The following is a 138,783-nucleotide window of genomic DNA, read 5'->3' as shown; positions in this document are numbered from 1 at the left end:
ACCCCCCACCTGTCCCTTTGGGTCACCTCCACTGGGAGCGGCCACTTAGTATGAGGGTCCAGAGGCCAGCACCTGCCCTTCATGCTTCTGGGGCCTTCCCTGCCAAGCAGAGCAGAGGCTCAGCTGACTGTCCTCCCTTCTCAGCTCCAGGACCTTTCCCAGCCTCTCTGAGCCCCCTCCGTCCTCCCCTCCTCCTGAGCCTCCCCGTCAACACCTGGTCCAGGGGCTACAGGTGAGTCTACGGAGGTGGGAGAGGGTTCAGGGGGTGGTACCCAGGCTGTGAGGGATGGAGGGTGTATTACAGACTGGTGGGGGAGCAGGTGACAGGGACAGAGGGGCCACAGAGACGGGAGAGGCTGAGAGACACAAAGAAACAAAGAGACTGAGAGAGCCAGAGCCAGAAAGACGAGAGACAAAGGCAGAGAGAGAGGCCCCCAGAAGAACAGCAAGAGCCGGCCAGAGGGAGGCAGAGGGAAGCTCCATCGCCCAAGCCAAGAGCTACACAGAGTTGGAGAAAGGGAGGGAGACACATGCTCAGGGGGTCAGAGGCCAAGAGAAGAGGTGTGTGGGGTTGGGGGAGGTGGAGGTGGCCTCCCAGCCCTGTGTTTGAGGCCCCGTGGGGTGGAGACAGGTGGTAACTCACCCCCACCCCGTCACCCCCTCCCGGCTGGCCTCCGGTTAACCTCCACCTTCCAGAGTGCGGGTTTATCTCCGCCATCCTCCCCGGGACAACCGCAACAATGAAGTGTCTGCACTTTTACAGGCTACAAAGCCTTAACCTTTGATTTCTCACTTGACCCTCAGCCCTGTGAGGGGGATTCTGTTGCCAGCCTTGCAGGTGGAGGCTCGGAGAGGCCAGGCCTCTTAGCCCAGTTCTCGCAGCAACGCGGTGCTTTTCCTGGGCCCACAGGGGACGGCCTCTCGGCCCCTGAGCCACAGCAGAAGCTGGCTGACAGGAGAGTGGGGCTGGCAAGGGGGTGCTTGCGGGGGCAGACAGTTGCCAGGCCAGGAGGTGAAGATGGGGGGGCTTTCCCTGCAGGCACTGGGGAGCCCTGGGCGGTCTTGGAGCAGGGGAGAGAGTGACGGAGGAAGCAGTCAGGAAGCTGCGTGAGGCGGCGGGAAGTGGGCAGGGACGGAAGTGGGCAGACCCAGGGGGGTCTGGCCTCCATGCAGCCTTCGAGCCTCCTTGGGGAGGGGGGGCTCTGGAGGACGCTGGCTGGGGCAGCAGCAACAGGAGGGGAGGTTTTGGGCTCAGAAATGAGACAGGCAGGCCTGGGATGCTGCCAGAGGAGCCCCAGCAGGGGTGGTGGCTGGACGGATTAATGACGGGGAAATGCAAGGCGTGGAGTCTCCTCCTGACAGGAGGACAGGAGGGGAGGGAGGAAACAGGCAATCGAGCGCGGTGAGCAGCAAAGGTGGCAAACCTAAGGACAGGCTGGACAAGGCTATTTATGGCCCAGTCCCTGCAGGAAAGGGGTGGGGGAGGAGGAGGCCGCAGATGACCTCACTGCCCCCGCCCCCCGGGGCAGCCAAGAACCCAGGCTCAGGGGAAAAGAAATCAGGCTTCGGCTAAGGAAGGCCCCAGGCTGGCTTTGTGGCTTCAGGAAGGAGGCAGCAGAAGGGGCTGGCTTCTGGAGCCCACAGCTTCCCCGCCGGCGCTTTGGGTGGTGTCCCTCGCTCTCTGAGCCGTCCTGTGCCAAGTGCTTCCCGTCTCGGGGCTTCCTCCGTAAGGACAACACGGTAACAACAACCGCTCTTTCACAGGGGCGAGGACACGCAGACCGGGCACTGCCTCTCTTCCCAAGGATGGGTGGGCCTCAGTTGAAGACCTGGAGAATGGGTTCGTGGGGGCGGGGCAGGGAAGGCAGGCTCGGAACACACCCTCTGCCCTCCTGGCCACCGCCCCCCCACCCCCAGCCCTCTCCCCAGAGAAGGCTCTCAGAGCATTACAGCTGGACAGGCCCTCTGGGACCCGATCCCATCTCTTTGAATTACGGATCAGGAGACAGGGGCCCGGAAGGGGAAGGGACCTGCCTGGGGGTGTGTCCTAATTTGCACATCCAACAGAGGTAGGAACATTCCAGGTCCAACCCTTCTTGGCCTCCGGCCTGTTGTGAGATGGGGTTTGCTGGTGGCTTCCTGCCTCTGGGGCCTGGGCCCCCAGCCGACACGTGCAGACGGCCCCGCACACAGTAGGTGCTCAGGAAACAGCTGAGCCTTCTGCTTATGGACACAGCTGTGGTTAGGAGTGCGGTCTCGGGCATCACGCAGACCCAGGCTGAGCTCCTGGCTCTGCTACCACTGCTGAGTGACCTTGGATGAGTGACTCAGTGTCTCTGAACCGCGGTCTGTTCTGGAAAACAGGGGAAGACCCGGCTCCTACCACACAGGGCTGCTGGGGGCGTAGAGGGAGGCCATGAACGTGGCATCAGGCCACCAGCCCCCTCGGCAGCTGCTGTCCTCGAGCACTCGTCAGCCTGTGCCCTGTGCCCCCCACCCTGTCAGTGTCCACACCGCGCCACTCCTGCATGGGGACAGCCTGGCCTGGAAGACACCCAGGCAACCTCTCCCGTCTGGCAGGGAAGTGACTCCATCAGGCCCCCCAAATAGAGTCCTCCTCCGTGGAGGGGCCGGAGCTCGGTGCGAGGGTGTGTGGCAGCTGCGGGCCTGCACCAGCATCGCATCCCACTGTCAGCCTCGGCCACGCTGTGCCCTTGAGCCTCTCCAGCCTCCTGGTAACTGCCCCCTGTCCCCAGCACCCAGGGCCCCCCACCAAGGCTGCGCTGCCCACCCCTCGTGGCTCAGGTCCAATTCCCATTCCCATGGAGCGTCTCCATTCCACTTGGACACTGTCTCTCCATAGAGCCCAGGACCATCATGCTCATCAGGTGCCCCAAGTTCTCCACCGCATTATTCAGATGAGGCCCCCTGCATGTTTCCACAGCCCCATCCCAGAGACAGCAGCAGTTCTCCTGGGGGCAGAAAGAAGGACACAGGACTGCTAGATTAGGAGTACAGCCATGCACCTTATTCATAGAACCTTCTCCCCAGGGCGAAGCACCTGTCATTCCCCAGCCTGGAATGCCCTTCTCCATCTCCAGCTGGGACTGGAAACCAGGCTGCCTGGGCCCATGCTCTGAACCACTCCGAGGTCACTCTGGAAGAATATCCAAGCAGAGGGATGGCATGTGCATAGCATAGCCTTGGGAAAGAGGGCTCAGCTATCATCGGGCAGAACGTTCCTGGTCTCTGGAGACACTAGGGGACGTCCCCCTAGTTTTACAGAGAAGAAACAGGCAGAGAGAAGTGCAATAACTTGCTGAGGTTGTACATTAGTGAGAGAAGAACCTGGGATCGGAGCCCCGGGGGTCTGTCTCCAGAGCCCACACCCGGACCTGTAAGCGGGTCTCTGGGCCGGGGCTGGGAAGACGTTTGCTAAGTGAGGAAATGAAAGAGGCCATTGATGGGCTTCTAGCCTGTGGGCCCATGGCGCCAACCGTGCGATTTTAGGCAAATCGCCCCGTGCAGCCCCGTGGCCTCAACTGTCCAAGTGGAGCTGAGAACTTTCTTGGCGGAGGCAGGGGGCTGGGAGGACCCACGTCTTGGGGCCCCTGAATCCTCAGACCTGGTGAGTCAGCAACAGGGAGGGGGTGGAGATGGGTGGGAGGTAGACCGTGTGGGCAGTGGGGGCAGGTGGAAGGCTGAGCATGCTGAGCATCCCATTCCTTAACTGGGTGGGGGGGGGGGGCAGTCAGTTCCTCCTGGTTAGAGGTGAAAGCAGAGGCTCAAACAACATCCCCAGAACCCCTCCACCCCTACCCGGGCTCCAGCCTCACAGCTGCTCAGCAGGGAGTGTCTCCCAACAGGTCCAACAGAGTCCCAGAATCCTGCCTCCTTGGCCAGGCCTGAGTCACTTGCCCACCCTGAGCCCACCGCTGTGGCCAGGGCCATGGACCCTCTGATGGGCCAGGCATGATCTGTGGACAGGAAGAGGCACTCATCTTCATGGGGGGAAAGACAGCCTGAGGGTGGAGAGGGGTGGCCAGAGGGGCTGAGAATAAAGAAGGGAGGAAGGAAGCCAGGAACCAGGGATGGGAGAGGGAAACGGGGCAGAAGATTCACCCTCTCCCACCTCAGCCAACTTGTAGTCAGACCAAGCACAGAACCTGGGTGTCAGGGGACAGGCTTTGCTGGGCTGTGTGACCCGAGGCAAGCCACACCATGTCCCTGAGGCTCAGCTTTCTCATCTGTAAGGTGGGGGCGATAGTGGCACCAACCTGGGGGGGTGGGGGGGGTGGGGGGGTAGCAGAGTGTCGAGGGGATTAAGCACTCAGCTAATGGCAGTTATTTTTTTTTTTTTTTAAGATTTTACTTATTTATTTGACAGAGAGAGACACAGTGAGAGAGGGAACACAAGCAGGGGGAGTGGGAGAGGGAGAAGCAGCCTTCCTGCCGAGCAAGGAGCCCGATGTGGGGCTCGATCCAAGGACCCTGGGACCATGACCTGAGCCGAAGGCAGACGCTTAACGACTGAGCCACCTAGGTGCCCCAGTGGCAGTTATTTTTGTCCTCATCCTTCAAAGTTCACCCTTCCGTCCCTGCGCACGCGCTGACCCTGGCTCAGCACCAGACAGTTGGCCAAATCCCTCTCTAGCCATCAGGCGCAGAGCTCCCAGTCCCTGGGAGGCACTGGTAACCCCGTTTCCCAGTTGAGAAAACAGGCTCCCAGCTGGTCAGAGCCGGAGTTCCTTCCATCACAGCAGCTGTGGATAAAGATGGGGGAGGGAACAGTTCCTCGCCTCAGTTTCCCCTCCCGCCGCGGAAGAAACCAGAAGGATCCCATTCTTCCGTCTCTAGGGAAGTCCAGGGTCATCTCCAGGACGTCCTAGGGAACGGCCAGATAAGCAGTTACTAGTGATTCTCACCTCGCCCCCACCCCGCGGGGCCTTTACGTCCCCGGGGTCCCTGTGCGGTTCGCGGGGTCCCTGTCCCACACCGCCGCCCCGTGGCGGCCTCGGGGACTGCAGGCGGCGGGAGCCCAGCCGCGCGGAGCACCGGTACCCCAACCCCGTCGGGAGCCCCGGCCGCCCGCCGGCTCGGTCTCCGAGGCTTGAGTACTGCGCCGTCCTCTCTGTGCCCCCAAACCTTCCCACACCCGTCACGCCTTCCTGCCACCAACACCCAGCGCGCGGCTGCACACCGTCTCTGCGGCTCCTCCACCACCCGGGGCAGGACTCATCGGCCCATTCGACCGTGGTGCTCGGAGATCCAGGCTCTGAAGGTGAAGGCACTTCCAAGGTCACGCATCCAGGAACGGGCGGATGGGACGGAGGCAGGGTTGGAGCCCAGGTGTGACTTTGTCCCCATATTTTGTTGGGGTACCAGGGTTTGCAAAGTGCTTTTCACAGACATTGGGCAGCCCAGCGTGGCTCCCACTATGGCCCGGGGGGCCATCCGGTTCTGACTCCCGGGGTGCGCTGTCCAGTGACAGTAGCCACGACCCCAAGGAACCCTAAGGAACCCTTGACTTGTGGCTTGTCTGTTGGTCGTAAATGTAGCACACACACACCTGATTTCAAGGACTCCGGGTGCGGATAAAAAGCATACGGCGGCGCCTGGCTGGTTCAGTAGATAGAGCAGGCGCCTCTTGACCTTGGAGTCTTGAGTTCAAGGCCTACTTTGGGTGGAGGGCTTACTTTAAAAATAAATAAATAAACAGCATGGGTCTTAGAAAGGGTCTCATTCTTTAAAAAAAAAAATGCAAAATATCTCTAATAATTTTTCATTATTGATTACATGTTAAAAATGATATTTTGGATATATCATGTTAAATAAATTATATAATTAAAATATTTTAATTGATATATTAAATATGTGTATTAAATATATTTTAATGTTATATATTAAATATAGAATTTAAATATAGAATTAAAATTTTCTGTAAGGAAAACTTCACTTGTTTCTTTTTACTTTTTTATGATATTACTAGAAAATTTAAATTGTCAAATGTGGTTCCTGTTTGAGGTCACATATTTCTACAGGATAGTTCTGGACTAGATAGACAAAAAGTGCCCATTTCTGGGCCCAACCCTAGACCTCTGGCAGCCCTGAATTTTAACAAATCTCTTAAGGGATTCAGCAGACACCAAAGTCTGAGTTTAAACTCCAGGAATGTGTCTGGTGTGTTCACTATTTTATTTCTCAGGATCTGGCACGGGGCCTGGCACAAAGTAGGTGCTCACTATATATTTGTTGGATATTTGTTGAATTCTCATCCAATGCTCACTGTAAGTAAAGGAGATAAGACACCTTACAAAATAGTAATTAAGGAGTTCTGTGCACCAACTAAAAACCCAAAATTGATTTCTATGTACTGAGAGGAAAGATGGCCCATATATATTGCTAAAGAACATCATCTATATAATCCCATCAAACAAAATATTTTTATATAAAGGACAAATGACCTGATTTCTTCAACAAATAGCAAAAAAGAAAAAAATGAAAGAGGGCGCCTGGGTGGCTCAGATGGTTAAGCGACTGCCTTCGGCTCAGGTCGTGATCCTGGAGTCCCTGGATTGAGTCCCGCATCGGGCTCCCTGCTCGGCAGGGAGTCTGCTTCTCCTTCTGACCCTCCCCCCTCTCATGTGCTTGCTCTCTCTCATTCTCTCTCTCTCAAATAAATAAATAAAATCTTTAAAAAAAAGAAAAAGAAAAAAGAAAAGAAATAGAGTAGGAACCTCTAGATTGAGACTTAATTGACCAGTTACACACTCTGACAGGCTTTGTTTAGATCCTGACTCAAACAAATTGAAAAAAAAAAGGGACATTTGATGATGTTAGGGAATTGTTGTATAGGATGGTAATAGGATTTGGGGGTTTAAGTTCTTTTCTTTTATAGATATATCTTCAAATGTTTAGGGATCAATTTATATGTACACAGGATTTGCCTCAAAATAATATGGGATGGGGAAGCTAAGGGGGTTAAACAGTTTGATTTGGTGTGTATCTAAGGAGGTTGCTAGGTACATGGACATTTCTTTTATGGGATTGTGTACTTCTGTAGGTGTTGAAAAGTTTCTGTAATATAAATACTTATAAAATAAAAAATCAAGTCATCTCTCACTAAGGTCAACTAGCAGTAGTTTCTTTGGAGGCAAATAAATTGTCCTTCTTTACAAAAAGAATCCAAATCAAAAGACTTTTCGCTATATTTATAACAGACAAACGAGGCTTCAAGGTAAAAGCATTATTAGATACAAGGAAGGAATATATAACTCCAAGAAGATACAGCGGTTCTAAACTCACACACCTGATAACATAACCTCAAACCATACAAAACAAGGAGAAATTAACAAATCCATTATCACAATTAGTGATTTTTAAAAAAATTTTATTTATTTGACAGAGAGAGATACAGCGAGAGAGGGAACACAAGGAGGGGGAGTGGGAGAGGGAGAAGCAGGCTTCCCGCCAAGCAGGGAGCCCGATGCGGGGCTCGATTCCAGGACCCTGGGATCATGACCTGAGCTGAAGGCAGGCGCTTAACCGACTGAGCCACCCAGGCGCCCCCACAAGTAGTGATTTTATCACAACTCTTTCAATGACTGATATATCAAGAAGATAAAAGAATCACTAAGGACGTAGAAGATATAGATAAGACAGATACTCAATATCATTAGCAATCAGGGAAATATAAATTAAAGCCACACGGAGTTGGAATTTGACTTCCACTAGCTTGGCAAAAATCATAAAGTTTCACATTTGACAAAGATATGGCTCAGTGAGGACTCTCATCAGCTTTGGGTAGGAGGAAAAACTGGTTCAATCTCTTTGGAAGATAGCTTAGCTTTGCCTCATAAAGTTGACCACATCACGCACAGGATGATCTAGCATTCCTCGTCCTAAATTTATTATTTAAGAATACATATATATGTGGTCTATCTGCAAGGAGAACCAGAGGACAAGGGGGCTGCAGCTGCAGGGGGGCACAGGGGTGTGCTTCTGAGAAGTGTTGGCAATTTTTCCGGGTGTCTGTATTGTTCTTTAAATTGTTTCTCTTTTGCATTTTTGCCTTACGATAAAAATACTATGCCTATATATATGTACATATCACATCTGTATGTAAAGGTATAAGAGGTTGGAAGGAGACCCCAGACCCTTCACAGTGGCTCTGCCTAGACAGTGTTACTGGTGGGGGGAGGGAGGCAAGGAGAGAATTCATATTACATTCATATATTTCTGGATTGTTTGCATGTTTTTACAGTAAGTAATTTTAAAGACCCAATTAAAGCAAACAAAGCAAAACAAGACCCAAATAACATTAACATCAGGTGGGAGAAAATGCCACAAGGGCATTTTAGGAGGCTGATTGGTGGGATGGAAAGAGCCGCCACGGTCTGGTGAATCACGGGATTTCCCGAAGGCTCAGTTTTCTTATCTGTAAGATGGACCTCATGGGGTCTGGTCTCATGGGGTCTCTGGGTGAGATGGGATGGGTGGAGGGCCTGGCTCAGCCCTCGGTGCACAGTGGGTCAGTACAGGAAATGCTCCTAAGTGGGGCAGGAGAGTCTGGGAGTCCAGTGGAGGAGATGGAGAGCAGTATGGAAACAGACTCTCAGCTGGGAGGTGCGGAAGTCTCGTGGGGGAGGTGATGTGTGTATGCCAGGCCCTGGGGAACCAGGAGAATGTGGAGATGGGGTACAAGAATGGCATATCTGGTTGGACGATGGGGGTGAGGAGGAAGGGGCTTATACAGGTCTGGGGATGGGGACAGTGCTGCGGGACGAGCTGGGGAGGGGAGAAGCTTTCCTGAGGACCAGGCAGAAAGGAGGACAAGGGCTAACGGAGGCTTCCTTTGGAACCAGAGAAATCATGCAAAAATATGCAAAAGACCATGCAAATGAGCCTGGCTGGTGGCTGGTGGGAAGAGGACCCAGCTGGTGATTTTGTTCCCAAAGTGTGGTCCGGGGCCACCTGTGACAGAATCACCTGGGGAACATCCTGGTCCCCTGCCACCCCCAGACCTACTGCTTCTATCCTCTGGGGCTTCAGCCCAGGAGTCCACATGTTTAAGGAGCTCCCCAGGTGATTATTTACTTCTGCGTTCATTTCTTGAGCAGGCACATGGTAATGCATTATAATTATAACACATTAGAATATATGCATCTTGTGATGTATAATATAAACATCCAAACAGAAAAGTAAGACTCCCTCTTTCCTCGTTCTCCACCCCCATGCCCAGTACCATTCCTGTGTGTCCTTCTGGAAGCTACTCTGCACATTCCCAGGGGATTCCCTCTGACCATTCAGGTCCACAGCATCTTGGAGCCTTAGGGTGATGTCTCTGAGTCACCCACAGACCAAACTGTCACTCATTTGTGTCTTTGTTCACTCCACTCACTCAAAATTCACTCGGAGCCTGCCAAATGCCAGGCCCATGCCAGGCACCAGGGAGATCCCAGTCCTGTCCCCAGAAGCTCACAGAAAGGGGAGCCATTTGCACAAGGCAGCGCTGCCCTGGGGTTAGCGCCCAGCTCTGCAGCCAAGGCACCATCCAGCCCCATGACCCCAGCGCCTGGGCCGGAAGCCTGAGCCCTCCCCTGCAGTCACCGTTCCTCCTCCCTCCCCGCCCCCACAGTCACCAAGTCCACAGCGTCTCCCAGCCAAGTGCTCAGCTGGCTTCTGCTCCCACAAAGCTGCGAGCTCCCCAAGGGTGGGCCTACCTCAGTGTCTTAGTTGGGGCTGCTATAACAAGAATACCACGGACTGGGCGGCTTCAACATCAAACACATTTCTCACAGTTCTGGAGGCTGAGAATCCAAGATCAAGGTGCCGGCCGATGGGGGAACTGGTGAGGCCTGCTTCCTGGTTCATGGACGGCCATCTTCTTGCTGTGTCCTCTCACAGCAAATGGGATGAGGGAGCTCTCCAGGGTGTCCTTTATAAGGACACTAATCCTGTTCATGAGGGCTCCACCCTCAGGATCCAATCACCTCCCCAAGCCCCCCCTCCAATACCACCACTGGGGTTAGGATTTCGGGGTTCACAAACATCCAATCCATCAGAGTCAGGTCTGCTCAGATAACATCAACAGCAGGAGAACAGGTGAACATCCCAATAGCAGGCGCGGACAAGACCATTCTGGTCCTGTCTGGGACTCACAGCGATCTTGGAAGATCTCTTCAAATTTGGGACAACTTGCTGGTGGAGCAGAACACTGGTTGGGGCCCCATCCAACATGCTCAATGTATCCCCCTCCCAGTTCATGGGGACCCCGCCTGGGCTGGGAACTCCTCTCCCCACCTGCCCAGGAGCTGAGCCTGAGGTCCACCTCCGCAGGACAGTCCTTAAGTGTGGTCCCCACCCAGGGCTGCATGGAGATCTTCCCACAGCCTTGCTGTATCGGGCCAGCACCTAATGCAGCCATGGCCTGGACCTCTCCCAGGCACGCCGCTCACCAACGCTTAGGGCCACCTGCTCAGGTGACACCGTCCCAGAGTCATCCCCGGCTTCCCTATCATAAGTGAGCCCGTTCAGGGCACTTCTAGGGGTCGCAGGCTCAGGCCTGAGGGTTTCGGGCGGTCAGGGCCGGTCTTCTCTCAGCGCGTGGTCCCCGCGGCCGCCCGAGGCTTGGCACCGAGGGGTGCACGCCCCCCGACCCCCCTGACCCGGCCCGGGAGGCTCCGCCGCGTCCCCGCTGCAACGCCCGCAGTGGCCACACGGGGGCAGCAGGCGAGCGCCCTCCGCGCCTCCCGCCGCCTGAGTTCTAGCCCCGGGGCCATTGCCTGGACGCCGCCTGCGGAAAAGCCCCGGGAAGACAGGGAGACGAGGGGTCTGGGTCTGGCTTGTCGCTGGCTCTGAGCTGGGACCTTGGACAGGTCGCCTCATTCTGGGAGCCTCCGTTTCCCCAACTATCAAATGGACTAGGCTGCCTGCAAGGAACTTTTTTGACCCCAGTAATCCTGGAGGGAGCTTTAGTAACAAGTGGAGAGAGGCTCTTGTGCCTTGGTGTCCCTGCTCACAAAGTGGGGTCCCGCCTCCGTCTGACAGACCCCTCTCATCGGCGGGTGGAGAAAAGAAGCTGGGAGGGGGAGGTGAGTCCCCTGTGGTCGCACCTGACTCCAAGCCCAGCACGGGCCTGTGGAGACCCCCATGTGGATGGGGAACCTGAGCCCCAAAACGGGAAGGGATCTGTGGTGCGACAGGGCAGAGGGGCGCCTCTGTCTCTGACCACTGCTCTCTCCCAGTGCCTACCTGGACGTTTAAGGACTTTAACTACTTCACCCCCTTACCTTTATTTGGAAAATTACACAGAATAAGAATTGGCAGTCCATTCTGCACACAGAGGGAGAAGGGGGAGGCTCCAGAAGCCCCAGGGGAGGTCCTGACTTGGGGAACAACCCTCCTTCATGACCTCTGGAGTGTCTGCCACAGTGGGGCCTGGCCCTGCTGCCCAGGACTTGCCTCCCACCTGGTCCCCTTCCAACGCTCTCCTCGTGGGCAGCCTAACACGAGCCCCTTCCATCTCCCTCAAGAGGGAGGACAAACTTGGGGGTGGCCTTCGAAGCCCCTAAGCATGGCAGCTCCCACGTGCCCAGCAAGCAGCTCTGGGAGGCAGATGAAGACACCAAGGTTCAGAGTAGCTCAGAGGCAGGCCAGGACTTGACCCTCCCTCTCTCCACTGAGCTGTCGTCCCCTTCATACCTCAGGGCAGGAAAGAAAGACAGAGGGGCTATTTGCTGAGCCCCCACCACAAGCCTGGCCCTGACTTGAGGGCTTGCCTTACTGGGTGCTCCAGCTCCATCACCAGCCCCACTGACAGATGAGGATCGAGCCCTGGCCACTGGGAGTGAGCAGACTGGGCTACGAACCCAGGGCAGTCTGGCTCCCACACCTGGCACTGAGCCTAGGGTCTACCCTACCTGTGGCCTCAGAGCCTAGACAGCAGTAGGAGAGCAGGTTTCTAGAGTGGCCTGGGCAAGTCAGAACACCTCCCCATGCCTCAGTTTCCCCAGCCCCTCCCTCTGACAATGCAAAAAAAGTCCTGAAGAGCGCCTTCCAGCTGACTAGGGTAGCATGTTCCAGACAGGGCCCGTGTTGGGGGAGAACATCAAGGGCCAGCCTTCTAGGAGCCCCCTGGTGGGGAGGGGGAGGAGGGAAGGACACAGCTGGGACAACCAGGGCCACCAGGCCAACATCAAGGACCCTGGGGAGGGGTGCAGAGGATGAGGCGCTGGAATCATTTTGCAACAACAGAGCTGCGGGCCTCCCCACCGCCTTGCCCTCAGAGCCAGGCAAGGCCTAGCCTTGGCAGAGGGTGGTAAAGACACCCTCCCTCGGGGCGCCTGAGTGGCTCAGTCGGTTAAGCGTCTGCCTTCGGCTCAGGTCATGATCCCAGGGTCCTGAGATCGAGCCCCGCATCAGGCTCCCTGCTCGGCGGAGAGCCTGCTTCTCCCTCTCCCTCTGTCTGCCGCTCTGCCTACTTGTGCTCTCTATCTCTGTTAAATAAATAAATAAAAATCTTAAAAAAAAAAAAAGAATTTGAATGCTTCCTTTAAAAAAAAAAAAAAGACACCCTCCCAGTCTGCACTCAGACCCAGGGACTGCCCAGGTCAGGGAAGTGGGTCAGCGGGAAGGCCAGGGATTCTGCCCCCTCTTCATCATCATCATCGTCATCATCATCATCATGGACTTCCAAGAAGTTCAAAGAATTTCCTCCCCTGGCCCCGGTGAAGGCCACTCTATGGAAGCGGGAGGCTGGGTGAGAAGCCCTGTGGGGCACCCCTGCTGGGATGGACCGGGCTGGAAGCTGGAGGCTTACTGCATGCATTCTCTGCCTGGGAGTCAGGGAGACTTCTCAGAGGAGGTGGCTTGTCCTGTGAGCTTTAAGAAACGGGTCATCCGGTCCCCCTCGCATGGGATACCTGGAGGAGTCAAACTCACAGAGACAGAAAGAAGGGCTGGGGGGAGGGCTCAGTGTTCAGCGGGCACCGTGTTTCAGTTTGGGAAGATGGTGGGGGTGCTGGTTGCACCACACAGCGAGGGAACGTATTTAGTGCTGCTTAAAAATGGCTACCGTGGTAACTTTCAACTCCTGTGTATTTTACCACCATTTAAAAAATTTGTTTTCATTTAAAAAATAAATAAGTACATGAGGGGCGCCTGGGTGGCTCAGTCGTTGAGCGTCTGCCTTCAGCTCAGGTCATGATCCCAGGGTCCTGGGATCGAGCCCCGCATCGGGCTCCCTGCTCAGCGGGAAGCCTGCTTCTCCCTCTCCCAGTCCCCCTGCTTGTGTTCCCTCTCTCGCTGTGTCTCTCTCTGTCAAATAAATAAAATCTTAAAAAATAAATAAATATATGAACAGGAATAGGGCCGACAGAGCAGGGGAAAGGGAGTCCCCCAAAGTTGTGGAACAGGAGGGAGAGGGTGTCCCCAAGAGGCGAGGGCACCGGAGTGGGAGCCCTGAGTGGGAAAGGGGAAGGAAGTGGGGCCCTGGTGGGGACCGGCAGGCAGGGCACGGCCAGCACCCTCACGACTCCTTGGTCACAGTCATCAGGTGTCCCCACACCTCCCACCCCGCCCGAGACCCCAACCTCCCCGCACAGAGTCACACTGGGCAAGACACTCCATGAGACCTCTTGGTCACCATAACCTGGGGAGTCCTAGAGTCCTCCCGCCCCCCTGCCCCAGCTGTCATGTACACCCCTGGCCTGTGGGAAGACCGCCCTTCCCCAGCTCTGTCCTCTGCTAAAAAACTCCCAGGACCCCATGGCCTGCAAGATATGCCACAGAGGCTTTGGTCTGGCATTTAAGGCTCCTGGCCCCTGGCCCCAGCTGACCTCTCCCTTCCCTCCTCCAGGGTGGCCGGGCCCCACCACACGCAGGACCCTGAAATCACCCTGTGGGCACCCACACCTCCCAGGAGCCCACGCCCTGCCTGGTCCTTCCCTGCCACCTTCCCTTTTGTCCTCCCTTCCTCTAGGAATGCCCCTTCCCACCCTCCAAGCCTGACCTTGCCCCTTCTTCTGAGCGATCCTGGATCTTCCCCAAGGCCCTGTGCCCTTCCACTGGGCAGGGCAGAGTCTCCACAAACTCCAGGCTCTTCCTGGTGCCAGCACAGAGTAGGGGCTCAGGCAGAATCTGCTGAGAGGTTTGGTTAAAGCAGGCCCCCTGTCCACCTCCCTGTAACCCAGCAGGGGCAAGTGGGGCTGGTAGAGAGTTAAATGCTTGGAACCCTGGGGTCCTGCCCTGTCCAGCTTTGCTGTGTGACCTCAGGCAAGTGTCTCCCTTCTCTGGGCTTTGGTTACAACCTTCTAGGAAATGTGGCCTCCTGAGCAGTCAGTCCCACAGAACGTGCTTTGTCAGAGAGTAGGAAAGGTGGGGCAGAAGGAGTCATCAAAGCCATGATCGGAGGGTGGGGCCCAGATGGAAAGAGGGCCAAGGTGGAGCTTTCTGGGTGCTCACCCCCACGCCCACCCCAGAGCTATGCTCGGCATTTGCCCTGGGCTGCTAGAATGTCAGGGCGGGGCCAGAGCTTTGTCACTACCACCAGCCCCACCACCGTCCTCTTCATCACCACGTCATCATCCCCATCCCCATCATCATCAAGAAGTTCAAACAATTTCCTTCTCTGGAGGGCACCTCTGGCCAGAGACAAGCCAGCTCTCTGTATACATAGTGGACTGGACAAGAAGACCTTTCTAGGTCCCTGGAAGGGGGTGCTGGAGGGAAGCCCCCATGTCCCCGACCTCCTCAGGGGTGCAAGGGAGGGAAGGGACCGCACTTCACTGAGCGGGTGCTGGGCCTTCTCTCCATAAGCTTCCAGGCAGGATTCTTGGCCCATCTTACAGATGGGACAGCTGAGGCTTAGAGAGGTCAAGCTTGCACAGTTCTGAGTGCATGAGGTGGGGCTCAAACCCAAGCCCTCTGCCTTCTGTTTGCTCATTCCTGTGCCTCTAGGCACGTGTACAAAGCAAAGAAAATCTGCCTCCGAGAGTGGCCCCTTTCCTAGCCCCAAGTGTCGCTCCCCTCGCCTGTGACTCTGTGCGCTGTGAGGCCATGGGCGTGCAGCTAACAGCCAGGCTCTGGAGCCTTCCTGCCCGGGTTAGAATCCAGCTCTGCCTCTTAGCAGCCGTGTGACCCTGAGCCCCAGCTCCCAGGTAGGCAGCAGGGCTGAGGGGGTCAGTATGGGGAGAGAGAGTCATTAGAACAGAGCCAGGCACACAGTGGGCCCTCAAGAAGCACTGGCTAGCAGAATTCTCATTTCCCTGCCAGGCAAACGCCTCCTCCTCCTTCAGTACCTTCCTGACCACCCTCCCGGGGCTTGTCCCTCCTCCAGAGACTTTCTCATCTTGCAAGGGGAGGGCCAGTTACCCCCCACCCCGCCCCTCCTCACTCCTGAGCGTGGCAGGCTGGAGTGTCCTGCCAGCCCCTCCCTGCATCCGGGGCCCAGCCCAGGGCTAGCCCTGGCATGCCCTCAGGTCTGCTGATGATCGAATCTGTGAGTGTACATCCATTTCCTCCTCCCACTACTGCCGGCCACCTCCTCATCTCCCAGGACTTTGTAGAATCCTCCCTGACCTTCTGCTGCCCCATCCGCACAGCTCAGGCCTCATGCTCTGTGAACCTAGATCCTCCCCGGCCCTCATCTCTTCACCCTTCAGGCACAGGATGAGGCTTCTCCTATGATCTCTCCACCACCCTGCACGCCTCCCAGCCTCAGTCCTGCTCTCCAGGAGCCTGGAGTCCTGACATCCCTACTCTGGCTGTGTGATGTTGGGCCTGAGCCCTGGGGATGTCAGCTGTGGAAGGGGGAGGGGAACCCACCCCCTTGGATAGTTCTGAGTATCAGAGAGGGTGGGGAACTCTTGGTAGGCTGGAGAGGCTGGTGCACTTTGGACATCTGTATTCACGGGTGCCAGATGCTGTGGCCGGAATGGGAGTGGAGCGGCGGGGCATGGCTGGGATATAACTGCCAAACCCCCTCCCCTCTCTCAGAAGAACTAAGTTGAACGTCCCAGCTAAGTGGGAGGGAGGCTTGTGCCCTGTGGCCTGAGAATCCAAAGGCCTGGGGCAGATTCATTCCTCCCCCCGCCTGAGCCCCTGCTCCGGGCCGAGAGCTGTGCCAAGCCCCGGGACCAGGTGAATCCACAGTCCCTGCCGCATGAAAGCTGAGAGCCTTATAGGGAAACAGTTCTGGAAACCCTTCACCACCACCCAGTGTGAACCAGGAAGCCAGGCCAGGGAGGCAAGCCTGCTGTGGAGGGCAGAGAGGGTGGGGGGCAGGGGGTGGGGTCCTAGAGGGCTTCCCAGAGGAAGTGGCCCCAGGACCAGACTTGGCGGGAAGCCGGCAAGCCGCTGTTGCCCAGAGAGAACCTGAGAGGCAGAAGCCTCCGCTGCCCCCAGCACTCCCTGGTAAAGTCTAGAAAAGCTTCAGAAGGAGGCAAATTAAGTCTTGAAAGAAACTGCCATTAATTCAGTCAGAAAATAATCCCGTTAATTTAGTCAAAGAACCGCTTAATTGAATTTCTTTCCAAATCCATGCCTATTCCAAAAGCCAGGGAATCCAGTTGCCTGCTACATTTAAAGGAAACTCCCCAATAATCCAATGAAAGGGCCAAATTGAGTCAAGTCTCTGGTAAATCTAGCCCAGAATCATTCCAGTCCTATGACTGTCCCCCCCTACTTTTCTTTTCTTTTTAATAAAGTGTAATTCGGGCAAACAATAGTACACTTTGGTCAAATAACCAGAAAGTTCAGGATGAAGAATGGCCGGCACCAGTTAAATGAGAAACCCGTCACGCCTGCTGTCCAGCTGGGGGTGGTATTGTCTGGTGACAGGGCCGACTGGAGGGTCCAGAGCCCTGAATGTGAACAGGACGTTGGCTCCCTGCCGCACCCCAGGCTTGTAAGTTCAGGTGTCCTTCTCCAGTTCTGAGCCTCAGTGTTCACATCTGAAAAATGGGGAGACCGCTGTGAGGTTTAAATCAGGAAACCAAGGGGAGTGCCCTACCAGAGGACCCATGGAATCCCCTCTGTGTAAAATGGACCCTTAAACTTTTAATTTCATGTACTGTTTGGAATGGAAAATGTTTTCACGTGGATCAAAATCCGAAGGGTAACGCAGGGGGTACAGTAAAAGTCTCCCTCCCGCACCTTGCCCTCAGCCCCCCATTTCCTCTCCTGGAGGAGATCAGCACTTCACCAGTTTCTTACCAGCTGGCTCGACATCCGCATATAACATAAATAGAAGAAAACACATGCACCATCTTTCTCCTCCCTGCCTTTTTCCATAAAGAGACACTGATACAACACAATACTTTGTGTACACCTTTCCCCGTTGGTACCTAAAGAGCTTCCTCATTTATATGGCTTCATTATGGTCCATTGGATGAATGTTCTATGATTTATTTTCTCAGCCCTTTACCGATGGAAGAAGGTATTTCCAACACACACACACACACACACGAACTGCTATGAATAACCCATTTCCCTCCTACGCACTTATACCTGTAAGATAAATACCGGGGTTTGGAATTCCGAGGGCATAGGAAATGTGCAGTTGTCAGTTTGATGGAAGTTGCCATTGCTCTCCTTAGGGGATTTACTTATTTACCCTCCCACAAGTGAAGGTGCCTGTTCCCCCAGAGACGTGCCATCAATGTGTTCCCAAAATGTCGTGACTTTCCTCACCTGACGGGTGAGTGTGGAATCTCAGTGTAATTTTATTTTGCATTTTTCTTCTTTTGAATGAGACTGCAGGGGCGCCTGGGTGGCTCAGTTGGTTAAGCGTCTGCCTTCGGCTCAGGTCATGATCTTCCTGCCTGGGTTCGAATCCAGTTCTGCCTCTTAGCAGCCGCGTGACCTGCATTGGGCTTCCTGCTCAGAAGGGAGTCTGCTGGGGCGCCTGGGTGGCTCAGTCGGTTAAGCGACTGCCTTCGGCTCAGGTCATGATCCTGGAGTCCCGGGATCGAGTTCCGCATCGGGCTCCCTGCTCGGCAGGGAGTCTGCTTCTCCCTCTGACCCTCCCCCCTCTCATGCTCTCTGTCTCTCATTCTCTCTCTCGCAAATAAATAAAATCTTAAAAAAAAAAAAAAAAAAGAAGGGAGTCTGCTTCTCTCTCTCTCTCTCCCTCTGCCCCTCCCCACTGCTCGTTCTCTCTCTCAAATAAATAAATAAAATCTTTTTAAAAAATGAATGAGGCTGCAGTCTTGATCTGAATTTCAGAGGCCTTTGTATTTCCTTTTCTGTGAAGTCTGTTCATATTCTTATTTTCTTATTGATTTCTAGGTGTTCTTTGTATATTCAGGAAAGCATGATTTGCAATTTTTTTTCCTTTTGGACCCTTCCAGAGATAGTCTGTGCACATAAAAGCAAATACATATATAGTTCAATGAGCACTTTGAATGCAGTTTGCTGGAGGTTCTTTTCACTCAATGGTCCAGGTATGTGAGGGGGATCCCTCCAGTCAGAATATTGGAGATGGAGCTGAGGACCAGGACTGGGTGACCTTTCTCCTTTCTAGGGCAAGAGCTAATGATGCCCAGGTCTATCTCCCTCCATTTTTCTTAGGCACTTGAGGGCAGGGACCATACCTGGGTACAGCATCCGGGCCTCACAGCCCACTGAACATTCCAGACTCCTAGTATGGTGTTCTTTGCACTCCTCACTCTGCAGTAAGTCTGCATATTCTAAGTATGTGATGGACCAATCCACACCCTCTCTCTTCCTCCTTCCCAAGGGCAGACGTTTGTGAGACTATGTTCATGGTGAGGAATGGAGTCTTTGACCAGAGCCCCAATCACACCTCAGGCCTTATTCATATGGTGGGCCCATTCCTCTGTCTTTACTCCCCATGGCAAACTCCTACACATCCTTGAAGGCCCAGCTCCAGTGATACTTCCTCGGGGAAGACTTCCATGACTCCCATCTCTTTCTCTCTTATGGTTCTGTTCACCTTGCCTGTGTCTATATTTAGCAGAGCAAGAACTGTGTTTTCCCATTTCTCTGTCATCTGGAACCTCCTGACACGAATTACCAAATGACTCATCAAAGAAAGGCAGGTTTCTTCACCATTTTGGGCCTCAGTTTCCTCATTGGAAAAGGAAGAGCATAATAGAGCCAACCACAGAGTTGTTGAGAGAATTAAATGTGTCAGTTCAGGGCGCCTGGGTGGTTCAGTCGGTTGGGTGTCTGTCTTCGGCTCAGGTCATGATCCCAGCGTTCTGGGATCGAGCCCCGCATTGGGCTCCCTGTTCCATGGGAAGCCTGCTTCTCCCTCTCCTGCTCCCCCTGCTTGTGTTCCCTCTCTTGCTGTGTCTCTCTCTGTCAAATCAATAAAATCTTTAAATAAATAAATAAATAAATGTGTCAGTTCACGTAAAGTGTTTAGCACAGCGCCAGGAATAGCGCAGGGGGCCAATAGGCGGAGGCTATTCATTAATTATTACTAACCCTGTGACCTTGGGCAAATCACTTCTCTTCTCTTAGCCTCAGTTTCCGTTTCCATAAACTGAAGAGTTAAAGAGCAGACTTAGGCCGTGATCATCAATGGATGCTACCATCACTGGGTCCAATGTTGATGGGTAACTTTGTAACATGACGAGGCTGACACCTAAAGTCGCTGATCAACCTTACCATCAGTAAAAGCTGGGACAGCCTGACACGCCACAGCACCTGCTCTGAAGCACCAGGAAGAACACAGCATCATCTGTGGATAGTCTTGATAAAATCATTGGGTCCAAATGGAATCAAGCCTCCAGCCTCCAGCAACTACATTTCAATTAGCAGCTTATAGGAAATACAGGGGAGAGTGGAACATGTTAGAGACACCACAGGGATGTGGTCAACCAACTCCAGACTGTGGGAAACTCGGCCTGGAATATTATTCAGCCATAAAAAGGAGTGAAGTACCAACACCTGCCACAACGTGGTTGAACCTTGAAAACATTATGCAAAGGGAAGCCAGACACAGCAGGTCACAGACTGCACTATCCCATTTATATGAAATATCCCCAGTGGGCAAAAGACAAAAAGAGATGAGTGGTCCCCACAGGCTAGGGGAGGGCGGGAATGGGGAGTGACTGTGAGCGGGTATGGGGTTTCTTTTTTCTGGTGATAAAAATGTTAGAGATTTAGGTGGTGGTAATGGTTGCAAACCTTCAGAATCCACAAAAAGCCACCAAATTGTACACTTCAAAATGGTGAATTTGGGGCGGCCTGTGTGGCTCAGATGGTTAAGACTCCAACTCTTTTTTTTTGAGAGACAGAGCACGAGCAGGGGGTGGGGGTGGAGGAGCAGAGGGAGAGCGAGAGGCAGACCCCCAGATGAGCAGGGAGCCTGACACAGGGCTCTATCCCAGGACCCCAAGATTATGACCTGAGCCAAAGGCAGATACTTAACCGACTGAGCCACCCAGGTGCCCCAAGCCTCAGGTCATGATCTCAGGGTTGAGGGATGGAGCTCTGCATCCGACTCCATGCTCAGCTGGGAGTCGGCTTGGGATTCTCTCTTTCCCTCTCCCTCTGCCCCTCCCCCCAACACTTGCTCTCTCTCTCTCTCTCTCTAATAATAAATAAATATGTCTTTTTAAAAAATGGTTAATTTAATGGAATGTAAATTATATCTCAATGAAAGAGACAGAGAAAAATTTTAAGAGCTATATCAACTAGATATAATAGGTAGGCATTCTGTGGATCCTGACTCAAACCAACTGGAAAAAGACATTTTGGAGACAATTTAGGGAAATTTGAACATGGATTGCCTATTAAATAATCTAATAAAAAATGGTGTCACTACTGCAGGCTGTATTAATGGTATTGTGTGTGTGTTGTTGTTGATTTACAAAGTCTTTATCTGTGAGAGATAATTACTGAAGTATTTATAGGTGAAATAATATATCTGGAATTTCCTTTGACAAAATGTAGGTGGGGGATGGGTGAAACAAGAATGGAAAAAGTTGATGTTTGTTGAAAATCAGTGATGGGTATATGGATTCATTACACCATATTCCCTCTAATTTTTAGTATTATTTAAAATATCTAGGGGTGCCTGGTGGGCTCTGTCAGTGGAGCCTGAGACTCTCGATCTCGGGGTCATGAGTTTGAGCCCCCACATTGGGTGTAGAGATGACTTAAAAAGAAATCAATAAGTAAACTGTAATAAAATAAAATATCTATAATAAAAGGTAAAGCAATAAAGGGGTTCATTTTTGTTTTCTTCTTTATATTTTCGACTTCTCCAATTTTCTGTAATAAATATAGATCACTTTTATAATCAGAAAAATATATTAAGGCTACAAAACTAACCAACGAGGTTGAGCTAGTTGACGTCTCAAACCTTGGAGCTTGGTCTCTGGGAAGCTCTCTCCTCCCTGGGTCCCACGGGTGCCAAGCCAGCCTCAAAGCCTTCCTGGCAGGAGGGAAAAGCTCACCCACAGGAAGGAGGGCTTGCACACTGCCCTTCTTCTAGAAGCCCAAAGGCGGGCAAACCTTCTCCCTGGGTCCCTTTAGCCCTGCTGAAGCCGGTGGCCCTTTTAGCCTAGTGGCTAGTCGGGAGGGTGTTTAAAAGCGCCCCTTGGCCTTGAAAGAGAGAAAGGGTCTTTGACCCTTTCTATTTGTGTGACCTGGGGAGACAACCTCTCAGACTTGGTTTCCTCATCTGTAACCTGAGGAAAGTAATAATTCCTACCTCAGGGCTATTGCAAGGATTACATGAAAGGGGCTTATCCTAGATTATAGTAAGTGCTCAATTAATGAGAACATTTTCAGAAATAAAGGAGCTTTATAAAAGTGATATAAGCCCATTAGGAGAAAACGCAGGAAAACAGAAGGATAAAAAACAAGCCTCATAGTGCCCCCACCCAGAAGGAACCACAGCGAGCATTTTCTTTCCAGGCTCTTTCCTGTGTATAAAAGTGTATTCTGCTTTTATTTATTTTTTTTTTAAGATTTTATTTATTTATTTGAGAGAGAAAGAATGAGAGACAGAGAGCATGAGAGGTAGGAGGGTCAGAGGGAGAAGCAGACTCCCCGCCGAGCAGGGAGCCCGATGTGGGACTCCAGGATCATGACCTGAGCCGAAGGCAGTCACTTAACCAACTGAGCCACTCAGGCACCCTGTATTCTGCTTTTATTTATTTTTTTATTTTTATTTTTTAAAGATTTTATTTATTCATTTGAGACACAGAGATACAGAGAGAGAGAGAGAGAAAGCATGAGCAGGGAGAGAGGCAGAGGGAGAGGGAGAAGCAGGCTCCTCACTGAGCCAGGAGCCCAATGTGGAGCTCGATCCCAGGACCCTGGGATCATGACCTGAGCTGAAGGCAGACGCTTAGCCATCTGAGCCACCCAGGTGCCCCTGTATTCTGCTTTTAAATACAACTGTAATCCTGCTGTCAACACACATTCACAGCCTGCTTTTCTTCTTGTAATATTATAATACATTTCCTCATTTTATTATAAGCTGTTGGTAAACATAACTTTTAATGGTTATGTAATATTCCATTGTGTGTTTGTGCTGGTCACCTCTGCCCCGGGTGTTGGACACCTAGACTAGTTCCAATTGTCAACATTATAAAGAATGCCATAATTAAAAAAAAAAAAAAAAGGCCAGAAGAACACCACAATGAATATGTGTTCTGAATGACTTCCTTGGGTAGATTTTCAGAAATAGAATTGCTGGGTCCAAGGGCGAGCATGTATTTAAAGCTTTTGGATAGGTGAAGCCTGGTTGCCTTTTCAAAGAAGCGGTGCCCTTTCTTTTTGCCACCGCCAGAAGGTTGGCGAATCCAACACAGAGCTCTGCCAAATATAAGCAACCTCAGATGATATAAAGTGGATGAAAACAGTTCTCTGGCTACAGGCGTCAGATGCCAGATTACCTTTTCCCAACCCCCAAGAGCTGGAATCACACTTCTTGGTCACTCCCCCCTTCCCCCCATTCCTGATTTCCTTAGCAGAAGGGATCGGAGGAAGGGTCCTAGGGAAGCACAGAGAGTGGGGTACAAAGAGAAGAAAACACTCGGGGAATCAGAGGCTCCCTCCGTCTCTCGGACGTCATTCTTTATCCCAGGTGATTTGGACCTGGAATCCGCGGACCCAGCAGTTCTCTGTAAACCGGGGGTGGAGGTGGAGAGGTGGAGTTAGGGGGTAGTGGGGATCCCAGCTCTTTCCAGGCTTCTCGAAGGGACCCTCGCTGCGGAAGAGCAGGACCTCTCCTTCCAGCCCGCCCACCCCCGAGGGCGCACTTGGAGGCTCCCTTTGGCAGGTGCTGCTGATGGCTGGGGGTCCGCCTACGGGGGCGGGGTGGGGGGACGTGCGGGTCGGGAGGAGTGTCCCCAGCGGCTCACCCCGCAAGCACGACAATCACGAGCGCCTGGGGGGGGGGGGGGCCGGGAAGCCGGGGCGTGGCCGGGAAGCCGGGGGCGGGGCTGGAAGGGTGGCGTCACGGCCCCGCCCCCGGCCGGCTCCCTCCTTCCTGCGCGGGGCGCCCTGGCCGAGTCCTCACCTGAAGGGACAGGTGTGCTCACCTCGCATCTCCGAGGCCGGTCCGCGAGTATCAGGTGAGCCTTAGCAGCAGCTCGGGCGGGAGCTGGGAGGAGGGTCGGGGGCGGGGGGGTTCCTCACTGGCCGCAGAGGACAGTCTGGTCAAAGCAGGCTGCTCAGAGAGGCGGAGCTGGACGTGGGTCTGTGGAGGGGCCGGGTGCTCCCCAAACTCCTGCGATGTCTCTTGGTTATAGTCACGTTGTACTGAAAACGTAGGCTTTGGAGGGATTTGAAGGAGAGGGAGTTGAAGAGGAAACAGCAGGTTTCCAAATATTTCAACCACAAATCTATCATTTTTTGTACATGATATCTTTTCTTCGTTGTAAAAGTAATGTGCATGGGTTGACTGTTTGGCGAATTGGGAAGAGTAGGAAAGAAATTGCCCGTGGTACTAACACACACACAAAACAATCGTGGATATTCTGGTGTATTTTCTTTCCCAGTCTGGATTCTGTGCACAATCATGTTAATCTCATTTTATCATACTGTATTTACAATTTTTGTGTCTTGCTTTTCTCCTCTTAACATTGTGTCATAAGCATTTTCTCTGTTGTTATTAGTCATCTGTGTATGTGTAATCATTATTTTTAATGGCTGCATAATGTTACATTTGAGGGAAGGGCCATAGTTGGGTGCCATTCTGAACACTTGGAGGAAGGATTTGTGGGGGGAGACAGAGAGGTGTCATAGGAAAACATGGGCTCTGGGTCACACAGGCCAAGACCTCCACCTCCAACCCTGGGGTCCAAGAAAGGTCTTTGTGTCAGTTTCCACATCAGGGAAATGGATCCATAAAGCAACTTCCCCAGAACGTTGTGAGGATTAGGTGAGCTAATTTATGTAGAAAGCCTCCCCCACCACCCTCACGGTTCTGGCAGAAAAAGGGTCCACAGTGTTTGTGAGTTTGGAGGAGGGACTGGGCCAGCAGAAGCTGCTGAGGGAGTAGAGGAAGAGCTGGGGACAGGGGGACAGGCTCCCCAGAATGGAGATGTCTCTGGGTCTGGGGCAGATGGGCTCACATCCACTCTGCATGAGCCAGGCCCAGACAGATCCCTAAGGCAGGGCTGTGACCTCCAGGCCCCTAGAAGGGTTCAACCCTTGGGATAAGCTTCTAGAAGGGCTTTGGAAGTGAGAGGATTGGAAGAAAAGTAGGAGGGGAGGGTGAAGGTGGAACTTAGTGATCAACCCCTTGTACGGATAAGGAAACTGAGGTTCAGAGAACAGGGGATTTGTTCAGGATGCACACAGGGAGCAGTAACAGAGTAGGTTTAGACCCCAGGGCACCTAACTCCTGCAGGGATCTCTTATGCCAGAGACTACTCGATGCTAGGGGAAGGAGGAGGTCAAGGCTGAGTCATCGGCTGCACTTGTACCAGGCTAAGGTCAGCTGAGAGAAAACAGATGTCTCTGGTTTTTGAGCCTCCATTTCCTCATCTGTGAAATGGGATAATAAGTCCCCACCTACCTACTTAGTACCCGCTGCCAAGCCTGTCCATTGCCAGGTAGCCAGGGCCTCCTTCCATTCTTAGGGCCTATTCAATCTCTGCTCATACACCCACACCATGACCCCTTCATCTTCATGGCCCCCTGGCCATCTTCGGGGGGGGGTGTCTGGGTACCTGTCAGCTGAATCTGAGGAGTACCTGTGGCCCCATCTCAGTTAGGATGGAAAATTCCACACTCCCCTGAGCCATCTGCTTCTAGACCTGGGAGATTTTGTTCTGTGTTTCTAATTTGGCCTTCCTGTAATGTGCCCCTACAGCATGCTAGGCTGGTTGAGAAAGGGCTTCGTGCCCTGGGGGGAGTTCCTAAGTGCTAAAATCGTCTTGTAGTGAGGGTCCGCGACCCTCTGAGGCCACCTCTTTCTGCCTCGCCTGTCACACCAGGACAGTGATAAGGATGTCAGCCTCCCCTAGCCATTTTAGCGATCTCTGTCTTAACCCTGGTCACGCTGATTTGTAGTGACTTATTCTGGGTCCTGGGCCTCCTATAGTAGATGCAGTCCCCAAGGGCTCGGCCCACCACAAGGCCCAGGCCAGGCCCGGCTCTGCTCCCTGTGACTGAGGGAAGAATAACTACATCTATCATTCAGGTACCAGACTCTGGACTACGGGCTGTCTGGGCATCATCTCTCTTTTTTTTTTTAAGATTTTATTTATTTTATTTGACAGAGAGACAGATAGCAGATAGCGAGAGCAGGAACACAAGCAGGGGAGAGTGGGAGAGAGAGAAGCAGGCCTCCCACCGAGCAGGGAGCCCGATGCAGGGCTAGATCCCAGGACCCTGGGATCATGACCCGAGCCGAAGGCAGACACTTAACGACTGAGCCACCCAGGCGCCCCTGGGCATCATCTCTTTTAATCTGCCTGAGGTGTGCGCTGTGCCCCCCCCCCCCCCACCGTTCTGACATGAGGGACCTGAAGTACAGGGAAGTTCTATAAACTCGCCCAGCCACACAGCCCAGAAATAGCTGATGAAGGATCTGAACTCAGCTTGCTGAAGCCAGGTCTCTACCACCACTGCCTCTCAAGTGAGAGCTCATATCTGGGGTCCTCCGATGTAAACTATGGTTGCGTACCCCTTCTGTAAGAATATTTTTGAGCATGCACTTTATATTCATATGTATATATATTTGTTAAAACTTGGGTATATATGTTCAGCTGTGCTAATGTGTGCATTATAAAACATACATTAAGATAGAACATTTAGAAAGGTAAGATTAAAAACTGGATAAGAATACAAATTCTGATCTTTCTTCCCACCCCCCAGTGGATCACTCAGTGAATTTCCTGGGGTGCTGGCATCTACTTTGGAGACAGCTACGTTAGTAGTCACCAGAATCCCCTGGATGCTTTCAGAGTGGGTGAGTGGATTCATGGTGTCCTGAAGAGCAAGGGGGCCCGTTCAGTGGGGGCCTCAGACACATGGGCAGGTTCCCATTGGCATGCACTGAGGGAGACAAAGGCAGATTGGGGTGCAGGCTGTGAGGCAGGGTGAGGCCCCAGGGTGGGTCTGGAAGGGTAAATTGGAGTCCTTCATAACCTTTATGAACATTAGATCATGTTCTGGTAAACTCTGTCAGCCTCAGGTTCCTACCTGTAAAACAGGTGGGTTGATCTCCAGCTCATGGGACTGCTGTAGAGGATTCAACAAGAGCCCATGAGTGGTGCCCATTGCAGTGCCACATCGTCCAATAAATGCGAGTTTGCTCATTCTATCCCTCTTCTCCCCTTCCATGCGCAAAATGCCAAGCTGTTCTGAGCAAAACCAGTGGCTAAATCCCATATGTAGCAGCTTGGGATTAAAGACCTTGCCCAACTCTACCTTTCTCATCGGCCTTCTCCCCCTCTCAGGGAGGGGGATCCTGGGTGCCATCTGACCCGTCTCTCCACAGGGGGCCCCCCACCTTCAAATGTCTGAGGTTCCTACCAAAGCGTAGGCTTGGGCTGTTCTTCTCCATCCTCCAAATCTACCTACTTTCAAGCCCCTCCTCCTTCTAACGTCCCCAGTGGCAACTCCCCAATTTCTCCACGGAAGGGGCTTGGTGGGCAGTCTGGTAAGAAAGGGTCTTAGGTATTCATCTGGATGCTGTATCCGTGTAGCCCTTCCCCTCAAGTTAAGAACTCTCCAGTGGTGCTTTTTGCAGGAAGCTCTGGGTGGAGGGTGTGGGGCAGCTCACCACCCCCTTGCCCCCACCCCCACCCCCCCGCTGATGCCAGGCCACGTGGACCTGTCCTGTGGTGCTCACCATCTAGCAGGTTCTCTCTGGTATCCTGAGTCCATCTTTTTTTTTTTTTTCTTGTGCTCACCCAGCTGGCCCAGGCAGATTGTCAGCTTGAGGCGAGCAGGGCTCAGCGTGGATCTCTCAGGCCCTGTGAGGAGTAGGCATCAGGAAATGTTTGTGGACAGACATGTGACAGGGTAAGATGATGAATCGCACCAGCTATGCTGACTTGAGAAGTGTTGCTGTGGGAATTGGGACTATTAGCCATGGCAATCATCGTAATTCCCGTGGCCCAGTTAATGAGTGGTTGTGTGTCCTGGAGATGGAATTCCTTGGATTCCCAGAGGATGGAAGGAGCACATTTTGGAGAGGATTGGCAGCGGCTCAAACAACGAGGTTGTGTCGAGCGGAGGGGCAGCGGGGTGACAGGCCAAGTTGAAGGAAGGACGCAGACAGGTAGGAGGGTGGGCAGAGGTGAGGGCAGTGGCCCTTGGGTCACGCTGGGGGGTTTTCAGTGCTCCCTGCTCCTGTGCCTTTAGAAACAAGTGCTCCCAGCTCCTCTGGGAGTTGAGTCCCCAATGAAGACCAGGGAATACCCAGAGAGGGTTTGCCCTGGTGGAGGGGGGAGGGCCAAGAGCCCACCATGAGAAGGGGTGGATGGGGTGGGGAGGAACCCCAGGATAAGTAAGGCTTGTCCCTGAGGGGAGGCTGTCAGGCACCATCTGGCCCAAGGATTGAAAGTGCCAGGCCCTTGCCTCCACCCCTACGACCACACACTCACAGCAGAATTTGCTCATTGCTCAAGTATTTATGGGGCACCCATTACCAATTGGATACCCACAGGAGCACCTATAAGAGGATTTCTCTCTCTTGGAGCTTATGTTTAAGGGCACTAAAAATAAACAAGTTAATGTTTTCAGCCTGTAGTAAGTGACATAAAGAAAATAAGGCAGGGGTGATCCAGTAGAAGGAGGCAGAGGGGAAGGGGGCCTGCTTAAGATTGTGCGGTCAGGGCACCTGGTTGGCTTGTCAGTAGAGTGTGCGACTCTTGATCTCAGGTTGTGAGTTCAAGCCCCACGTTGGGCGTGGAGCTTACGTTAAAAAAAAAAAAAAATTGTGTGGTCAAAGGAGGCCTCTTTGAGGAGGTAACTTTTGAGTTGTGACTTGAATAGAAGTCATTGTGTTCAAACCATTGAAGGCAGCCATTGAAGATCTGGGGGGGGCGGATAATTCTAGGCAGAAGGAATGACAAGGGCAAAGGCCCTGAGGTATGATGAAATGAAAGAAGAAATGAAAAAAGGTAGTTTGAGATGAGGTCTGAGAGGCAGGTAGGGGCCAGATCATAGCAGGCCTGGGAAAGAACATGGATTTCACCCTAAGGACAGAGGGAGCATTTGGTGTCTTCAGTAGTCAAGGGATGTGATCTCACAGGTAACAAACTGCTATGGTATCCAAGTGAAAGATGCACACGGTGAGAGGTGGCTGGGGTCAGAATATAGTTAGGAGGTGGAGCTGATGGGATGTGCACAATGTTTTGAATATGGACGAGGGTGCGGGGGGATGGGTAGAGAAAACCCTTTCCCGCTGAGCCCAGATGTGCGTGACCTCAGGGTCTTTCTCAACAGAGTACCCCAGATGTGGAGTGTATAGGACCTTCCCCACATCCAGTCCAGCCCTTAGTTTATAGATGGGGAGAGTGAAGAAAAGGACTTAGAGGTCTCCTTGTCCCCGGAGAGGGGCTGTGAATTCTCCCAATTCCTGCTGACATTCAGTGGCTGAGTTGGGACTCAAACGTGGGCTTCCTGGCCCCTGGTCCAGGCCCCTTGCTACCCCACCCTGCTGCGTTCTCCCCCCGAAGAGGGAGGAGGGAGGAACCACTGTGGGAGAATGACCAGGCGTGGCAATGTGGTGAGGTCACTGGGAGAAGCGTCTAAAGGCAGTGGAGTCTGGAGAGGCCCAGGCCAAGGCCCTGATTGGAGACAGGGCACTGCCCTGCAAACAGTCAGAGGTGGGTGGAACATCATGGAAGGGTCCGGGGGCAAGCTGCCAAGGCCTCATTGGGCGAGAAGAATGCACCAAAGCAGCACTTTCAGGCTGGCAGGCTTGAGGAGGACCTCTTGGAGCAGAGCCTGTGGTGGGCCATCGACCCTCTGGGGTCTTGGGAGAGGCACGAGTAGCCGCTAAGAATAGGAAGACTCTGAGAAACTTCCTGCAGGGGCATCCTAGAGCCACGGCCGTGGGTGAAGACAGAGGGTGGGCCAGCCCCCCCTGGGTTTGCCCACCTCTACCTTGAAGGGGAAGGGGAAGGCAAGGAAAGAAGCAGCTGGAGACCCAGCCTGAGGTGCTAGAAGTCCAAGTCAGGGGGCCTGGATCCCCGCTCCCTGCCGGCTCCGCAGAACCTTGTCATCATCTTCCTCTTCCTCAGGGCTGCTGCCGGGCTAAGTTGTTTTCGTGCATGATCATCTGCATTATCCCTGGTTTACAAATGAGGCTCAGAGAGTTTAAGGAACTTTCCTAGGGTCACACAGCTAAAAAGTGGCAAAGTCAGCATTGGAAGCCGGCTTCTCAACCACAGTGGGCTCCTCTCTTGGCTCCCTTTGTGACTCTGAGCGAGGCTCCCTGGGTCTCAGTCTCCACTGTAAAATGATGGAGCTGGCAGAAATGAGCCCCTCAGGCCCCTGTGGCTCTTGGTGGGGGGCCCCAAATTGCTCCTCCAGGATTGGGGCTCAGGAGCCTGAAGGAGGGGCCACGGCCTTATTTTGGAAATGTGTTCTGCACCAGCCTGGGAGAAGTGGTCAGGGGCACAGGCTCTGCCGGCCATTCCCTCTCCACTTCCTCTGCGGAGGGTTGGATGCGTCAGTGCCGTGACGTGTCTTGTAGAGGGCCCAGCACACAGTAGGTGCTCAATAAAGTAGCTCTTGATGTTTTGTCAGAGAGACGGAAGGCTGTCTCTTCATGGACGATTCATTCACTCATTCAGCAAATATTACCACCTCCTATGTGCCAGACACTGTTCTTGACACTGGTGACCGGTGGTGTCCCCAAAATAGCTGCCTTCGTGCAGCTTATAATCTAGTAGGGGGCTCAGACACACACAAACACACACACACACACACAATTCAAATAAGTACCATGTAGAATATGTTATACACAGATATATGCCAAGAAAAAATGAAGCAGCAGGGGGTGGGGGGGGTGGGGAGGGGCGGCAGTGCCCTAGTGGGGTTGGGATCTTAAATCAGGAAGACCAGAAGGCCTCCCTGTGAAGGAGATGAGAACCAAGGCCTCGGGGAGGTGAGGGAATGAGCCATGCGGATATCTGAGGGAAAAGCATCCCAGGCAGCAGGAACTGCCCGGGCTAAGGCCTGCGTAGGGCCATTTGAAGGACCATCCTGATGTTTACTAAATGCAGGGTGGGGTGCCCACAGGCAAGACTCAGACTGCAGATCCCTTTGGGAGGACCGAAAGCTTCCTCCCCATCTCTGATTTCTTCTGCAATATCATCATATCTTCGAGATCCCCAGCCCGGGGCTCCAGGGGCTGGCGGGGGGCGGGGGGGGGCAGCGTGTTGTGTGCCAAGGAAACGAATCCAAAGTGTCAGATTGGAAGCATGCTGAGGAGTCTCTCCTCCTGAGCCAGTGCAGAGCAGCTCAACTCCAGGGCGGGACCCATGTGAGCTGGGACTGCACTGACACCTATTGTCCTGGGCTGATTGCATCTCCTGGCTGAGTGAGTGGGTGTGCAGGGAGCGGAACTGGGATGAACTCAAGCTGGCCACACCCCTGGGCCTTAAAGGTGGGAGTTAAGTCCCAGGAGGAATCATTGAGAACCTAGAATGAAGAGAGAAGTCAGGCCCAGAGGCTGCTAGAACTCCGTAAGATTTCTTTCCCTTTGGAATCACCTCCAGTCCTCTGCTGGGTTTTGTGTCATCTCTCAGTGTCTCCTTAGAACTGAGCTGTGAAGCTTTTTAGAAGTACCCAGGAGCTGGTCTTCTCAGGGAGTAGGAAAGAGAACTTGGGCCCACGACACAGGTAATTAGCAGCAGGGTGGGGGGAGCATTCTCCCAAGGGAGACAGCAGATAGGGACAGCAGGAGGGAGCCTGGGAGCAGGCCTTAGGGGACTAGTAGGTCTTAAGACTGGGTGGCCCAGGGAACTGACCAGGATCCTTCAGTGGGGAGTGGGGAGATGACGGGATTGGGCAGGGAAGCTGGGACTTCGTGGTGGTTAATGTGTGTCCTTAGGCAAGCACTGTTAAGAGCCTCAGATGCCCTCTGTAAACCAGGGAAAGAATAGAGTAGGATTTACTCTGTTGTTGTTTCAGAGGTTAACCACCTCCTCAGGGCCAGGTGCTTAGTAGATGCCGGAGCCGAGCGGTGCTAATCCCTTCCTGCAGAGGGAGGCCATTATTGGAGGGGGCGGTGGTGAGGATGGAGGACACGGGTACATTCCACGCCTGCTCGGTAGGCCTAGGCCTGGGCACCTTGTTTCACTTTAGGAGAACATGCAGCCACACAGAGTGCTAGCATCCCTGGATGCTGGAAGCAGAGCCTCGGGATTCAGGGTTGGGGAGATTGGGATGAAAAGAGATGACAAAGGGCAGGGCATTGGTGGTAGCTGGCTTCTAGGACAGGGTCATACTTGGGGACCTCCAGGGGATAAAGGAAGTCATGAAAATGGGTACAACAAGCTCATGTGAGGAACGAAGTTGGTGGCTGCCGCCCAGGCCAATGGCCAACTGAGTGTGGCCAAGAGCCTGGTGTGAGTTTGGACCAGGGTTGCCCGTTCTCCCAGGGCTTCAAGAGAAGTAGGGAATATGGACCTATACTATGAAATCGGCCCATTTAAAACATTGGTTATCAATTAGCAAAGCAATATAAGTAACAAAAAAATACCATGCAGGTCAGGCGAAGCCCACCATCTTGGCTGGTGACCCCCTGCTCTGGCAAAGGGGGCACTGAGGCCAGGTCCTGGCCCAGGCCAGCTATCTATCTTGCTGTGCTGTGTGGTCCTGGGCAAACCCCTCCCCTCTCTGGGCCCCAGTTTCCTAGTCTGGGAGAGAGGAGGAGCCTGATCTGCGGGGTCCCACCAGTTTGGACAGTGTGTGACTAAGTCCCTCAGCCTCGAGGGAGGATGTGGTTATTATGGAAGTGACTCTTCCCAGGAACCATGCTTCTGGGATTGGATGCAGTGCACTCTGGTATTTTGTGGGTCCACCATCACAACTCTGTGTGTGAGTGGATGTGTGTCATAATTTGGAGCTTTGCATGGCGCAGTGTCAATATCATCATTTTAATAACTTTGCCCTGGAACCTTTCATTGGCTACCCTGGAAGCTGGTGAGAAGCCTTAATTAATTCTCCCAGTGACCTGGGGAGCCAGGGGTCTTCTTCCTGATTTGTCGATATGGAAAGCCAAGCCCAGAGTTGGGAGGTGCCTTAGCTGACCCTGCACCACTGGGGACCCTGCACCACTGGGGACCCTGACTCGTGTTACTTCCCCGGCAGTGTGCAGGGTTCCTCATTAAACCAGTGAGACCAGAATTGGGGTTCGTGCCCATCACAGTCTGCACTGCTGGAAGAGCTGGGAGGGTCCTTTCTATGGGGTGAGGGGTGTGGGGGGTGGTGAGGGTAGCTACCTCCCCGGGTCCTTGGTCAATGGCATTCTCTATCTCCTGCTGTCCTGTCAAATCACTGACCCCTGAATCAACCTGGCCTGTGTTCTCTGAAGGACTCTGAAGCCCCCAACTCTCCATTCTTTTTTTTTTGCAGCGGCCTTCGCAGGGAGCCACTGCTTTGGTTTGAGAGGAGAGAGAACCGGGGGAAGAGGAGGCTTTGGATCTAGAAAACCCCAGCTTTTTGTGCGCCCGCCTCCTCCCCACCCCCACCCAGCTTTTTACACCTGTGCCCCAGACTGGATCAGGGTGTCGGTGGCTGTGTGTGTTCCCCGGCCCCACACGTAAGACCGCGTTCCTGCAACGCTCTCCTGGCCAGGCGGGGCGGGGGGGACCGTGTTTCCCGGCTGAGCACCCCCCCCCCCCAGAGTCCCCGGGAGCCGAGGGCGCGGGCCCTTTAAATCCTCCGGGGCGGCGGCGGCGGGCCGGGGATGACATCAGCGGTCGGGCCCGGGGCTCAATGGGAGCCGGCGGGTGCGCGCCGGGCGGGAGCGCGCGAGCCGGCGGCGGGGGCGGGCGGGTAGGAGGGCCCGGAGGAGGGAGGCGGCGGCGGCGGCGGCGGCGGCGAGAATCCAGAGCCAGAGCCCGGCCGGGGCCGAGCGGAGCGGAGCGGAACGCGGCGGCGGCGGCGGCGGCAGCGGCGGCTGGGCCGGGAGAGGCTGGCGCGCCGGGCGGCTCCGCGAATCCTCCGGCATCCGCCCCGGCGGGTCGCCCCCGCCCGCGGCAGCCCCCCGAGCAGCGGCCCGGCACCGGCGCCTTCCCGGCGGGGTAAATATTGGGGGGCCGCGGGCCCGCGGAGGGGCGCAAACCCGGGGGGAAACGGGGCTCCCTCCGCCTCTTTGTTTTTGCGCGAGAGGGAGGGGAGGGGAGGGCGGACACACGCGCGTTCGCACTCGGGTACGGGGGGGGGGGGGCAGCCCGGGCGCCGCCCGCTCGGCCCGGCGAGGACAAAGGCGCGGCTGGGGACGAGGAGGAGGAGGGTGACTATTATTTTGCAGGCTTCACCGGGGGAGGCCCCCCCAGTCCGGCCCGCCTCCCCCTCCCCCAGCTGGACCCTTCAAGGCCCCAGCCGGCCGAGAGGCCACCGCGGGGCTGTAATTGGGGGACCCTACGGGAGTGGGGGGGTCCGGGACTGGGGCGCTGGGGGCACCCGAGACTGTTGATACTGTGGATTCGGGCTTCTCGGCCAAACCCCGGGCTTCTGTGTGTTTCGCCGGACAATCAGCAGCGCCTCCCCCCTTCTCTCCTGGCTCGGAGCTCGGGACCTGGGGGTCAGCGAGGCTGCTCCCGCATGTTGGATGGGGGCGCTCCGGGGCGCGTGGGGGCCCCCGAGGTGATGGGGTGTGTGGTCACCCAGCCACCGATTCTGTTTTCCTTTGTGGAGAGAAAGAAAGGGGTGGGGGTTATTTATCAGATCGGATTCTCCCATTTCTGCCCGTGAGAAATCCATGTTTTGCAAGTCTCTGTGGAACATGAAACTATGTTTGTGTCCGGGTTATCTCTAGAGAGAGGATTTCTGAGCTCCTCTTCACGCCCAAACTCAAAGCGGGGTGAGCCCCCTCCCCAACTTTGCCCTTAGTTCTCTTGCATATGTTCTTTCTGGCACAACCTTCTTCAGGGAGAAGGGTTTGGGGAGAAGGGACAGGGATCCAGGGTGTCAGAAGTTGCGCCCAGCGAATGCCTGGGCTTGGGGCTCCTTTGCCTTCCTGTCTAGAATGTCCCTCCAATTTTTATTTTAATGGTCCAGTGACCAGGGCCCTGGCTGGGGTGAGGGGGTGTCAGAGAGTAAGAAAACTGCCCATGTGCTCTGCTGCTTGGTAGTTTGTGTAATTTCTTTAACCAGCTGAAACTCCGGATTTGCGTCTGCCTCTCTCTCTCTTTTTTTTTTTTTTTTTTTTTACTTCGTTTATTCCACCCCCCACCCCCCCCATGGGAGAAGCGGCAAAGAACTGGCAAGCTTCTCCTTTTCCTGACTCAATCCTTTCTCCTCTCCTCTGGGAGTCTTTTTAGGGGACAGTGCTGGGACAGTGGAGGCTCTCCCTGGGGGCCTGGCCCCCTGGGTCTGGGTGGCTAGCGCCCAGCAGTGGTTTCCATCAGGGCTGGTTTGTTTGCACCCTCTCTTCTCCCCATCTCTGCCCATAGCCCGGTGAGTGGGGAGGGGCTGGGGGGTCATGTGCAGTGTATTTATGTAAGGCACCCAGACGGAGGGCGCGGGTATTTATATAACCCGGCGTGGGTATTTATGTAATATAGGATGCGGGTATATTTATGTTCCTTTCCTAACCTGCGGCTTTCCCGGCTGCCATGTGTGGTCTCTGAATTGGCGTTGGCGGAAAACAGAACGGGGGCGGGGGAGGGCAGTGTTTGTGTGTGTACACACCCTTGACACCCCCCCTTCCTCCCCCCTGCCCCCCCCCACCATGGGTCTCATGGTGTGTGTGTCTGCTTTTCTTTTTTTTTCCTTTGGAGTGTACACACAGGTCGCTGTGTATGTGAAATGTGTGGCTTGTGAGTTTCCTGCAAATGTGGAGCGTGTTCCGCTGGCAGCCACGGCACCTCAGCCGGGACCGGCCAGGCGTGTGGGCAGAGGCCCTTGGTTGAGAGCCCAGAGTTTGGCTGGCATGGGGTGGAGGCTACTTCCTTGTGGTCCTCAGTGAAGGGCTAGTGGCGGCTCCGCTGGGAGTTAGCCGCTGGGGCTGGATGTCCCTCCTGGGCAGGAGCTGTTGGCTTCTTGCCTCTGCGGGAGGGGGGGCCCGAGAGCTCCAGCCCCGCCATCTGCGAACTAAATCTCTCCCATCTCCCCTCCCAGGTGGGTCTGGCTTTGGGGATGGCATTGGGCATAGGGAAGGGGCCCAGCTGCTATGCCTAGTACAGCTGCATTTCCATCTTCCTGCTTTGCTTCCCGGCCCTGGCAGTAAATAACTCCTGTGTGTGTCAGGTGGGGGCAGCGGGGAACCCTGTCTGAGTCCCAGGGGAGGAGACTGCCACCAACTTGCTGCTGGGGAGTGGGGGGCAGGTGATGGGCTCTCTAGGCCTGAGTTCCTTGTCTGCAGAGGAAGACCCCTCTTCTAGACACTCTGAGATCTTAGGGATCCCCCATCCTTTTCCCTGTTCCATAGTCCACCGTCGCCTATCACCTAACTGTAGAAACCATCTCCTGGCCTTGGAGTTTCCCTTTCTGCTGGCCAGGACCTCAGAGGGCAGAGGGTCTCTACCAGGGTGGTCCCTGATGTCGCATGAGCTTGGGCATCCAGGATGGGACACGGGAAGGAGGGGAGTGGCTCCAATCAGCATCCCTCCCTCAGAGCTCTCCTCCCACCCCAGAGCCTGGTGGCTAAAAACCTGGCTTTGGTCCCCTCATTTGCTCTATGGGGCCCTCTAAGGAGACCCTCCTTCTAGTCTTGAAGGAAGCCAGCCCCAAACCGGCCATTCAAAGAATGTTGTGCAGAGAGGCCTGTGTGAGGTGGTGTCGTGAGGTCGAGAGGGGGAGACAACTGGATGTTCTCAGGGCCCCCTTTCCTGCCCGCCCTCTGAGTTGGAGAGGAGGCCTCTCTCCTGCAGGGCACACTGCAAGCTGGCAACTTCTGGCCTCTGGAAAGACAGGGCCAGGCTGCGGAGGCCTGGTGTCCAATTCTTGTTACCAGAAGCATGGGGGCTTGGAGGTCGGGGCAGGGGACGCTGTCATTTCTGAGTCCTAAAGGGGCTGAGGAACTCCTTTGGGACCCTCCATTCAACATGTCCTGCCATCCCTGGAGGTTAGAACTTGCTGGTGGTTGCCATGGTAGCACCCCCAGAATGATCAGCTCCTGATTTCCCCCCTCCCCATCACCCCCTTTGTCTTTGATTTTCCTTTTAGGGTCTTGGCCCATTGTGACTGGCCTGTCCCTGAGAGGCTCCTATTGGAGGGTCCCCGAACGAGTGTCCCCCAAGGAGATGCTTGCTTGGCTCTTTCCTCTGGGGCTTTATCTCCAATTCTACCTTCTGCCTGGTTACCCTGACACGCGGCCTCGGCCTGCCTCAGCTATTCCTCACCTGTGGAGGCCATCGGCCCACCTGACACCTGGGTGCCCTCAGGCAAAGCCGGGCCAGCTCTCCTCTTGTACAATGGGAGGGAGAATGTCGGTCTCCCAAGTTCCTTGTGTCTTTCCCTGGCCTTTGGCAGGGGGGTGTGGTGGGCTCCAGCCGGTGAGGCTCCCTTCCCAGCTCCCCAGCTCCCTGACCCCCGTATCTCTGCTTCCCTCAGCAGTGAGAGAGCGTCATGGAGCTGCGCGTGGGAAACAAGTACCGCCTGGGACGGAAGATCGGGAGTGGGTCTTTTGGAGACATCTACCTGGGTAAGTGTCCCTGACTCCAGCGTGGTGGTTCTGGGGCCCCTGGGACAGCGCTGGGGACAAGTAGGGGGAAATGTGCCAGGACTTCAGGCTCTCCAGCCAGAACTTGGCTCTGGGCGTCCAGTGGCACATTTTTGGTCATTTTGTCCCCAGGGCCATGCCAGGTGGGGAGAGAAGCAGCAGGTTGGGGGTGAGGCAGGCCAGGGGAGTGGGGTCACACAGTCAGGGTGGGGCGGGGTTCCCACTTGCTGCACGCTGGACAGAGGAGGGTATTTTTAGCTCCGGTTTCCAGCTGCGGATGACCGGGGTCTCCAGCTGGGCGTGGGAAGGCCCAGGCTGGGGTAGCACCCCTGTTTCTTGCCTCCTGGGGGAAGGATGCTGGTAGGCAGAAGAGGCCTGGGCTACCACTCGCTCCCAGCTGGGCCCCCTCCCTCTGCTCTGGCCCCTGGAATTCAGCCCAGACAGGCTTCGGAATGACAGTGACGTAGGCTCTCCCAGTAACCTCTGGGTAGGGGTGGGGGTAGGGGTCTGGTCGGAGTTTTCAGGATCGTGCTCTCCGGACGTGCTTCCTGTTGAAAGTCTAAGTTCGCTCTCATGTTGTCATATGAAGCAAATCGCTGACATCTCAGCCCCGTTCCTCGACCTGGCAAAAAAGAGGCTCCTGCCTTCCAATGCCTCCTTCTCGGCTCCCGAGGGCGTGTGCGGTCAGGGGTCACGGCCCTTCCCTTGCTGTTGTTGGTCTGGAGGGGAGATCCTGTGTCGGTAATCGCGAATGGGAGTTGGTAGAGCTGGGTGTCCAGTACCTGGGGTTTATCCTCATTCCTGTCTCTTGGTCTCTCTTTCCCTCCTTGGAAAAGCAAAGTAAATAATTTCTGTCCTGGGCAGAGAAAAACAACAAGGCCGTGTGCTGTGCTCATTGGTTCTGAACTCGGGAGGCGGGGGGCAGTCTCTTACCCAATGGTCTGGGTCTCTGCCCTCTTGGGGTATGAACTCTGCTTCTCCCCCTTGTGAGCTGCCCCCTTCCCCATCAGAGGGGACAGGGAGGGGACATTGTCTGAGCACGTAGTTGGTGCTGGGCAGGGTCCTCTTGGAATGTGGTTGAATGTGGTCACCCCGCACAGCAGCGGGTAGAGATGGAGGCCTCCTGTTCTTCTGCACACATCGAGAAGCAGGTGCAGTATGGTCAGGTTGGCCGCCCAGTGCTTCTCTCGAACACTAGAAAGGGCAGCCTTTATACCCACGTGAGTGAGAGAGTGTGACAGAACACGGGAGGGAGACCTCAGACAGACCTGGGTTCCAGACCTGGCTCTGTGCAGCCGTGGGACAGTCATGCGGCTGCTCTGTGCCTCGGTGTCCCCATAGGGAAAGTGTGTGATGGTGAGGCCTGGCTGACCAAGGGCAAAAAGGCGTGGGGCGGTAGCCTTATGGTGCAGATGCGCATCTGCTCCTAGGAAACATCCAGTCCAGGGCCGCCTTTTTGCAGAAGGGGACAGAGGCCTGAGAGGGGAGGAGCAGGCCAAGGTCATTGGGAAAGCTAGTGACCCTGGTCCATGTGGGGGGACCTCCCTGGGAGCAGGACTTCCTGTTTATCTAGTTCATTTTGAAAACCCGGTCTAGCTTTACTTCTCTTTGTACAGGCTCTGGAGTAAATTCTACCGGGGTTTGGGTGCTGGCTTTTCTTCCATTAGCTGTATGCCCTTGGGTGGGTGATGACCTCTGCCGGTCTTGGCGTCCCCATCGGTAAAATGGGGTCACGAGGCCTGCGAAGTGGGAAGCAGTAGTGAGATCCCAGCATGCACAGCACCTGTGCGTGCTCAGCCCGGCTGTGGTGCTTTTACGTTGTGTCCTCTGCCGACCCGCAGTCTTTTTTTGGGATTTGCTACTGTCAGAGGATTTGGGTCCTCCTGGGCCCGAGTAGGGGTGGGGAGCCAGTTCTGCCCTGAGAGCAATTCCCCTGTCCGCCTCCGCTGGGTGCTCAGGCCCGGGGGGCCCTGGCATGACGCTGTGTCCTGCCACCTCCTTCCTGGGCTCCTGCCTTGCTGCTGTGGGGACAGTGGTGATTGGAGGGCCTCCCTGGCTGGCCTCGCTGGCTCCCTTTGTTCAAAGCTCTGGCCACATTCTTGTCACTGCTGCCAGGGCCAGGGCCTGGCTCCAGATGGCCTCTGCAGGTGGGGCTGGGCGCGGCCTCCAGGCCCTGCTTTCCAGGATCAGCCGAAGGCGGGCACTCTGTGGATGTGGCTTCGAGGCGCACAGCTTCTGCTGCGGGTCTCGGGTCAGCAGCACAGGGTCCAGAAGCAGCCGAGACCGCGTCCCCTCTACCACTGCTGGCTGTGCGCCCTCAGGAGCTCCCTATGCTATACTCTTAGTCTCTGTTCCTCAGTTCTAAATGGCGGGGGATCAGTACTCCCCAACAGGTGGTTTTGAGGGTGCTTTCTTCTGCACCTCCAGTCCAGCCAGGTCCCTGATTATTGTGTCTGTGTTGATGTCTGAATGAGCCCCCATGTGAGGTTGGTCACCCCCTCTACCCACCCAGGACTTCCCCAGGCCCCAGATCCTAGGGCTGGCCAGCTCCAAGCCCTTCCCTGTGTCCAGGTGTGTTTTCCAGACTGGACCGTCCCCCCGCAGGGCCACTGTCCCTGACTGCTGGGTCACCTCTCCTGCCCCGGCATTTTGCACTTAGTCAGAGTTCCCCTTTGTTGCTCCCACAGAGGGTGAGCTGAGCTGATCCAGGGCAGGGCTACCTCAGCTGGTCCGGGCCTCAGTATGTGTCTGTTGATGGAATGAATGAGATGCTAGACGGTTGGAATAGAGAAAAAAGCAGGGTCTTTGGAGACTCACATTCAAATCCTAGCCCTGCCCCCACGAGTCCTGTGACCTTGGGCCAGTTACTTAACCTATCTGAGCCCCAGCAGTGAGAATTCAGGGAGATCAGAGAGAAGGCCGGTGGCTCCCTGACAACTCCCAGGCAGCCGAGGGGCCTCGCGGTGGTGGGAGCCTGGGTGGGGGGCAGCCCGCTGTGGCCGTTTTCCAGCACTCTGCAGGGACCCGAAGGCTTTGCCTGAGAGCGAGCTCCCTGTCCTGGGGAAGTTAGTGTGGCGTTTGATCTCTTGACCTTTGGTGTTTCACTTTCTCTACGTGTCAACTAGAGATACAAACAGTAGTCCTTGCAGGATGGCAGGGGAATTCAAGGGGTTAAAGGGCTCCTCCAACCTGCCCCACCCCATCTCGGGGAAGGGTGTTCTCCCCAGCACCTCGCCTCCCTGCATCTGTCTGCCGAATCACAGTGCTAGAGGCCCTAGTTTCAGAGTGTCTAGGTCTCTGCCTCCTGCCTGGCTGGGGTCACCATCAGCGCCTGGGTCTCCCTCGCCCCTCACGTCCTCTTCAGTCCTTTCTAATATGCCAGTGGGTCTGCACAGGGGAAGGGATGAGGGGCGGATTTGTTCCACAGGAGCCATTTGGCAAGGTCTGGGGACATTTTTGATCATTGGAGCTCAGGGAAAAGGGAGTACCACTGGCAGCTAGTGGGTAGAGGTCAGGGATGCTACTAACCATCCTACAGTGCATAGGACAGGCCCCACAACAAAGAATCGCCGGGCCCCAGGAGGCTGAGAATCCCTGTAATAAGGCATCCGTACCTGGCCCCTGGAGTCTCAGGCTTCAGGCCAAGATCTTAGCTTGGCATTTGAGACCCTTCTGATCTCTCCCTCCCTCACCTCTTCCACAGTCTTCTTCAGCTACCTCAAGCTCTAGCTGCACCAAACCACTCAGAGTTCAGTGCGCCCCACTTCTGTCGGACCTTTGTACCCGCTGTGACCTCTGTCTGGCACGGTCCTGCTCACGCCTCCGGAGCCCGTGCCGCCTTTCCTCCTGCTGCCCTGCCCACGGTTAGGTCGCCGGGCCCATGTCTGAAGCCCAGGGGCCCGTACTTACCAAACCCAACTTCCACTGAGCACTTACTGTGCGCCAGGCACTCCCCTAAACCTGTTGACACCTCAGAACAAAACCTGTTGACACCTCAGAACAGTCTCTGCCACGCCACATCCCCACTGCCCTCCAGAAACGTGTGTGGCCCTCCCCAGTGACGAGTGTCAGTGTGCCAGAAGCAGTTCACAGTTTGCAAGTACTTTTTCTCCAGTTGCTCACTGGCTTTGGTAATCTATTTTCTTATTAATTTTAATTTTATTTTATGGGGTTCAAAAATGAAAACACACAAAACCAAAAACCAAAACACAAAAACATGCTGAGTGAAAGAAGCCAGTCACAAGAGATTACATATTGTATGATTCCATTTAAAAGAAACGTCCAGAATGGGCAAACCCATAGAGAAAGAAAGTAGATGAGTGGTTGCCTGGAGCTGGGGCTTGGGGGAGATGCGGAGCAAATGCTGAAGGGTCTTGGGCTTTAGAGATAGTGAAAATATTCTAAAATCGATTGTGGTGTAGGTTGCGCAGTCTTGCGAATATACTAAAAACCACTGAACTGTATACTTTAAAGAAGTAATTATGGGGACGCCTGGGTGGCTCAGTCGTTAGGCGCCTGCCTTCGGCTCAGGTCATGATCCCAGGGTCCTGGGATCGAGCCCTGCATTGGGCTCCCCGCTCAGCGGGAAGCCTGCTGCTCCCTCTCCCACTCCCCCTGCTTGTGTTCCCTCTCTCGCTGTCTTTCTCTCTGTCAAATAAATTAAAAAATCTTAAAAAAACAAAAAAAATGTTTAAAAAAAAGCAGTAATTGTGTAGTATGTGAATTATATCCCAACAGAGGTGTCGGGAAAAGTGGCAGCCCATAACCTAGAACCCGGTGAAATGTCCCCTCCTGGGCTAGCGGTCAGCGTAGCCCTGCCCGGCCCTCACTGGTTTCTCATGCTTCTTTCCAGTGTTTTCTTATGTAGATACAACCAAACACAGATCCGTATTATTTCCCCCATCTTTTTATTTTTTTTAAACTGGAAAGAGCATAGAATACATACTGTTTTGTACTTTGCTTTTTCACTTCCTGTATCTTTGAGATCTTTCCACTTCTGCACAGAGAGAGCTTCCTCATTCTTTTTCCATTGTATTCCATGTTATTGATGGGCCATTCTTTATTTAACCAGGCCCCAGAATGATGGACATCTGGGCCGTGTCCAGGTTTTGCTGGTGCAAACAGCCTCACCCAGGCCCTTTTTGCACTCACTGGGGTGTTGAGCGCACCCCCGAAGCGGGAGCCGAATTTCTCAGTTCACACCCGGGCCTCTTGAGGCGCGGTGCCCACTGCCCCGCGGCCCTGCCCCCCCACAGCACAGGCGTCTTACCGCGGGACTCCCGCCAGTCATAGGTGGGCGTACTCTTTGAGGACCGTTTGCGTTTCTCTCACAAGGAGGTTGAGCATCTTTTCATATGAGTACGCCATTTTTATATTAATGATTTCTTTCTCTTGAAGCATCTATTCAGATCCTTTACCCTGTTTCCTTTGAGCCTTTGGTCTTTTTCCTACTGATGCGTAGGAGCTCGTTAACATATTAGTGCTCCCAGCCACTTGCCGCTGATAAGTCACGGGTATATTTCTTAGGACTTTGTTGCTGGTGTTTTTGCCGTGGATTCCCTTTTTGGATGGGATGGAGCCATTTTTTTTCCTTTTTTTTTTTTTTTAATGGCCTTTCGATTTTAAATCAGGGATAAAAAGCCTTGCCTACCCCAAAGTTGTAAGGCAATTCTCTCTTTTCTTCTCAGATCTCATTGTTGTCTTTTTATTAAGTGTTGAGTAGGTAACAAGAGAAGACCTACAGCAAATATGCATGCTCTTAGGCACCGTTCCCCCCTTCCCCTGAGAGAGGATGTGCCTGTCACCTTGTAGGGTCCTGCCACCCCATCGTGCCCCTCCTCTGCTTTCCCGTCACAGAGGGAACCACCATCAGACAGTTGAAATTGTTCCCTCGTGTTAAAGAGTTTTATTACGTTTGTATCCCTAGACCTAACCCTGTTCAGCATTGCGTGTTTTCAACCGTGCCTGTGTTCTCCTGTCTCGCCCTATCTTTCAACAGAGGTGAAATTCACATAACACAACCATTTTCAAAATACACAATTCAGTGGCATTTGGTAGGTTCCCAGTGTTGCGCAACCACCATTCCTGTGTAGTTCCAAAGCATTTTCATCACCCCAAAAGAAAACCCCGTACCCATTAAGTAGGCACACCTTCTTTCCCCCTCCCCACCCCTGGCAACCACCAGTCTATTCCTGGATTCTACGGATTTAACCTATTCTGGACATTTCCTGTAATGGAATCCGGCAGCATCTGTGCCTTGGTGTCTGGCTTGTTCACCTAGCACATTTGTAAGGTTCATCGATGTTGTAGCATGTGTCGGTCCTCCCTTCCTGTGGCTGAATAACATCCCGCTGCATGGAGAGATGCGTTCAGTTTGTCCACACAGCCCGTTGCTGGGCACTGGCTTGTCTTCACCTTGGGTTCTCGTGAACGGGGCAGCTCCTTGCTCTCTCGTACTGAGCGTTGAGATGCTGGGAGCTGAGACGCCTGGGTGGCTCAGTCGGTTAAGCCTCTGCCTTCGGCTTGGGTCATGATCCCGGGGTCCTGGGATCAAGTCCTACGTCAGGCTCCTTGTTCAGCGGGAGCCCGCTTCTCCCTCTGCCTGATGCTGCCCCTGCTTGTGCGCGCACTCTCTCTGACAAATAAATAAAATCTTAAAAAAAAAAAAAAGATGCTGGGAGCCGCCTGGAGCCGGTATCTGTTGCTCTGCCCTGCCCTGTGGCCTCTCTGTCTCCGACTGCATCGTGACTTAGCCGTTCTTCTGATGTTGGGCATTCGGGTGGTTGGGAGTTGTGAACATTCTTGTCCTCCTGGAGCTCACATGTTTCTGAAGGGCATATACTCGGGAGTGGACTTGCTTGGGAAAGGGTTATGTGTGTGTTCAGCTCTACTGGGTAAATGCCAGCCTGGTTTTCAAAGCGGCTGTGCTGGGGCGCTTGGCTGGCTCAGTCCATGGAGCGTGTGGCTCTTGATCTCGGGGTCGTGGGCTCGAGCCCCACGTTCAGTGTAGAGATTACTTAACAACAACAAAGGCAAAGCGGCTGTGCTAACTTATACTCCACCTTTTTCTTTTTATCACGCAAACTTTGGCTTCACTTGGGATCTCTCCTGGTGTGTGGGGCGTGAACTATGGTGTCTTTCCTCCGATGGCCAGCTAGTGCCTCCAAGGGCGCTTACGGCAGAGCCTCGTCTTTTCCCCTGACTTGAGACGCAGGCTTTCTCCCATCCTCCGTTCTCCGGCGCTGGTGCCCTCCTCTGGATCTCGTGCTCTGTGTGTGTGCTAAGGCTCAGCTGTTTCAGTTTATCGCCTGGCCTCCCTCAGTCTGGCCCCCGGCCTCTAGCTCAGCCCACTCAGTATTAGAGCTGGGGAAACTGAGGCAAGGCACAGTTTGGATTTGGGTCTTTCTTGGGACTTCTTGACGAGATCGGGCGCGTTCAGGGTGGGATGGCCGTAGACTCTTGGGACTTCTTGAGACAGAGCCTTGCCCCGCCCGCCTCTCTCCTCAGCCTGACATCCCTCTGACCTCACTCCTCTCCAGCTCAGTGGCTCCCGCTCCCAGGATAAAATTCCTCTTACGTCATCTGTGAGCCCCCTGCAGTCCCTCTCGTCTCCCTTCACGTCTGGCCTTCTCTGCTGCACCAGCCCGTGGCTCTCTGAGATGTCTGCAGTTCCTTCCTCCCGGCCTTCCCCTCCCACATGCCGCTCAACCCCCTCCCCTCCTGCCCAAGCTGGGCCGGGTGTCCACTCTGTGCCCGCAGTCCCTCTGCTTCCCTTGGATGCAGTGCTGGGCCCTTTGCCACCTTTCTGGCCTCCCCCAAGGGGCGCTGAGCTGCTCAGGGTCAGACAACCAAGTTGGCCCTGACCTGAGGCCACCTGCCTGGCCGAGCGTGACCCGGGTCCCTTGTACCCCTCCTCCGCCCCTGGCAGGTGCCAACATTGCCTCTGGTGAAGAAGTTGCCATCAAACTCGAGTGTGTGAAAACGAAGCACCCGCAGCTGCACATTGAGAGCAAGTTCTACAAGATGATGCAGGGAGGAGGTGAGGGCTGGGGGGAGCCTGAGGGGCTCGGGGCAGGGTGTGCATGCTAGTGTGCGGGTGTGGGCGAGGGTCCACCCTGACACCCTCATCTCTGGCCCTCAGTGGGAATCCCATCCATCAAGTGGTGCGGAGCCGAGGGGGACTACAATGTGATGGTCATGGAGCTGCTGGGGCCCAGCCTCGAGGACCTCTTCAACTTCTGCTCCCGCAAGTTCAGCCTCAAGACAGTGCTGCTCCTGGCCGACCAGATGGTGAGTCCCCACCTGCCCTCCCCAGCCAGGGACTGTGGGCCCTGCTGCGCTTGCAGCTTCCCTTCCAACCTCTGTTTCCCCACCGGGCGTGGGGTGCCAGCCCTGCCTCCTGCCTCTGGAGCATGCCACAGCAGGAGGCAGTGACAGGGACATGGACCAGGATCAGGGGACCTTGACCATTGGCTGTAGAATGGGGGAGGGGGGTTAAATGCAGATCTCCAGGCCTCCTGGGTCGGGCTTCTGGGGTAGGACTTGGGACTCTGCCCTGGGGTGATTCTAAAGCTAGTGATCACACAGACCTGGGTCACACCCCAGTGTGCTGACTCTAGGTGATCGCTAAGCCTCTCTGACCATCAGTCGTCTCAGATCAGAGTGTCCCCTTTGCTGGGCTGTTGTGGGGTCAAGTGGGACACCATGCAGTGCCTGGACCAGAACAGATGATAAGCAACCTTTAGATTCTAAAGCCCTTTATAAACTCAGGGCAGGAAACCTTTTTTAAAAATAGAAAAGCATACGATTTTGGACCCGGAATGATACACGGAGCTCCTGTTAGGCAGGGTCTGGGTCTGCGGCTGTTACCAGGACAGCCTTCAAAATGCCTCTCTAATTCCGGCCCCCCAAGTCCAATGAGGGTGTAGAGCCAGGCAGCAGAGGCTTCCCTGGGGGCCCAGATGCCTTTCCGGGCTTCATTTCTAGGTCTTGCCCTTAGCTTTCCTACCTCGCTCTCTCTCCCTGTCTCACAGCAACCTCGGTGAACTCCTCTTTCGGAATTCCTGTCTGTGTCACTTCCTCCAGGAAGCCTTCTCTGACCTACCCCTTGAGATCGTCTCACATAGTTGCAGAGACAGATCTTTCTGCCCTACGCAGGGCAGGGACCACGGATGTGTGTTTTCCGTCCCTACCACCCCAGCCCTCAGGCCCCAGTGCAGGGCCTGGCCCTGAGTGCTTGGTGAAAGCCCCTCCCTGGACCGCTTGCTAAATGACTTGCTGTCCCGCCCCCCCCCCCAGATCAGCCGTATCGAGTACATCCACTCCAAGAACTTCATACACCGGGACGTCAAACCTGACAACTTCCTCATGGGGCTGGGGAAGAAGGGCAACCTGGTGTACATCATCGACTTCGGCCTGGCCAAGAAATACCGGGATGCCCGCACGCACCAGCACATCCCCTACCGGGAAAACAAGAACTTGACTGGCACTGCCCGCTACGCCTCCATCAACACCCACCTGGGCATCGGTGAGTGTGAGGCCCGGGAGCCCCGTGCAGCCGTGGGCTTGCGGGCCAGGGCCCTGGCTTTCTGCAGCTGGATGTTTTCCCTGCGTTGGGGCCACAGAGTCAGGCCTTCCCCTCCAGGAGGAGAGCTGTGACGTAGCAGCACCTTAACGTGCCTGACGTCATCCCCACAGCGGCCTGGTAGAGTGGGGGGCACCGGGCTCCCGGGTGCAACACGGTTGCTTTAGGTCGTGCGGCTTAGCAGGTACCAGAGTCGGATTTGACCCTGGCCCTGTCCGACGCCACACTTGTGCCCTGTCCCCAGAGTGGGCTGGCAAGGAGGCACCAGCGGGCCTGCTGTAAAGCTGTTGAGTGAGAAAGTTCCTGGGCTGGAGAAACTGGGCCCAGCTTGAGTAGGAAGAGCTCGGCCCCAGGCCTTTTCCTGTAGAAGGGTTACCCTGAGCCGTGGGTGTTTGTGTTGGAGTTGCGGCTAGCCGGCGTGCGGGGTGGCGGGGTGAGGGGGTGGGGGGCGTGTCCTGGAGGAGGGGCGCCTCTGTTGGCCAGGAGCCCCGGCGGACCCTGCCCCTCACCCTGTCCTCGACTCCGTGCAGAGCAAAGCCGCCGAGACGACCTGGAGAGCCTGGGCTACGTGCTCATGTACTTCAACCTGGGCTCCCTGCCCTGGCAGGGCCTCAAAGCGGCCACCAAGCGCCAGAAGTACGAGCGCATCAGCGAGAAGAAGATGTCGACACCCATCGAGGTCCTCTGCAAAGGCTACCCCTGTGAGTAGCCCCGCGGGGGAGGCGGCCCCTCTGAGGGGAACACGAGGCCACACAGCCCGCCCTGCGCCGCCGCTGCCCCACAGCCTCAGTCCCGGGCTGTCGCTGCTTCGTCCCGCGAGGGCGGCATATTAGGAAAAGCTCTGTTCTTCCTCGCCCTGTGAGCGTCTGAAGCTTCTACTCACCGCACATGTGGGGCGTTGCCCCCCACCAGGCAGTTCTCTGTGACACCCGTCGGGTGTCCTCTAGCTTGACTCCATTTTGATAACCGTCTGCCTGGAGACGGCGGGAGATCCCACCGGTCTGGGGCCCGATCCCACAAGACTGCCCCCGTCCCTGCCTCAGATGCCGGTCACGAGTCTGGCTTGCCGCCCGGGCTCGCCGTCTGTGAGTCTGAGGTTCCCGCGCCCCCCTCCTCAGCTGGGATGAATTTGCGAGAGCAGCTCATAGGATTCAGGGAAACTGACCTGGCGTACCACTTTGTTAAAGGCTACGATAAAGGATGTGGATGAATAGCCAGATGAAGAGATACATAGCGTGAGGTCTGCGAAGGAAGGGCCTGAGCACAGGGGCTTCTGTCCCTGTGGAGCTGGGGCGTGTCACCCTCCTCTATGGGGACGTGTTCACCAATCTGGAAGCTGTCCAAACCCCATACCATTGGGATTTTTATGGAGGCTTCTTTGTGTAGACATAAGCGAGTACTAACTCTATTTCCAGCCTCTCTCCCTTCTAGAGAGGTGTTTGGGGGTGGGGCGCTGAAAATTCTAAGCTTCTAAGCTTCTAAGCATGGCTTGGTCTTGATGGTGACCAGCCCCCACCCATCCAGGGGCCATTAGGAGTCACCACATCGGAACAAAAGATGCTCCTAGCGCTCTTAGCATTTAGGGATTTACAGGGGTTTCAGGAATGGCAGAGGCCAGTGTACATTTGCTGTTAGCTCACAGGGGCTCTCCCCGCCCCCGCTTTCCGGAGGAGGACATGCCTTCTGTGTCTTCGGTCTTCTGTGTTTGGTCACGTTGGGTCACAGTTAGCCTTCTGTGGCTTTGGTCATGTTGGGAGTTCCCACTGGGCCCTTGACCGTCCTTTGGATCTTATGGCAGCTCTTGATCTGCCATCGGCATGCCTGGTCCCCAGAGTGATTGGCAAGAGCGGGTAGAGCGGTGGCCTGAGGCCCTGCGGTGCCCCTTACTGTGAGGGGGCGCTTGTTCCTCATTCCCAGCTCTCGGGTCTAGTTGAGTCTTCAAGGCCCTGTTCACCGGCTCGCGAGGGTTTTGGCGCTGTGAGGAGGCCCGTCGCTCTGCTCTGCCGTCCTCTTGTCCCCTCCTAGATTGAAAGCGTTCGGAGGGACAGCGGGTGGGCAGGACAACCCGGGCTGCGGGGGTGGGGCCCGGGGAGCCTGGGCCTCACGGCAGCCTTTTCTGTGACCCCCGCCAGCCGAGTTCTCCACATACCTCAACTTCTGCCGCTCCCTGCGGTTCGATGACAAGCCTGACTACTCGTACCTGCGTCAGCTCTTCCGTAACCTCTTCCACCGGCAGGGCTTCTCCTACGACTACGTCTTCGACTGGAACATGCTCAAATTCGTGAGTCACCTGGAGGCCAAGGCGGGCTTGGGGGACTGGACGGGGAAGGCCCCGACTCTTAAGGCCAAAGTGACCCTGTGGCGGGCGGGGCTCCCGAAAAGTGGAGGCTATGAGCTGGACAGTGCCAGCGACCTCGCTGGGCTCCCGGAGTCCCCGCGGCCCCCCCACTCCAACCTCATCTGTGCTGACCGCGCATGCCGCTCTGGGCAGCGGGGCAGGGGGGCACCACCTCCCGCCAGGCCCAAGAGGACCTGGCCGGGCCTTGAGTCCCTCCTAGGTGCCCTCGGTGGCGCGTGGATGGCGCTGGCGGGCCCCCCGGCCGTCCTGATCGTCGCCTACACCACCCTGCTCTTGTTGTTCTGCACGTCCCAGGCGGCTGCCTTCACCGTGGCCCCTCTGGCCAGCCTGGACCCATTCATTGTGGTTTCTTTCTTCCTGGTCATGGGACCCTGGGTCTTGCTAGGCGGTTGCTCTGTCTCCCTCTTTTAAGGGTCTTGGGGGGGTGGGGTGGGGAGAAGCGTTCGTCAGCGGTGCCCGGAGCTCCGGAATCTGTGAAATCGTGTGTCTTGTTTCACGTCTCTTCTGGAAAAGGGGGCTTCCTCGAGCCAGGCTCAGCCCCGTGACAACGAAGCTATCACGCTGCCCTGCCCCCGCCCCTGTCCCTGTGCCGGGCCCACGTACTCACCCTCATACTGGTAAGGACCCTCCGAGGCCCGGCCTTTCCAAGATTTACCACTTGGCTGGGCGAGCACAAGAGGCTGAGCCTCTGCTGTGCTCTCTGTCCCTTCCAGGTGCCCGGCGCCCCTGGGCACCCAGGGCCCTCCAGATAGGCCCCTGGAGGAGGTGGAGGAGCTGCCCCCCCAAAACTACTGGCCTGTGGTCTGGACTCCGGGGCCCCAGTTCTGACGTCACCAGGTGTGTCTGAGCCCATCGGGGCCAGGCCTGAGGAGGTGTCCCTTGGCCTGGTGGGGTGCAGTGGAGAGGGAGTGGTGAAGGCCCTGCCGTGAGATTCTTGGGGATGAATCAGCTGCCTGATGAACCGAGCCTGAAGGAGGGACAATGTTCACTGCCCTGGAGGGCCTGGTGGGAACGGGCACCGGGAGCGGCTTCAGCAAGACCCCGACGGTGGCCTCTGTATTGAACTTGAACTCATTAAACGCCCCTCACCTGTACCGCGCTTCATGCTGGTGTGCCTCTCCTTTCGTGGCGGACGTCAGATGCTCAGGACCCGAGGGCTTATTCTCCTGGACGTGGGGGTCAGCGCTGGGTACTGTTCCCTAAGGAGTTCGACAGAGGTCGGGCGGAGAGCCATGGTCCCACGGGCCAGGGGACTCGAGGGGTGGGGGTGGGCGATGGGCAGTGGGGCACCTTGCACCCCAGACCTTCCAGGTGGGAGTGTGGCCGAGGGCCAAGGGCCAGATCTTCTCGCCAAAGGGCATTCATTGCTCAGGGCATCTGGACACCGGGCACTCACTCATCCGTGTAGAAAGTCATCCCTGGGTCGGCTTCAGGGATGGGCTTGGCCCTTCCGCTCAGTGTAGCTCCAAGAATGGGTTTTATGTTGTCAAGGCTTGCACCATGCAATATGGTAGCCACTGGCTATGTGTGGCTAATTTTTAATTAATTAAAATTAATCAAAGCTGAAAATGTAGCTCCTCAGTCACATTTGCTACGTTTCAAGTTGTCAGCAGCCACATGTGGCCGGTCAGTGGCTTTCCTGTCCAACGAGGCAGACGTGAACGTTTCCATCATCACAGAAAGTTCTGTGGGACAGTGCTCCTCTAGATGGCTCCTCCTAGAACCTCTCGTGGAACCATCCAGCTGACAAGATCTCATCTCAAGCCAGGCCACGAGCACCCTCCCTGCCCATTGCTGGCACCCTGACCCCTTCCTGGGGTCCCCTTTGAGGCAGGCTCTAGAGTCAGAAGCTGAGCAGAGGTACCCACAGCCTTATTCTGCACCGATCTCTGACCTGAGGGCCTGGACTGGATCACTGGGCGCCTTTGACCCCATCACCACCACGGTGAACTCCACCATCTCCACCTGCCTGTTGGCGGAAGCATCTGCAGACATGCAATGGGGACCTTCCGTGTCTTCACCCCAAGGCCAGGCCTCTGGTGCCATTACCAGCACTTACCTAGGGACTGGACACCATGCTGGGCACCAAGGGCTACGGACTCCTGTGGGAAGGATCCCACCCCTGACTGAGAGCGTCTGTCCTTGAAGTGGCCACCCCGTGTAGCATCAGGGCCCCAGAATCCCTGGATCCCCGGAGCCTGGGACGTTGCCGTCAGCACACGGAGCCACTGTGTTCCGAGGTCCAACCAGCAGGCCAGGAGGAGACTCGGTGTAGCCAAGGACAGGGGTCCGCACAACAGGGCTGGTTGCTTGTGTGACTTTGATGTTGACCTTTTGTGTTTTCTGTGGGCAAATAAAAGCCAAGAAACCTCCCTGGTGTGCAATTCTTGAGGCGTCACTGGTTGGATGGAAATGTGGAGAGTAGCTCCTCCTGCTCTGGGGTTGGCCTTGACCCGAGCCTGCTGGGGTCACCAGGGGCAGGGGCTCCAGCCCTCTGCGCACTCGCTCAGCCCAGGGCTGTACTCCTCTGAGCAGACTCTTTGGCTTCACCAGCCTCAGTTGGCCCAGGCCGGGGATGAGCTCGTCCCTGCCCAGCCCGCAGGTTTCCTGAGCGGAGCTGCAGCTCTTAACACGGGCCTGCTCTGCTTCTGGCTGAGATGCTCTCTGCCGTCCTATCACTGAGTGGGAGTCCGGGGCCGGGGGGGTGGACTTGGGGGGGTGGTACTGGAGTCAGGACCTAGCGCCCTGGCGGTTCCAGGCCTGCCCAGACAGGCTTGTGGGTGGGAAGGCTGGGGATGTGCGTCCCTCCTAAGTCCTCTGGGGGTGCAGAGTAGGATTGGGTGACAGAGGCCTGGATTCAGACCCTGGCCCTGTCCTGAGCTGTGTGACCCCACACAGGGTCATGAGGGCTCCTCGGGCCTCGATTCCTCACTAGGATTCAGAGATCATTCTGATCCCTAGTCCCTATCTCCTGGAGTTGCTTAAAGGCAAGGGCCGCCCCCAGCCCTCATGCCCCAAGGACAGCAGGGCCTTCTTTGCCAGGTCCCTGGGAGAGAGACAGGGTTGCAGGAGTCTGCACCCCATGGCCCGTGAACAGGCCCCCCACTCAGCCTGCAGCTCTCTCCTCCACAGATGCGGCCCCCCTCATGCCAGCCCCCTGCCCTTCCCTGTGGACGACCCCGGGACCAACTAGGTAATGCGGCCAGGTGCCGCTCCCACGCCATGCTCCTCTCTCTGAGCCTTTCTCCTTTCCTCCTGCACTGGGGTGGCAGTGGCTGAAGGGAAGGCCCTGGGGGCTCACGGAACCCTTCCGCCCCAGCCTCCCTGTTGGACCTCTTTTTCCTCCACAGGGCATCTAGCCCATTCTTCCTCGAGCTCCCCCTGAGCTCCTGTCTTGTCCCAGGGCCAGCAGCATCTGTGTGAGTCCCCGGGCCTCCCCCACAGCACCTGCCAGAAGTCATTGCCCGGTCCAGGGACAGGGGAAGAACAGCCTTTGACAAATCCCCTGGCTGGTGCCCTGGTTCAAACGCTGGCCTTGCCTTTTAGCTAGCCTGTTCCTCTTTTTCTGGATCTCTGAACACCTGCCCTGCTTGTTTGGAAACTTTGAGGGGCTGAGGGCTTCGGAACACAGTAGGGGCCCAGGTTGGGAGGGCCAAGGAGTGCCCTTGGACATTCTGGGGCATTAACCCTCCCAGCTCTGCCTTAGCCCCATGAGACCAGGGCAGAGTGACCTCGCCCTGCTCCTCAGACCCAGCTTCCTCCTTCCTCCGGGTGGTTGTGTGGCTTTGTTTCTCTGTACTGTGTGATTGGGGGTCATTTCCAGTCCTCTCGGGCTTCCTGCCTTGTGGGGAGGAGGTTGGACCAGAGGGTTTCTGAGCTGCATCTTCCCCAGGTGCCCACCCAGCCTCTTTCCCCATGCTCTGCGCTGCGGGAATGCTGGATCTCCGAGCACCATGACCTCACAGGCCTGACCAGGTCTCATCTCGTCCCCACAGGGCGCAGCCCGGAACCCCGAGGACGTGGACCGGGAGCGGCGAGAACACGAGCGCGAGGAGAGGATGGGACAGCTCCGGGGATCCGCAACCCGAGCCCTGCCCCCTGGCCCACCCACGGGGGCCACCGCCAACCGGCTCCGCAGTGCTGCCGAGCCTGTGGCTTCCACCCCAGCCTCCCGCATCCAGCAAGCTGGTGAGCGGGGATCTTGCGCAGTGGGCTGGGCCCGAGGGGGGCCAGGGCAGCCGGGGACCCGGACACTGAGGGTGGCCTCCCCCTGCTTCTCCCCCTCTAGGCAATACTTCTCCCAGAGCGATCTCACGAGTCGACAGAGAGAGGAAGGTGAGCATGAGGCTACACAGGGGTGCACCTGCCAACGTCTCATCCTCCGACCTCACTGGGCGGCAAGAGGTCTCCCGGATTTCAGCCTCACAGGTGAGCTGCACTCACTCCAGCCCTCCCGTGCCTCACCACTGTGCCCAGGGGCCATGGTCTGGAGGGAGTCCGGGCTGGCACTTCTGTTCTCGCCTCTCCGATAACCTTGGAGCGGCCCCTTTAGTTGAGCAGGGCCTTGGCTTCTTTTAATCTCCTGAGGTTGGCTTAGCCCCAGTGAGCAAAGTAGAAACTGAGGCTCAGAGAAGTCGCTTCCCCCAGCAGGTGGTGGTGCTGGGATCCTGCCTTCAGGACCGGGGCCCAGTCCGGGTGGGCAGCAGGGAGCTCACGGAGGAGGGGCTCGTGGTCCGGGCCATCACGAAGTCCCCCTCGGGGCCCGGTCAGCACAGGATGGAGGGATGGGCAGATTCTGCTGGTGGCCCCACTTGGGACCACATTTAGACTAGGAAAGTTGGGAAGGGGGAGTCTGTGGTTTGCCCAGGGAAGGTGTCTTGGCAGAGGCGGGCAGGAGACCTGCTTTGGTCCTTTTGCTTGTGGTGGGTGAGCCTCAGGACGGGCCACGAGCTGGGAGTCTGGTGGCCCTGATGTGTGTGTGGCCCGGAGCAGCTACTTTGCCTCTCTGGGCAATGTTCTTGTCTACGAAGCAGCTGCCTTCTAGGGTCATTGAGGTCACACACACCCCCTTCCCTTGGCTGCAGGGGCGGTGGGGGCGGGCGCAGAGCTCCACGGTAAGGGGAGACTTGCTAGACTGCATCATTAGCAGCTTATCCTCTCTCTACCTTTGTGCCTCCTCCCAAAGACAAGCGTGCCATTTGACCATCTCGGGAAGTGAGGAAGAGCCACCATCGGACCAGTATTTGCTTAGGTGAGTCAACAGTGGTGCAGACGCAGCCCAGCCAGGTCTAGAAACACCCATGGCTCCGGGAGGAGAGGAGTGTGTGTTGTGGAGTGGTAGGGAAATTCATTCCACCCCAAATCAGCAGCTCTTGAGAGAATTCACCTCAGAGCTACTTGACTCGCCTGGCCCATACCAGCTAATTGCTGCTGGAAGAACCCTTCCTCTGCCCTCAGACCAGTCTTCCATCCTTAAAATAGTCTGCAGAGTTAGTTCTTAGCAGAGACAGTCCCGGGGCCCACACCCTCACCTCCCCCAGGCCTTTAGTCCTGCCTCAGCCCCTGGGCTGTTACCACTTAGAATAGGGTCACCTGCTTGGGAGTTTATCAGCTGTAAGAGAAGGCCCTGGTGGCCTTCAGAGTGGCCAGCGTGAACCTCAAAGGGACTTCCATGGCCACGTGTGGGCCTGAGGTGCTGTACAGCAAGTCTCTCTTCTGGGGCCTGGCTTGGGGAAGCAGAGGTGGTGGAGGTTCTCGGGGGGTCTGTGGGGGGGGGGGAAATGTCTGAGCTCCCTGGGGAATAGGGAAGTGTCTGAGCTCCCACGCAGGGGCTTCACCGGCTTGGCCTCACACCAGGACATCCTGAGCGTGAGGTGCTTTGCAGAAATTCATTCCACACCTAGAGCTGGGGTGTGAAACAGGGCTCGCCTTCACCAGCTGTCAGGTCCAGGAACCAGTCCTTCCATGGCAGAGTGGGGCGGACGTATGGCTGCTCACCGAGAGGCCAGAGGAGGGAGAGAGATTTTGTTCTTCCCATGAAAATGGAGCACCCACTATGTCCCTGGAGAGGGACCAGCTCAAAGCCTCGGGACAGGAGCGTGGGGACTGCAGGTGGTCTGGCGGATGGGTGGCCAGAGGCAGACATGCACCTGATCTGTCTTCTCTCTCCCTTCTAGTGTCTTCACTGTATTTTCTTTTAAAAAACAACAACAACAAAAAGATGGGGAAAAAAACCACTCAAAAGAACAAAAAGAAAAAAACCCAGCATAAAACCGACGATGGATTTTCTTTTCTTTTTTTTTCTTTTTCTTTTTTTTCTTCTTCTTCTTTTTTTTTTTTTTGCCAACGGCAAGAAGATGGGATGCCTTCAGCACAGAGGATTCTTGTCCCTATGCGTTTCCCGCTGTCCACAATCTTCAGGCTGCCAAATGCTCGCCAGACGCCACGGCCCGCCCCAGCCCACACGGGCACCGGCCGGGAGGGGCTGTCCCTGTGTTGGAGATGCAGCTGGTCCTCAGGTGCCATCAAGAGGTGGCCTGAGGAGCCGGGGGAATGGTGTGGTTGGTCGGGGGCAGATCCCACTGGGAGCTCTTGAGCCGCAGGACCCCAGGAGACAGGCACAGCTCCTACTGCCCCGAGATGACTGTGGCCGAATTTCTGTGTCGGGCTTTTTCCAGTGACCCCTGAACGTCTGGGTCTCTTCTTTGCCTCTCCAAGAAGACTTTGAGGAATGGGTGGCGAGGTGGTGGGGGCTGAGACTCCTTGTGTGCGTGTGTGTCTGTATGTGAAGCTCCCAGGACAGCAGGTGCCTCGCCCCGCCTGCCAGGCGGACTTTTTTCGGTTCTCATCCTCCTAACAAGGACACAGGGGTAGGCAGTGACTTCCATGGCCCTCGAGAAGAGCACAGAGGGTCCTTGCCACTACCAACCCCTGAGACTATCAGCAGCCCGTGGCAGCCCCATCCCCTTTCCCTGGTCTTAGGGCAGAATCCGTGGAGACTACTTCCAGAAAGCATCCGGCTCCTGGGTTATAAATTAATTCTCCAGTCCTGACACTCACCTGGCACCCCACCCTCCCCGTGTTCTGCCTATCTCTCTCTCTCTCTCTCTCTCTCTCTCTCTCTCTCTCTCTCTCTCTCTCTCTCGGAGGAGCCTGGGGTCAGGGCTGGGCACTGGATTTATCCACCCCTCCTAGTTAACACCCAGTTTTACTTTATTTTTGTTTGTTTTCTCCGTGTGTGTATTTCCTAATTTATTTACCTCTTTTTCCCCTTTTTTTCTTTTTCTTTTTCTTTTTTTAATTAAAGAGCAAAGCTTTTTATTACTTTGTAATTTAAAAAACTGAAAAAAAAAATACTGAAGAACTTTGGGGGGAATTTTGTACTTTTTTCCTGTGTAAATATTGGACTTTTTTGAGCTTTATTGTGGTTGTTAATTTGAAGTAATAAAGTAGCAAAGGATAAAGTGACATGGGTAGCCCTTGGTCCACCTCTTTGCTGGGGGGGTGGGGTTCTCCCCAGCAGCCCTGGGAGTGGGTGGGGGGGGTGACTCGGCCAGTGATTGGTGCCTCCCCGGGGTTATTTTAAACCAGTATTTCAAAAAACTGCAGACACTCCAGCTGGGACCTCATTCAAGTGCAGATTCAGCCGCAGGAGGACTGGTGTCCATCCTCACAAGGTCCAGGGGTTGCCGCTCGCCCAGGACCACACTGCATAGGAAGGTTCCAAGCCCTCTTCACAGCAGGATCTTATATACACAAGAATTCTGAGTTCGGTCCTATTAATCTCCCTGCCTTCAGATGGGGAAACAGTGTACAAGTAAAGTGACTTGCCCAAGGTCATACAGCTAACTCCCTGGCAGCAGAACCAGGATTCAAACCCCACCACGGACCAGGGAGCCCTGTGAGTGAGGGTCCTGGAGTCGAGTTCCGGCTGTGCCACCAGGGACCATGGGTGCTTCCTTCTGCCTGGGCCTTGATAAAGGAGCAGCCCTCCACCTTGCCTGCCTTTGTCTCGCCAGCTTAAAGAAGAATTTGTCTGTCAGTTCACCTTTATCCAACACAATTTACTTTTCAACTTCTCATTAACCCCAGAGCCCCTGTTTGCCACAATCAGCCCGCGAGACAAGAGCAAAGCCACCTGACTCATCAGTCAACCTGGGGAGAGAGGGCCAGGGCTCTGAGAGGTTCCCTGAGGGGCATTTTGAAGTCCTGGGCGTAGCCCAAACCCCCAGAACGAAGGTCCCTTCTGTGCTGGCATTCAAAGACCCTGCGACCCCACAGCCTGGCTCGGGCCTGGGGAAGGGTCTCCTGCCGGCCTTCCACCTAAGGTTTAGGCAAAACTGGGTCCTTATTCACAACCATCACAGATGGGGGTGGGTTGTTACTCAAAGCCAAGGACTACCAGGAGGCCCGAAGGTATAGGCAGCACATGGGAGCCAAGCCCAGGAAAGCCGTCTGGGAGAGTTAGTGACCCCTACCCCCCCACCCCCGCTCTCCGCGCCCTCCCCTCAGCACCCTTTAGGCAACATACCTGACGTCAAACAGTAAATGTGGCATTACCAACGACAGGCCCCCAAGGGAAAATACAAGGGGAGCGAATCTTTTTTGAAAATCTTTATATATAATAATCTTTCGCGGCGAAGATCTTAGTACCTAGTAGCACTAATGTGTTGTTTGCTGCATTAAAATTCCAATTTTAGGGGCGCCTGGGTGGCTCAGTCGTTGGGTGTCTGCCTTCGGCTCAGGTCATGGTCCAGGGGTCCTGGGATCGAGCCCCGCATCGGGCTCCCTGCTCAGCGGGGAGCCTGCTTCTCCCTCTCCCACTCCCCCTGCTTGTGTTCCCTCTCTCACTGTGTCTCTGTCAAATAAATAAATAAAATCTTTAAAAAAATAAAAATTAAAATTAAAAAAAATTCCAATTTTAGTATTACCACTAAATGTATACCTATGGAGTAAAGAGGTGTTTTTACAGTTTGGGGGGGGAGTTTCATTGTCCTTGGAATGTACCTCACTAAGGGTGTCCTGTCAGAGGACAGTGCCCAGAAGCAACTTGAAATTATTCTTTTCTCTGGTTATTGTATTGATTTTAATAATGAGTTAGTGCTCTCCCCTCCCCCCCAGCCCCTTGTTTTCATTTTATTTTTTGGAGATGTTACATGAGAGTCAAGCTATATAAATAGTTATAATCAGAGAATCACTCCTGTTCCTGGCCCCTCCCCCGGCCCCTCCTACCCATGATCCTCGCTGGTTTCTGGTTCATTCTTCCTGTTTCTTATTTGGCGAGCTCATGTATATGGGAGTGGAGTGGCTGACAGTCCCTGAGGAAGCGACATTTAGTGAGGCCAGAAGTGACCGGGATGTGTCAACCATGAAAACAGTTTATTTTTATTAAGTATGCCAAATAATCGCCCAGAAATTTTGCCTAGACTGGAGGGGGCAAACATGCCACTTGGTGAATCATTTTCATTCATGCAACAAACAAACAGTGACTGGGCTAGTGTGGATGCCAGGGATGCCAGGTGCTGGGCCGAGGCGGAGTGGAGTGCAGGGGTGAGGGTAGGGGGGCCAGGGCTGGAGTCCAGAGGGCCAGCTTGGCTCCTCTGTGACCTTGGGTGTTGTCTGGGTCCTGGTTTTCTCCTCTGTAAAATGGGGGTGATAATACCTGCTTCAGAGGGTGGTGGGATTAAATAAGACCACAGAACAATGTATGTAAGGGCTGAGGTCATTGAGGGCTCTCCATGCCACACCTTGACCCCAACCCTTTGCTCAGAACAATCCTATGAGGTTGGTATATAATGATGCCCATTTTATAGATGAGGACATTGAGGCACAGAGAAACCTGCCTGGCTTCATGGCCAATGTCTTTAACCTTCACTATAGCCAGGCACTTCGTAAATGCTCAGTAACAGTAACTATACATTTTAAACATGAGGTGTGACCTTGGCTTCCAGGGGCTCACAGCCTAGGCAGGGGAAAGACACAGACTAGCAAATGGCTCATCCCAATCCAGAATCCAGTGTGAGATGTTCAGTGTGAACTAGAAACAACGGAGGGAGGGAATATGTCTGGTGTCATCAAGGAAGGTGTCTGGAAGATATTTGACCTGAGCCTTGAAATGTGAGTAGCAGTTTGCCGGGGAACGAGGTGGGGGAAAGTCATCCCCAGCCAAGGAAATAGCATGTGCAAAGGTGCACAGGTATGGGGATGCCTGGGTGGCTCAGTCGGTTGGGCGTCTGCCTTCGGCTCAGGTCGTGATCCCAGGGTCCTGGGATCGAGTACCGCATCAGGCTCCCTGCTTGGCGGGAAGCCTCCTTCTCCCGCTCCCACTCCCCCTGCTTGTGTTCCCTTTCTCGCTGTGTCTCTCTCTGTCAAATAAATAAATAAAATCTTTAAAAAAAAAAAAGAAAAAGAAAAAAAAGGTGCACAGGTATGAACTAGCTTGAACTAAGAGAATTCCAAGCACAAAGAGAGAGGGAGGGAGAAGATCCACAGCAGCTGACCCTGGAGGAGGCAGAGGTGATTCTGTAGAAGTGAGGATGCAGAAGGATGTTCTTCTCTGAAGCCACTCATTCCGTTTTTGTTTTTGTTTTTGTTTTAAGATTTTATTTATTTGAGAAAGAGAACACAAGCAGGGGGAGTGGGAGAGGGAGAAGCAGGTCCCCGCTGAGCAGGGAGCCCGATGCGGGGCTCGATCCCAGGACCGTGGGATCATGACCTGAGCCGAAGGCAGACGCCTAATGACTGAGCCACCCAGGCACCCCAGCAGCTCATTCTTCTTGAGCCCTGGTTTTCTCATCTGTAAAATGGGAATCATCATGCTATACAGAAGCCGTAATTCCCCACTAGCTTGACCACTTCAGTGTCTACTCACCTGCCTGGCTTCCATCTGCCAACACCTGCAATGTGCCAAACGACTGATTAGGGGAGAAGGCCCAGTGGATGTGAACTTGAGGAATGTGAATCTGGCAACAGCGGGCAGGGAGACTGGAAGATGGAGAAAGGAGGCAGGGAGAAGGGTTAGGGAGTGGGGGGTCACAACCCAGGCAGGAGGCTTCCAGAAGGCAAAGATGTCTGAACCGTTTCAGAACACGGTCTGTTCTGTGCCCACTGAGAGAGAGAGAGGAGTCGCGGAGGCTCTGAGTTACAGGCCTGGGCGCCTGGGAGGCCAGTGGGGGAGGGGCAGGGCTGGGGCAGGGCATCAGGAAGGAGGGAGTGGTCAGCGGACTCAAAAGAGCAGTGGCAGGGGTGAGGCTGCCAAAAAAAAGAGGTTCTGGCTGACCATTGCGCCCTAGTTCCTTTTTTTAAAAAATTGGAATATAGGGGTGCCTGGGTGGCTCAGTCGTTAAGCGTCTGCCTTCAGCTCAGGTCATGATCCCAGGGTCCTGGGATCGAGCCCCACGTCCAGGATTCCTGCTCCATGGGAAGCCTGCTTCTCCCTCTCCCTCTCCCACTCCCCCTGCTTCTGTTCCCTCTCTCGCTGTGTCTATCTCTGTCAAATAAATAAAATCTTTAAAAAAATAAAAATTAAAATAATAAAAAATTGGAATATAGTTTAGAAAAATGCGCATATATTAAGTGTCAGCTCCATCACTCTTCACCCATTTCTATTCACCTGTGTAATCACCTGATGAGGAGGTAGGCAACTGGCAGTACTCCAGAAAGTTCCCTCAAGCCCCTTCCCAGTCCGTATTCCCCCACGCCCTTGCGTACACAGGACACCACTCTTCTAGATTCTCTCAGCAGGTGACCTGACTCTGGGGGACAAGAGTCGGAGCAGGGGGCGGGAGGAGGCAGTGCCCACAGGAGCCTGACGGGAAGAGGAAGGCCTGGGCCTGGCGCCTACTTGGGTGGGCAGGTGGGAGCAAGTGGTTTTGAGGGTCGAAGAGGCGGGCAAGTATTGGAGGCCAAAGAACCCTTGAGGAGGGGGACCGGTGAGTGGCCGCAGCAGGTTGGGAGGAGTGGGGAGGGGAGGGGACACCGGGAGAACCTGGCCTGGGACAAAAGGAGGGGCAGGGCTTCCAGCGAACTCACTTCCCCCGCAAAAAGCGCAAGCCCCTCGTGTCACTGCGCTGCTCCTTCCTGGGCGGTGGCATCCCGGCTCCATTCCTACCTGCAGTTAGCGGCCCCCTAACCCAGGGCCTCCCAGGGGGAGTGGATGGGGGGACCCCTGCAGCCTGCTCCAGTGGGGGCCACCCCAGCAGAGCTTCAGCGAAGGGAAAAGCCTTCTACTCCAACATCCTCTCTCCCTCTGCCGCTCCCCCATCCACGCTCTCTGGTTGAGAAACAGATATGGGCATAGTTGGAGCTCAGAACGCCGAGCCCCGCGTCACATCCTCCTTCCCAGAGCCTACCACACGAGCGCCCACAGAACCGCGACAGTCAGTCCGAAGGGTAAACACATCCCGAGCTGCGGCCTCACACGGCCGATCCCCGGCACGTAGGACTCTGGCTCAAGCCACACTTCTCTGGGCCCTGTTGGCCGGTGAGGGAGGAGGCATCTGGTGTGCAGGATCCACGTTGCCATGGTGACACCAGTCCCCTCCCCTCCTCCTCCCTGCTACCTCTTCTTTCACCCTAGCCGCTCACCAGCAGCATCTCTCTGTCCTTCCGACTGTGTGAGGCCGCGTCCCACGCCTGCTGAGGGTCAGGAAGCTGCCCAGCAGGGCTTGCCTTCACCGAGGCTGTGGGGCTGGGTGGGGGGAGGGGCAGCCCAGCCAGCTGCAGGGGTGAGCAGAGCGGAGGGCCCAGCCCTGGGGCTCCGGGAGGCTGCCCGGGGACCCCTGCAGGACCCTGGGAGAATAGCATTGCAGGTAATTACACCTCCCGAGGCTTTTCATCCCAGCATCTTCAAAGCACCTATGATTAAGGTGCGGCCCCTTTGAAGTTATCCCATCTGGGGTTACCCAGTCACCGTAGCTCCGAGGCCGGCCCAGCCCGGCCTCTCGCTTCCTCCTCTCCTCCCTCTCATTAAAGCATCTCTGAGAAAACCCTGGACCCTGCTTCCCCAGCTCCCTGCCGGCCTCCCCACCCCTGCCCCCCACGAGCGGGGGACCTCCCCTACCCCACGGCAGTGTTCCAGGAAAGCTGGCTGCAACCTGGGATTTTGTAGAGAATCTGAGACATGTTCCTAGGAACTCCAAGGAAATTGGTGGTAAATCCTTCTCTTTGGCCTCTTTTCATTTGCTTGTTTGTTCGTTTTGGCTAGATAAATTAGAAGTGGAACTTGGCCTCACCTACAGTAGAGGGAAAGGTGGATGTGTGCATGTGTGCGTGGGACTGAGAGACAGGAAAAGAAGCTTCTCTCCTGTGTCTCCAACTCAGGCTTTTTTCAAAGCAACCTGGAAATCATCCCCAGCCACATCCCTGATTTATACACATACCCCCCAGGTGGTGTCTCCAAGAAATGGCCTTGTTCTGCTGATGGCCATCCATCCCCCCTCCCCGCAAATGTCACCACCACTACAAGAGAGGTCGCATGAAGTCAGAGGCATTTTCTCTCTCTCTTTTTTTTTAAATTTATTTATTTGAGAGAGAGAATGAGATAGAGAGAAAGAGCATGAGAGGGGGGAGGGTCAGAGAGAGAAGCAGACTCCCTGCTGAGCAGGGAGCCCGATGTGGGACTCGATCCCGGGACTCCAGGATCATGACCTGAGCCGAAGGCAGTCGCTTAACCAACTGAGCCACCCAGGCGCCCAGAAGCATTTTCTCTTGCTGCCTGACTTTCCTAGTCCCTGTGGGGGCTGGTATGGGTCCTGGGTTCATGTCACAAACACCTCCTCGTCTGCCAAGTGGCAGTCACTGCTGCTTGCTGAGATAATAAAGAGCTTAGTACATTGCCTGCACATAGTAAATGCTCAGTAAATTGTAGAAGTCGTCCTATAGGTGATGACAAGCACAGGATGCCAGCTCCTGTGTGTCAGGCTCTGGGGATGCAAAGATGATTAAGACCTGGTCCTTTTTTTTGCCCTCCATTTATAGGAACAGCATTCTCCTGACTTCCAGAAATTTGCTATGCATTCTAAATCATACACACACGTACATGTGTACCCCCCAGAAATATACAGGCACATATATATTTGTGTAAATGAGACATCCAGTACTTAGATATTGCCCCCCCCCCCTTAATGACATGTCCAGGGGAACTGATGTTTTATCAGGGACCCGAAAGGAGGGGCGGAAGGGAAACGGGGTGGAGGTAGGCGTGAGCAGCATGTTCCAGATGATGTGAACGCCCTGACACCAGATGAAAGATGGCTGCCTAGAAATGGAATCGCTGATGGCAGTGTTTGAAGCAGGTTTGCTTAATCAAAATCAGCCCATTTGAGCCTGTTTATGTTTTCAGTTCCAAACAAGAATTTTAGAAATGGCCTTCTTACTGCTTGTATTTGAAAACAACACACACTGAGTGCTCATAATGTGCCAGGCCCTGTGCTAACAGCCTTACTTGTGTTACGTCATTTCATCCTCACATCAGCCCTGAAAGGAGGGTACGGTTATTAACCCCATTTTACAGATGAAGAAACTGAGGCTCGGAGAAGCTAAGTGATTTGCCCAAAGTCTCACAGCCTATCCGTGGCGGAGCTGAGAGATTTGAACCAAGTGGTTTGGCCACAGCACAGGCTAAAGGTCTCCGAAGAGCCACCCGCTCCTGATGGCTCTGTCCTAGTTCCCTCCGTGTCTGCTGTTTCAGTCACACCTCAGCCCCTATCCTTTCTGGGTGACCCTGGGAGAGCCACTTCAGCGTTCTGAGCTGCTGAACACCTGAGGGTTTTTCTTCCCCAGCAGCTCTCCTGGTTCTTCTGGACATTGCATTTCCCTCAAGAGACTCATCCACCCTCCCCTCTCAAGACTTTTGGTTCAGAAGGGGCTGACTCCACCCCCTGGCTCCAGGGGAGGGCCATGATCTAGGCCTGGCCAATTGGAGCCCCGCATTTCCTGGCTACAATGATTGGCTCAGAGATGGGAATATGACCCAGATGGGCCAATCAGAGGCATTCCTGAGACAAAACTTTGAGAATTCTTGAGAAAGAGGTACTCTGCCATTGTCACTAGGGGGAAAGGCCACCTGAGAATGAGGTCAATGCACAGGCGCGCGCTCACACACACACACACACACACACACACACACACACACGACAGAGAGCCATAGTGTCCCAATGACCGTGTGTGAGGCCTCAAATCCAGCTCTGCTGTTCACTTCCTAATTGAGCCCATAAATTCACTTTCTTTGTTTAACTTGAATTGCGTTTCAATCTGTTTGCAACCAAAAGGGTCTAATTCAGGTAAAAAGTTAGCTAGGTCTTCAACAGTCACGTTCTGTAGACCGGAACACAATCATCAGCCGTGTTCACAGTACTGTGCTGACATTCTCATATATATTTCTCAGGACAATCCCGCCAAATGGGTTGTTCTTACTTTCCACCTACTTACTGATGGGGAAACTGAGACTCGGAGAGGTAAAGCCACATGCCTAAGGTACACTGCTATGAAGTAATGGAGCTAGGTCTGTGGTCTGCCTGCCACACCATGCTGTCTCTCCAGGGCTCCAGACCAGGTCTCCCACAGCATCTTTAGGAGACACAGAGGCTGCAGGTAAATGGATCCGGAGTGCTCTGGGCTCTGGGCCACTCATCAGCTTGCACTGCTGAGGCCTTGGCTCTCCCTTCTGGACTCCCCTACCAAATGCTAGGAGTAGATTTTGGATGCAGAGATAACCCAGCCTGATCTCTACCATTGAGAGGTTCTCAGTCTGATGGGGGAGACAGATACATTTAATTGAATTTATGATGCACGTGATAAGAAAACAGAAGGGAACAATAAATCATTTCTTTAAATAACCTTTTTTCTTATTTTGAAAGTATGACATACTTTTTGCCAACAAATTTTGGAAAATACAGAGAAACAAGATGGTGGGGGAGGGGGAAGGTAACCAAACCAAGATATATAATCCTGCCACTCAGAAATGTTGTTGACACTGTTGACATTTTGTCATACTTCCTTCCAATCTTTCTTCTAACCTTTTTTTTTTTTTTTTTTACAGAGTTCAGACCGGGTTGTCATGCAAATTTATTACTTCCTTTTTACTCAATATTGTTCCTAATCGTTTCCCCATGTTATTAGAAATGTATAAAGAGGCTATTTTAATATCGACACAATAGGCTATTGTATGGATATAGCAGAACTTAACTATTCTTCGATGACTTTCAGACTATTTCCAACTTTTTGTTAAGGAGAAATTAATTAAAACAGCATGGGGAAAATGGGGGTGGTGGGGATCAAGAAGGAATCAAAAGATGACCTCTAATTTGGTCTTTGAGGAAAGAGTAGCTATTTGCTGGAGGGGGGGGGGGGAGAAAGGCATTCTGCCTTCTGTAGCCAGTGGGCAGGTGTAAAGGTGACTGATGGGCTGGAGAAGTGTTATAATTGTCCAGAGGTAAGGGGACCTGAATCAGGGCAGTGGCCCTAAGCAGGGAGGGAAGGGACTGATATGATCAGTGTCTTTGAGCCTCGATGGGTGGGCAATTGCATGGAGCTGGGAGGGGACAAAGGGGATACATGTTGATCTTCATTTTGGAAAGCCTGGGGGAAAGGATGAGGAAAGGCAGGGAGCAAACAACCAGGGCTCCCAGTGCCCCCTGCTGACCTGTCTTGTCACTCAGGCCAGGTAACTTTCTGTCTTTAAGCCCTTTTTGGCAATCCAAGCCTGAAAACACCCACCACTTGTCTCTGCCCCCCACCAGCCTAGGGCCTCTGTAAATTGAGACCCAAGATAAGCAGGGGCCGAGAACCTGAATTTGGGTGTGGTTTGGCCTGAACACTCTGTGGATGTTGGATTGTGTCTGGTTTGTAAACTTTCTATGCTAAGCATAAGAAATAGTGAAGTTGGAGACGAACTATGAGAGATGATGGACTCTGAAAAACAAACTGAGGGTTCTGGGGGGGGGAGGATGGGTTAGCCTGGTGATGGGTATTGAGGAGGGCATGTTCTGCATGGAGCACTGGGTGTTATGCACAAACAATGAATCATGGAACACTATATCTAAAACTAATGATGTAATGTATGGGGATCAACATAACAATAAAAAAAGAAAAAAAAAAGAAATAGTGAGGTTGGGACAAGGACTTTGCCCAGAGAACTGGGCAGTCATAAACAGATGATCCTAATGCAACTGGCAGGCTTGTTCTATGTGTTGGGATAGCCCTGAGGAACTTCTTACCTGAGGCTGGGAAAGGAGTTTTCTACAGGACTCTTTCTAGAAGATATTCATTCATTCGACAAATGCTCTTTGAGTGTGTTCTCTGTGCCAGCCGCAGTGTTAAGTACTGGGATTACATCAAGAAACAAAAAGAATAAACATCTTTGCCCTCATAGGGCTTATGTTCTACTGATGGAAGACAGAAAAACAGGCAAACTATGTATTATGATAGAAATTAAGTGATATGGGGGAAAAATAGAGCATGGTAAGAGGGGACTCAGGAGCGCATGTGAAGGGCTTGGCAATTTTACTAAGGGTGGCCAGGGAAGGCCTCACTGAGTGAGAACATTTGAACAAATCCTTGAAGATGAGGGAGGGACCATTGGGATATCTGAAAGAACAGTGATCCTAGCAAATGGAACAGCCAGTGCAAAGGATTTGAGGCAGAGGGTGCTTGGCTTGTTCTCGGAACAGCAAGAGGTCAGTGTGGAGGAAAGAAGAGGTGGAGTGAGGTGAGACGTGCCTGCGTCCACAGAATGCCACCTCAAGCAAGGCTTTGTAGGGATTTGTAAGGACTTTGGCTTTTACCCAGAGTGAAATGGGGAAGTGATGGAGGTTTTTGAGCAAAAAAACTGCCATGTTCTGACTTAGGTTTTGTTTTTTTTTTAAGATTTTATTTTTATTTATTTGTCAGAGAGAGAGAGAGAGAGCGCGTGAGCACAAGCAGGGGGAGTAGCAGGCAGAGGGAGAAGCAGGCTCCCAGCTGAGCAAGGAGCCCAATGCGGGACTGGATCCCATGACCTGAGCCGAAGGCAGACGCTTAACACACTGAGCTACCCAGGCGCCCCAGTAAATAAAATCTTCTTAAAAATTTAAAAATAAAAGAATCCCTCTGGTTCCTATACTGACACAGCCTGGGGCGAGGTTGGAAAAAGGAAATGGGTTAGGAGAATCATTGTGATAATCTTGGTCAGTTTGGGCTGTTGTAACAGGTTACCATAGACTGGGTGGTTTATCAACAACAGAAATTTATTTCTCACAGTTCTGGAGGCTGTAAGTCTGAGATCAGGTTGTCTTCCAGCAGATTGAGATCTGTGAGAACCCTCTCCTAGGTTACGGACTGCCAACCTCTTCTATTCTCACATGGCAGAAAGGCTAGGGGGCTCTCTGGGATCCTTTTTGTAAGGGCACTAATCCCATTCATGAGGGCTCCACCCTCATGACCTAATGACATCCCAAAGTCCCCACCTCCAATACCATCATATTGGACTAGGATTTCAGCATATGAATTTGGGAGGGCGGGTGCATTCAGTCTATAACAAGGATATTGCAGTGATCCTTGGCAGAAACTGGATGAGGGTGTTAGCAGTGGAGATGGGGTGGAAAAGGTCAGAGTCTAGATATATTTTGCAGGTAGAGCCAGGGATTTCCTGCTCCAGTGGAGTAAGGGGGTGAGAGGAGGGATTCAGGGATGACTCCAGGAGTCCTGGCCTGGGCACTGGAAAGACAGAGTTGCCACCGCTGTTGGGGGAGGCTGTGAGGGTGCAGGTTTGTATGTGTTTGGGAGGCACACTGACTTGAAGTTGCCTACTGGACCTCAAGTATGAGGTGTTAAGTAGACAGTTAAGGGGAGGAGTCTGGCTGGGCAGGGGATATAAATAAATTTGGGGATCTCAAACACACCAATGCCAGAACTTGATTGGATTCTGTTTTTCAGTTAACCTGAGTAAGGTGTGGACCTGGCAAACAGCAATGGGGTAGGCAGCTTGAATGACATCAGAGAAATTTTGCTAGTTAGGCCGCCCAGAGACAGGCGGGGCAAGAATGAAGCGCCGCTAAGTGGAATGGGAAGAGAGTCTCTTTCTGTGCTCTGCAATTTCATCTCGCGTGATTGCATACAGCACTTCGGTACACATTAATTTCACAATTCCACACGCATCCTTCACTCGACAAATAGCCATTATACATTGTTCCATCTTCAAAACAGGCCCAAATGGAGGAAATTAGGGTTAAGAAAAGTGAAGTGCCAGAGAGCCCGCGAGTGTCGGGGGCAGAGCTTGGAGCCCAGGACTCTGTCCGTGCACCCCCAGAAGCTCTGTGGTGGGTAGGGTTGGGGAGTCGAATTGAGGCGGGGGCGACGACGACTCTTGGCCGGTTTGTTTGCGAGCGGCAGGAGAACCGAGGTCGCCCTCGTCGCCCCGCGGCGGGCTGGGGGTTTCGGGCGCGGCCCCTTTAAGGCCGGGCGGGTGATCTCAGCCGCTCGCTTGCCGCCCCGCCCTCCCCGGAGGCGTGCTCAGTGCGCAGGCGCGCCGCGGCGGCACTCCGCTGGGCCCGGGACCCGCCGGCGGCGGCGAGACACCGGGGCTGCGGCGCCGCCAGCCCGCCCGCCCCGCCCGCAGAGTCCGGCCGCCGCGCGCCGTCCGCACACGCCACCGCCGCAGCCGCCATGGGCTCCTGAGGTACCCGGCCCGGCCGGCCTCGAGCCGGAGGCCCTGAGGGGGGCGGCTGCGGGCTCCCGGGGGCGGGGGCTGCTCCGTTTTGGGGAGGCTGGCGCGGGGGGGTGCCCCACGGGTCGCGTTGGTCGCAGGTTCCCGGTGGGGGAAGGCATGGAGGTGGCCGGCCCGGCCGAGGAGGAAGGGGGCGTCCGCTTCCCAGCCCGTCCCGCCCTGCGCCCCCTCCCCGCCCTGCGGGGTCGGGGCCGCCCGTGGGTGTGCCTTGGCCCCCTCCTGGCCAACGTGGCAGGCCCTCGCCTGGAGTGTAATTGGACCTGCCTGTGGGGGTGGCCGGGGGAAAGGGAAGGCGGGTGGACAGGCCCTTTGCAAGTGGGATTGTGTGAGCCCGGTGGGTGTGCTGGCGCCTGGCACCGCCGAGTGGGGGAGGCATGCGTGCCCTGTGCGGGTGGCTGTGATCTGGGAGGATGGTTGGCCTGGCCAGGCCTTTGGGGGATGCATGCATGCGCGGTGCACACGCCTTGCATACAAGTCAGCTGCTTGGGGGGGCACCAAGGCTAACCTGGGGCTCCAAAAGATATTTGTTTGGAAAGGGACCACAGAGGGCGGCTTAGGGTGTGTGTATCCATCCCGTGGGTTGTACATTTCCTCTGTGGGCACACTGCTTAGGTCTGGTGCTAGTTGACTCCCGGCCATGGCAAGGCAGGGCCGGGGGGTGGGCCTGGGTATCTGTTCCCAGTCCATATCCTTTCTGGGTCGTGCAAGGCCGGATATCATATACACATACGCATGGGTGTGCCCGCACGCCCAGGGCACCATGGCGCAAAGCAAGTGTTTGCACGCCTGCTTACCTGTGTGTGAGGTGAAGGCCATGTATTATTTATCTGACTGCTGGGTGCTTTATGTAAGGAAAGAAGCAGCAATCTGTGCCCTGGGGGCCTGTGTGCTGCAGAGTCAGCCCGGCAAACAAGCTCACCTGCGCCTGCGGAGGAGTCTCAGAGGTGTGACTTCCTTCACGGGTTATGTGTGCAGCATCCCTTCCCATCCTTGTTCCTTTTCAGCAAGCTTGGTGGGCCCCCTCGGCTCTTCACCTCGGGACATCTCGTCAGAGGGTCCCAGTGTTGGGACCATGGGGTGGGCGGGCCCTAGCAGCCCAACCTGTGTGCCCATTTTGTCAGGCCTTGGACACACACTTCACGATGCCCCTGGCTTCCAGGAGCTCTCGGGTCGGTGGCGGGAATCAAACTTAGAAAGGAGTCATCGCAATGATGTGAAAAATATAAAACAATAGAGGGAGTGCAGTGCGGGCTCACTGCTGGAAGAGGGGGAACATGGCCAGCAGCAAAGACTCCAACACGGGGGGGTGCGGGGAGGGGACAGCTGAGCTGAAGCTTGCAGGATGACGAGCATTTGTCTTTGGTGCTTAACCACACATGTTTTCCCAGTTAATTTTCTCAGTGGCTGTGTGAGTACAGAGCTGTTGTCATCCCTGTGTGCAATTGAGGAAACTGAGACCCAGGGGGAGTACGTGACTCACTTGTCTGTGGCACATGGCAGGCCAGGATAGAGTCTTCCTCGAGCCAGGACCTCTCTTGCTGCCAGATCTTGCTGCCTTGTAACTGGCTGAACAATCCACATGCCAGGCACCATGCTAGGGGCATCAGTGTCTGAAGATGAATGGGACCTGGTGCCTGGCCTAGGGCCTCCCCATCTACCGGGGAGGAGGGTGTAGATGGGTGTAGACAGTGACCATTCAGACATGAGGGCCCAATAGCCTGTGTGGGTGGAGAAGGCACTGCGAATTCCCACCTCCCCCACCCCTTGCCCCTCGACCATAGGTAAGCTGGGGTGCCTTTGTGCAGCCCTTGGGGTTCTGGATGTGTTGTAAGTTGCTCCCACATGGTGGTGGGTTAAGGAGCCCCTTCAAAGCTCTCCAAATGGGTGGGAAGGAGACCTTCAAGGCAGAATGGGTGTGAGTGATCTCCTTGTCCTACTTCGCTCCTGTTGGCCGAGTTCTGTGGAGCTTGGGCTTCTGTCTGGAGGCTGTTTGCTCCCCCTCTGCCTTTGAGGTTTTGCTCCTGGTTTCTGGCCGGCCAGCCCACCTCTCTCCCCGAGAGGGGCTCAGCTCTATTTCCAGTCCCCGCTGTGCTCATTTCTCCCCATAAATTCCCTGGAGTGGAAACAGCCTCCGTAAGACAGAGAGTGCAGCCCTTTATTGTTTTGAAACCGAGTAACAGCGAATGCCCTTCTTGCTCCTTGGGGCATTTAGCCTGGGGAATTGGGAGTGTGAGTTGTGGAAGGCCAGCAGCTGGGCCCTGGGAGAGCTCTGTGTGGGGCCTACCACAGACCTTCACCGGGGAGCAGTAAGCACTTGCTGAAGTCCTACTGTGTGCCAGGCTCCATGCTAGGCCTCAGGGGACCGGGTCCTCAGTGGTGGGTGGTGCCTCCCAAAAGGCTGTGGTTGGCTGTGTAACGACTATGCGCGCAAGACAGTGCTCTACTTGTGGTTGAAACAGAGGCCCTAAAGGGGTGCAGAGGACAATAGGAACAACAGCGTGTTTATTAAGCACTTACTGTGTGCCAGGCACAGTTCAGAGTGCTTTGATGAATGACTGTGTTTCATCCCCCCACCACCTGGTGAGGTGGGAATCGTTACCTTCTGCTTTGTAGAGAGTCAGCCTAGGCGTTCGAGCGGAGGTAGTTGGTGGAGCTGAGCTCTGAACCAGAGAGTCTGACCTCAGAGCCCATGCTCTTCCCCCATTCACCCCGGGGGGTGCTGGAAGTCTTCCTAGAAGCAAAGTGCCCTGCGCCCGCACCTGGAAGGATGAGGAGCCCCTGGACGGGGTATGGAGGCCTGGGATACCTCACCTCCCGGACCTGGCTACAGTGGGCCTGGGCATGAGGATCTTTGAAGGCCTCGCTAAGGAGTTTGAACTTGACCCCGAAGTGGTCAACAGGGAGCCCCTGAAGGTTTCAAAACGGAATTGAGGTCCTCAGCCATGTGTCACACACCTTGTGCGGGACAGCATTACCATTTCTTCTCCTTCCCGTATTCCTGCAGAGGACTCTGAGAACACCCAGCCTCCCTCTCTCCTTTTTGCAACTCAGGACGCTTTCCCCACGGGCATCCTCTTTAGGCCCTGCTGCCTTTCCCGTTTCTTCTTCCAGCAGCTTCTGGTTTTGATGACCCCACGTGACCCAGGACGGCCTCTGGAGCCCACCACTGTCGTGGCGTCTGCCCTCAAACTGGCTTCTGGGGCCGGCTGTCAAGTGGCTCCACTGAACAGGAACTCGCGTTCTTCCTGGCTCTCCCGGGTCCTGCGGGACCTCACCAACTTCTCATGCCGTAGATCTGGAATGAGCATGGGCTGCCTCCCCCTGTTGAGAGCTACGGTGGATCTCAACATGTCCCCACGCTCAGCAGCCCATAAATACAAGCAGAGGGGAGTAGGGACGGAGCAGGAACTGGAGCCTGGGAATCTGGGTTTAACCACGGGTCCCACGTGTGAGTTCACTGGGGAGGTCCCTGCTCTCCCTGCCTGCTTTGCTGGGTGTCCAGGGGCCAGCATTCATGCAGCGGCTCTAGTCGCTGGGCCTCAGGGCTACAAGACGAGGGGTCATTGCACGACACATCCGCATTGGGTGTGGGAGCTCGGGCTGCAGGCCTGGAGGGGAGGAGTCGGACGATTCTGGAATCGGGTGCTTTGGGCGAGGAGGCTGAGAATTGAGGAGGAGACGAATGGTCGCTGGCAGTGGGAGAAAGAAATGCCCCTCTGGGAGAGTGGAAGATGAGGGGCCGAGCAGCCCTGGTGGCCTGGAGAGAGAACTGGGAGATGTCTAAATCCTCGCTTTCTTTTTAGCCCTGTGGCCTTGGGCAAGTTGCTTACCAGGTTCTAATTTCCATTCTTTAAAAATGGGGAGATGATGCAATTTCCTACGTCTGTAAAATGGGAATAATAATAGCGCGGCCACCACGCGGCTGTGACCTCACGCCCGCATGGAGCTCAGCACAGCACTCGGCACAGGCTCAGTGAGCACTGGTTGTTACGGGAACACTACGGGCTGTTCAGTTTATTTAAGACAGAGGTATTGCTGGGGCACCCGGCTGGCTCCGTTCGCAGAGCATCTGCCTCTTGATCCCAGGGTCGTGCGTTCAAGCCCCACATTTGGTGTAGAGCCTACTTAAGAAAAAACACTTCTGAAAAATAAGAAAAGACGTCTTGCGTGTGTGTGTGTCAGACAGTCGCGGAGCTGAGTCCCGCTGGGGGCAGAGAGCGCAGACACAGGAGCGATGACCGTTGTCGTGGGCGCCCTGAGGGAGCGTCAGGGCATTCCTGCCTGGGCAGGCACTTTTCTGAGGAGGTGACATTGAAGCTGTTACCGTGCGGAAGGAGAGGAAGCAGGTTCCAGGCAGAGGGAAGAGGAGATGCAAAGCCGAGGTCTGAGTTCTTGTCTATAACATTATTTGGCATCTGGTCTTAACCCAGTGGAGTCTCAGTAAAGGTTAATCGAATGTGATCTTCTCAGCCTCAAAGAGGACACAGAAAGGGGAAGAAGTAAAGTGGGAGGGGGCTGTTGAGAGAATTGGATGGGCTCGCAGTTTGGGGTTTTCTCATGTTCCCTCCTCTTCGCCTCCACCTCCTGCCGAGTGGCATGCGGTGCAGGTGCCTGAGTGCAGTGCGGCTAAGCCACCGGGATTCTCTGCAGGGACTCGTCCCTGGACCCCGCTTTGCCTCCGGACTGGGCAGGGGAGGGCGGGGGCCGGGGGGAGCACCGCAGCAAAGGGAGTCGAGGTGCTGGAATTAGGCTGCACACCCAGGCAGCCTTTGTTCACATTTCTGCTGCTGCCTGGTGCTAGGGCAGAACTTGGAAGGATGATGTGTGGCCTCTGGTTGGTCGTTTCGAGTCTTGGGTTACTGACGGCTCCCTGTCTGGCACGTGCCTTCCACAGAGTAGTGCTGAAATAGTTTTCGATGACACAAATGAACGGCTGGGTAGGTTAATGTCATTGCCACTCGGGGTAAAGCTGGAATTATTCTCGAGAAGTGACAGATATTAAGGCCAGGATTAATCAGAACAGGATTGTCGATTAGAGCCGAGCTTCCACCAGGAGCCGATGGGGCACATGGGACAGCCCGGGGTCTGGGAGGTCTTGGGCCTGTGCTGAGAGGCAGGAAGCCCCGCAGTCACTCCTTTTCCTTCTCCGCTGGGACGGAAGCCAGAGGGGGAAGATCCCACCCAGAAAACCTTTGTGCCTGACCCGCATCACTTCCGGCTGTACTCTGTTTTAAAAAGTCACACACGAGTAATTGAGTATTTAATGGAAAGTTTGCAGGGTTGATCTGAATGTTTCAGCCTTTGAAAAACAATAGGCTTCTCTGCTTTTGAAAATAGGACTTGTTGATTGTAGTGAACTTGGAACACAGAAGGTTGGTGGGTAAGACTAAAAATCACCCCCAGTTTCAAAACCAAGAAATAATCACTGTTGATGTGGGCGTATTTTCTTTCTAGGTATAATCCTGCATTATCTCATTGTTTACATAACACCAGGTCATAAGAATTTACCCGTGACATTATTAAGTTGGTCATAGATATGAAAGAGTCACAGAAGTTAAAAACCAGATCCCCTGGTGCTGTATTTCAAGTATCTATGGGAAAGATGACTTTCCTGAGCTTTTTGCTCAATGGCATTATGGTGTGAGCAGCAAGCAGAGAGCTGCATGAAAGTCGGAGAACCAGTGATGACCTTGGGCAAGTCACTTGCCACTGGTGGGGCTACTCTACTCACCTCCTGAGTCCCGCAAGGCGCAGGTGAGGTCCTTGGTTCTAAAGCCTTGAGCTCCCCAAGGGAAGGGCCTGGTTTAGATTCAGAGCAGGTCACATGAAGATGGATGGAGAAGGGGTCTGTGTGTGTGTGCGTGGCTTCTTTTCCAACCTGAAATTTGTTTGGTGATCCTCCGGAAGACTCAGGTCTCCTCGCTGGGGACCTGTGATCTGTGAACTCTTGTGCCTGCGACCATGGGCAGTCCCAGGATAGCTGTCCCTGCCACTCCCACCTCAACAGAGTGGGTGGGGCGAGACCTCTAGAAGTTGCTGCATCTGTCACCCTGCAGGGGTTTTCACATCAGACAGCCTGCCCACTCTCGAGGGCATTGTGGAGTTGCCTACCTTTATTTTTCTCCTGCTGCAACTGTGGACATCCTGCCCCCAGGGAGGCCCTGTCTTGCTGGCAGGTGGCCGAGAACCTCCCCTCTGCTGGGCAGTGCTGCTCCCCAAAGCCCTCGGGGTCACCATTTACGAAAGGCTCTGAGGGAAGAAGAGCTCACCCCAGGGCTGCCGCTCCGGCGGCCACTGGCAGAGCGTCCTGGTCTTTGCCTGTAGCGCTTGTGTTTTTTATTCCATCTAGAACACACGGAATCTGGGATTCCATTAATGATCATTTTGGGTGCCTGCAAGGCACAACGATGGGTACTGGTGAAGGGATGTGTGTGAGGATATTAATATCACCTAAGATTCACACATTAATTAATACCAGTATTACTAATCCTCACCAGAATTTGTGTAGGGCTTTGCAGTTTGCAAATTACATTTCACGTAAACTGTTTCATTTAATCTTCCCAGTGGCCCTGGAGCCTTGGGATTATCCTGCCTGTTTTGTTGCGGGATAGACTGAGGCTCAGAATGGTGAATTGGCCTGAGATCCTATGGAAGGAAGCTCGAAGGTTTGAATCCTGTGCCTTTGCTTCTCTGGGAGCCCCCCACCCCAAGTACAGCTATGCCCTCGGAGCCTGCAGTCCCACCTCTAGACGCCCAGCAGGTGGAATTGCTGCCTAGACTTGGGAGGTGTGTGTATAGAGGATCAGGTTGAAGCTGCCAGGGTGGGGTGGGGGCTAAGGGGCCAAGGCTCCCTGCAGGGAAAGGTGGGTTGAGCTGGGGGCTCTGATGGTCAGTGGAGGTTGGCAGGCGGAGCAGTGTGGGAAGGCTTTCCAAGCAGTGGGCCTACCTTGAGCACACACAAAGGCAGACACACAGGCAGGTGAGGCCGAGTGAGCTCTCCCAGGGTGTCTGGGTTCCCTGCCTCACCTCCAGGAAGAGGAGGTACATCTCTCCATGAGTTTGTCTGTGGATTTTAAACAAATAGTGCATGTCAGGATCTAGATCTACCAAAACAAAGGAAAGTTGATGCTCTGTGCTTTTTTTTTTTTAAAGATTTTATTTATTTATTTTAGAGAGAGCGCGAGAGCCCAAGCGGGCAGAGGGAGAGGGAGAAGCAGACTCCGCACTGGGCAGGGAGCCCGAATTGGGGCTCGATCCCAGGACCCTGGTATCAAGACCTGAGCCAAAGGCAGATGCTTAACCGACTGAGCCACCCAGGCATCCCACACTGTGCTTTTGTTAGAAAAATTTTAATAGCAATAACCTCCGTGCATTTAAGTGTGATTTGATTTGTAGGATTTCCTGGCCCTCCAGTCCGTTGGAGTGAAGCATGGGCTGGAAACAGGAAGGTTGGTGAAGGTTCTTCCTCTCGAAAGCTGTCTTTGGTGTGCCAAGAGGCATCTCCTACTCTGTTGGGGGCAGAAGACCATTTCATTCCCAGTTCTTCATCGTTGAGTTGGATTTGTGGAGGTGGGAGGAAGCCCTGCCCTGCCCGCTGTGTTTACCCAGCTGTCCTTGCAGGGAGGACACTGGGCATCCAGAGGCCACCGTCCTCCGCCGGCTGCCCACTTGAGTGAGGTGTAGGTGGCCGCTGTGGTCCGGCTCCCATGTTATGTAACAGGTCCACGGTAGACGAGGCAGTGAAGGTCGTAGAGTGTGAGCGTGTCATGTGTGGGTGTGGTGTCCCAGCAGCTGGTGCGGGGAAGACAGCAAGAGGTGCTTCTCACTCATTTGGGATGGCCAGGCTGGAAACACTTGATCCTCTGGGGCTCTCCACTCCCACCCCCTCCCACCAGGCTTGCCTCTGGTGCGTACTCTGTGGCCTGCTCCTCCCCTGGCCCCTGGCACCTATGCCCAGAGAGACCAATTATGGCTGACTGTTGTGGTGACTCTGGTCACAGTCCATCCTTCCACCTGTCCTGGGACCAGGACATCAGGGCCTGTCTGCTCTGGGAAGGGCTGAGGGACTGAGCAGGTCTGGCCTCTCACTCACAGATGAGGAAGTACAAGTGGACCTGGGCACTGGGTGAGTAGGGGCTGATGCAGGTCCAGAACCATCTCCTGACCCCATGCTCTGTCTACTGAACAGGGCTTTGCTCTCCTGTTTCTTCATCTGGGCACTCTTAAAAAACTACACATTGTCAGTATTTTTCCTAATAATTAGGCTTATTTCTTGGATGAGGATTTTTTTTTTTTTTTAAGATTTTATTTGAGAGAGAGTGAGAGAGAGAACACAAGCAAGGGGGAGGGGCAGAGAGAGAGGGAAAGCAGACACCCCACTGAGCAGGGAGCCCGATGCGGGGCTCAATCCCAGGACCCCGGGATCGTGACCTGAGCCGAAGGCAGTCGCCTAACCGACTGAGCCACCCAGGCACCCTTGGATGGGGATTTATTTATTTTTATTTTTTATTTTTTTAAAGATTTTTTATTTATTTATTTGACAGAGAGAGACACAGTGAGAGAGGGAATACAAGCAGGGGGAGTGGGAGAGGGAGAAGCAGGCTTCCCGCTGAGCAGGGAGCCCGATGCGGGGCTCGATCCCAGGACCTGGAATCATGACCTGAGCCGAAGGCAGACGCTTAACGACTGAGCCACCCAGGCGCCCCTTGGATGGGGATTTAAATGTATCCTGTCTCTCTGGCAACATTTTCAAAATTAGAGCCACTTGTACACTTTCACCCAGCGGTTGGACTTCTAGGGATTCATCCTACAGATGTTTTAATATGTGTGGAAAATAATTTATTTGAGGGCGCCTGGGTGGCTCAATCGCTTAAGCGACTGCCTTCGGCTCAGGTCATGATCCTGGAGTCCCGGGATCAAGTCCTGCATCGGGCTCCCTGCTCAGCGGGGGGTCTGCTTCTCCCTCTGATCCTCCTCCCTCTCACGCTCTCTGTCTCTCATTCTCTCTCTCGCAAATAAATAAAATCTTAAAGAAAAAAAAATAATTTATATGAAGGTTAGTCATTGCTGCCCTATTTGTACTAGCAAAAGATTGGAAAGATTCTCATGTCCATCTGCAGGGGTCCAGGAACAAATCATGCTCCGTGTGAACCATGGAATACCGGGCAGCTACGGAAGATCAGGTGGGAGCTCCGTGCCCGGATACGGAGCAGTCGCCAAGATGGATTGCTGTGAAGGCAGCAGGTGCAGGGGGGTGTCTCGTGTGCCTCCGTGTGTGTAAAGGGAAAGTGCATTTGCTTGCGTTGTGTACACAGGGTCTCGGGGGCCTGCAGGAAGTCGGTGGATGTGGTGCCTCTGGGATGGGGCTGGTGCTGGGAGGCTGTTCGCTAGAGACCCTTTGAACTGTTTGAGTGCCGAATCATGGGAATATATGATTTTTCAAAAAATAAATAAAATTAGGTAAACAACCGTAAGAATGTATCCTTATATCTCACCCAGGGCAAGAAGGCCCCTGCCACCATCTAATCAAAAATGCATGCTTGGGGGGCGCCTGGGTGGCTCAGTTGGTTAAGCGACTGCCTTCGGCTCAGGTCGTGGTCCTGGAGTCCCGGGATCGAGTCCCGCATCGGGCTCCCTGCTCGGCAGGGAGTCTGCTTCTCCCTCTGACCCTCCCTCCTCTCATGTGCTTGCTCTCTCATTCTCTCTCTCTCAAATAAATAAATAAATAAATCTTTAAAAAAAAAAAAAAAAAAAAAAAAAAAATGCATGCTTGGGGGCTCCTGGCTGACTCAGTCCGTAGAGCTTGTGACTCTTGATCTCAGGGTCCTGAGTCCGAGCCCCACGCTGGACATAGAGTTTACTCAAAAAACAAACAAACAAAATGCATGCTTGGGTCTCACAGAGGGGACCAGGTGTGAAGGTTTGGATGTTTCTTGGTAAAAGGACCCCCAGTCCCAGCCCGGGAGAAAGTAGTCGCCCCCTTCTTCCGAAACACTGCTGTTGGCTGGCTTGTCATTTTAAATCCTTGCTCAGAGATGCACACTTCCTGACCTCTGAAACCAGCAGGGGTACCCCACTGACAGCAAAATAAAGTCGAACTCAGCCCTGGGTGTTCTAGGTCCTCTCTCCTGGGCCCTTTCTTCTGTTTTTTTCTTAAGATTTTATTTTTTAAATATTTATTTATTTATTTATTTATTTGAGAGAGAGAGAATGAGAGAGAGCGAGTACATGAGAGGGGGGAAGGGTCAGAGGGAGAAGCAGACTCCCCGCCGAGCAGGGAGCCTGATGCAGGACTCGATCCAGGGACTCCAGGATCATGACCTGAGCCGAAGGCAGTCGCTTAACCAACTGAGCCACCCAGGTGCCCAAGATTTTATTTTTTAAATAAAATACACCCAACATGGGGCTCGAACACCCAACCATGAGATCAAGAGTCGCACGCTCTTCAGACTGAGCCAGCCAGGCGCCCTTGGGCTCCTTGAGCCGCACTCGACTAGTTGCTTTTTCTTCTGTGTGCCTTCTTGACTTCCCGCCTCCCTGCCTGTACTCACGCAGGCCCCGCTCCCTGCTGGCCTTCCCCTGGGGAGCAGGCGCCTCTCCACGCACGGAATCCTGTCTGCCTTGCAAGGCCCAGCTCAGTTTCTACCCCTGCAGGGCCCTCTGACCCCCGTGGCTTCTTTATCTGCCCCTCTCCACTGGCACGGAGCCTTTTGACAGTGTGTCCTAGGTATCTGATTCCCTGGCTGCGAGCTCCTTGAGGGCCAAGTCTGGGTGAGATTGGAACAAATCATGCTCCGTGTGAAGGCTGTTGGGGGCAGGCCTGGGTCACATCTGCAAACCCCAGTGCAGCGCTGGGTGGGACCAGCCTCGGGGCCGGAATCACACCAGTCTCAGGCCTGAGTGCACGGTGAGTTCTTTCCCTGCATCCTCACGAGAACCCATGAGGTGTGGCTGCTGGTGATTCCCCCTTTCAGAAGAGGAAATGGGGCCAACATCTTGTCCCGGTCACACAGCAAGAGGCTGGATTTGGACATTGGTCTGGCTACCTCCAAACCCTGCATTTAATCAGTTTTTTTCTGTCTCCCCAAATCACGAGTGATACTGATACCCTGGGCTGACCCTCACTACCTGTCCCACTGGCCACGGGCAGCCTTGTAGTGTTTGAGTGTATTTTCTTCCCCACCAGACTGTAAGCTCTTAAGGGATCAGCGTCTTGTCTGAGAATACCCTTTGGACTTAGCATACAGAGGGTGCTCAAAGGTAAGTATTTATACTTTTAAAGTATACTTACTTTAGTTAGAGTACACTAGTACTACTAAAGTACGCTAGTCTTAGACCTACAGCCCAGGGGGTTTTTACATCCGTAAATACCCATATAAATCATGTCCAGATCAAGCTGCAGAACACGCCCAGGGCCCAGAAGGCTCCCTGCGGCCTCCTCCCAAGGTAACCATTACTCGCACCTCATCACTACTGACTAGTTTTGCCTGGTTTTGACCTTTGCAGAAATGGAGTCCTATAGAACAAACTGTGAGATTTGTCCAGACTGTGACTAGCAGTGCTGTGTTCTTTTTCCCTGCTGTGTAGGGGTCCACCGTTTGAACGTATCCCCATTTATGTATCCACACCAAAAAATAATTCTGCCATGTACACAGGGCTGTCGTGCAGGTTCTCGTTCTTGTCTGTGGGACATGTGCACTCACTGGGTGTACGTAAGCCTAGGGAGGAATGCCGGCTCGCCGCACTCAGTACGTCTTTGTGTGAGTGAAATTCAGGTTGGGATTTTCTCACACAGGCACCCCGGGCAGGAGCCGCGTTCCTTGCTCAAGGGGCCGCAGGGGCTGGGGCAGGTTCAGGGGTCTCGCCTAGGCAGCCTGCTCCCACGGGGCAGTAGGACAATTGAGGTTCAGGGTTCTGCATCTGAAGGGCACCCATTTGTGCAGTGCTGAATGGGGTTTAGGTGGCGGGAAAGGGGGACACAGAAACCGGCGAAAGAGGCAGGGCGTTGGCCCATCTGTTCGCAGTTTGGGAGAAAACTAGGGTGATCAAGATTTGGCCTGGTATGTATTAAAAAACAAAACAAAACTTAATTACAAGGCTGAATTAAGTCAGCCCTTGCCGAAGAATTTTGGATGACTTTGGTGTTCCCTTATATTTCCGCCCCAACCCCCCCAAGCGAAGGAGGGCTACACGATTGGAGGATTTTTTCTTTCGTGGTTGGGAGGTTCATGGGAACTTGGCCTCGAGAGAAGGGGGAGAGATGAGGAGCCACCGGAGTGGCCAGGCTTGTGGGTGTTGACTGAGGAAGTGGGGCTGACAGGGGACGCTGCCCCTCATAAGGGCACGTGATCCTCTTCCCAAAGTCTGCCCGGACAGAATCACCCGGCCTCCGGCGCTCTGGTCCTCTAATCCCCTCTGGAGAAGGGCCAGGCTGTGGGCTGCTGACCTGCTCGGATGTGGGTCAGCTTCCCCGAGAAGGCAGGCGCCACCCCCCCCACCCCCCCCGGGGAGTTCACAGAGCCTAACAGCCCCTGGAGAGGCAGGAGGGCTGTTGTCATGGGTGCCGGGGTGGGGCCAGAGTGGCCCGTTCAGATGAGCAATTCCTAAGTCAGATTCTACCTGGTGAGCTATGTTAAGATGGAAAGTTTTACATATATATTTTTCTTTTTTTCTTTAAGATTTTATTTATTTAAGAGAGAGAGTGAGTGAGCACGCGCGAGCGTGAGCAGGGTGAGGGGCAGAGGGAGAAGCAGACTCCCCGCTGAGCAGGGATCCCCACGCGGGGCTTGATCCCAGGACCCCAGAGGTCATGACCTGAGCTGAAATAGACGCTTAATCGACGGAGCCACCCAGGCGCCCCTTCCATATATATTTTTTAAAAAATTGAATCTATTCAACCCAAATCCCTCCCAGTCTGCGTTAATATTCTGGAGACGTGCGTGCGAACAGGTTGCCAGCATCGCTCGGCCTGTGGGTGTGTGGCAACCGCCTGAGTGAGCGCTTCATGGCCGCAGCTCAAAAGGGCTTGGATCTGAAACTGATGAATGAAAATATGACCTCAGAAGGTTTAAAAAAGAGCAAACAAGCAGAGACAGGACAGACCTGGGGCTCAGAGACTGCCGGGCCTGTGAACCGCCAGCCTGACCGACGGATGGAGTGGCTCTAAGGCAGGAGAGGAATTGGGATAGATCAGCTCACACAGGGCCGTGCCTGGCGCATCACCCCGTTTGCTCCTCGCAGCTCTGTCCCAGGCTCGAGTGACTGCAACCCCATTGCACAGCTGGGGAAGCCGAAGCAAGGAGTGCTTATGTAACTTGGCCGCAGACGCAGAGCTAGTCAGTGGCGGGGCCCACGGCTGGAGCCATTTACAGGGGGCTGTGGGCAAACCGCAGTAGCCCCCCAAGCCTCCGTTTCCCCGTCTGGAAACTGCATGCATTGCTTTCCTATGGCTTCTGCAACAAACTGCCGGAAACGTAGTGACTTAGTGACACAAATTTATCATCCTACAGTTTTGAGGTCACAAGTCCAAAATGTATTTCGCTGAGCCAAAATCGGGGTGTTGGCAGGGCTGCGCTCCTTCGGGAGAATCTGTTTCCTTGTTTTTTCAAGCTTCTAGAGGCCACTTGCATTCTTTGGCTCAGGGCCCCTTCCTCCATCCTCAGAGCCAGCAGCCTGGCACCTTCCAGTCTCTCCTCGCTGCTCCCGTTGTCACACTGCCCCCTTCACACCCTCAGCCCCCTGCCTCCCTCTCATGAGGGCCCTTGTGATTATATCCGGCCTACCCAGATAATCTGGGACCCTCTCGGTGGCCTTAATGTAGTCACATCTGCAAAGCCCCTTTTGCCATGTCAGGCAAAATATTCCCGGGTTCGGCGGTTTGGATGTGACATGTTTGGGGGGGTACATTATTCAGTCTTTGACACAGGAAATCGGGGGGCGGGTAACAGCAAGGTATCCCCCCAACATGAAGTGAAAAGGACTCTGAGATGGTGAGGTGTTCTCTGAAACCTCTATCTTCCAAGGCAGGTGACCGAGCTTGCACATAGCTTTGTAGCTCTTCTGGAAGAGATGGGTATTTTCAGGAGGGAGTTAGCCAGAAGCTGTCTTGTTTAGGGAAGAATGGGGGTAGGCGCTGTCTTAGGGGAAGTGAGCACTCGTGGCCCTCTGGGTGCTTTTCTAGGGCTTGGCTTAGTTCATTCGGCCTTGCTAGGGCTGCCTGGATTCTACTCAGGAGCCTCCCCCACCCCCACTTCTCTATACTCTGGTTCTATGCCCTCAAGCACCCTTCTGGCAACTGGTTCACCTTGCCTGGACCCCTGATTGGGGATGAAGAGGACATTTATAAACTGTCACTCCTTCCTTTTCTCCCCTGAACCTGGCTTTCTGACCCACAAGGTGAGTTCCATCCAGCCCTGTACCTCGGTGACCCAGCGGGGCTCTGCGTTCCATTGCTCCCTGTGGCCTCCCAGGGTACTGTACCCCAGCCTGGATGCTCCAGCTGCAACAAGACCCACCACACAGGGCTGTCAGGAGGGCCTTGTCAAGCTAGAGAGCCACAGGTGGTCTGTCAATCAGGCTGCCCCGCCCCCATCTTTAACAGGGACCAGATGCAGAAATTCTGCTCTGGGCACATTCTTGGCCGAGTGCCTGTCCACATACTGTCTCCATGCCTCTGTTCATGTTTTTCCCTCTGTCCCCTAAGTAATCAGTCAGTAAATACTTTTTCCACATGGCACCTGATCCCTGCCCTCATGGAGTCCAACTCACAGTGCGTTAAGGAAACAGATCTAATCGCAGGGTGGTAAATGCTCTGGAAGACCAGGGAAGACGTGCCTTGAGCAAACTGTGATAGGTCATAGAAGGCGATATCTGCTGAGGCTGATGGGGACAAAGATCTGTGGGTGGGAGCAAGAGAACGTTCCACTCCCCAGGGTTGGCAAGGTGGTGATGGAGGGCATCACAGACGTTCAGAGTTGGAAGGAACTGCAAAGGGCAGACACTCATTCAGTTGTTCCCTTATCCAGTCAAAGCACATTGAGGGTGAACTGTGTCCAGGCCCTGAGACCACTGCCAGGGCATAAGGCATGACCTCTGACCTCCAAGAGGTTGCAGGCTAGTTGGGGAGAAGGTAGGTAAGTGTAAACTACCCAACGGAGGTTGCTCAGTCAGTGTTCCTGCCCCAGGGGACTTCTAGCCTCAGTTGATTGGGAGCTTCCTTATTCTCAAAGCAACAGAATGTTGCTAGATGGTTCCAGTTGTAAAAACATCTCCATCTTGGCAGACTCATCTTCCGGTTGCTGCCACCAGGTGGACTGGGTTGTATCCTGTTGGAGCTCATTGAACAAGTCCCTTTGCCCTCCTTGGCTTGGCCTCTCCACTTTGGAAGATGGGTGTGAGGCAGTGTGATGCAGCCTCCATCCTCTGCCCTCACCCAGCCTATCCCTCACTCCAGCCAAAGGTCCAAGTCCTTCAGCCAAGCTCTGGCAAGTGTCCATGGTGGGGAGGGGCTAAGTGATGGAAAGCCTGTGGTCTGCAGCTGGTGGCTTAATGCCAGACAGTGAGCGCATTGGTGGATTCTTCTCTTCCACATCCCTACTATGTGTCTGACACTGTGTCAGATGACTCAGGTGTGGGGAGACAAGAACAGCGTCCCAGCTGACCTTTTAGTGCTGTGGAGTGAGCACAGGGTGGCTGAGTGGGAGTGGGCTGGCCCCCGGGTGAGGCCATGATGCTGAGGATGACTTGGGAGTGAAGAGTTGGCTCTCCCCACAAGGACCAGGGCAGAGGGGATGGCGACTTGGCACAGAGGCAGGGGCCACCAGTTTGCAGGGACCCTTGGGGAGGAGGCGGTGGGGGGCTGGGTGGGGGCGAGGCTGGGACCCAGCTGCCCAGGGCCCTGGCTTCTCCACAGAGGGGTCAGAACTGCACTCCACCCACTGTCAGATCCTGACACATCCTCAAAGGATCTCAGCTCAGGAGGAGGGACATGGTCACATCTGAAAATAAGGTAAGAAGTAGACCACGCTGGATTCCTGCTTCTTCGAGCATCAGCCTCCCTGCAGTGCTGGAGGGCGGCCCAGGCCCCCACCTTTCTGGAATCCAGAACGCTCGAAATCCCAAAGGTTCTTTCAAGCCTGCAGCAAACTAATTTCGTAGCAAAAATCTGACCTGAATTGATGTGAGACTAATTATGTTCTTTAAAAATATCTCATGTTTCTCTATGGAAATACTATGTATTTGATTTTTGGGTGCTGCCCACATTCCTCTGGGGGAGTCACTCTGCACACCATATACAGCACTGTAATCCTTTGTAAATCGGGAAAACTCTGAGTTCCTAAACTCACTGGGCTCAAGGTGGGCACGGTGCACCTGCGAAACAAGTTCAGAGACACCCAGGCACCTGCCCAGTCACAGCCAGGTGGGAGCCCCGGGATTCCAGCAGTTTCCCTGACTCAGGGCCTGGGACAAAGTATGGACTGTGGCCTGGCTTCTTCACAGCCTTCGGGTTGGCGTGCAAGTGAGGACTCCAGGTGTGGAGCCGCCTGGCCGGCAGGTGGGCCACTGGGAGGGAGGCGGGACCAGGCCTCGACTGTGCTTTGTGTCTGCCTCAGCCTCGGATGGAGGGAGCGGGCCCGACACGGGGGGAGGCACAAGGACAGAGGCGGCAGAGGCCTCAGAGGGAAGAGGGAGCCCTGTCAGTGATGGGCTGCATCCCTAGCAGTAAAAAAACTTTTTGGGTGTGTACCCCCAATACCTGCGTGTTGCTATATACAAGTATTACCTTACTGTTCGACCATGTAGATCATAAAACCTAAACCAAAAATAGGAATCAAAGGATGAGCTAAAGATGTAATACTTAATTTTTTTTAAATTTTATTTTGGTGGTGGTACAAAAGCCTCTGCTTTCATATGCTTGATTATTTTTGGAAAGTGTGCTTTCGTGCTCTATGAGCGAGCAGTTGGATGGTCTGGCTCTATGTTCAGTCTGCGTAGCTATCTGGTTTTAATGGCTGCCCTCTCTGAGAAAGATCCCTGCCTGAGACACATAGCTGCACACGGAGGAAACGCATCACTGGCTTTCTTACTAAATTGGGTTACTCATTTTTCCATCCTGTCCACTGCGTATGTGGAGGATTTGTTGAAATTTGGCTAGTACATTTCCATCCTTCCTGATGCCAATCAGATGTTTTTGTCAACTAAATGGAAGGTATTTTATTTTAAAGTTCTTAACACACGAGTCCAAAACCCACTCAAATGCTTTGGAAATTTTTGAGCAGATTAGCAAATTCTGTTATGTAGGTTTTTAGGAGTTCAGACACGAGAGATTTTGTAAGTTACAGACTTATATTGTTTTCGGTAACAAAATCCTATGACAGTAGAAACATTTCCCACATTTCCGAATATACTTTTCCAGAATGCTTCGCCGGCCTCAGTGTCTTCTAAAAGAGCAGTTCTTTTCTCATTTGTTGTGATAACACGCCTTTCCCATGAAGGGACATACTAAACACGCTTAAAGGTATTTCAAAAACTTAACTGGGAAGCCAGTATTCATAGAAAAACATGGACAAATGCGGAAGTTTTTTTTATGAAAGGAAGATGTGTTGAACTAAGTTGTTAGCTTTGACAGGTCTTTCTGATTGCTTTTCTAGAAGATAACCAGTAGATCTCTGAAGCAGACGGTTTCCTGAGTCACTGCCCATCTCATTACAAATTTTGTGGAAAATTCTGTTCTACTGTCTAAAGCTTTTTACTAAGGAAAATTTCAAACATACAGAAGTAGAGCAAATAATAGAACGGATTTCTGCCTCTGGTCACTCAGCGTCAACAGCAAGGAATGTCCTATCGTCCTGCTGCCTCGGTCCCTCTCCCCCTTTTAAAGAACGAATCCCAGGGGCGCCTGGATGGCTCAGTTGGTTAAGCCACTGCCTTCGGCTCAGGTCATGATCCTGGAGTCCCGGGATCGAGTCCCGCATCGGGCTCCCTGCTCGGAGGGGATTCTGCTTCTCCCTCTGACCCTCCCCCCTCTCATGCTCTCTCTCTCTATCTCATTCTCTCTCTCAAATAAATAAATAAAATCTTTAAAAAAAAAAAAAAAGAAAGAACGAATCCCAGAAGTCATGTTATTTTTCACCCTTAAATAATCCAGTATGCATCTCTATTTGATAAGGACTTAAAAAAAAAAAAAAAACTTGTTTTGGGGCACCTGTGTGATTCAGTCGGTTAAGCTTCTGACTTTGGCTCAGGTCATGATCTTCAGGGTCTTGGGCTCGAGCCCTCGGTGGGCTCCTTGCTCAGCAGGGAGTCTGCTTGTCCCTCTTCCTTTACCCTCCCCCACCCCTGCTCATGCTCTCTCTTAAATAAATAAAATCTTAAAAAAAAACTTGTTTTATTTTGAAATAATTATAGGTTCACAGGAAGTTGCAAAAATAGTACTCCCAAGTCCCATGTGCCCTGTTCTTAATGGTGACATCTCGAATTGCTATAGGACCATGATCAAAACCAGAAGTGGACATTAGTACAGTACTATTAACTAGACTACAGACCTTATTCAGTTTTCACTGTTCTTGGGGGGGAGGGGGCTCTGTACAGTTTTATCACCTGTAGACTCATGTAGCCACCACCATCAAGATACAAGGGAGCTCGTCACCTGGAGGGAAGTCCCCGTGCTGTTGTCTCTCTGTGCACACCCCTTCCTTGCTGTCCTCTGCCAACCACCAATCTGTTCTGCATCTTTATAGATTTGCCATTTTGAGAATGTTATATATAAACAGAACCAAACAGTATGTGACCTTTTGCAATTGGCTATTCTCACTCAACGGAATGCCCTTGAGCTCCGTCCAGATTTCTGCTTGTATCAATAGTTTGTTGCTTTTTATTGCTGAGTAGTAGTCCATGATCTGGACGTCCTGGAGTTTAACCTTTTGCCTGTTGAAGGACATGTGGATCGTTTCCAGGTTTTGGCAATTACAAATACAGCTGCTGTGGACATAAGTGTATAGGGTTTTTTGTGAGCATATGTTTTCATTTCTGTAGGAGAAACGTCTAAGAGTGATTACTGGCTTGTATGGTAAATGGTGTGTTAGTTTTGTAAGAAAGTACCAAACTGTTTTCCAGAGTGGCTTACCATTTTATATTCCTACCAGGAATGAACACAAGAGCCAGTTTCCCTGCACCTTGGCCAGCTTTTGATATTGTCTCTATTTTGTATTAATATGTATATAGTGATGTCTTGTCGTTTTAGTTTGCATTTCCCTAATTGCTAACAATGTTGAACTGCTGTTTATGTGTTTATTGTCCATGTATCCTTCTTGAGTGGAATATCCATTCATGTCTTTTGCCCATTTTCTAATTGTATTATCTTTTTACTGTTGAGCTTGAGCATTCTTGCTGTATTCTAGATGCTCGCCATTTGTTAGGTATGTGTCTTCTAAAAGTTTATAGTCTTGCATTTTACATTTAAATCTGTGGTCTGTAGTCTAGAATTAATTTTTGTATATGGTGTAAAGGTATAGGTTAAGGTTCATTCTTTTTTGCCTCTGGATGTCCAGTTGTTCCAGTACTGTTTATCGAAAAGATGATTCTTCCTCCATTGATAAGGATGTTTATGTACCCGCCATGCCATGATCACGCCTAATGAAACTGACAAGAATTCCTGTGTGTTATCTAGCTCAAAGATGTCTTTTCATCATTGGTTTGTTAGCATCAGGACCCAACAAAGTCCACATGTTGCGTTTAGTTTTGTCTCTGGAGTCTTTATTCTGTAACAGCCCCTCAAGCACCTTTGTTTATAAGCCATTGATTTGTTGGTGAAACTAGGTTGTTTGTCCTATAGACTGTCCTGTAGTCTAGATTCGGCTGCTGCGTCCTCATGGTATCATTTAGTCTGCCCCACTACCCTCTATATTTCCTGGCTACCGGTAGTAGCTCTGGAGGCTCCTTTTGATCCCATTTCACTTTTGGGCAAGAGTCCTTCTTAGGTGGTGCCATGTGCATCCCATCAGGAGGCTGGAAACTTCTCGCAGCCCCATGTTGGTGATCTTGACTGTGCGTTCAGAGTTGGACTTGCCCAGACTGCCTGTTGGCTAGGGGTTTTATCATATCGATATCTATGTCCAGTATTTGTCTTAGGAGTTGCAAAATGATCATTCTTATTCTATTATTTTATTTTATTATTCTGTCTATTCATTAACAGGACTTCTGTAAAGTAGAACACGCCCTCAGCCATTCTGTAGTTACCCTGAAGTATTATAGATGGGGAAACTGAGGTTCTTAGAGATGAAGTCACTTGTCCAAGCTCGCAGATGGTGGGGTCTGGCAGGAATCCTGTTGGGTGGCCTCAAAGCTGAAGCTTGGTTATGCTACTTAAACACCCTGTCCCAGAGTCCCTGCCACTTTGAAGCCTTCCCTGACCTTCCCCCCAGCCTTGGCCAAGGCCGTCGATGCCGCCCAAGGGTGAGAGGGTAGGACCCCAGTGTCCATCCCCCACCCCCAGCACACAGGCTGTGAACAGTCGGCAGGGTCCAGCATTGTGTGCTGCCCTGGGCCCCGGGAGCAAGGCAAGCCCCCGGGATCGACGGCCTCAGAAATGCCGTCCTCACCTGCTGTTCTTTCATGCCAGGGGCCACGTGTCCATGAGTCAGAATGTTGCTTCACGTATTTTGGGGGGGTATTATGAAAACCCTCGAATCATTTGGTGTTACCTGGGGGGTGGTAAAACCAGTCTGCACATCATTTTCCTCATCTCTTGGATGCAGTTAATATTACTTAGTTCAAAGTTGCTGTGTAAAAAAAACATGAGATGATGCTTGGGAAAACAGTGTGTAAGCCAGGAGCGCTGCCCGGAGTCAGGTAAAGAGCTAGTAAACCCAGAAGCCTGGCGAGCACTGTCAGGCCGGAGAGCCCTTCCAGCATCGGCTACCCCTCCCTGCAGAGGACCTCCCTCCCCTTTCTGCAACGAGGGTCTCGGGCCTGCCAGGACAGGACTGGCTCTTGGAAGGAGGCTCTGGAGCCGGAGGGGCTGCTCGCGTGGGGCTGACAATGTGTTTATAGGACCTGAGTTCGAGTCCCATCCCTGATTTCGGGGCAAGTCACCCACCCTCTCTGAGTGGCTCTCTTGCCCGTAAACTAATTGACCTACATGGGGAAAATGCGAGAGAACTCTGCATGCCAGTGTCTCTCTGGGCTTGGGGGGTGGGGGGGTGGCGCTTGAGTGGCAGTGAGCAGAGCCCTAGGAAGAAGCCGGGCCTCTAGCCTTCACCCAGCTTCCACAGCCGAGGAGCCTCCCGGGCGCAGGTCCCCTCCCCGTGGGCAGGGTCAGCTCAGCAGTGCCCCTGGGCCGGGCCTCCCAACGCCGCCTTCAGTGGCCAACAAAACAGCCTTTGACACACCGGCCTGCCTGTGCTTGGAAGCTGGAGATTTAGGAGGATTTGTATTTCCTCTAGGCACCCCCCCCCAATTCCCTGTGTTTATTCATTTAATTTGGGATGATAGACAAAGATGATGATTTACAACCCAAATCTTCTTTTTTAAAGAAGTATTTCTGGCACTGGTTTCCAGTTTTGCAACCATCCTTACGGGAGCTATTCTTAGACTTGTCACTGGTTCTTTCTCGGAGCTCGCCACCAGTCTTTATATAGACACCTTCTCCAGTTTTGAGTTTCTTTATATAGATGCCTTCTCCAGTTTGGATTTTAAATCTAGTTTCATCTCTTGGTCAGTGTGTTAGAGATCATTTATTTTCACAGGAAAATAGAAATGCAAAGGGCTTTCCTAGGGTCAAAACTTACAGCTAAGAGCAGATGTGCAGATGGGGACAGGGGATGCTGGAGACATGAGAGGGGGGCCGGGGGCAAAGCCAGGAGCTTGGGGACACAGTAGGCAAAGAGCCTCTTCATCCAGGGTCAGGCTGTGGGCCTGGGTGCACCCCGGAAGCCAGTACGTTCTGGCTGAGAATATCATCTGGGGCTTGGAAGGGACCATGAGAGGTCATCTGGCCTGACCTCGGGCTCAGGCGGAGATGGTCAGGTTTGGAGGCTTGGCTGTTTTTCTGGCAGAGACCCTCCAGGGCCCAGCAGAACTGTGTGGGGGTCACACGGCTGGTTGGTGGTGGAGCTCGGACCTGGGCTGCGGCCAGAGCACCCTCCCCGGTGTCCACACTCTCTGCCTCAGTCAGCGGATCCTCTGGTCACCCTGCAGCTTAGTCTCCCAGAGCCTCTGCCGAAGGGTGACCAGAGGCTCCGGGGTGGTGCTGACCAGCCCGTTGATAGCTGGCAGAACTGAAAGGGACACCTGTCAGGGCCGTGGGGCTCGGATGGCCTTGGGCACAGCAGTGACCAGCCTCCCAGGAGTCGCTTTACTACCTTGACAGCAGCTCTTCCATGGGGGCATCTGGGTTAATTTTTAATGTGAAATTGTTCATTTGTTAACCATGGCTCTTGAAGTTGCCATTGGGAAAAGCAGTGGACAGAGAGCCTGCGTGGGGCAACTGGATGGGACCCTAGGACCCTAGAAGGCCAGCCTGTGTTCCACCCACTCCCATTGTTATTTTCCCACCCAGAATCTCTGTATGCCAGTTTCCTCATCTCTGTGTGCTTCTCTGTAAAATACCTCTAATTTTTAAAATAAGGACTGAAAATCAATAGGTAACAAAGTGAGTATTATAAATGGCTTTGGTGCTGAGCTTGGTGCTGGGGATTGAAAGACAGAAATGCGGTCTTGCCTCAGAGAGCGGACAGCCTCTGGCAGATAAACACACGAGCAAGGGACAGAGCCACCCGTCACATAGAAGCACAGCGGCGTGTGATGTGGATAGAAGTCTCTGCTTGGGGGAAGCGTAGGGGGCAGGATTTTAGGAAGAGGGATACAGAAAACTGAATTAAAAGAGCAGTTTGAAGGTGTGGGCCACAGAGTCTCCAGAACAGCACAGATGGATGATGAAGAACGGGGGCCGGCCCTCAGGGAAGTTGGAGAGAAACGGGAAAGAAAAGGCACAGCTCTCTGAAGAGAGAAAGCGACAAAGTGGTCTTGCTCGATGGGGAAGTGTGGACATGCGCAGACCCAGCAGGTGTTTGCTGAGCCCCTGCCGTGTGACCGGTGCTGTGAGCAGAGCGGAGCCTCCTGGCCCTCAGGGAGCTTATGTTCTGGTGAAGGAGGCAGTTAATAACTATATGAGTAAACATACACTTTGCCAGAGGGAGTCAGGCAGGAAGGAGCGCTGTGGGGAAAAGCCAGAGCGGCGGGGTCGGGAGTGCCCGGGGCGGGGGCGGTGTCATCTTGCGGGAGCGGGTGGTCCGGGCAGAGACCTGAGGGAAGTGTAGACGTGAGCTGTGTGGCCGACAGCCCGTGCAGGGGTGCAGAGGCCCGGGGGCAGGAGCAGGCCGGGCGAGGTGGAGGAGCCGCAGGAGGTCTGCGTGGTCAGAGTGGAGGCTCCTGGTGGGAATCGTGGGAGACGAGAGCCACAGGGAGCCGCCGGGCAGCCTTGTGGGCCATTGTACGGACAGCAGCTTATACTTCGAACCAGCTGGCAGCGACTGGGGAGCTTTGAGCAGAGGGGGGCCCAGTCTGGCGAACGTCCTAGAAGCCTTGCGTGGCTTCCGTGTGGGGACTGGACAGTAGGGGCCAAGGCAGAAGCAGAGAGACCGCTCAGGCGCCTGTTTCACAAATCCAGGGGAGACACGGTAGTGGCTGGGCCGGGACACACGTGGTCAGTGTCCAGTTACAATCTGAAGGTGGATGTAGAGGCCCAGAAGATTGTTTGCCACGCTGCCACTCGCCCGGGAAGGAGGCTAACGCTGTGGTTTCTTCTCTTTAGGCCAGCTCGTCGCTTACCGCAAGGGTTTGTCTCAGGGACCCCTGGCTGCCAGGCACCATGACGGTGAGGGGGGCCGCACTGGCCCCGGATCCAGCGTCGCCCACGACCATGGCAGCGTCGCCCAGCGTGTCTGTGATCCCTGAGGGCAGCCCCACGGCCATGGAGCAGCCTGTGTTCCTGATGACAACTGCGGCGCAGGCCATCTCCGGGTTCTTCGTCTGGACGGCCCTGCTCATCACCTGCCACCAGGTACCCAGGCCAGTCCTGGGCCCTTGGGTCAGAGAGCCACGGAAAGCCCTCTGGAAGGATCCGGAGAGGTTTTCCAGTCCCCACAGAGTATTAGGCCAGGCCAGGCTGTGCTGCGGTAATAACCTGAATCTGGGGGCTCCACCTGGTAGAAGGTGGCGAGGAGACCTGTGTATCCATCGAGGGCCTCCTCTGTGCCGCTCGCCCGAGGTTCTCCAACTGGCTGTGCGCTCGGCTCCCGGGGGAGCTTGTCGCAACGCTGGATTCCCCGGCCATTCTTGCCTGGGTCCATAGAGTCTTGGGCCCCGTGTCTGTGACGCTGGCCCGGGCCCCCTGAATGCACCCGACGAGCTTTTTGCCCCCTCTGGTCTGATGTTCAGAACAGCTTCATGGTGGGGGTTTCGTCGCTGAGGAGGGCCTGAGGCTCAGGGTTGAGGATCGGCCACAGCACGAGGAAGCGGCAGAGCCGGACAGCAGAGCGCGTCCGTCCGTCCCCTCAGCCACGGAGCAGAAGGGTGGCAGGTGGCAGGTGGGCTGCCCCGGTCGGGTCCCCGGCTGAGCCTGCCCCCGTCTGCCCCCAGATCTACATGCACCTGCGCTGCTACAGCTGCCCCAACGAGCAGCGCTACATCGTTCGCATCCTCTTCATCGTGCCCATCTACGCCTTCGACTCCTGGCTCAGCCTCCTCTTCTTCACCAACGACCAGTACTACGTGTACTTCGGCACCGTGCGGGACTGCTACGAGGGTGAGGACGGCGTGCGGGCTGGGGCGGGGCGCCGGGGGCGCTGGCTGGGCTGCACACCCTTCCCGCCGGGGTCTGGGAGCCAGAAGCCCCGCGGCCCGGGCTCCTCCGGGGGGGCTGCCCCTCGCTTCTCTACCCACTTCAGGGTTCCCGTCTGGGCCCCCGCTGAGAGGTGACGGCATGTGTGTAGCACTTGGCCACAGGGCTCCCACGACACCTGTAGGGACACCTGCAAGCAGGGACCCTCCCCCTGTGCCTCATTTCTCAGCCTGGCGTCTCTGATCGGGGTGAGCAGTGAAGAAGTTGTCTGTTTGTAGACAGAAACCCCAGGTACAGATGGGTCAGGGGCTTATCCGGGGCCCGTGGCGAGGCAGTGGCAGGGGTGAGGCTCCCTCCCCATGTGCCTTAATCCTGAGGGCTTTGTCCCGGGAGCAGGCTCTGCTGTGCCACCCAAGAAGGCGACTCCCTGCTTTTCGTGGGCTTCGGGTCCCGTGTTCGGTGTGGAGACATCAGCTGCTCTGTGGGGAGGGCCAGGCCCTCGGCTGGGCGCTGGGTGGCAAGGAGGAAAGCCAGCCCCCAGCTGCCTACCTGGCCAGTCACCACGGGACCGGGTAGCTCTCCCCGGGGCCCAGCCGCAGACACAGGGAGCAGAGACCTAGAGCTTGAGGCTGCTGGGGTGAGCATCCCAGGCAGCCAGGAGAGCTAATGCACAGGGCCCGGGAGGAATCCGGGAGGTAGGGGGAGCTGGGCTGGGGGCTGGCCACGGCCAGGGGAGAGGCCGGCGGCTGGAGACGGAATGGCACTGGGAAGGAAAGACAGGATGTGCACGGCCTTGCAGGGTACACGGAGAAATTTAGATTTTCTTTTTTACTGTTGGTGCACAAGAATATGACACAACTGGAAATTGCAGGTTAGAACATCTCTCTGTGGAGGGCGGGTGAAGGAGGGAGAGGCCAGAGCCCTTAAGACAGGTCACAGGCCCACAGTGCCTAGACCTGCACAGGCCAGCAGGGCTGGGAGGAGGGGTCCTTGAATTCGAGATCCCTGCTCTGACATCCCCCTCCTCCTCTCAAGGTCATGCATTTTCCTGTTTCCTCCCCTGTCTGCACTGCTGGCTTCAGGTAGAGTGACCAGATGTCGCGGTTCCCTATGTTGAGGCAGGGCAGCCCTGACCACGACCAGTTGTCCTCTTCCCCATCCCTGGGGGGGCTTTGCCTTGGGCCCTGGGCTCTGTGGATATTGGGGTGCAGCATGCTCATCCCCACAGAAGCTGGAGCCTCTCTTCCTGTTCCACTTTGAACCCGCGTATCCCTGAGGCCTCGCGGGGCACGGGAAATGCCTTATGCCTTGGCCAGGAAATGCAGGCGCCCGCCAGAGCGCACTGCCCCCCACGCCCCCCTCCAGCCGAGGGCCTCACCCTCACCCACCCCTCCAGCCACACTGTCCTCTTCTCCAGTGGGGCCATCGGGTGTTTCCCCAGTGTCTAGAAGGCTCTTCTTGGCCCGCTCCTTCTCCTTTGTCCTGACTCTGGTGTCTCCTGGAACGGCTTCTGCTGTTGCTTCTCTCCCGGCACCCTGCGCGCGTCCTCACGGCCTGAGCTCGGCGGCAGTGAGCGTGCACACACAGCACGGTGCCTACTTTGCTGTTGTCTCCCCGAGTGGACTTAACTCCGCGGGCGCAGGGACAGGCAGAGAGCCCGTGTCCGCAGAGCCAGGCACCTGCCAGGTGCTCACTCAGTCCAGAATTTCTGAATGAATAAGGGACTTTATCACACACCTTCTGTGCACCTTACATTCGCAGGGGGCCTCATCGAGCTCCCAGCTGGGTTCCCTGCTTGGCTCTGCCGGGTGAGAATACTGAGGCCAGGTGGGGACCTGCTCTGGGCGGAACTGGGGCTCTAATGCCTGATGTCCCTGGAGGCAGCAGGGTCCAGGGAAACTTCTGGGTTTCTGGGGAGCTGCACACACTAGTGTTGAGAATCCTTTTCCAGTCATGTTGCCAGTCGCAAATGGGGGCCCAGGAGCAGCCTCTGCCCACTGATTCCCTCAGAAGCACAGAGCTATTCCCTGCCAAGGAGGATCCTCTCCTGTGTGGTCTCCCTTCTCTGTGGGGCCCGAAGACCGGGGTGCCTGGCAAAGTGGGGCACGGTCTGTACTATCCTCACTCTGTGCCCCAGAGGCGGCAGCAGATGGTTGGCTGGGTCCCCCCACTCCAGAAGCCTCTGTTCAGGCCCCGCCTATCCCAGCCTTCCTCTTGGTCCACTTAGAGGTCCTGGTAAGAAGTCTGCCTCCCTGCTAAGCATGTCTCCTAGCAACACTGTTATCCCCTGGCCTCTCCGCCTCTCCCAGGGAGTTTACAAACAGCACAGCAGCTGCGGGGGAGTTCAGGCTGCCCCAGAGTTCACCAGCTTTTCGTGTCTGAGTTGGTGGGCTTGGCCCTCGCCTCGCCCTTTTCTGCAGCTCTGCTCAGCATCTGGGACCCCCTCCCCTTGTCCTTTCATCTGCAGGACCTGCCCCTGCAGAGTTGGGGATGGAGGGTCTTCCCTTAAAATTAAAAAAGAGCCCCCCCTTCATTCCCCTCCCAACCCACCCCACCCTTCCTTCTTGGTGTCCCAAGACCCGGGAAGGGCAGAAGGGAGATCAGGAGCCAGGCTGTGCTGGAAGACCCCGATTGCAGAGCCGGGCAGCCGGGCTCTCGCTGGGCGCCGCGCAAGCATTTGTTTTTCTCTTTGACGAAATTACAACTAAATTTTACTCTCATTCAGGTACTAGTGCACACAGTTGAAACACAAAATCGCCCTAACTCTTCCTCACTCCCAAGTTCATTGTATTTTCAACTCTTTAAACTTTTTTTTTTCCCTAGAATAACCTAAAAATATGCTTATACTCTTGGTTCTCGATTTTTCAATTTCAGATAGGGTTCCATAGTGACCTCCAGTTGTAGAAAGCTTTGACTTAGGTATCTTCCCCCCAACCCCATACACACACACACACACACACACACACACACACACACACAGAATTCTCTCTTCATCTTTTCATTGTGACTAGACCACAATTTTTCTCAATCTGTGTTCAGTGTTTGCATTATGACCTGTCTGTAAATACTGATCAGAGCTGAGCCCTGTAGTGTCCCAGGCCGACATTTCCCTGTGTAACTTTTTGTTTTCCTCTGGTTATTGCTTACCTTGCTTTTGGGTTCGCTCTGCTTTCTGTGTATCTATCATTAATTTATTCCCAAATGCTTTAATTGACTAGAAGAGAGAAACCCTTCTCCGCGCCGTCAGACACATGGGCGTATCTGTTAGCTCTGGGTCTCCCCCGAGCCCTGGTCTTCCTGCTCTGGTCTGGCTGCTTTCTGGCCTCTTGGTCTTCTCCTCACCATCATCCTGGGACGCCTGCTTACCTCTCTTGTGCTGAATCACCTGTTCCCTGGATGCCGTTTTTTTCCTCGTCTGTGGTTTGCTCTCCCTTTTTGGTCAGTCCATATCTTCCAGGAGCTTCATGGCAAAAAGCAAGCATGAGAGTTCTGGGTTGTTTTTTTTTTTTTTTTTCAATCTGAAAATTACCTGCAAATATTTTTACTATATTATCCTATTTGGAGTTTGATGGGAATCCAGTTCTAAGTTGGAAATCATCCTCCCTCTGAATTTTGAAGGCATGTTTTCCCCTGTCTTCTAGCTTCCAGTGTTGTTTTGGGAAAGTCTGCTAGAGTCTGATCCTTTGTCCTGAGGTTCTGGGAAATTTTCTTATATGTTTCTTCCATAATTTCTTCCCCTCCACTTTATCCTGCCATTCTGGAATTCCTGTTGTAGGATGTTGCACTTCTGGATGGAGCCTCACATTTTCTTTATAATTTTCCAGCTCTTTTTTTGCTCTGCTTTCCAGGAGCTTTATTTATTTTTTTAAATCTTTACCCTTGAGCTTCTGTATCGAAGGTCTTTCGTTTTTGTTTTTTGTTTTATCATGTTGTAGAATGTCAGGACCTCTTCCCTGTCCTTTTTTGTTTTGAGCCCCCGTTCTTGGTATTGGGTAGAGTATCTCCTCTTCTCTTTCTGGGGATGCTAATTACAGTTTTCTGCTCCCTGCATTATCTCTGCCTCCTGAGCTCCTTTCGTCTGTTGGCTTTGGTCTTTGACCTTTGTGTCGGAAGCTCTCCTCAAATGTCTAGTGTCCTTGGCTATTTTTGTGTTTAAGAATGGGGCTCAAAACTGCTGGGCCTCCCATCTGGGTGACGGGGCATGTGATGTGACCCTGCCAGTTTATGCAGTGATAGGGGCAGGCACCAAATGAGGACCTTTTGATTCTGGGCCTGTTTCCCCGGAGAATAATGTTCTCATCTCCAGCCTGGGAGGCAAAAGCTGGGCAGGCTGAGTTGAGGGAGCGGATGGGGCAAGGGACCCGCCCTTTGCATTCAGGCCTCGTCCACTTTGTGCACATGTCCTCATTGCCCTCAGCTGAGCCATGTTCTCTGAGGACAGAACTGTCTCAACTGTCTTGAGAGTGAAAACCCGGTAGCTCCGCGTGGAGACTTGGAGCTGAGGTTCCCGTTCACACCCTCAGCCCTCAGGACTGCCTGGTGCGTCTGGTTTTGGGGTTTCCCAGGGTTCTCGTTGGCTCCCCCCGTTCCCTGGGTCAGTGACCACACTGCATCTTCCAGAGCTATGGTCAGCATCTCTGGTCTGCTGCCCCTGGTGCTGTCCCCCTTGTGTGCAAAGGTTTGTGCCCATCCCCCCCATTTGTTCACCTTTCAGCAGGGAAGGAGGGTAGCGAGTAGTACTAAACCCTGCCTTTTGGTGGCAGGAGTGCTGTCTTCTAAGGAGGGGGCTGAGTCTCAGAGAAGTAAGCGGCTCACCCAGGGTCCCATTTCTACCATCTGACAAGGGCTGTAATCCACATGGCGCGAGGATGAGCCATCGGGGCAGGTAGACGGAGAAGGGCCGATCGAGCCACCTGCATGCAGGGAGCGTCTGATGGTGCTCAGGACGAGGGGTAGCCCCTAGAGACATCTCTGAGACAGCCCCAGGGAGCTCTGTGGTCAGGGGGTTACAGAGAGCCGGAGTTCAGAGGAGGGAGACCGACTGAACTGTGGCTTCACACAGGCACCGTGTTGTGAATACTGTTTGTGTGGGGTTTGCTTTTCCGCATATTTTTCCTTACTGTTAGCTCATTCTCATCTCCCAGGTAGCTGGTGGATGTATTATCATCCCCACTATGTACTCGTGAAAAAAAGAATGTGAGTAGGCTAAGAAACTTAAGATTACCTAGAGTGTCCCTGTCAGAGGCCAGACGCAGCCCTGGGTCTCTGGGTCACCAGAATGGCTCATGTCGGGTCGGGCGGAGGAGGGCAGGCCGGCATCCTCCCATGGAAGAGCATGAGCTCTGGCTACGAAGGGAGAGTTTACATGAAACAGTTAAAGAAGGAGGCTGCCTTCACCCCGCTTCAGATTTTGGACAAGACTTGCTGCCTGGAATCTGGCCCAAAGTGAAGCATCTTCCAAGGCAGAGAGAGAGGACAAGCCGGGATAAATGGAACCCAGCTGAGGGTCACAGACACAGGGCCGCACGAGACCCAAAGGCCGGGGTGCCTCCACTGGCCCCGGCGCTGACAGAGCTGGCCCTTCCGAGAGCTCAGTCCGTCCGAATGAAGAAAGGTATTGAGAGGAAACCAATCAGAAGAGGTGTCAGGAACAGTGATCTGGGTGGCAGGAAGCAGCAATAGGCAGGATCGAGGATCGAGAGGGCAGACAGGCCATGAGGGAGGAGGGATTGAAGCAGCTCAGGGCAGACCCCCCGGCCCACCAGGGCTGTGGCCCGTTGCGTCCGCTGCTGTCCCTGGTGATCCCGGAAAAAGAGGGGGAAGCATGTTCTGAGGCCCCTGTTGACTGAGCACAGAAGATTTCCATCCAAAGTAGTCAAAATTAAGTTTTCTGGGCTCATCCTCGAATTACCTGCCATGTGGAATGGCCCCACATCTTTCCAGATAACCAAAGTGTTTGTGTGCGCCGAGAAGGCCAGGCCCAGGGGCCAGCTGTAGGTGCTGAAGGCACGTGGAGGAAGCGAGCTTGGAATGGCCAGTTGCACCCAGGGTCACTGAGGTTCTGCACCCAGAGCGTGGCCCACCCCAGGCGTCCAGTGAGGGGTTATTGAACGAACAGACAGATGTGCCCGTCTGACCTGTAGCGGGGAGCTTGTGAGGACTCCTGACCCCGGGAGCTGCTGGCAGGGACAGCCAGAGCACACTTCTTGGTGGATCCTTTCTGATACCCTGGGGGCTCCTCGGGGCTGTGCTGTTACGGGTGCCCATTGCAGGGGCGCAGGTGGGAGGCTGGGTGGACGGCAGCCTCTTGAACTGTAGCCTCCTGTCCGGGCAGCTGTGGGTTAGAGATGCTGCCAGTGAGGAAGGAAGGCCTCAAGTCTCAGGGTCAGAAGGGACCTGTAAAGACTCAGCCTCTCAGAACCCCTGTATAATGTCTGCTAAGAGGCCCCTCGGCCTCTGATTGCATGCTCCCCCCAGCACAGAGCTCACTACCTTTCATCTCTGAAGATGGCCTATTGGCAGTTGTTTCTTATATTAGGCTGAAGGCCTAGGATCTGCTTCCGGGACCAGGTGGGTCCTGTCTGACCCTCTGGATAAGGTCGTGCCCCTTATATGAAGAGAGTGACCCTAATGTCTTTTCTCCAGGCCTCAAGGCTCCAGTACGATGCTCATTTCATCTCCCATCTTGGTCTGTTGCTCCTGATTTTGTGCATTTGTTCCTAGTCCATTTAAGATTTGGTATCTGCGGGGGGTGGGGGGGGGCGCCTGGGTGGCTCAGTCATTGAGCATCTGCCTTTGGCTCAGGTCATGATCCCGGGGTCCTGGGATCAAGCCCCGCATTGGGCTCCTTGCTCTGCGGGAAGCCTGCTTCTCCCTCTTCCTCTGCCCCTGCTTGTGTTCCCTCTCTGTCCCTCTCTCTCTGTCAAATAAATAAAATCTTAAAAAAAAAAAAAAAAAAAGATTTGGTATCTGGGGAGGTACCTGGGTGGCTCAGTCGGCTAAGCATCTGACTCTTGGCTTTGGCTCAGGTCATGATCTCAGGATCCTGGGATCAAGCCCCATATTGGGCTCGGTGCTCAGTGGGGAATCTGCTTGAGATTCTCTCTTTGCCTCTGCACCTCTTCTCCCCACCCTCTAAAATAAATAAATAAATAAATCTTTAAGATTGGGTATCTAGAACGGAACAGAAAGTTCTATTGCCCAGGGCAGGAGAGAGAGAAAGACCATCCCTTCCCTCCTGCTGGATGCTCCTGTCCAGACCGGAGGGCCTGGTTGGTGAGTCCCTTGGTCACTCATGTATCCACTGGGCCTAGCACAGAGCCTGGCACGCAAGCTGTGGTTAGTACATAGGGAGGCAGAGAGTCATTCTGTGTCTCTGGGGCCTCTCAGAGGAGCAGCCTGGAGCTGTGGTCAGAGGGGCAGTCAGGCAACAAGCTGCTGGCCAAGAACTGCACTCCACCGCAGGCCTCCAACCAGCATGTCTGTTCTTCTCGTGCCCGGGGCCGCGTGTCTTCATGCTTCTTCCCGGAGTGTGTGTTGAGTTGTGTGTTGTAAACAGCCTTGCTGGGGTGGGGATAGTGTTTTGCCTGGCTCTGTAATTTCCTAGGAGGGGATTGATTTGTCTAGATGGTCAATGGGTGCTGATGTGGGCTGTTTGAGTCATCTCAAGGAGAGTCTGTCTTGTCTCCCTTCTCTGAGAATGCGCTATTGACTCACTAACGATTCTTTAAAGGAAACTCTCAGCAGTCGGTATCTTACAGACCGGCTGGGCCTGAGGCACTGGGAAAAGGTCAAGAACCTTGAACTGAGATGGATGCAGTGGGATGATCCTGGCCGGTTGAAGGCAGAGCTGGATAGGGGTAGAGTGCTCAGCCCCGTAACTCAGGAGGGTGCTGACGTCTGTCGTGGCACAGGAAAGGATGCTCGGCCGTGGCTTGCAAGACGGCCTGGCTTGGGAGGGCAGTTCCGGACAAGGGGGCTGATGAACCTTGGCCCCTGTGGCTTCTCTTGAGAGTTTTGCCTTTAGGGACCGGTGTTTGATCCGCGCAGCCTGCGGATAGGTGGGCTCCGTGGGCGCGGACGGAGTGCGGGCCTTGTGCCTGCCCTGCCTCTCCAAGCCTCACCCCGAGTTAAGGCCTATGTCTGTCTGTTCATTCCTTCTGTGTTGATTGCGTGAAAGTGCCAGGCCCTCTGGTAGTCGGGGGTAGGCCTCAGTCCCTACCGGCAAGGAGTTTATAGTCTGGAAAGAACACTAGGTAACGCACCGTGGATTGTGAGCTCAGTGTGAGCTCAGCCTTATTAGCAAAGGAGTCCCACGTCCCCCCTTTCCTCAAGGAAGGAGCTGCTGTTATCCCTGGCTTATAGGTGAGGAAACCATGGCCCAGTGCACTTAAGACGCCTGCCTGAGGTCACACAGCTCCAAGGTGGTAGAGCCACCATCCGTACACCCTGGCATCTGGATCCAGGGTCTGTGGCTTCCCTGCTTCATGATGCTGCCCCCTGTACGGGAAGGATCGGCCGGATCAACAGCGGGATCGTGGTGCGTGGAGTGAGCCTGGCAGTGGACAGAGGATTGGCAAGGGAGAGGTGGCATCTCAGCAGGGCCTGCCCCTGGGAGTTAGCAGAGGCACCAGAACATGCTAGCAGGGAGTGTGAGAGCTCATGGCATGTCCTGGGAACTCTAGGAGTGGTTTTAGATCACATACACATGCAAGTATATACATACACACATTATATATGTGCATATAACACACACACGTGTATATACGTACACACGTTATGTAGATACACGTACCGGCACACACCCACACACGTGCATGTATACATTTACTCCGGCTGCATAAATAATCACCCCAAGCAGACTAGTGTAAAACACCATTTCTTTTGTTCACGGATAGTGCAGTCCAGGAATTTGGACCGGGCACAGTGCGGATAGTCCGTCCCTCTGCCCTGCTATCTGGGCCTCCGCTGGGGGACCCTCGGCTGGGGGTGGGGTCTGAAGTCTGGTTCGCTCGTGCGTCTGGCACTTGTTGCTGGCATCAGCGGGGGCCTCAGTTCCTCCCGCACGAGCCACTCTGGGGAGTCTCTCCACGTGGGCTGGCTTGGGCTTCCCTGACGCATGGGGGCTGCGTCCAAGGGCAGGCATCTCAAGAGAAAGAACCAGAGGAAAGAGGCCTTCTCTAAGCTCAGTGTCAGATGTCTTGGAGCAGCACTTGTTTTTTTTTTTAAAGATTTTATTCATTTATTTGACAGAGACAGCGAGAGAGGGAACACAAGCAGGGGGAGTGGGAGAGGGAGAAGCAGGCTTCCCACAGAGCAGGGAGCCCGATGCAGGACTCGATCCCGGAACTCCAGGATCATGACCTGAGCCGAAGGCAGACACCCAATGACTGAGCCACCCAGGCGCCCCGTTGGAGTAGCACTTATGCTGTGGTCACGCCGGTCCCCCCGATGCAAAGGGAGGGAGGAAGACCCGATGTCCCCGCAGACAGGAGCCAGTGTCCCAGGGTGTGGCCGTCTTTGGAAAGTACCACTGGCCAGTGTAGCTGGACCCGGCTTGGAATGGGCACGTCCATTCTACTTGGCCTCGTGTGGTTTTAGACAAAGGTTATCAGCAGGCTGACATCAGATTTGGCTTGATGCTGCCCCCCCCGCCCCGATGCCCCAAAGTTCTTGTCACTGAAGAGTGCTTTGGAGCTCAGCGGAGATTGCCGCAGCCCCCCCATTTCCTGAGCTGCTTCCGTGCCAGGCAGGCAGCATCCACGGTCGTCAGCCCCATCAAGGGACGGTGGCCCCTGAGGAAGACCAGCAGATAAATGGCACCAGCCACTCTTCTGAGTACTTTGCACACTCAACCCCCCTGGCAAGGTAGGTACCTCTGTTGTCCCCATATAACAGATAGGGAGACTGAGGCACAGAGAGGCTCCCAGCTAATCGGGGGCAAACCCTCTACTATATGTCTGTAGGGGGATGGTCGCAGCACAGTGTGATAGGTGCTGTGGGCCGTGTTGGTACAGGGTGCTACCTGGGGCCCCCCACCCTAGCTGGAGGTGTGAGCCCGTAATAGGTGAGGTATACAGCACCCCAAAAATATTCCTTTCCAAATCGCTGAAGGCCAGCATTCGCCCATAGCTCTGTCGGTAGGATTGTGTGCGCTCCAGTTCAAGGTAGTCCCCCGTTCATCGTGTGCCTGGTACGTGCCGAGTGCTGTGGCTGTGCTCTGGGGAAGAGGTGGGCCCCCTTCCAGGGGCCACAGTCCCGAGAGAGCAGTCAGGGATCGTGCGAGCCACGCTCCAGGGTAGGAAGCACCGCACAGCGTCTGCAGGTCAGCGATCCCCTGGGTGAGAACGTGCCAGCCTCCATGTAGGGGCCAGAGACTTCTCAGGGGGTCTCACGGGATTCACGGGCACCAGCGACACGGAGGGAAGGGCGCCCCAGGCCGTGGGATCAGCAAAGGGAAAAGCACGGAGGGGGCATCATAACCTGCTGGGAAAGAGGGGCATCTAGTTGCCGGGAAGGCCATGTGAGGGGTGGGCAGGGGCCAAGTCACTCTGGAAAAATCTTGAATGCCAGGCTCAGGGCTGTACCGGGAGCCTTGAAGGCCTCTGTGCTTCAGGGGGACAGCAGGGTCAGATGAGAAGGAGCTCTCTGTCTGCAGGGGCTCTGGTTCCTCCCTTGCCCTACCTGTCCGCTGACCCCATTTGGACCCTCACTCCTTTGCTGGACGCTCTTGAGTTCCCATGCTCTCAGCCTGCCCTTCCTCCCGCACCCTCTGCCGCACTCCTCCTGCTCTCCACTCTCCCCATCCTTGCTCCCCCATGTCCCTGTGCTCCCAGCGCCCTGCAGGCCGCAGCCTTCATCTTGCTGACCCCGCAAAAATCCTTTGCCCGGGAGACCGCTCACAGCGGATTGCTGTATTTATAACATACTTCGGTGCTGGCCATCGCTGTGGCAGAGTTGTGTGTCTGTGCTGATACGGAGCCGCATCCAGAGGGGGCTGGCCCGGCTTCCCCACACATTTGTGCGCTATTTTGTGCACCTTCGTACCTGCCCCCGGAGCCTCCAGTGGTGTGCGCACCGACCTGCCACTCTAAGTGGTTGAATGGACAAAGGTTCTCCTGTCTCATTCCTGCCGAAGATTTCTACTGAGATCCCTCTAGAGAATGTTTTACTGTTTTGTTGTAAAAGTCCGATCCGTAACACGCACACACACACGCACACACACACACACAGAGAGAAGAGTGCCTGAAACGAATAAGCAGTTACAAAGCCGGTAGCCGCTGAGCCCCAGAATGTGCCCCCCCAGCCCCCAGCGAGCCCGGCCCCAGCCCCAGCCCCCATGCGATCCGGAACTTTGTGCTTCCCACCTCCTTGTGTTGCTTTACGGTGTGAGCAGCCGCCTATGTACGCGTGTGCTACACAATATGACTTCGCTTTGCCTGATTTTGGTGACAAGTGGAATATTCGCTGTGCGGGTCCTTGCGTCCTGAGGCCCCATGACTGTGGTGCTTTCACTCCCATTGCTGTTTAGAATTCCACCATCTGTTTACCCATCCTGTTGATTTGAGTGGTTTTCTCTGGACATTTTCCACAGCCCTGGTCATCTATAATTTCCTGAGCCTGTGCTATGAATACCTCGGGGGAGAAAGTTCCATCATGTCGGAGATCAGAGGGAAGCCCATCGAGTGAGTATGAAGTCTCCCCGGAGCCCCTCCCACACCACCCCGTTTCCTGGGCCTGACTGACGTTCTTCGAGCTGTCCTGGTGTCAGCCAGACACACAGACCGGCTCTGCCCGTAACCAGGCCCTGTCATGCCTCTCCTCACTTCCTGAGGGACGCCATTCATGGGGACCTGGGGACGGCCTCGCCGGTTCTTGCTCCTTTTTCTTCCTATCCCTTCCTGTCTGCCTGTTTCTCCCTCTTGCTCTCTTTCCATTCAGTACTTGGCAAGTTGGTTTGTTGCCCCTCAGGCCGGTGGAGCCCTGCTCCCTCATGCCCTCCCTGCACGAGCAAACTCTCCCCGAGTGCTTGGCCTCCAGGTGAAGGCTGCCTGGGATCTGTGTCCCCTTCCCAGCCCCAGTCCGCTCTACCCAGGCTTGTGTGGATGTGAGGGAAGGTGGCCTCCCCAGCCCCACCTTTCCCGAATCCTGGCTCTCTGCCTACCAACCTCTTCTTCGCTTGTCTCTTCCAGGTCCAGCTGTATGTACGGCACGTGCTGCCTCTGGGGAAAGACTTACTCCATTGGGTTCCTGCGGTTCTGCAAGCAGGTGTGTGTCCCTGCACCTGCCCTGGTCAAGAGGTGCAGGCCAGGGCCCCGGAGCCTGGGTGCTGCCCCTGCTCGTCCAGTGGCAGAGGCGGGCGTAGGGCCCGGAGGACCCCGCTTGTGGCGTTCCCATATCCCGTGAAGTACCCTAAAGCCTGAGCACCACTCCCCACGCTGTTAGGCATGCACGTGCATTAGCAGAGTGTGCTCCAAGGGGCAGCAGCAGGTGTCCTAAACGGGTCTGTGGCAGCCCCGGGCAGGAGGTGCTCCCATACCTTTGCTCACTTCGGCCAGGCAGGTCTTGGGGTGTGTGTGTATGTGTGTGTGTGTGTGTGAGAATCAGGAAGTGCATGGGGATTCTAGAATCTCAGCTTGAAACCCCTCGTCGGCTGCAGCTAGAGGCCAGGAGGGCTTCTGCATGAAAGCTCGCTGCCAAGACGGGCCTGCGGAGTCTCTGGCCTGTTCCCCGTTTCCCAGCCGGCAGTCCACCAGCTTCCAGTTTCCTCGACTGCCTCCCCTGTGGTCTCAAGGAGCCTGGGCGGAGGCGGGTGGGGTTGTGGTGTAGCGCCTGGGCCTGGGTGTCTGATCATTGGAGTTTGATGTTCAGCTTTCCCTCTTGACCGGGTGGCCTTGGCTAAGTTATGTAACCTCTCTGAGCCTGACTTGGTTTCCTCTTCTGTAAAGTAGGCCAAACGATACGTATCTCGAGGGATGGCTTAAGGCCCGGGTGGCGTGATGGATGGGAAGCAGTCAGCACAGACTGGCACGGAGCCCACTCTTGTCTGAGTCTGACGTGCCACGCCCTGCCGGTGGTCGACCTCAGCCCCGTCTCCTCCGCGTGCCAGGACCTCTGGCAGCCCCTCCGGCGTCACCAAGAGTAGTCACAAGGGGAAATGAAAACCACAGCTGATCACCGTGGCCACCAGGGGGCTGGCCTTTCTACTCCCTTCTGTGCGGGGCCGCTGCCTGCAGTGTGGGCACCCGCACAAAGCACCTACCTGGACAGACCAGGTCTACACCCAGGTCTACACCACAGGCCGGCTGCTTCCAGCTCTGCCTTCGCTTGGGCGTTCCTCCATTCACAATCTCCCTCCTGGGCCTGGAGGCAAAGAGTGAAAAGTGTGCTGGGGTCAGGGTGGGTGGGGCCTTGCAGAGCCTTTGTTTACCAGCCTTTCAGCCGCCCTGGGCCCGGCTGTGACTCGCTGCCTTCTTTGATGAGTGTATTATGTACAAAGTTTTGATCCCATGATCACTAGCTTGCGTAGCCTGGTTATAAATGATTCCCAGGCCCCGTGGGTTCGGATGTCCTGCTGCTCTTCTGGAAGGGGCAAGGAGAGGTAGTAAGAGGACAGAGGATAAAAGCAGCCTTTGCACCCCTTTTCCTCGGGAGAGAGCCCTCCTGAGTGAGAAAGCCTGGGCCAGGGCCCCCCCAGGATCCGAATCTCCTGGAGAGCTGGTTCACAGTACGCATTCTCTGGTCAGCCAAGTCCCCCTCCCCAGCCTGATGAAGAAGGGCTGGCGTGGAGCTCTGGGTGCCGGGTCGTGTTTACAGCTCCGGCAGTGGTTCTGATGTCCAGCCCGGCTTGGGAACCACCGCCTGATTTCTGACCCGATCCAGGGCAGTGGTTGGCTGAAGGCTGTGGGGCCTGCTGATGTGGACTCCGCTGCCACTTCAGCCTCTCTGTGCCTCGGTTTCCTCACCTATAACAGTACTTTGTTGGGGGGCTCTTGTGCGCCCCACTGACCGGGACGGCAGCAGCCTGTTGACAGGCTCTTAACGCCCACGGGGCACAGATTGCGATTCCTCCCTTCTCCCCAGATACTGGTCCCGCTCCCTCAAGGTGGGTGGTGGGCCCGGGGAGTTTGGGGGGGTTTGCTGGGGGCAGCATCGCACCTCTACCTCCATCACACATGCTTCCACGCAGCTCAGGCCCCCCGGGACTCCGCACAAACTGCACTCAGGTCCCCAGTGGGGCAGAAACTTTGGGTTCAACAGGTTACTTTCTCTGCCCCGGGGTCCTTGCCCGACTTGAAGCCACACTGGCTCAGCCTTTTAAAGCTGCTCCCCCCTCCACAGAAGGGGCCTTGTGGCTTAGATGTATTGATCTCAAGAGCATGGTGTTTCTGCTGGTTTTATGGGCACCCTGGGTGGTCCTTGACTTTGCTGGAGCCTCTGGAGGGCACTGTGAGAACCTGGTTCAGGAATTCTTCCAGTGGCTGAGCGGGCCAGGGGAGGCCCTTATTGAACACATAGAGAGGGGAGAGCTTCCAGAAGACACTGCTGTGTTCTTCAGCCCTGTGATGTGGGGTCCCCTCCAGCCCCAGTGAGACCCGGGGGTGGACAAGGAGGACGGGAGGAGGCTTTGAGCAGGGCCCTGGCCCCCTTCCTGCTGCCATCCATCACCAGCGTCTGCCTCCTTGCCCGCGTCTGCTCCTGGCCGCTTGATCTTGGTGGGAGCTCCTCCCTCTGCTTGTCCCTGTTGTGTCTCTGGCATGTTCCTGCTGACCCCTCCAGCGGCCAGCCTGCCTGCCTGCCTGCCTCCCTCCTTCCGTCTGCGCGCATGACTGCATTGCGCGGCTGTCCTCTAACAGATTCTGTCTCTCCCTGCCGACGGCGGTCCCCTCGGGGCAGGACATCGGGCCCCCTCTCCCCAGCCCCTCAGCATCCAGCACAGGCCCAGCGGGCCAGAGGAGGTGCTTGTCACACAGTTTCTTTGCTCGTCCTCGACTCTTGACCTTCTCCCCCACCAGGCCACCCTGCAGTTCTGCGTGGTGAAGCCACTCATGGCTGTCAGCACTGTGGTCCTCCAGGCCTTCGGCAAGTACCGGGATGGTGACTTTGAGTAAGCAGAGGGTCCCCCCGACAGGCGTGAGGGGAGGAGTGTCAGCGCGGGAGTGGGTGGCCCTGCCCAGAGGCTGATGCCCCCGCCTTAGGGAAGGGGGTGGCTGCAGACCGGTTCCATGCCCCTGACCTTACTCCGAGGGGAGGCCGAGCACGGCCCGGCCCTCCTCACGCCTCCTTGCACCCCTTAGTTGCAAGGCCCAAGCCTGGCGGTGACCACCATCCCACTTGGCCCCACCTACAGACTGGTGCCCCAGGGGTGGGCCCAGAAGGGATAGTGACCACCCCCAGGGCAGGGAGCAAGAAGGTCAGAGCCCTGAGAGGCCTGTCTTGAGTCCCCGGGCAGAAGGCTTCTCCCGTGTAGATTTCCTTTTGTTTTGGGAGTTAGTGAAAGTGACCGTGTATCCAGGCCCCGAGCTTGCAGACACTCGGCGCATACCGCCTGCACCCCGCGTGACAGCCCTGCCGGGGCAGGTGAGCAAACGGGGGCTCAGGGGGGACATGACTTGGCTCAAGAGAAAAGAGCAGAGCCATGCTCTACGTTATTCTCACACCTGTTGCCGGACCATCGGGCTGAGCTCCCCACCCCTGGTCCTAGTGGCTTCCACGTCTGTGTCCCCACCAGGAGCCTGGGCACCAGAGCAGAGGCGGCAGGGCTGACTTTCACCGCGGGCGCACACCCTCGGACACCTCCCCTCCACCCCCTGCTTCTTGGCCACTTGGATCCCTTTCTCAGTGGCTCGTGGAGCACTGCTTGGGGAGCATTGCTGAGAGCCATGGGGGTTGGCAGACTGGCAGGGCAGAGACGGGAGGGAGGCCTCTTGTCCCTCAGAAGGCTCTGTCCAAGCCAGAGAACACTCCCCGTTCCCACAGTGTCACCAGCGGCTACCTCTACGTGACCATCATCTACAACATCTCCGTCAGCCTGGCCCTCTACGCCCTCTTCCTTTTCTACTTTGCCACCCGGGACCTGCTTAGCCCCTACAGCCCCGTCCTCAAGTTCTTCATGGTCAAGTCCGTCATTTTTCTCTCCTTCTGGCAAGGTGAGCCTCTTCCCAGGCCCTGTGAGGCCCATGCTGTCCCTGGGCCATCCCAGCCTAGAGCCCAGACCTCTGTCCACCGGGAGCCTCCTGGGCGTGAAGTCTAGGCCCTCAGGGACCTTTCACAAGAGCCATGGGGGACCTTCTGTGGGGCTGCTTCATGGACGGGGGACCCAGGGGACCCCCAGTGTTGGCGTCCAGCAAGGAGCTAGCAGAGTGAGGTTTCCCAGAGGCCTCAGCTTGGTGTTGGCATCCCAACCCTACCGGAGCAGTCATGGACCCCACTGCCATCCTTGCTGGTGGGGGTGGCATTTGGGGGGCTGCTGCATGAGGAAGGGGCAACAGGATAGGGGTCCAGTCTAGGGCCACATGCCCACGCCTCCTCTTCCAGGCATGCTCCTGGCCATCCTGGAGAAGTGTGGGGCCATCCCCAAGATCCACTCGGCCCGCGTGTCCGTGGGCGAGGGCACTGTGGCCGCCGGCTACCAGGACTTCATCATCTGTGTGGAGATGTTCTTCGCAGCTCTGGCCCTGCGGCACGCCTTCACCTACAAGGTCTACGCTGACAAGCGGCTGGATGCGCAAGGTACGAGCCAGCAGCCTGGAGACCCCCCCACCCCCACCCCAGCGGGAGAAGCCCTCCCTGGCCCTGCCCCAGGGCCCTCCTGCCACCCAGTGTCCGACAGGTGGTGACAGCACAGGTGTCTCCTGCCTGCTGGTGGGAAAGGGCCCACGCAAGTCGAGGCTCTCCTGCCCTGTGCCCCCAACACAAGGTTGCGGGGGGTGAGGTAGGGGAGGTCCCAGCAGCTGAGCCTACCTGACTCTTGCAGCAGGCCTGGAGTCTGGAGAGCCCCGCGGGAAGGTCAGGACAGAGACCCCAGAGTAAACAGGTTTCCTGGGGCTCCTCACACCAGACTCGGCTTTCCATTCTATCCTGTAATTCCCTCGGCTCTAAAGTTCTCCATCTTTTTATATCTGGGATTCCTTCTAAGAAACAGACTCAGATGGGCATCGTTTTTAACAGCTTGCTTTTTACAGCTGCTCATTTTCCTCTTTGTTGGAAGAGGTTGGCAACCCCAGTTGTACATTAGGACGCCCCGGAGAGTCCAAGTCCCACGTCTGGGGGCCCCCCTCCCCGAGATTCGACAATGAGTGGTCTGGGCTTGGACGGCGGCGGCGGGGGGTTTCCCGGCTCCCCCGGGCCTCTGGCTGCTACTGGGCAGAGGGGATGGTGGGGGGTGGCGGCAGAGGAGGCCAGGAATGCCTGAAGTGACTTCTCCGGTGAGGAGGTGGGAGGGTCTGGGGAGGGGACGCTCCTACTCTAACACGCCACCCCCCAGGAGTCAGGCTGCTGCCGCTGCCTTCCATGTGGCCACAGACGAGAACCCCACTTCCCCGGCCTAGCGCCTAGGCCCACCATAGGCCCTGGGGAGTGGGGTGCTGCAGCAGGGCCCCTCGGCTCCTTCCCCTTCTTACTCAGGCGCTCTCTCCCTGGCCTGAAAGAGACCTGCCGGCCCCTTCTGGACGGGCCGGCACTCCAGGCCGCTAGGCCGCCTGGCTCTTGTGCGCCCAGCTGTGTTCTCCCAGCACACTTGGCGGAGGGCTGTCAGCACCCCTTCTTCTGTTTGTGATCGCACACCTACCCAGTGCTGGCCGCCTCGCTGCTGTCCCACCCGTTTCCCGCTGGGTCCCCAGATCTGGCAAGCACCCACTCAGTGTTGAGGGCGATGTCCCTTGGACCTGCTCCCGACAGAGCCTGTGCCCTTAGGAAAGTCACCCTTGTGCCTGGAGCCTAGGGCCATAGCAGAGAACCGTTTCTGGACCCTCGAGGTTTAAAATGTCGCACGTGGGGGCTCTGCAGAGGCCCAGCGGACACCTGGGCTTTATCTTCCCACCCACTGGTCCTGGACCACCAGCCCAGCAAAGAACAGCGTGGCCAGAAACCCAGCTATAGCAAAGACCCCAGCCCAGCCCTACCAGGGAAAGGCAGGACCCCACCTCTGTGCTGGACGCACTAATCCCTCAGCCTTGCAATCGGGCTTGGGTCCCCAGCTGCCCTTCCTGGGGGATCTGTACGGGGAACCACACCCCCTTGCCCCCCAGCCTTGATTTCCTTGTCTGTGAAGTGTCGTGACGTTCATAAAGCACATGGCACAGGCTTAGCAATTCCAGCCAAGCCTAAAGAGAAGTGGGGGTGCTGGGGTCCCGACTTAGATGTGGAGGTGGGGCCTCGACCACCGTCCTGGGTATCTGCTGGTGGTTCTCCCGTCCCCCCCGGACGAGAGTGTGAGAGGAGTCATCCCTGGGTGGACGTGCCCCCCCGCCCCGGGTGCCAGGCCCCGAGGGGCCGCAGGGGCTGCTGGGTGGGGGCGGGAAGGGCGTCTGGTGCGGTGTGCAGGCCTCAGTGGTGGGCAGATGGTGTCACTCAGCTGTCTCTTGTCTTCTCTATTTCTCTGGCTTCTCTGCCCCTCCCCTGTCCCCCTCCGCCCTGCTTCTGCCCCGGGTTTGGCTGCGGGCAGTGCCCACATACGGCCCTTACGGTAGGTTCTGCTCTCGGTCTGCACGTCTGTCCTGCACGTCAGTCGTGGTCACCGTCACCGGCATGCCTCTCTCCCTAGCCCCTTTCCTGTGTTCCTGTCTCACAGGCACCCCCAGGCAGCAGAGCTCAGAGCCCCTGTCTGCCAAGGGCTGCCCCCGTAGAGTTTGCCTGCTTCCGTCCTGGTCTCTCAGTGTTCTGGAATATGCCCTGCTGGGTCCTGGGGGCACAGTGCGTGTTAATGGGAAATCCATGGTGGAGAACACGAAGGTGGAAAGGACATGCCAGATTTGAATTTGAAGATCTGGGCTTATCCCTTACCTCTCGGTTTTGGGGGCCGAGCCCACTTCTCCCCGCTGAACCTGTGGCGGGGAGAGTTCCTTAGAGGGGAAGTTAGGAGGAAGTGCATCAGGGCTGGCGGCTTCCGCCGCCTCAGAGGGGAGCTGGTGAGGATTTATGGGTCAGCCCCACTGTGGGTGCCGGCAGACACCCTGTCCTGACAGAGCTGGTCTGCGGGCTCTGGTGCGCTCTGCTCCCAGGAGTGAAGGGGGACCCCGGGGAGGGGGCGGGGCTCGCTCTCCGGGGCCCCTCCCCCGACCCTCCCGGCCTCCGTTCTCCACCCTGGGTCCCTTCCCACCAGCCAGACTTGCCAGCCCCCCGAGGCTGCTCACCTGCACTCTCCGCCCCAGCCAGAGGAGCCATCTCTTTGCCTGTGCCTCCTTGTGCCCGGGACCCCATTCTCTGTCGGGTGACAGAGCCTCGGGGTGGGGGTCGGTCCCAGGACAAGGGGCTCCCTGCCACCCCAGCCGCTCACCCCCCGCCTCTGGGCTCCCACCCTGCAGGCCGCTGCGCCCCCATGAAGAGCATCTCCAGCAGCCTCAAGGAGACCATGAACCCACACGACATCGTGCAGGACGCCATCCACAACTTCTCGCCCGCCTACCAGCAGTACACGCAGCAGTCCACCCTGGAGCCCGGGCCCGCGTGGCGCGGCGGCGCCCACAGCCTCTCGCGCTCCCACAGCCTCAGTGGCGCCCGCGACAATGAGAAGACTCTGCTGCTTAGCTCTGATGACGAGTTCTAGGTGCGGCTGCTGGTGGGGAGGACTGGCACCTTGGCCCAGGGCAGGGTGTGCCCCCCTCCAGCCCCGCGCGCGGGCCGGGAGGCAGCCTGGCACAGCTTTGGCGTTGCCCGTTAATTTATTGGACCAGAAACACTCACCTGTCGCTTCCGGAGGAACAGCCAGAAGCTGTGGGCCCAGGGGACCGCCCAGGCTCACAACGAGCCTTCAGGAATATTTATACGAGGCCACCCCTGCTTCCAGGCGAGGGACAGAGGACGCTGCGCGCGACTGCTGTGCCCCTGTGGCTTGTCCTGCGGCGGCATGGTGGGACCAGCTGTGGTCATGGTGGACCAGCGGCCGCGGCCCTCTCAGCCCCCACGCGGCTCACCCCCTCCCCCATGAGACTTAAGCCCTGCCCCCAACACCGTGCAATACTCTGACCTGGGCTCTTTCCTGCCTGCTCCCGCCCTCGTGCCCCCTGTCCACGCTAGATTAGCCTCACCCTGGCCCAGAGGGGCAGGAGGGAACCCAGATGCTCCCCGCCGCCCCTCCTGACCCAGGCCTGCCTGGCATGCTGCAAGGACCAGAGTGGCACCAAGAGCCACGTGTCCCACGTCGGAAGGGCACTCAGGTGCATCTGGGCCCCTCTTCTGTTGACGAGGCCTCTCCAAGCAGCCTGGGTGTCCTCTCCGTGGCTGCCCTGCCTGCCTGCCTCATGCCCCTTCCTCCTGGCCTGCTGAGGGCAGCCAGCGGCCCACGCTGCCCTGTCACTTGGGGTCTGTCTTCTGGAGAGCATTTTGGGCAGAGCCCCTGCTTCCAGGCTGCTGAAAGGGTTGGCGGCTCCCAGCCCCTCCTTCCCAGGCTGAGCAATGAGAACCTCCACAGGGTCCTGGTCTCTCCCTAGGGCTTCTCCTTCCCGTTTCAGGGGAAGGGTCTGAGTCTCCACATGTCAGACCAGCTTCTGGAGGAACAGTCCTATGGGAGAGAGGATGGAAGGAGGGGGCGTGCAGCAAGGAGCTGGGAAGTGGGAGGAGTGACCCCAGACTCCTCTCCCTGGCGCCGTATCCACACAGGGCCTGGTGTCCTGCCTCGCCTGGCCCCTCGGCCCATCTCTTCTGTGCCTTAGTCACATATGAAAGCTGCCCCTTCCTAGGCCCTCAGTCTGTCTGGCCGCAGACACTCCCTGGGGGCCCCTATCAAGCTCCTGGCACTCAGAGGATCCTGCTGCGCTGGGCCAAGCACCCTTGGACAGGCCTTAGGGGTGGCCAGGATCGCCAGTCCCCTCCCCTCGCTCACCTCCACGCCCATATACCCGGAGGCTCCGAGGGCCAGAGCCCCCAGGCAGGCCGGCTTACACCGGCCACTGTCTTAGGAGGAGCTCCTATAGGCGGAGCGTTCTGTCATTTGGAACCCAGATGGCACTTGGGTTTGGGCTGTAACAGCCTGGAGAAGGTGGTACGGTGAGGAGGGCGCCGGCCTGTGGCACCGGAACTTCACCGTGGAGTCTCTTCCTTTTCGTTCATTCCTGGAATGAAGTGTGCCAAGGGCCCGGTGGGGGATTCCACCCCAGTCGTCTTCCCAGGCTGCCTTTGGCCCTGTGACCAAGCCAGCCCCCCCGGGGTCACAGAGGCCTGTCCGGTGGGCCTGGCCAGCTGGTACCAAGCTGCCCAGGAAGGCGGTAGGTGGGAGCAGGCCGTCTGAGATCCTCGGTCCCCACTCCCCCCTTTGCTTTCACAAATCTGTGTGATTCTCCTTCCAGGCCAAAGTGTGCTGCCGACTCCCTGCCCCCTGTTCTTGGCCCACCCTGGCACTTGCTGGCTAGCATGGTTCGTGGGGGGGACACGGGGGTGGGGGGGACTCCAGCGGAGTCGAGGGCCGGGAACGCGTGCCCGCCCACTCCACCCTTCCTTCCTAGGATGCATAACCTTTTTTTTTTTTTTTTTAAATTCCTCCTCCCCCCCTCGATAGAGTAGATCTTTGTACATAAAAAATACTTGAAAACCGAACTGGATGATGTATGAGAGGACAGAGTCCCCTAGTTTTGTATCTTGTGTATGACTGCCATGAATTCCACCAGAAAGCCGCTCTATTTTGGTCTCTGTGACATTTTAAATGCGTGACAGAAGTGAGCAAATAAAGTGAGAAATATATATATATGAGATAATATAGATTGTATTGAAATCTCTTCTGCCTGTGGGTGCGGTTTTTTCCTTCCTCTTCCCCGCCGCCCGAGTGTGTGTTTGGGGCTGGGTTTGGCGGTTGTGGGCAGGGGTCTCCTAAGAAACTGGCTTCCTTCCAGGGCACGATGTGTAGGTGATGGGGGAATGCACAGTGCCGGAGACGGACACTGAGGTCCAGGCTCCCCCCCGGACGAATGGTCTCGGGGGGACCCAGGGGCAGCTTTGGTCACAAGGGGCCCCCCCTCCCCACCCTCCCGTGCTGGTGTGTGCAGTGGGTTGATGCTCCGTTGCCCCTTCTGTCAGCCAGCCAGAGGGGGCCCCGCCGGAACGCGGGCAGCCCCATTCCTACAGGTGTCTCCCAGGGGCTTGAAGAGATTTCCAGGGCTATCTTCCTGCCTCCCTGAGCCCCCCCCCCGCCCCCCCCCCCGCCTCTGGAGCCGGGCTGCCAGGCCAGGTGCCTGGCCACACAGGGCACCTTCCGGCCACCCCGCCTTTGGGGAGGAGGGGCTGGCCTGCTGACAGGAGTGCTCAGGAATGCGGCGTGGGCGGGGAACTTCCCAGCCAGCCACGAAACTCCACTTGTCCCGCCCGTGGCTTCCTGCTGCCCTTTCGCACAGGCCTGAGCTCAGCATCCCAGGATGGGGTCAGGATGGCGGGCCTCAACCTGAGAGGGGGCGAAAGGCCAGTGGGCGCAGCCAACCCGTGTGGTTTGGCCCTTCCCCAACTTTCGAAGCCCACAGCTGCCACAGACGTGGCCTTTTCCCTCAGCCCAGCCCCGCCACCTCTCTGGACAGAAACCCCCCTCACTGCAGTTTGTGCGTGTGTGCGCGCTGTTGTGAACGTCTGCGCTGCACGTTAAAGCTTGCAGCCCCTCGGGCTCCCGGTGCTTGTCACACCTAGGTCCTCGTGGTACAGCGAGGCTGCAAGAAGCTAAAGAAATAAATCATCAGATGCCACACAGCTAGAAAAAGGCACACCTGGATTCAAACCCCGATTTCCCTGACCCCCAGACCACTGTACCCTCCACTCCTTTTCAGGCTGTCCCCGAAGGGCTGGCAGATTGGGCTGAGATTACAGCGAGTCAGAGCCTAAGATGAGACACAGGGTCGCCTTTTAGGCCTGCAGGCTGGGACTGAAGAAGCCACTTCTCTCTCGGCCTCCCTGTGCCTTCCGGAACATGGGGAAAATATTTTCTACTTGGCTGTGTAAAGTCAGGCCTCGGTGGGAAAGTGCTGGAAAGATTACTCTTAAATCCGGGAATTTTCCTCTGGGCGGGACTGTTTATTCACTGAAGGGATGCCAGGGATTTAACCCTACATTTCATTGTCCTCCTGGCTTTGTCTTCCCCTGGGAGGCTCCAGGGAACCAGACCGAAGAACAGAGGTTTTAGCACCAACCCCCCTCCAAACCACCCCCCCAAAGCAAGAGCTAGTCCTCCCCTCCAGCAGAGGGGCCTGCCTGGGGTTGAAAACAGAACTCCAGCTTCAGTCCTTCATTCAGAACCCATCCCACCCATCCCACCCCCCCAAAAAAACCCATAGCCCAGGGACTTACACTTCGTCACTGTGGAAAAAGAGAACTTGACTTTATTCAGAAAGTCTACAAAATACAGAAGGCGGATAACTCGCTTACTGTAAGTCAGAAAATAAATAAATTCTGGGGGCCGGGCAAGTTTTTTTTTTTAAACATTTTTTTGGTTGTTGCCATCCGGCTTTCCCTAAATATAAGATAAAATGTGATTTATTTGCAGATATAAAATACAAAGTCCAGCACAGGGCCACACACCACTTTTCCCAGGGAGTGGGTGCTAGGTTTCTGGCTGGGGAGAATAACTTAGATTCGTGCAATAAATAAACAGCTGTATACAGGGCGGGAGGGTTGGGGCTGGGCTCCCCAGGAGAATGGCAGTCAATGGCAGTGGCCAGCCCCCAAGCCACAGTGGTCCTTCTCGGGACCTCCACTCCTGGCTGCAAGACCTCAGGATCTGTCTTCTCATCTTCCCACCTGCCACAGTCGATGGTCGCCTCCTTGGTCCCCTTTCTCTTTGACTGGCCAGCTCCTTCCATCTCTTCCATCCGTATCACCTTCTCAGGCCCTCTACTTCTCTTCCCCTAACTCACAGAGGCGGCTCCCAGGCCAGGGAGGCCCTTCCATCATCCTTTCCAGTCCGCGGCCACAATGCCCCTGACAACCCCGGCTGGTACACTGGCTGGAATCTCAGGGCAGCAGTGAAGAGACCTGGCTTTTTCCAGCTCAGCCAGACGCACAGATGGCCTTGAGCACCGGCCTGTCTGCTGGAGGCCTGTTGCCCTGTTAACTGGCCTTCACTGGGTGATGTCTGATGATTCTCCCAGCTTTGGAAGGTCAGGCACCCCCAGGCCCAGAGCAGAGGTGGGAGCATCAGCTTCCCAGGCCCAGGAGACACATATAGGAGCCAGACCTAGTCCTGAGTCCTGGGAGGGTGCGGAGGGGCTAGGGTATGATCTGAGCAAATGCTTTACAAAATGAGGGGTAGCCCTCTTCTCCGGGACAGCCCTTCTCTAATCCGCTCTGTATCCCATCCTCCCAGTCTAAGAAGGCTGGACTTTCAGCCAAGAGAGACCCCAGACTCCCAACACCACCCTACCATTCTCACCAAAGTTGTCCCACCCGGGGGCCACCTATTAGGACCCAGTTATAGGGACCACAACGAGGAAGACAGCAGGCTCGGGAGCGATCATGTGTTCGCCACGGGGGGGGCTGGTGGCTGCAGAGAAATGGCACCTGGGGACAGAGACCACGCTTAGGCACTTTGGGAAGGAAGCGGGGGTCGGAGGGGCGTGGCTTGGCAGGGGGTGGGGCGGGGCGGGCACTAGGAGCAGGCGGCGGGGGCGGGGCCGGGGGCGGGGCCGGAGGCCGGGCCCGCCCCGGTCCCGGACCCCGGGGCCGACTTGACGATGGTGATGACGCTGGCGGGCGCCACGAGCGCGGCGGGCCCACGAGCGGCCACGGAGCGCGCGAAGCCCTGCAGCGCCTCGCACTTGCCGCGCAGCGCGTCGAGCTCCAGGCGCATGGCTGCGTTCTCGCGCGCCAGCTTGTCCACCTCGCGCTCCAGCTCCGACTTCTGCTTCTGCAGCTCCTCCTTCTGGCACACGCGCTTCACGCGGCAGCTGGCGGCGTAGCCGCGGTTCTTGAGCGTGCGGCGTCGCTGCTTGAGCCGCGTCACCTCCTCGGCGGAGAGCCCGCGCAGGTGCCGGTTCAGCTCGCGCACCGACAGCCCCATCAGCGCCTCGTCCGACAGGTGCGGTGTGTTCTCGCTCAGCTCACGCTTGATCTGGGGGCAGCATGTTGGGCACATGGGGAAACTGAGGCCCAGGTTCGCGCCCTGCTTGTGGGCCCCGGCCCAGGGCCTGGCGCGCAGCAGGTGCTGGAGACGGCTCCCCCCACCCACCCCCCAATGCTCCCCCTTCACCACCATAGGCCCAGACTTAGAGGCTGGACTTGCTCCAAGGCCCCAAACGGGAGGGCAAGGAATCCAGAAAGGGGAAACTGGGCCAAACCGGGATCTGAACACAAAAGGAACCACCACGCGGGGGCTTGGCCCAAATTCTAACCCAGTGCCCCAGCCTGGACTCAGCCAGAGAAACCTGGTCCAGAAAGCACCTTTTAAGTCCTCTCTAGCCCAGTAAGCGTGGTTCCGATGGGGAAGCCGGCCCAGAGAGGGAAGTGACCTGTCCCAGGAGGCACACAGCCTACCACCAGAGCCCAGGCCTCTTGGTTTCCAGCCCAGGGCCCTTCCCGGGGCCTCATGAACACCTGAAGCCTGCTGAGCCACCCTTGAGGATTCCAGGAACTGAAGTTGGGAAGTTGGGATGGGACAGTGAGCCTAGGCAGGGAGGGAGGGGGAGGACAGGGACAACAGGGGCTGCCTCCTCACCTTCAGGGCTTTGCTGGATAAGGGATCCACAGACATGTTTGCAGAAGGTGCCCTCTGGGCTGAGACCTAGGAGAGAGAGGAGACCAAGATCACTTTTTTTTTCTACTTTGAATAAAACCCAAACTCACTACCTTGGCATTCAAGGCCTCTGCTGTTCTGGAAGTCCTGTCATACCACCTTTCTCTGTCCCAATGGTCCAGCCACACTGGCCCCCTTGAATGGTTCATTCCAGCCTCAGGGCCTTTGCACTTGCTGCTCTCTTTACTGCTGTCTTCCTTTTACCTCCTCACAGTGACTCTTCATTGAGAGCTTTGCCAAAAAATGTCACCTCTTCGAAGTGGTCTAACCATCCCTGCTAAACACCTCCTGTGTCATGACATCACCCCATTTGCTGACCCTCAGAGTCACCTCTTCTGCAATTATTTTGTTTGGTTACTTGGTTATCTCTGTCCCACCTCTCCTCCACCAAAATGCAAACTCAGGAGGACTCGGTCTTGCCTGTGCTACCATGGCATCAGTGTGCCTCAATCAGTGCCTGGCACATAGCAGGTGCTCAATAAATAAGCATGGACCCCCCCCCCCCCAGCCAGCCATTCTCCCACATGGGGTCCAGATATGCCTCTTTGATTTTTTTTTAACTTTTCACTAAAGTATAACCTATATACAGCAAAGTACACAAACCATATTTGGAGCACCTGGCTGGCTCAGCTGGTAGAGTATGCGACTCCTGATCTAAGGGTCATGAGCGAGCCCCATGCTGGGCATAAAGCTTACTTAAAAAAAAAAAAAAAAAAAAAAAATATATATATATATATATATATGCTAGTCAATGACTTTTCAGAGTCCAACCTGCAGCCCATCAAGATAACACGTAACCAGTCCCTTCCCCTCTCCCCTAGCCCACGCCCTCCTCATCCGAATCTGTCTTGGGAAAGCTTTCCCCGCCTGGCAGCTACCCAACACTAATTCAGCACCGTCCTGGGCAGACAGGGCAGCCATCCCCTAAACCGATGAGGGGTCCAGTGGCCCTCAGTGTCTCCCCCGCAGGCCTGAAAGTTCCATGTCCCTTCAACAAATATTTTTTGAGCATCTACTGTATGCCAGACATCGGCATTGGGGAGACATGGAGGGTACCTTCTGGAGGCCCGTGGCCATTGCTCAGGGCCGAGAAGGGGACTGCCTCCCAAAGCCCCCTTGAAAGCAGCAGTCCTCTCTGTCCCCAGCAGATTGTTAGCCTGCGTTTCCTCATCTGATAATCCGCATGGGGAGGCGTGGTGGTGAGGAGCGAAGGGGACAGGCGGGAAGATGCCCTGTGGTCTGAGATGCAGTAGCCTATCGATCTCATTTGCAGTACCCAGGATGCTAGAGAGCAGCAGGGGCAAACGGGGTCCAAACCCTGGTTTCTCGAGCTTTCTGTGGGGCCCACCTCACAGCCTCAGCTCGGCCTCTGACACATTCCCACAGGTCCGGGTGTCCCTGGGACACGCTGTGGAGAAATGCAAAGTGCATGGACTTTGGTGCCAGACACCCGTGGGGCCTTTTGATGGTGGTTCCCCCCACTAGCTCTGATTCTGGCCGATCAGGTAACCACTCTGTGCCTCAGTTTCCCCAGGGGTGACCCAGAGTGTGTTAGGTAACTCATGTTACTTCCCTCTCAGGACCCTCCCACAGTTCCCACCTCACTGGGAGTAAAAGCCAAAGTCATCACAATGGCCCACAAGCCGCTGCATGTGGCCCTGATAGGCCTCTGACTTCAGCTCCTGCTTGGCTCCCCTTCCCCAATCTGCTCCAGCCACACCCTCCTCCTTGTTGTTCCTCACATACCCCACGCATGCTCCTCCCCAGGGCCTTTGCACTGGCTGTTCCCTGGGCCTGGCTTTCTCTTCTCCTAGATGGCCACCAGGCTTGTTTCTCACCTTCGGGTCTCTTCAAATCTCCTGTTCTCACTCCATTTAGAATTCCCAGCCCCTGGTTCACACACACACACACACACACACACACACACTCTCTCTCTCTCTCTCTCTCTCTCTCCACCTCCCTTCCCTACCTCACGTTTCTCCATGGTACTTTCCACTGTATATATTCTCATTCATCTATTGTACATATTTGCTCAGTGTCTGCCTCCCCATTAGAGGCCCAGCTCCACGGCAGCCAAGATTCTGCCTTGTCCTCTGCCGCATCTCCAGTGCCCAGAGCCCGGCACACAGCACATGCTCAAGTAATGGTGGTTGAATTCTCAGGGTGACTTGGGCCGAGACGCAGAAAGCCCCAGGCTTCTCTGGAGACCCCCAGCAACTCTGGGCCCATACAGCCGGGGGCTCTGACACCCCAGAGGGAAGGAGTGGGACAGGAAGGGGAAGGTGGCCTTTGAAGAGATCCCCTCATAAAGGCAGCCACCAAGGCCCTCGGGCTGGGAAGGTCTTCAGAGCCATCCAAGCTTCTTGTAGTGTCTCTGGGGCCCAGAAAGTCCGAAGTCAGGACCCTGGGCTTTCACAGACGCCACTAGAGACCCTCATACACCACCCCCATCAATCCTGCCCTTCAATGCAGTCCTCTTAAAGGGCCGCTTCCCCTCTCCCCACACACACACACCTAGGGAGGGCCTAGAATGCTCTCCTGCTGGCTTCCACTCATCCTCTACACAGCAACCGGAGGATCTTTCCAGCATGTGACTCTGACCATGTCACCACCCAGAGGAAAACCTTCCGTGGCTCCTTACTATCCCTGGGACAGAGTCCAGGCCCACCTGCGTGGCATCCCAGGCTTGCCAGCCCTGCCCACCTCCGTTTGGCACCTCCGCCACACCGAATTTCTTTCACTTCCTCTCTCCCACACTCTGTTGCCTCTGGGCCACTCCACACCCTGTGCCACTTCTCCCCTGACTTTATCTGGAAGATTCCTACTCATCCTTCCTCCTCCAGGAAGCCCTCCCGGATCCACAGAACTTCTCAGGCACCGCCCACCCTAGCACTTCTCCCCGTCTTGTAACGGTCTGTTTCCTTGTCTCCCCACCGGACAGGGAGCTCCGCGGCAGGGAGCAGGCCGAAGCAGTTCTGGGTGCTGAGGCCACCAGCACAGGGCCTGGCCGGGGAGCAGGCACTGGTGAGATGTGGGTGGGTGGTCTCTGACACCATGACCCAGCTTGTCAGTGTCTGAACCGAGCGCCAAGCCCAAGCCTCGCTGAACACTGTCCAGGAGAAAAACCCCCTGCCCTGTCTTCAACTCTTCCTCCTTTCCATCTGCTTCCTTGCTTCCACATGGCAAGGATTATACACAGATGCCAGGAAGATGGGAAGGGAGAAGGGGTTCCACCCTCATGATGCTTGGCCCCCAGCTGGGGTATGGGACGCAAGGAAAGGAGCAATGGATTGAGGCCAGCCTGGGTTTGAGCCCCATCTCTGTCTTCTCCAGGTTGTGTGACCTGGGGCAAGGCCCACCTCTCTGGGTCTCCACTATTGCAACTGTAGGATCAGAAAATACCTGCCAAGAGGTACAAATGTAGAGCCCCGTGAGCACCTGGGGGTTATTAGAATGGCTGAGTCCGTCCAGGAGGGGTCAGGCCGGTAGCAGGCGCTGGGACCTTGCTTGGCCTCCGCATCTCCTGGCTGGCTGGGGTCACACGGGCAAGGCCCCTGGAGGGCATCTGGCCCTGCCTCCTCACTTAGCCCAAAAGGGAGGGGCATCTCTTGCCTGAAGTCACACAGCAGGTAAATGGTCCTGACCCCCCAGTTCAAGGCCCTTTATTCAGTGCCAGCCCCCACATCTCTTGCCCACCCCACCCCTGTTTTTTCTCTTCTTCCCTTTGAGGCCAGCAGAGGCGAACTCCAAGGTCTGCAGGTTCCCAGCGTTCTTTTGGAGGCACGGAGAATGAGCTTACTCTCAGGGACTGACGGCGGGCCTGGCCCCGTCAGCAGCCACCAGCCCTCCTGCTCTCCCCTCTCTGGCCCCTAGTCCACTCCAGAGACATCCTGTAGACGGCCCACCCACTGGCCTGGGCTCCTCTCTGGCTGCTGAACCATTCTGCTTCCTCTGTGAGGACAGAGGGAAAAAATGTGTTTTCCTGGGCCTTGGCAGCCAGCGCTGGTAGAGCCTCCTCCCTGCTGGAAGGGGAGCAAAGCTGGGAGAACCCAGCACCGCAGGGAAGCAGGGGCCTTGCAGTCTAGCTCTGGTTCCACCACCCACTCGCACCGCGCGGCCTCAGATCGGTCACTCCCCTCTCTGGGCCTCAGTTTCCCATCATGCCCAACCCTCCACCGAGCCTAGAGTGCCTCCCAGCACTGCTTATTTTGGAGTTGTGAGTGTCAGATTCTGGTCCAGAATGGAGCTCCAAGACCACCAACAGAGCGGAGGCCCTGGAGGAAGGGAAAGGCAATCAGGGAAGGCTTCTTGGAGGCAGGGGGATGAGAACACAAACTCTGAGACCGTCAGCCTTGACCATCCCTCTGCTCCACCCTCATAGCCAGGGACCACTTCCCCTTTCAGCGGAACTATGACCACAGCTGCCTCCTCACTGGCCTCTGGTCTTACTTGCCTCCACTGCTGGCCCTGCCATCCGTCCTCCCGGCAGAGCTGTCAGAGGGAGCACTGCTGAGGGCTGACACAAACCTACAAACCTGCCCAGGCTCAGCCCACTTCAAAACCCTGCCAGGCCAGCCTCCCCTCCAGCCTGCCAGTGGGGCCCCCAGGTCTCCATTGGATTCTCTCTCTGCTCTCTCCCAGGATCCTCATGCTCACAACAAGTGAAGGAAAGGACAGTAAGCTCTACCATCCCTGTACATTTCCCACAGGGAGTGTGTCTGTGTGCGTGCGTGCATGTGTGTGCGTGCGTGTGAGGGAGGATGGCCCGTGGGTCCTGAAGGATCTGCTCACTTTTGAGAGACTGCTTCAAGAACCCCCTCGGGCTTCCTGCTTCTCTGGGGTTCCCAGACCTTTTTTCTCCAAATGTTGTGGAGTTCTTCCAGGACATGGACCTAATGCTCATTCATTCGTTTCATCAGCAAACCCCCAAGAAGCACTTACTCTGTGCCAGACTTGTTGCTGGGTCCCAAAGGCCCAAAGATGAATCACAGCCCCTGCCCTTAAGGGCTTCATAGATGACCATCCCTCCATCTGACAGCCCAGCTCACTGGTCACCTCCTCAGAGAAGCCTCCCTTGATTGCCCTGGCTAAGTCGGAGTCCTGTTATATACTTTCAAATCACAGCACCTTCTGCCTCATACTACCCATCTCAGCTGTGGTTTTGCATTTAATTTGGTAGCTCTTTCTTCAACTTTGTCTCCCCTTCCTCAACCATAAGGTCCCAGAGGGCAGGCTCTGGATCTGGTTTGTTCACCATCTCATTCCCAGCATCTGGCCCATGACAGGCTCCATGGCAACGCAGGGTAAAAATGTCAGGACTGAGGGAGGCACAGGAACCCATGTTGGGTCCCAGGCCCTAGGGAAGGCCCAGAGGTGATTCAGTGGGAGGTCAAAACTCTCAGTGCTAGCTTTCCATCTGTGAGCCACCCAGCCACTTCCCCTTGTCCCCTGACCCCCCGCCCTACTGGGGGATGTTTCCTGCCCAGCTTTGAAGGATGGGCCTGCCTGGTTCCTGTGCTCCTGGCTGCCACCTCCCTTACTAAAACCCTATACTCCTGGACATCCCTGGCTCCAGCCTGGGGCTGTGGGCTCTTCTTTTCTCTCACAGGTCCCCTGGAAAATAGGCAGTGTGTGGGGCTGCCATACGTCCCCATTCTACACCCATCCTGCCACCCCGCATATTGCCTAGTTCCTGCTGCAGACGGAGACACTCAAATTCCCACCTGTGGGAGCAGAGCTCACCAGGGCTCAAAGATCACGGTTAAAAGATCATCTGGTTTCTCACCCCAGCAAGTTCAATTACCACCCCACCCCCACCATTCTAAGCTCTGTGGGTGGGAGCGGCGCAGAATAGGACCAAAGCATCCCTAACCCCCATCTCATCCCACAGGGCTAATGGGCAGAGGAGGCTAGGTCAGGGCCCCTCCCCTCACATATTAACCCTTCATGGACCAAGACCACCTCTGCCACTGCCTGTTGACCATGCCTAGCCCAGGGTGAGGACTCTGGGTCCTAGGGCTGGCCCAGGCCTTCAACTAGCTCCTCAGGTCCAACCATCAATAGGTCCATCTGACTAATCCCACCTGTGAACTGAAACCGGCAGGAGAGCAGAAACCAGCTCCACCCCATCCTGGTCTCACCCTCCCCAGCCCATCAGGTACAACCTCCAGAACCAGGACCAGCCAAGAGTAACCACCAAAGAGAGACGGCCAGGGATTCCTTCCCACCTCCCACCTTTGTGGTGGGTTTTCTGGCCCTTCTTCCTCCTGAGAGGGACGGGATGGGCAACCCTGGGGATGAAGGAGAGTCCCCAGGGTCTGCCTTCCCCAGGCAGCTGGAAAACCCAGGGACAAGGACAGAGGCATCAGCCCACTTTGTTGCCAGACCCATCAGGGTGCTGAGGCCAGGGGTGGCCCTCTCATCTCACCCCCCAGCCCAGCCGGGTGGGGCTTTTGATACTTTGCCCCACCCTGTGGCTGCAGGCGCCGCTGGCTCAGGGCGGGGGACAAACACCGCAGTCACATGGCCGTGTCCCTGGGAAACTCCAGGGACAGCAAGGGCCTGGCTGCGGGCTGGTCGGAAGGGGACAGCCCGAGGGAGAATTCCCGTACCCCCGTGTGACCATGGAACGGGCCACTTCCCTCGATCGAATCCTTATTCCGCGTTTATTCCTGTGGGCACACTCCGAGGTACACAGGGCTGGTACACAGGCCCCAGGGTCTTCACCGCCCTGGCAGCACGCGGGCGGGACAGGACACACACACACACACACACACACACACTCTCTCTCTCACTCTCTCCCCACCCCACCTCACGCACGCACCGGGCAAGATACGTGGGACACTGGCCCGGGAAACACACACGCACTCCCGCCCTCGGACGTAAACAAACCGCGCACGCACGGCCCGCGGGCACCGGTCCAGGGACTGTTCTCACCGAGTCACGTACGTGCACACACCGCCCCCGGCCCCGCCTGGGCGGACGCTGACGCTCGCCGGCCTGCGCTGCCCCTTCCTGCCCCGCTCGGCCGCCTCCCCGCGCGCGCCCCCAGAAGGGGCCCGTCACCACCGCACCCCGCCAAGCCCGCCTGGGCCCCGTCTCGGTCCTCCCGGACCTCCGGCCCCCGCTCCCCCCACACCCCCCGCCCCCCGAACGCCCCCCAGTCCGGGCGAGGGATACACCAGAGCGCCGACGAAGCGGGCCCCGGCGCCCCGCCCCAGGCACGTTCCCGGGCGCGGAGACCCTGCCGCCTGGGGTTTCGCGCGCCCGTCCCCGCCTCGGACCCGCGTCGCTCACCCGCCTCTCGGCCCGCTTCGCCTGGCGCCCCGGGCACGCGCGGCTGCCGCTGCCGTCCGGGCTTGCCGTCCCGGCCCGCGCCCTGGTCCGTCTCCCCTCCGGTCCCGACCGCCGGTCGCTCCGAGCCGGGCTCCCGAGAGCGCCGCGCCGAGTTTTGTTGTGGGGCGGGCGGCGCGGGGGGCGGCGCGGAGTTGTAAGGCGAGCTTCCCGGAATTACTCACTCACAGGATTCCTTTCATTCATAAAAACCCAGTCATGCGGTGACGTCACCGCCCGGCGATCCCTCCGGCCCCGGAGCGGCCTCCGGGCTCTCGGCCCCGCCCCCGGCAGGCCCCGCCCCCGGCAGGCCCCGCCCACACGAGGCCCCAATTCCCTTCCCCTCCCCCCGAGCCCCCTCCTCCACAAGGCCTCTGCGCGGCCGGGATTCTCAACCCCTGTTAGAACATCGGCTGGGTGCGTTCACGTGATACCTCGCGAGAGCCGCGTGGGCGGAGGTGTCATTTGTCTCCTTTTGCAGTCGACAGCCCCGTGCCTCTTCTCCTTTCAACCTACACCCTCTGCCTTAATGATCTCATCCAGTCCCGTGGTTTTAAATGCCAACCATATGCCCATGATCTCCAAAGAGCTTCTCTGAGTTCTAGACTGGCCACTCTGCACCTCTAGCTGGGAGCCAGATGAGGATGGCAAAAATCCAACTCCCGACCACCAACCCTACCTCAGCCCCCGGTACCCCCAGACTTCCCAGCTGCAGTTGTTCAAGCCCATTCCTCTTCCTCCCTTCTTCCCCACTAGTCAGGGGGCTCTGCCTCCAACACTGTCCGGCATCTGACCACTCTTCCCCACCCCCAGTGCTACCACCTGGTCCAGCCACCATCAACTTACCTGGACAATGGCAGCAAGCCTCCTGATAGCCTCCCCACTTTGCCCCCAAAGGCTTTCTTCACACATCAAAGTTCTTAAAACAAGGATCAGATTCTTTGACACACTCCCACCCTCTGGTTTCACACCCTCAATGGCTTCCCTTTGCATTTAGAATATAAACTCTACTCCTCCTTTTGGTCTATAAGGCCCTAAGCCATCTGGCCTCTACCCAACTCCACAGCCTCACCTTCTGTTCTCCCCTCACCCACTACTCTTCAGCCACACTGCCCTTCCTACTGTCTTTCAAACACACCTAGCTTATTCCTACCACGGGTCCTTTGCCCTAGCTATGTCCTCTTCTGTTCACGGCCAGGCTCTTTCTCATCTCTCAGGTCAGCTTAGAAGTCACTGCCTCAGAGAGGCCTTTCCTGATTGCCCTGCCTAAAGGAGCCCCCACTTCTGAAATCTGTTCTTATATTAACCTTAATATCTCCATAAGGTATTACCTTGCTTATATTTGCTTACTATTTAATGTCTGTCTTCCCCAAACAGAATGTAAGCTTCTTGTCTACCGTGTTCACCACTGCAGGTCCTGTGCCTAGAGCAGTGCCCGGTCCATAGTGAGCCCTCAATAAATACATGTTGAGGAAATATATTAGTGGAGGCTCAGAGAGGTCAAGTGACTTTCCAAAGTCACCCAGCTGGGAAGTACAAGAACTGGAATTTGAATCTGGACCTGGTCCAGACAGTTGGGGCTGTGCCCGACTGAGTGGGTTCCAGTATAAATGTGAGGGTTATATTCAGTGCCTGGGGCTCCACTCAAAAGGGGCAGCTTTGGGGGGGGCAAAATGGGGGTGTGTTGCGGTTTATCCCCCTTGTTCTTGCTCATGCTATTTTCATTGCCTGAAGGGCCGGTCACTCCAACAGCTACATCTTCTATGAAACTGACATCACAGCACCTACCTTATTTTACTGTGTAAGGCATAGGACCTCGACTAGGTGGTCTTTGTGTGGGGCCTTGGTCACCGGCAAGGCTCCTCCGTCCCTTGATATAGTAGAGTTTGATTTCAGAGGCCTTGTTATACCTTCCTGCCTGGGATTGTGACTACTATCTCTTACCTCCTGAAGGCCTTGGGTTTCATATGCAGGTTGGCCCACTAGGCTTCCCAAGTGACCAAATATGTTTGACACTCAAACAACCCTCTCCCCCAACCAATTGCCCACTTGCCCTACATTTACACATCTCACAGAGCCACTCATATTACCTCTTGGGATACAGAAGTTCTTGATTTGAGAAACTGCACGATTGTGATTGTTGGGCTTTCTCTGCCCCCTCCCCCCCACCATTTTCTATGAGCTTTTTTTTTTTTTTTTAAAGATTATTTATTTATTTATTTGAGAGAGAGAGAATGAGAGAGAGCAAGCACATGAGAGGGGGGAGGGTCAGAGGGAGAAGCAGACTCCCCGCCGAGCAGGGAGCCCGATGCGGGACCCAATCCAGGGACTCCAGGATCATGACCTGAGCCGAAGGCAGCCGCTCAACCAACTGAGCCACCCAGGCGCCCCTTCTATGAGCTTCTTAAGAGCTTGGTGCTCAACTAGTGAATGAATCCCCAGTGACCTGCACAACACCCCAGGACACCATGCTGCCTAAATCCTTTGTTCCCAACCCCAGCCTGCCCACGTCAGGGTGTCAGCACTTCAGTACCCATGCAGCAGAGACTGCTTGCCCACAGACATGGCTCCCTTTCTGGTCAAGGTCAAGGGACATAGTGCAATGTCGTATTTAAAAGTGGCAGCTCTGTGGCTTGAAAGGGGGGTTCCTACTGGACAAATCTAGGACAATTCCAATATAAAAAAAAAACCCAGTAATGATGGATCATAACCCATTAAATAAGAGAAGAATTGATGAGTCCATACTAATATGAATGAATGAATGAATAGGAGACAAAGCCCCTCCTTCCAGTAGAAGGAATGATGGAGTTAGAAAATGACCATTAGGCAAGCCTTCTAGTAATAATGGATTACAAGAAGAATCATCAATGGATATGAAAATTTGATGAGAAATGTGAAATTTTATAGTTTTTTTTTAAGGATTTTATTTTTATTTATTTGACAGACAGAGACACAGCGAGAGGGAACACAAGCAGGGGGAGTGGGAGAGGGAGAAGCAGGCTTCCCGCTGCGCAGCAATCCCGATGTGGGGCTCGATCCCAGGACCCTGGGATCATGACCTGAGCCGAAGGCAGACACTTAATGACTGAGCCACCCAGGCACCCCGAAACTTTATAGTTTCAAAGTGTTACCATAAATATAATTTTTTTAAAGACTCTATTTGAGAGAGAGAGAGAGAACGCACAAGCAGGGGGGAGGGTCAGAGGGAGAGGGGCAAGCAGACTCCCCACTGAGCAGGGAGCCCGACATGGGGCTCATCCCAGGACCATGAGATCACGACCCGAGCCTAAGTCAGATGCTTAACCAACTGAGCCACCCAGGCGCCCCCCTAAATATAATTATTAATTGGAAATGGAAGGATAGTCATTCTACAGTGGAGAAACGTGGCAGATACCACTTTCACTAAGTGATCAAAGTTCCTTTCAGCAGTAATGGAGCAAACTGACGCATGTACCCCCTGAATGATGCACTGAAGAGGACACAGCATCACTTCTGTGGTGCAGCTGACAGAAGCTCTTACAGTGAATGTGATCGTGAGGAAATGGGAGACACACCCAAGCGGAGAGAAGCCCTATAAAATAACTGACTGCATGCTTTAAAAAATGACAAGATCGGGGCGCGTGGGTGGCTCAGTCTGTTAAGCGTCTGCCTTTGGCTCCAGGTTGTGATCTCAGGGTCCTGGGATCAAGCCCTGCGTCTCAGCACGGAATCTGCTTCTCCCTCTCCCTCATGCTCTTTCTCTCTCTCTCTTTCTCAAATAAATGAATAAAATCTTTAAAAAAATAAAAATAAAAATATAAAAAATGACAAGATCATGAAAGACAAAGACGGGACTGTTCCAGATTAGAGGAGACATGACAACTGAATGCTGTGTGGGATCCAGGATTTTCTGTTGGTATGAAGGACATTATGGAGGTAGTTGGTAAAGTCCCAGTAAGGTCTGTGGACTAGCTAATAGACTCTTACGGATGTTAATTTCCTGATTGGTGGTCAGGTACGAGAGTGTCCTTGATTTTAGGAAACACGTGTTGGAATATTTAGAGATAAAGGGGCATCGTGTCTGCAATTTACTCTCAAATGGCTTGGAACAAGATAGGTAGGGAATTATAAAGATAATGTGACTAAACATTAGCAATTGCGGAATCTGGGTGAAGAACATACAGAAATTCTGTCATTCCTGCAATTTTTTTTTTTTTAAATACAAGTTCTTTTCCTCGGTTTTGTTTTTTTAAGTAGGGGCCCTCAGGGTAGTCTGAGGGCTCAGATCCTGGCCTCCACCCCTCACCAGCTGAGTGACTGAATCTCTCCCTGTCTCACTGTCCTCCTTGGTAAACCGGGCTTACTAATAGTGCCAACTTCACGGATGGTGAAACAATTTAATGTGTTCACACTTAAAAGCAAGTGGCACAGTGCCTAGTGTGGGATAAGAGATCGATAGATATTGGGTGAGAGAGAGATGAGTCTTCTGGAGTCCCCTAGAGAAACCTGCCTCTTCCCTGGGCAAGTCACAAAGCCAGGGCTGACCCCGCCGGGCCTGCCTGGTCTCCCCGCCTCCAGAACCTTCTAATCCACCCTCTCATCCTGCCCACAGGGCGGGGCCTCGTTGTCAGTTTCTGGGGAGGGCGTGCCTGCTAAGTGCTGCGCAGCTCTGACTGGTCCAGCTCATCCCCTGCTCATCTGGCCAGGGCTCCAAACCCCCAAATAGCACCCAAGCATATCCCTGCGGGACCCCAACCCTCAGTAGGTGCCCAGGAACAGCGACAGGCTTCAGCCAAGCCTGGATCTGCAGCTCATTCACACCCCTGGCTGATCCCAGTATGGGGCATTCCTCGTTCCCAGCCTCGGTTTCCCCATCTGCAGTGAAAGCCTAGGATTAGGTCAGTGATTTCGAAACCATCTCAAACCACAGTAAACTTTCTTCAAAGGAAATGTGTCCCGCATTGTAAAAATAGCTAGAGGCTGGTTGCTGCGGAGGGGACCAGCGCTGGCTTGGAGATTTCTGGAGGCCCTTCCTGCCGTGAGATGTGATTTCCAGGCCCCCAAGAGCTCCTGTCCCCGGACATTGGGGTCTTCCCAGCCCCCCTTAGCAGGGCAGCCCTCCGTCACTGAGCCAGGTCCCACTTTTGCGGTGGGTTCCTCTACTGGTTGGGAGTGATGTCACGGGATCCTTTCTGCCACCTCGTCTCATTCCCACTTCTTCACCCCTCACATGCCTCGTAGCAGCTTCTTACTGCGTAGTACTTGTTACTGTTACTGTGTTCCTGAGATGCAGCTTAGGTGCCAGGCACCGTGCTAAGTGCCTAGGACCTGTCTGCACTGTGTATGTTTCCCCAGCTCTTTCTTCCCCCTGCTAAATAAACCAACCATCCCCCCAAATTACCTGTACTTTCATCACATTTCAGTGTCTTCATAACTTAACTTTCCCTTCTCACAAAAGCCCTTTCTGATGTAGGTGGGCAGTGGGGGCACAAATGATCAGCCTCCTTTTAGAGCGGAGGAAACAGACCCATTTATGGATTCACCAACTGCCCAGAGAGCACCCGGTTGCTGGATGTGCTGTACCTGATCGCTGTTAATCCTCGCTACTGTTTGGGGAGTCAGCTGTTACCAATGCCTGCGGACGAGACATCGAGACATCGAAACTCTGAGAGGTGAGACAACCAGCCTGATATCACACAGCCAGTCCCTGGCAGAGGAGGATTCGAACTCAGGTTGGTCTGATGCGAGGGCGGAGCTGTCTCCCACTGCCCCTGCTGGGCATAACCCCTGGGCTTTTTTGGGGAGCCATCTGAGCGGCTGCTTACTGAAGGATACTCCAACACTCCCTGTGGGGAGCTCTGGCCGGGATCCTGTACAGGAAGCCCACCCGTCTTCTTCCCTCCTACTTTGAGATCCTAAGGCACACGGTGATGGGGGGCTGGCAGAGGGTGTCCCTGCACTGGGCTACTGTCTGCAAGGGTCCTGGGTCCAGCAGGGAGAAAAACTGCACTGCTTTGTCCTCACTTCCACTTGAGGAAGGGGAGGCCAGCTGAGAAGCCCGGCCTCGACCCCCTGCACTTGTCCTTCCCCCTTCCTCTGTCCCTGCAGAAGCGTCCCAAAGCCACCTCTCCTCCCCCTAGACCCTCAGGCCTACCCTCCAGCACAGACATTTCCCCAAGTGGCTGCCATCCCCAACCCGTACCCAGGTCCAACCGGGACCTCCCCTCATTTCCCTAATAGGCTGGAGATGCCACCTTCCACTCAGTCACCCTAGGGAGACACCAGGCTGCCATCCTTGCCTTGTCCCTCTCCCTCACTCCCACAGCTGGGCAATCACCAAGTCTCCATGCCCTCAGCTCCTTGACTTCTGTTCATTCTCTCTTCCCAGCCATGGTCTCAGTTCCAGCCACTGCATCTCTCTCCTGGACAGCTGCCGTGGCCTCCTGCCTGGTCTCCCCGCCTCCAGAACCTTCTAATCCAGCCTCTCATCCAAAACCCAAATTTGACAAGACGCTTCCCACGTGACTCTGATAAACAGAACCCCCAGCCCTCCCCACGATGGACATACAGTGTGAACAAAAACATAAGCGTGTGTTAAGCCAGTGCAATTGTGGGGTAGGGTTGTTCGTTACTACAGCACTCCCTAGTCTATCCTGCCTGGTAGTCTGATGCGATCCCTTGTAATTTTGTGATTTCTCCAGGAAAACCGTATTTGCCTCTAGTCCAGTGCTTCCTTACAATAAACAATTATCTGTGGATTTGAGGCAAGTTTGTATTAAATTGCAAACCCTAAGGACAGGAACAGACGTAACTGTCGTGCCCCCACCCCACCAAGAGTGAGGCTGTGCACGTAGTAGGTGCCTCATCAGCACGGGCTGGAGAAACTGAAGTGAGGATGAGAAGCGCAGGAGAAAGAAGAAAGGGATGAAGACCTTGTGCACTCTGACCCCCAAGAACCCCGTGTTAGACCCCATACCGAGAGGCTAGACTCTGTGCAATCACTGGCACAGGTCCCCCATCTTTGCCTGAAATGCCCTCTGCTCAGCCTTAGCAAACACTCCCCACTCTTCAGGATCCAGGTTCAGGCTAGCTTCTTGGCAGAGCTTCCCTGGCCCCCTGGCCCTGAGAACCAGCCTCTCCTCAGGCCACAGTCTGCCCTGGGAGCCCCTGAGCTGGGCTGAGGGGCCCCGGGGGTGGGCAAGTCCTGCTTTTGCTGGCCAGGACTGGCTTTCCTCCTTGCGATGGGAACACACGTTGCAGCTGCCTCAGGGCCCAAGATCACCTGCACTCATTCCCTTCCAGAGGGCACAAGCCTCCATGGCGCCCCCTCCCCCCAACTCGGAAGCCATATAATTAGTGCAATCATTACACAGCTGCCTTGTGGTCTGTCCCCCCTGCTCACCTCTCTACAGCAGCAGGGGGATTTTTTCCCCCACATCATTTGCCTGTCACCCTACTGGGGCTCCCACTGGCTGCAGGGGGCAAGGTCCGCATCCTCAGCCTGGCACCCGAGAATCTTCATGCTTGAACTCTGTGGCTCACTGCCCACTCACCAGCTCACACACTGGATTCCAGCAATGTTCAACCTCTCGTAGTTCCCCAAACCCTCCATACAATCTTGTGATGTGTGGACTTTTGCCCAAACGGTTCTTCCCACCTGGAATATTTTGACTTTCCCAATCCAGCCGGCAAACTCTTATTCAACCTTTGAAACTCAACTTATGAACAGGGGTTGGTACATTTTTTTTTTTTTCTCTAAAGGGCCAGATAGAAATGTTTCAGGCATTGTGGGCCATGCGGTTTTTGTAACAATTCCTCGACTCTGCCATTGTAGACAGCATAGGCATGTGAACGAATGATGTGGCTGTGTTCCAAGAAAACTTGGTTTACAGGAATAGGTGGCGGGGGGTTAGAGTGCCCACCCCTGCTCAAGAGTCATCTCGCCAAGCTTCCCACAGACAGAGTTTTATCATGACACAAAACCCAACTGTAATGATTGCACAGCTGTGATGATTAGATGGGATGATGGGTCATACGAGCATCTCTCACCCTGGTATCTATAATAGCCTCCTCACTGGCCTCCCAGCCTCTGCCTCGCCTTTACAGTCTATTCTTAATTGAACAGATATGATCTGTTAACATGTAAATCCAATCAGGTCACTCTGCTCAAAAACCTCCCATGGCTCGCAGCAACTTCTTCCTAGAAACATCGCCAAAGGCAAGGGAAGCAAGGGCAAAAATGAACTATTGGGACTTCATCAAGATAAAAAGCTTTTGCAAAGCAAAGGAAACAGTCAACAAAACCAAAAGACAAGTGACAGAATGGGAGAAGATATTTGCAAATGACATATCAGATAAAGGGCTAGTATCCAAAATCTATAAAGAACTCATCAAACTCAACACCAAAAGAACAAAGAATCCAATCAAGAAATGGGCAGAAGACATGAACAGACATTTCTCCAAAGAAGACATCCAAATGGCCAACAGACACATGAAAAAGTGTTCAATATCGCTCGGCATCAGGGAAATCCAAATCAAAACCTCAATGAGATACCACCTCACACCAGTCAGAATGGCTAAAATTAACAAGTCAGGAAATGACAGATGTTGGCGGGGATGCGGAGAAAGGGGAACCCTCCTACACTGTTGGTGGGAATGCAAGCTGGTGCAGCCACTCTGGAAAACAGTATGGAGGTTCCTCAAAAAGTTGAAAATAGAGCTACCATATGATCCAGCAATTGCACTACTGGGTATTTACCCCAAAGATACAAAAGTAGGGACCCGAAAGGCTACGTGCACCCCGATGTTTATAGCAGCAATGTCCACAATAGCCAAACTGTGGAAAGAGCCAAGATGTCCATCAACAGATGAATGGATAAAGAAGATGTGGTATATATATACAATGGAATATTATGCAGCCATCAAAAGGAATAAGATCTTGCCATTTGCAACGACGTGGATGGAACTGGAGGGTATTATGCTGAGCGAAATAAGTCAAACAGAGAAAGACATGTATCATATGACCTCACTGATATGAGGAATTCTTAATCTCAGGAAACAAACTGAGGGTTGCTGGAGTGGGGGGTGGGGTGGGAGGGATGGGGTGACTGGGTGATGGACACTGGGGAGGGTATGTGTTCTGGTAAGCGCTGTGAATTGTGCAGGACTGTTGAATCTCAGATCTGTACCTCTGAAACAAATAATGCAATATATGTTAAGAAAGAAAAAAAGAAGAAGAAGAATGTAGCAGGAGGGGAAGAATGAAGGGGGGGAAATCGGAGGGGGAGAAGAACCATGAGAGACGATGGACTCTGAAAAACAAACTGAGGGTTCTAGAGGGGAGGGGGCTGGGAGGATGGGTTAGCCTGGTGATGGGTATTGAGGAGGGCACGTTCTGCATGGAGCACTGGGTGTTATGCACAAACAATGAATCATGGAACACTATATCTAAAACTAATGATGTAATGTATGGGGATTAACATAACAATAAAAAAAATTAAAAAAAAAAAAAAAAGAATAAGCCAAAAAACAAAAAAAAAAACAAAAAAAAACAAAAAAACCTCCCATGGCTCCCCATTTCCCTCAGAATGAAAGCCAAAGTTTTAAAATGATCTACAATGTGCGTCAGGCCCTGATATCCCTTTGACCTCTTCGCCTACCCGGCTCCTGCTCTCTCATACTATTCCAGGCGCCACAGCCTCCTTGCTTGTCCTGACACAGGCCATGGAGACTGCTGCCTCAGGGCCTTTGCTCATACCATTCCTTCCATCAGGAACACTCTTTCCCAGGCTCACTCCCTGGCGCCCCCAGGCCCTTATTTAAATATCTCCCTTCTCAGTGAGGTCTTCCCGGGCCACTCTGTTTAAAACTGCACCCCGCCCCCTACATTGCCCCTCGCTTTTATTCCACAGTGTTTATCACCCTCTACCATACTGTACTTCCCCCCCAACTTTTTAATTATAAAAATGTTCAAATACACAAAACATAGAAGGACTAGTGCAATGGCAGTCATACATATAACCCCAGATTCCACACTCAAGGTTTTTTGAAAGAAAGATGCTAACATCATGACACTTCACCCGAAGATTTTAGCAAAACACACTCTATGTTTGACTTGATCTTGTTTATCATCTGTCTTTCCCCCCGACAAGACTGCAAACACCAGGAGGGCGGGGATTTTTGTCTGTTTTGTTCACTGTGGTTTTCTCAGCACCAAGAACATTGCTTGGCACATAGTACTTCTATGGAGCAGGGAAAGAAAAGACAAGGCAGGTCCCGATTCTGATTCTGCCTTTTATTTATTTATTTATTTATTATTTTAAAAGATTTTATTTATTTATTTGAGAGAGAGAGAGAGAGAGCTCGCGCCAGAGGGGGGAGGGACAGAGGAAGAAGGAGAAGCAGGATCCCTGCTAAGCAGGGAGCCCAACACACGACACACGGGGCTCAATCCCAGGACCCCAGGACCACGCCCTGAGCTGAAGGCTGACACTTAACTGACTGAGCCACCCAGGCACCCCTGGTTCTGCCTGTTATTGACACGTGACTCAGGAGATCATTTCCCATTGCAGAACCTGTAGGTTTCTTCAACAATAAAGTGGGGGCAAGAGTACTACTTCTCAGCACTGCGGTGAGGATCCAACAAGGTAAGAGTGTAAGCTGCACCATTAGCATGTCAGCTAGTTAAATTTTTTTTTTTTTAAGATTTATTTATTTGAGAGAGAAAGAGCGCGTGTGCTCGTTGAGTGTGCCGGAGGGGGAGGGGCAGAGGGAGAGGTAGAGAGAGGATCTGGAGCAGACTCCCAGCCGGTTGAGCACAGGGCCAATGTGGGGCTGGATCTCACGACCCTGAGATCATGACCTGACTCAAAACCAAGAGTCAGACATTTAACCGACTGAGCCACCCAGGCGCCCCAGTTAGTTAAATTTCTATCCAACTCTGAGGGAGGGGACTTGGTCTAGTCTGACTCTCGATTCTGGGCTCCTAGAAAGCAGACATTTTGCTCTGAGATGTTTGTAGCTGCAAGCCCCTCTGAGATGTTTCTGGCACAGCCCCTCAAGAGCAACTCTTTGACTTGAAGGGCTCCAATGCAAATATCCAACAGAAAGCCAACCGAGTGCATCCCATCATGCTTATTTGCCTCCTCCCTTCCCATTGCTTGCTCATTCAATGCTTCCTAATACTGCCCTGTACCTCATCTCTTGCTTTATCCACTCATTTCACAGTTTTCACCAGAAATACCTAGGGGAGGGACACTCAACTTCATGAGGCCCTGAGATTAAATCTCTTTCATGGATCTTTGAGGGCTTTTTACAGTTGATCCAGCCTCCCTCAGGCTTTGCTGCATTTCAGATTCAGTTGTGTGTCTGTATCGCCGAACTTGTCTTGCAGACCCACCGTGAATACCAGGGTGTTTGCTGAAGAATGGGACTCAGCCCGCTGAACCTACGTGTTTTCTTGGGTCAGATCACTTGGTAGAGGGTGGAATGCCTGGCCTTTTGCAAGCTCCCTGATAACCATCGTCCTAACTTCACTTGTTTGGGGTGTGGAGGGCAAAATATTTTCAGTGAAAAGTCTTGAGTCTTCACCCAGTTCTCTCAACTCAAAGCTCAAACTCTTGAGCAAAATTCAAACCTCAGTTAAAGGAACAGTTTCCTCACCTGTAAAGTGCAGATAAGAGCAGCTACACTTCAGAAATGATGAATGTGAAGTCGAACTACTTTGTAAGGGGTGAAGCTCTGTATGGGTGTTAGTTGATATGATCCGCTCAGCAGAAGCAA

General features: G+C 54.9%; 3 protein-coding genes and 1 long non-coding RNA gene across 12 annotated transcripts; 3 read left to right on the top strand and 1 right to left on the bottom strand.

Moving 5' to 3' along the window:
* The first annotated feature begins 23,458 nt into the window (after window positions 1-23,458).
* Window positions 23,459-56,700, top strand: CSNK1E (casein kinase 1 epsilon). 6 transcript variants are annotated; one of them, XM_078076624.1, is made up of 12 exons: window positions 23,459-23,561; window positions 37,183-37,273; window positions 45,219-45,329; window positions 45,432-45,580; window positions 46,589-46,817; window positions 47,405-47,575; window positions 49,007-49,155; window positions 52,366-52,426; window positions 53,229-53,421; window positions 53,522-53,661; window positions 54,419-54,484; window positions 55,410-56,700. In XM_078076624.1, exons 2-11 carry the CDS (start codon window positions 37,198-37,200, stop codon window positions 54,433-54,435), a joined length of 1,296 nt encoding a protein of 431 aa, XP_077932750.1. In that variant the 5' UTR covers window positions 23,459-23,561; window positions 37,183-37,197; the 3' UTR covers window positions 54,436-54,484; window positions 55,410-56,700. The 6 variants fall into 6 exon arrangements, with proteins under 6 accessions (XP_077932750.1, XP_077932749.1, XP_077932753.1 ...); XM_078076623.1 differs by lacking the exon at window positions 23,459-23,561 and adding an exon at window positions 33,495-33,707; XM_078076625.1 differs by lacking the exon at window positions 23,459-23,561 and adding an exon at window positions 33,861-33,919.
* A 12,044-nt stretch (window positions 56,701-68,744) lies between these two features.
* TMEM184B (transmembrane protein 184B) lies at window positions 68,745-115,702 on the top strand. 3 transcript variants are annotated; one of them, XM_078076622.1, is made up of 11 exons: window positions 68,746-68,887; window positions 78,055-78,178; window positions 92,745-92,993; window positions 93,572-93,737; window positions 105,367-105,457; window positions 105,965-106,040; window positions 108,788-108,879; window positions 109,752-109,921; window positions 110,310-110,504; window positions 112,438-112,458; window positions 113,297-115,702. In XM_078076622.1, exons 3-11 carry the CDS (start codon window positions 92,802-92,804, stop codon window positions 113,536-113,538), a joined length of 1,245 nt encoding a protein of 414 aa, XP_077932748.1. In that variant the 5' UTR covers window positions 68,746-68,887; window positions 78,055-78,178; window positions 92,745-92,801; the 3' UTR covers window positions 113,539-115,702. The 3 variants fall into 3 exon arrangements, with proteins under 3 accessions (XP_035958117.2, XP_035958120.2, XP_077932748.1); XM_036102224.2 differs by lacking the exon at window positions 78,055-78,178 and having other exon boundaries at window positions 68,745-68,887; XM_036102227.2 differs by lacking the exons at window positions 78,055-78,178; window positions 112,438-112,458 and having other exon boundaries at window positions 68,745-68,887.
* A 1,555-nt stretch (window positions 115,703-117,257) lies between these two features.
* Window positions 117,258-127,497, bottom strand: MAFF (MAF bZIP transcription factor F). 2 transcript variants are annotated; one of them, XM_036102235.2, is made up of 3 exons: window positions 127,458-127,497; window positions 119,614-119,679; window positions 117,258-119,010 (listed from the first exon to the last, which is right to left on the bottom strand). In XM_036102235.2, exons 2-3 carry the CDS (start codon window positions 119,647-119,649, stop codon window positions 118,549-118,551), a joined length of 498 nt encoding a protein of 165 aa, XP_035958128.2. In that variant the 5' UTR covers window positions 119,650-119,679; window positions 127,458-127,497; the 3' UTR covers window positions 117,258-118,548. The 2 variants fall into 2 exon arrangements, with proteins under 2 accessions (XP_035958128.2, XP_035958122.2); XM_036102229.2 differs by lacking the exon at window positions 127,458-127,497 and adding an exon at window positions 126,988-127,176.
* Window positions 127,498-132,479: 4,982 nt separating this feature from the next.
* LOC118542198 (uncharacterized) lies at window positions 132,480-133,758 on the top strand. Its single transcript, XR_004920463.2, has 2 exons — window positions 132,480-132,674; window positions 133,391-133,758. It is a non-coding gene; the product is annotated as an uncharacterized LOC118542198 (long non-coding RNA).
* The last annotated feature ends 5,025 nt before the right edge of the window (window positions 133,759-138,783 follow it).

This window comes from Halichoerus grypus, chromosome 6, assembly GCF_964656455.1.
Source record: "Halichoerus grypus chromosome 6, mHalGry1.hap1.1, whole genome shotgun sequence".
Taxonomy (NCBI): domain Eukaryota; kingdom Metazoa; phylum Chordata; class Mammalia; order Carnivora; family Phocidae; genus Halichoerus; species Halichoerus grypus.
The sequence above is the reverse complement of the archived record's forward strand: the minus strand, read 5'-3'. Positions and strand labels throughout refer to the sequence as shown.

Bases quoted from the DNA above. Each gene is read 5' to 3' on its own strand.
- CSNK1E (XM_078076624.1), top strand. From the start codon at position 37,198: ATGGAGCTGCGCGTGGGAAACAAGTACCGCCTGGGACGGAAGATCGGG. The intron at 37,274-45,218 runs GTAAGTGTCCCT...CGCCCCTGGCAG, and splicing joins TTTTGGAGACATCTACCTGG to GTGCCAACATTGCCTCTGGT. The intron at 45,330-45,431 runs GTGAGGGCTGGG...TCTGGCCCTCAG, and splicing joins CAAGATGATGCAGGGAGGAG to TGGGAATCCCATCCATCAAG.
- TMEM184B (XM_036102224.2), top strand. From the start codon at position 92,802: ATGACGGTGAGGGGGGCCGCACTGGCCCCGGATCCAGCGTCGCCCACG. The intron at 108,880-109,751 runs GTAAGCAGAGGG...CCGTTCCCACAG, and splicing joins TACCGGGATGGTGACTTTGA to TGTCACCAGCGGCTACCTCT. The intron at 112,459-113,296 runs GTAGGTTCTGCT...CCCACCCTGCAG, and splicing joins GCCCACATACGGCCCTTACG to GCCGCTGCGCCCCCATGAAG.
- MAFF (XM_036102235.2), bottom strand. From the start codon at position 119,649: ATGTCTGTGGATCCCTTATCCAGCAAAGCCCTGAAG. The intron at 119,011-119,613 runs GTGAGGAGGCAG...TGCTGCCCCCAG, and splicing joins TATCCAGCAAAGCCCTGAAG to ATCAAGCGTGAGCTGAGCGA.